A 144179-nucleotide genomic window follows, 5' to 3' on the forward strand; every position below is an offset into this window, starting at 1 on the left:
GGTCCCATTCTTTCCATGCAACGCGGCCATAGGGCTAATGATAGCCCGCGCCCTGCTGGGGGGGGGTTTGAACACCCCCTTGTGGTTTTTCGCGAATATCTCAAAAACGGCGGCGCGGAGCGCCGCCGTTTTTGGTACACCGTATCATACATCAATTCTACACAAGTTGTGAAAATTTCAGACCAAGGTCATTCAAGGTCAGGTCACCAGGTCACTTGAAGTGACCTCACCTCATAAAAAGTTTCAATGTCTGTCAAAACTACACCGAGTGACCGATCGCTTTGAAACTTTCAGCGATTGCTAAGAGTAATAGCATGTACAAAATATATATCTCAGAATTTTGATATCGATGACCTAAGGTCAGGTCAATTTTGCGACCTCCCCAATTATAAGTCAATGGGAGAAAATTGAAATGCGCCTCTTTTTGACGAAGGACAATTTAAACACTCCCAAACACTGAATTACAAGTGGTTTAGACACACTGAACATGAAAATGGTGTCCGTGACCCCTGTTTATGCCCTGAGGTCATCTTAGGTCACGAATGGTATCTAACAGTTTTTCGCAAATAACTTTTGATAGAGGCATGCTAGAGCGATGGAAACGCCTTAGATGTGTTCAGCTCGACGATACGGATCGACTGATATGCAACATGACCCTTCCCGGTCAGGTCATGACCTTGACCTGAGGTCAAATTTTCAAGTTGACCTTTCAAGGTCAAGTTATAGTACATTCGACGCGTCTTGACGAGAGGAACACGATGCCGGGAAATGTAAGCTCGTACAAGGCTTGGGTCAAAAGTTTTTGCAGAAAAACTGTTTCCGAAAAAATTGGCTATTTTTGCAGTTTTTGCCCCCTGCAGGCAAAACCGTTGACGTTAGGTCAAATCTGAGGGAATTACTCAGAAAGGGCGTTAATAGGGCTATCGAATGCGCTTTTCCGCGGCGCTGTAGCTCTATTGGTTCCCGAGTTATGCGTTGGCTTCTTGGAAATTTTCGACATTCGACCTGGAAATCGGCGAAATTTTGCCTTCAATGACCTCTGGTGGCCTGACCTTTGACCTGACCAAAAAACTGACCGAAGTGATTTCGTCATTATTTTTGACGCTCCTTCGAACGCCGCCTTCGGCGTATCGCTACGTGGCCCAGGAGCCGAGTTAGAAGGGGGTGTTTGAACACCCCCCCCCCCCCCCAGCAGGGCGTGGAAATCCAGGACCCCCAGCCGGGCGCGGGTTAAAATGCCAAAATCAAAGGGGGCACGGTGCCCCGGTGCCCTCCCCGTTCCGCCGCCTATAGAACTGTCCGGAGTCGGAGTCGGAGTTGGAGTCGGAATTGGAATCGATTTTTGAAGCCGGAGTCGGAGTCGCAGTCACCCTAAAATCAATTGACTCCACAGCCCTGCATATATGGTTAGGTTAGAAGAGGTCAGTGGCGGAAACCCTCGCCGGACCTATTGGTTTTCTACATACGCGCCGGCCGAGGGGGGAGGGGCGGGTACGACCCCCCTCGCCGTTTCGCACCTGGTGGAGCTAGCGCGTCGCGGAAAAAACGAGCGTGTGCGCCGTTACGAGACGCAGAGATTGGTACCCGATTTTAAGGTCCTAGGTCAACCGGTGACCTCTGAGGTCAGGTCAAGTGCCCCAAGGTGCGGTTCAGTTTTTGGTGAATAACTTCGCAAAAAACGGCCACAGAGCGCCGATTTTGGCAACATCGTGTTCACCTCGCTCAGGCGCGTCGAATGATATACTTTTTGTCCGGGTCAGGTCAACTTGGGGTGTTGACCTCAGGTCAAGGTCAGGTCAGCACCCCCAGGTCACGAAGTTGGTCGAAAGAGGTCATGTTGCATATCATTCGATTCGGCAGGCCTTCCTGAGTCCATTGGTGGCTTTCCCGACTAGCTAACTCAATTTGATCCAGAGTTATTGACGAAAAACTAATATGACCTTGATGACGTCATAAATGACGTCACGTAAGGTCAACATTGCAAAAGTGACGCATCTAACCTTACAAGGAGTGCATCAAATCACGATTCTGTGCGCTTGAGATAGTTGGAGATCGTTCCCGGCGCCAGAATAGCAGTTTGAATTTTTCCCCATTGACTTATAGGTAATGGTGAGGTCACGAAAATGACCTGACCTCATATGACCTTTAGGAAAAATCCGAGATATACAAGCTGTGAGACTCATAATGGATACTAGATCCTGCAAGTTTCATTTCCCTGTGACATCTCCTCTGGCAGTGAGGGCGTTGCGAAGTTGCGACATCTGAAGACCGTGCAGAGGTTCACTTATGACGTCATAGGTTAGTGACCTGACCTGACCCGGAAATGCGGTTGGTGTCAAAAGATCCGGCTTGAATCAAAGGTCAGGTATGACAAGTTTCAGCTCTCTATCGCCAGCGTGCTCGGAGCTATCGCGAAAAAACCCTATGGGGGGGCGGCACCCACCCCCCCCCCCCTCGGCCGGCGAGGGGGGGGGGGCGATAAATTGTTATGGTTTGCCCCCCCCCCCCAAACTCTGAGCTGGATCCGCCTCTGGAAGAGGTAAGTGGTTATGAAGTGGGGCGTGCCCCCGCACGTTACCATAGCGACTATGGGTAAGATCCCGACAGGATGGGACGAGGAATTAGGTATAGGACGGCCGACGGGACAAGCTAGCGAGCAACTGAGCTAGCGGCCAGTGGGCCACGAAAGCCACCAATTTAGGTACTCGGGGAGACCTGTCGAATCGAATGGTATGCGATATATGATCACTTTCGACCAGCTTGATGAGCCGACTGCTGAGTGGCTCTGCCTCTGACCTGACCAATGACCTTGAGCTGAAGGCCTCACCTAAACAAATAGGTACCTTATACCTATACCCACAGTGTATATAAATACCTATACCTACCGTCAAGTTATAAGTACCTATAGGTATATATTCATAAGCATACATACATAACAAGTGGTATACCTACCTACCTATGAATATATTGAAACTAAAGGCCGAACCTTTACCTGCATACCTGCATAAGCGGACCGGTTTCGTCTATAAATGACTTCTTCAGCGCTTTTTAAAAACGTGTATAACCTACGTTTAAACGTCTACGTATATAACTAAACGTATACCTTACTAAGCGTATAGTCGTATAACTACGTCATACGTTTTAAAGAGCGCCGAAGAAGTCGTTTATAGACGAAACCGGTCCGCTTATATGTAGATTGTAGGTCCTAATGGCTAATTACCTTTTTTAATATATTCACATACCTACTCTACTTGTTCTGTAATATATACTCGTCCAATTGCAACTGCCTAATGCAACTGTGGGCATTTTTTGGGCGAAGTCATTTACCAAAAACCGAGCCTGTATCCTGAGACACTTGACCTGAGGTCTCCAGTGGAAATGAGACTTTAAAATCGGGGTACCAATTGCTGCGTCTCGTAACGGTGCACATGCTCACTTTCTTCGAGGCTCTATTTCAGTTTGTATATAAGAAATATTTTTAAATGTAGCCTGATGCTCATCATATTGTAGTAAAGACCTCTTCTTCTAAGAACTGTATTTACTTAGCAGCCCAGCACGCTCAAGCTATCCTGGAAACAGGGACCCCAAATCAGTAGCTGCAGACATGCACAAGCGCTCGTCACATGCAGCGCCATGCAGGGGCACAATCCCACCAGAGCATGCCCAGGCACACAGCACAAACCATCCACATTCCATGCAGCCAGGAATCCATTATCACAATATATTAGTTAAGTTTTAAGCGAAATAGACAAAGAGAATAATATTTCGACCACGGGTCATCATCAGATTCGAATAGGAAAATCGAGCAGCCAGCCAAAGACAACGAACCAAGATCCAGATAGCAAAAATATATTTCTTATATACATACTAATAAATATGCTCAGCAATAGCATCTCCATTCTAAAAAATGACGAACCATCTTCTAGCCGACGAGGAGTGCTAATAAAACTTTTGAAGAACTCAGAAAAGCAAGCCAAAAATGATGAGAAGATCAAGTTCCTGACAAAGTGCCGACAAGCCAAGGTGACCCCAAAGTTCATCGATAACTGTCTTCAGGCTTCTAGATATGCTGTACCCATTGCGGAAGGCAGTTACGTATTTGGCATGTCTATTTGTACCGTTGCTGTTATTTATATTGTGTATCTCCTTTTAGGGTGTCATCTGATTAGGCACGTTACACCACATATTTTTGCTATCTGGATCTTGGTTCGTTGTCTTTGGCTGGCTGCTCGATTTTCCTATTCGAATCTGATGATGACCCGTGGTCGAAATATTATTCTCTTTGTCTATTTCGCTTAAAACTTAACTAATATATGATGAGCATCAGGCTACGTTTAAAAATATTTCTTTGTTTGTTGATTGGGGCTTTAGGGCGCGCCGACTGCTAAGGTCATTTTGCGCCCATAACGTCGTACTAATAAAACAAGTGTGCCACAAGAAAGAACCTTCTAGATACTAAGACTAGAAAGTAAGACTCGATATAAAATAGCAAGGTAAGATAAGACAGCGCAAAGGTGTCGTCCTAGACAACTGACTAGATGAAAGGACTAGAGAGGGCTAGTTGGATTGGGGTCAGGTCGAGTAAATCACTTGGAAGTTGATCGAACGGATAAAAGAAAAGATGTTGCCGGATAAAACCCAGGGTGACTCGTCACCCAGTAAGCGGCGGATAGTGGTACCCGGAGCGATGCGCCCGAGGTAGCGTGTCCGGTTCGGTTCAGCGAGAGGACAAGATAAAAGCACGTGAGAGACAGTGAGAGGCACGGTACACCTGCGACAGGTGGGCTGCTCTTCTCCGCGGAGGAGATGACCATGCGTGGCATACGTATGGCCGATGCGCAGCCTACATAAGACGACTTCGTTATGTCTGTTACTTTGCATGGATGACGACCAAGGCTCAAGAGTTGGCTTGATATCTCTCAGCTTACTGCTCGCGCGCGAGTCCCACTCTGCCTGCCACTGCGAGAGCATGGAAGATCGTACGACGGGATAGTAATCCCGGGCAGGCAGAGGAAATCGCCGAGTGTAGGGCGCTGCGGCAGCGCGTCTCGCGGCGGCGTCAGCAAGCTCGTTGCCTTGGATTCCAACATGACTGGGAATCCAGCAAAACCGGATAGTTTTTCCGGACTGTTCCACCGAAGTTAGCCGAGTTAAAATGTCCAGAATGATCGGGTCGTCAGAATTAAACCGTCGTAAAGCCAACAGACTGCTTAGTGAGTCTGATAAAATCAAATAGAAAAAACCGTCGGACACCTCAATAAAACACAGAGCCTTTTCGATGGCGACTAGCTCTGAGGAAAACACCGAGGCGCTGGGTGGAAGGGAAAACGAGCGGGTGTCCCGACCAGCGACAAAAGAGCAGCCCGCTCCCTCGGATGTTTTTGAGCCGTCTGTGTAGACTGAAATAAAACCAGCATACGAGGCTATATGCTCCAAGGCTCTGGTTTGTGCTTCATAGGACAGCAGGCTATCCTTTTTTACTTCGGAAAGCGAGAGGTCTACCTGCGGCGGGGCGTTTCTCCAGGGTGGTGAAGGCGTTCCCCAGATACGCCGAACGCCGCGCAAGGCTATATTCGATGTAGAGAATAACCCTCTCATGCGTGCTCCGAATGGATGACTCGTCCCATTACCAGATGAAGCAATGTGACGCGAAAAGACGTACGGGTACGTCGGATGCGTCGGGAATTGACGTAGTTTAAGAGCATAACGCATCCCCAGCATCTGACGGCGGAGAGAAAGTGGCGGCTCGTGCGCCTCAGCAAGAATGCTGCTCCTGGGCGAGGTGCGGAATGCTCCGGTGGCTATTCGGAGTGCTGCATGATGGACTGTATCCAGGACCTTCTTGCTGGATTCACTCGCTGAATCATAGACAAAGGAAGCGTAATCCAGCTTCGATCGTATAATCGATCGATAGAGAAGAAGAAGGGTCCTGCGGTCCGCACCATAAGATGTGCGGGCGACACATTTTAAAACGTTCAGGGATTTAAAACATCGTTCCCGAAGCGTTCTAAAATGTTCTCTATACGTCAAACGACTGTCAAAAAAGATTCCAAGAAACTTCGCCACCGGCCGAGTAGGAATCACCTGTCCATGGAGCTTGATTCCCAAGGCTAAGTCGTCACAGCGGCGGCGGCAAAAGTGCATAGCGACGGTCTTCGTTGTTGAAAAACGAAGGCCGTTGTCGTCGCTCCACCTCTCCAGACGGGTTACAGCGAGCTGCAACTGTCTGGCAGCATGACGGGCGGTCGTAGCTGAAAACCAGATCGCGAAATCATCGACAAATAGTGATTTGCCGATAGATGGTGCGAGATTGTCGCCAATGTCATTGATCGCCACAGCGAACAGCGCCACACTGAGCACTCCGCCCTGAGGAACTCCGTTCTCCTGAATAAAACTGCTCGAAAGACGGCTGCCAACACGGACTTTGAACCGACGACCCGATAAAAAGTTCTTGATAAAGAGACCCATTCGGCCACGTATGCCGTAATTATGTACTTTGGAAAGTATTCGGTGTCGTAACACTGTATCGTAGGCCGCCTCAATATCAAAGAACAGTGCTCCAAGGTGCTTCTTTTCAGTAAAACAGGTGCGTATCTCGGTGTCAAGGGCTAAGATGTGGTCCACAGGGCTGCGGTGTTTTCTAAAACCGCACTGGGCGTTTGTAAAAACACCGTGATGTTCCAGAAACCAGCTAAGACGCACATTGACCATCTTCTCCATCAGCTTTGATAGCGATGATGTGAGAGAGATGGGCCGATAATGGAGAGGGTCATGTCCCGACTTGCCAGCCTTCAAGATAGGAATGATAATGGCTTCCCGCCAGGTCTCAGGGAAGGTGCCAGTCTCCCAAAGCGAATTGAAGGTTGCTAGCAGCGCCTCGAGGGCAACTGCGGGGAGATGACGGAGCATGTCGTTGTGGACAGCATCCGGACCTTCTGAGACGCTGCGCAACGAGCTGATGGCAGACGTAAGCTCAACCATGGTGAAAGGCTCATTGTACACGAAATTTTCAGCTGTGCTGAAGTCCACGGCGGCTGGTGCAGGTCGTGAGGACTCTCCTCGGCAGCGCTGATAGAGTGCACGGCCTATCGTCTCTGCGACGTCTGAAGGGTGAGATATGTCCGTGTTGTTCACTCTTAAAACCGGAAGCGGAACAGAGCTGAACCGGCCTTCAATGCGCTTCATGCGTGCCCATATCTGGGTCGTAGGAGTAAAACGGTTTAAGGAACTTACGTAAGTGCGCCATGAAACAGCCTTTGCCTCTTTTAACCCTATTAGTGGCAGGCTCCTGGCTACCCCCTATTAGTGGCAGGGGGGGGGGCTGTTTACGACCCCCCCTTGATATCTCGAGATCTAACGGGCCGATTTTCAAAATTCAAACGGCATTCGATTTCGCTCAACGTGATCTACATTTCTAAAAAATAAAAATTAAAAAATGTCAATAGGGGGGGTAGAGGGGGGTAAAAACGGGCAAATTGCAGATACATTTTAGACTGTTTATCACGGCCAGGTTTCTGAACCAATCTTAACGCAACTTTTGCCGATCGATAGAGAATGAACCAGGAATTCACATGGATCCTAAAAATATGCATTTTCAAAAATCATAGGCGGATACAGATCATTGAGATTGGGGGTACACAAAAAGTATAGTAAATAAGGTTTTTGTTGGTACTGTTTCTAAAAAGGGTGGTAATGGTCTTGTTATGTTATAATTTTCTTATGAGAGAACGACTAAAATTGTATTGGTAATGCATAGGCGGTGTCAGGGCACCTATGTTGGGAGGTAAAACATAACCCCCCTTTTTGGACGCCTGGATCCGCCTATTATAGCAAAAACGTGTCAAAAGAGGATGCACAATAACTGTATATGTTATCACATGACACCTTTTATTCACTGTTCGTAAAACTGGTGCAGCATCGTGATCTTCGCCCAAATGACTCGCTTCACGAATAGGACCCCCTAATTCCCAGTGCTCTGGAGCCGCCCCTGGTAAAGTTATGAACTTGAAATTTTCAGGGAATGTGCCCAATTTAGTTTTAGGAAAAGTCAGAAAATTTCAGCATCGTAGCTTCAGCGGTTTCGGAGATATTCCCGAAAAACCTGAGGGGTGGATAAAAACAACCCCCCCTGCCACTAATAGGGTTAAAACGCGTCGGGCAAAAGCCCGCGCTTTCTTAAAAGCGATGAGGTTCTCAGTGGTGCCACTCCGGTCAAACTTTCTAAAAGCGCGTTTCCTGGCACGAATCGCGTCTCCGCATTCCTTGGTCCACCACGGAACAGGAGGACGACGAGGCTGGCTCGACGTCTTGGGTATGCACCCGTTTGCGGAATCAATGAGTAGGGACGTAAACTCCTCTGTGGATATCACAGAGGTGTCGGCTCTGGATAGAACAGAGGCCTCTACGGCGGTCTGGAAATCGCCCCAGTCGGCCTTCCGAAGATTCCACCTAGGTGGACGGCTGCCTACTACTGGGGACTCCTGGTGCTCCAGCCACACCGGGAAATGGTCGCTCCCGAGTGGGTCGTCATGGACGAACCAGTTAAAAAGCTGAGCTAGCTGCGGGCTGGCTAAGCTCAGGTCCAGAGCCGATGTTTGACCGGAGGGTGTTGTAAAATGGGTGCGCTGTCCTGTATTTAAAATACAGAGCGCCTCATCGCGGATAAAAGATTCTAAAAGTCGACCACGAGTGCCAGTCGTGTCGCAACCCCACGCCAGGCTATGGGCGTTAAAATCGCCGACTAGCAGGACCGGAGGTGGAAGTTCATCGACAAGTCGATGTAGCTCAACCACCGGGAGCGCTCTACCTGGTGGTAGGTATAAAGAGCACACGGTCAGTTCCCGGTGGTTGAAATCAACTCTGGCGGCCACCGCCTGCAGGGGAGTCTGCAGCGGCACCTGGCACGCAGGTACGCTATGGTGAACCGCCAGAAGCACACCTCCATGGGCAATGGTCGGGGTATCTAGGTCTCTTCTAAAAACAGAGTAGCCCTTGATGACAAAGGTGACATTTGGCGCTAACTTGGTCTCCTGGAGACCTAAAACAAGGGGTGTGCGCCAACGGATAAGAGACTGTAGGTCCTGATAGTTGGCCCGGAGGCCTCTACAGTTCCACTGTAGAATAAAAGGCGTGGTTAAAAAGGCGCAAAAAGGGCGCGTATAACATGAGGCAAAGGCGCACGCAGATACCTGACTGGCCACAAAAAAGGTAAAAAACACCGAGAGAAACGCACCTGGTAAAAAAGCGCAATAGCGCGAAAAAGATAAAAGGATAAAAGAGGAAATGACTAGAGTAAATGACTAGACTAAGTCCTCTTTTTCCGAAGAGGCGCTCCCCCCGTAGCGGATACGGGGGTGCCCCGAGCCCTCTCGGTGGAGTCTGCCTTCTGCGGAGGCAGATCGGGCGTGACTCAAGCCCTGCTGGGGCTTTTTCGCCCGAGGAGCGTCACCCTCCGAGGGCGACCAGCTCGGGGGCGTCTGCCGTTTGGCAAGGCGCCCCGGAGCCGCAGGGGGCTGAGGCTGCCCCGACGGGGATGTCGGGGCGGCGGCCTGTGTCCTTGACACAGGCATGTGTCTGGCAGCGACGGCGGAGGCCGCCGCTGCTGCGAGAGCGAGGGAGGGGGCGGGGGACCCATGATGGGCCGAGTCCCCGCCTGAGGGGTCTCCGGGGTGTCAGCGGCGACAGCCGCATTGGCACTCCCGGAGGCGGAGGCGGCAACAGAGGCCTCCTTAGCCTCGATGGCCTTTTGAACGAGGCGAGCCCTCCTCGCCTCTCGTGCCCTCCTCTCCTCCTCTCCCCGCCGCAGAGCCTCCTGCACCGCCGTGGGCGGTCGGGGGCGGGGCGGGGTGGATGGCGCCTTACCCTGCGCCGGGGGGCGCCGACCACCCTGTCGGCGCTGGACGACGGTCCAATCGTCTCCTTCACCGCTCGCAGCTGGAGCGGGACTGGGTGGACCCCACACTGACTCTTGAGCAGTCTGCTCTGTGTCACTCGGCGGCGCACCAGGCGCCGAAGAGTCCGCGGAGTCACCAGTGGCTACGACAGTGAGGCCAAATCTTTTGAGAAGCTGCACGAGCTGTGCCACGCTCATCTGGGAGGCATCGGTAGCGTTTGTCACTTTCACCTTCTGGGCATACGAGGTCTTCGGGTGATTTTGGTTATATACCTCCCGGGCCTCTTTGAATGACAGATTCCTGGTAGCCTTGATGGTGTTAATCTCCTTCTCCTTGACGTATGTAGGGCAGGACCTGTCATACGCGGAGTGCGGTTTCTGCCCCTCTCCGCAGTTGACGCATCGAGGGGTCTCCGAGTCGCACGTATCGTCAGTGTGGTCCTGAGAAGCGCACTTGGAGCATGTGGGTCTACCCCGGCAGTTGTCCTTCGTGTGGCCGAACCTCTGGCACCGATAGCAGCGCATGGGTGCCGGGACGTATGGGCGCACGCGGACCTTGATGTACCCCACACGGACCTCGTTCGGCATGTCGGTGGTGTTAAATGTCAGAATGATGTTATTTGTCGGGACCGTGCCTCTTCGCGTGAGGATGCGGCGGGCGGCTGTCACGCCGTACTCCGAGAGCCCGTCCGCTATGTCCTCGTCACTCACGTTCCTCAAGTCGAAGCAGTTTATAACTCCTCGAGAGGAGTTCTTGGAGCGGTGTGGCTCCACCGTCAGCGGCAAAGAAACGAGCTTCCGACCGGAGGCACGTCCTTCCGAGTACACGAATCGAGTGGCAGTTAAGGCATTCGTCGCCTCTTCGCTCTTCCGGAACTCCACCTCAAGTGCTCCGTCCCGCATGCGGTCGCAGCGGACGATGCTGCCAAACCGGTCACAACCGTCCTTTCGCTGGAAGGGCGACAAGGAGCTCAGCTCCCTGTCTGCGCTCCGGAAGATGAGGATTCTGGGATTTTTCGGTCTTGGAACGTGCGACGTTCGCCCGTCGGCCGAGGCCGGCGGGCGAGAATCGGCCGAAGCCGAGGGATTGGTGAGAGAGGGGGAGGAGGGGTTGGTCAAGGTATCCATGCGAGTCTGTTGGTCTCCGCCAGCTCGGCCGCCGACGCTCCGCAACGGCGCCGCTACAAGGCCTGGGACGGCCGAGCTGACTGTACGGGACTTGGCGGCACCTTCCGAGGGGGAGAGAGAGACTCACCACCCCCCACGGTCGGATACCGCCTCCTCCCTTGACGCCTCGCCGAGTCACCGCCAGGGTAAAAATATTTCTTATATACATACTAATAAATATGCTCAGCAATAGCATCTCTATTTCAGTTAACCCTATTAGTGGCAGGGGGGGGGGGTTGTTTTTATCCACCCCTCAGGTTTTTCGGGAATATCTCCGAAACCGCTGAAGCTACGATGCTGAAATTTTCTGACTTTTCCTAAAACTAAATTGAGCACATTCCCTGAAAATTTCAAGTTCATACCTTTACCAGAGGCGGCTCCAGAGCACTGGGAATTGGGGGGTCATATTCGTGAAGCGAGTCATTTGGGGCGAAGATCACGATGCTGATGTATTATAACTGTATACACCAGTGTTACGAACATTGAATGAAAGGTATCATGTGATAACATATACAAAGTTATTGTGCATCCTCTTTTGACACGTTTTTGCTATAATAGGCGGATCCAGGCGTCCAAAAAGGGGGGTTATGTTTTACCTCCCAACATAGGTGCCCTGACACCGCCTATGCATGACCAATACAATTGTAGTCGTTTTCTCATAAGAAAATTGTAACATAACAAGGCCATTGCCACCCTTTTTAGAAACAGTACCAACAAAAACCTTAATTACTATACTTTTTGTGTACCCCAATCTCAATGATCTGTATCCGCCTATGATTTTTGAAAATGCATATTTTTAGGATCCATGTGAATTCCTGGTTCATTCTCTATCGATCGGCAAAAGTTGCGTTAAGATTGGTTCAGAAACCTGGCCGTGATAAACAGCCTAAAATGTATCTGCAATTTGCCCGTTTTTACCCCCCTCTACCCCCCCCCATTGACATTTTTTAATTTTTATCTTTTAGAAATGTAGATCACGTTGAGCGAAATCGAATGCCGTTTGAATTTTGAAAATCGGCCCGTTAGATCTCGAGATATCAAGGGGGGGTCGTAAACAGCCCCCCCCCGCCACTAATAGGGGATGCCAGGAGCCTGCCACTAATAGGGTTAAAGGTGAAAAAGCAAAGAAAGTCGTACCGTATCCCGGCCCTCCACTCCCTAGAAAGCGATAGGTCCGGCGAGGGTTAGGCATACGGCCATGCAAAGAGGGTAGAGACTTTTATCCTCACGGTAGAGCTAAACCGAACAGGGATTTAAAGGTCTTCCTGAATGATTTTGTAGCGATGTTGTAATTCGACCTCACGAGTTAGGAGTCCATTGTCTAATCTATAAATTAGCCATAAACTATTTGGCATTCGGTAACCCATGATGACGTTGTCCCTAGCAAGTGGGAACTATATCGATGCCTAGAGTAGAGCTAAATGTTAATTATTGGCACTAAATAAACTATTTTACGGCTTTTTGAGCACCGTTTACCATTTGTCGGTTCGAAAATGTCGTCCGTGCTTTTATTTACGACACAGCAATAAGAAGGCATGAGATGACGTACCGATATTGTGTAGGTAATGATACATACTTGTGTTTGTACAACATTTTAGTACCCCGTTTAGCAAATTATTATATTGCCACGTCGCCAATAAAAAAGTTTACCTATCTCTATGCCGTGGCGGACGTATGTGGGGGAGCATTCATTCTGGCCAGGGTTCATAATGTCCAGGGTACGATATGCCCAGTGTCGAAATGGCCAGTGCCTTGAATGGGCCAGAGTTCATAATGTCCAGGGATTGCATGGTCCAAATGCGGCCAACTGGCTGCAGATAGGGTATATTCAAAGAGGCCAGGGCTCATAATGTCCAGGGCACGATGTGTCCAGTGTTCGAAATGACCAGGGTTCATAATGTCCAGGACACGATGTGTCCAGTGTTCGAAATGGCCAGGGTTCATAATGTCCAGGGCACGATATGTCCAGTGTTCAAAATGGCCAGTGCCTTGAATGGGCCAGAGTGCATAATGTCCAGGGATTACATAGTCACTGATAGTGACGTCATTATGTAAAAAACACGGAACCAGCTCAATGCGAAGCAGTGCAGTGCCGAAGGCAATGCCTTAGGAGAGATTACAGGCGATAGTAAATCAAATATTTTTAGGTTAAGTGGTTATGTATCTGGCTTCAGGCCGAAGGCCTGAAGCCTGATGCATAACCACTTAACCTAAAAATATTTGATTTACTATTGCTTGCAATCTATTCATGCGAGAAACTATTTCCTTATCCCCGGTAGGCAAACATCATTACCTTAGGTTAGGTTAGGTTAGGTTAGGTTAGGTTAGGTTAGGTTAGGTTAGGTTAGGTTGGGTTGGGTTGACTATGTAATCCCTGGACACTATGAACTCTGGCCCATTCAAGGCACTGGCCATTTTGAACACTGGACACATCGTGCCCTGGACATTATGAACCCTGGCCTCTTTGAATTTACCCTATCTGCAGCCAGTTGGCCACATTTGGACCATGTAATCCCTGGACAATGTGAACACGGGCCAATTCAAGGCACTGGCCATTTCGAGCACTGGACACATTGTGCCCTGGACATTATGAACCCTGGCCTAAATAATACGCACCCACGTATGTGAGCGAACAGATTGCCACTGGTAATCGACGCATTTATCTTGAACCGTAGGTATGTCGGTAGACATGTTGAGAGACGGTTTAAGTTGGTAATGTCCCAGGTCTCATGGTGGCTGCAATTACATGCCAATCACAGACCGCCCAGAACATGCAAATATGAGCCATCATCGTTCACCTTTCGAAGAAAACCTAATGCCTGTAAATGAATGTAATAGGAAAGGATAATCGATGTAGCGGCGGACGGTCCAGTGATCCTCGACTCTGACTCCTTATTATGTCTGTTTTTGCGCTCAATTACCTGGGCGCAGCGGTGGGCTCTGTGTTATTGGGTGTTGCATTGATCACGCCGGTGGCTCGCGCTGTGTATCAGTGCGCGCCGCGCAGTCTCAGGGTGATGCTCGTCGGCCTGCCCGCGCCGAACGCCGGCTCAGAGGTACACAGAACCTCCTGACGGACGGATGGCTACCACTGCTGAGACGTTCAACAGCACCTCCAGCTGTCTGCACGAGCTGCCGGAGCTGCGGTGCCACTGGACCGGGCCGGGCACCGAGCCGGTCTGCTCGGCTGGAGAGGCGGACAGGCGGGCCGGGCAGCTGCACGCGGTCACTGTCCTGCTGACCGGGCTCATCCTGCCCGTCTCTGTGCTGCTGAACCTGGCCGTGGTTGTCACGGTGATTCTGAACCGCAAACTGCATACAATTATCAACGCACTGGTCGTCGTTCTCGGCGTTAGTAATCTGGTGTGGACGGGACTGCCGATTGTTGTCCTCCAACAGATGAAACATCTGGAGCCAGTGATGTGCGCCGTCAGGGCTTCCATCTTCATCATCACCAGGGGCGTCAACTTCACGGTCATCGTCACCATCACACTGCTACGCTACCTGATGGTGGTGCGGAACCACAGCTACCCTGCCAACACCTTCAACGTCATGCTCTTCGTCACCATCGCCGTGACGCCGGCCGTGGTCAAGTGGTTGATCCGACGCAGTCACGAAGTCACTTCCTGTAGTCCGGTTGTGGCCAGGAACCCTGACGGATTCCTCATCATCGCCAAGTTCGAGAGCTCGATTGACCTGGTGACCGGTCTGATTGCATTGGTCGAGTACGGAGGAGGGCTCTTCATTCTGGGATTCTGCTACACGATGATTCTGGTGACAACAGCACGTTCCAGAAGACGAGTCAAAGCGGCTGAGAATGCCCGTAGGAGAGCCCTGGCGGCTGTGACTCCGGGGAACATCCAGCAGCCCGCAGAGGGCCATCGAAGGAGGAGGAAGGCATGGGGCTCGTCTGGACACGATGGATGTCTAAGCTTCTGTAGAGATCATCAACATAACGGAGAGCCGTCCTCATCCAACGCAAGGCCTTCTCTATCACTAGGTCCTATGATCGACATCTTACGCTCCTCTATCCATATGGGAAAACGTTCAGGTGGATTGGATGGCTCAGATCGCTCCCAAAATAGAAACTTGCCATCGATTATAGTTTCGTCACCTCAACCCTCGGGATCCGCAATCGCTCACCAGCCTTCATCGTCAACCACGCCGCTCGAGGCGTCGACTTCTCGCGACGAGCCGCAGACCTCTGCTGGGAGGCCGACTGTCGTCGAGCCTCAGCCTGTGGAGGTTAGTGCGAGTGGCAGGTTGGATCTTGAACCAGCGCCACATGCTTTAAACACCCGAGCTGCTGTGCCGACCGGGGTAGCCCTCCAGCCGAGTAGCCTGGTCCACGGGAGCGGCGGGTCGACCACCTCAGCTCTGACCAGGCCAGCGCCTCTGCCGTCGCTTCAGCCGCGTCCGGCCACGAGAGTGGACCTCGTGGCCACTCTCTCCATGACTGCGTTCATAGTGATTCTCTTCCTGGTGATATTCCCGTACACACTGGGCGTGGGTCTGGTCAACAGTCGCTCCGTATGTGTCATCACGGCGGAGATGCGGATTGTGATGTTGCTGATCGTACTGATCAGCAGCAGTCTGGGTGCTGTGCTCAGTCCAGTGGTACTCGTGCTGTTCAGTGCAGACTTCAGGAGGGCGTTCAGAAGTATGTGTGGTAGGGCACGCCGTCGTATTCGACGGTGGATCAGAAGGGAATAGCACTGACGCTTTCGTTGGAAGTTGACGATAAAGACGCTTACAGAACAGCTTATATCCAGTGTAAGCCAGACGATGAGGTGACTTGATGTTCCTGTGATGTGTTTCACCAAAGATGGGTTGAGGCATAGACCACTATATATCTGGACTGTGCACGGAAATTAGGGCCCTGCCATTAGGGCCCTAACTTTCGAAGGTCGTCACAGCCAACTTATTCGCCATATGATGATGTGCTTTGGGAAACATCACCACTAGTCAATTTGTAATCTGAGTTATATCTTACATTGAGCAAAAAATATATCATATTAGCGCAATCATCGAAAAAAGAAGGGCATTTTCTGCCCATTTCTGACAACGGTGTTCAAAAGTCCCCTTCTCTCGAGAGGGACAGATGACAGAACCCGTCTGTCCCTATGCTGAGCATGAAATCGACCTCAGTGGAAGCAGGGAACAGTTGTGGCCCAGCAGGTCACCTCGGACGGTCTCGCTAAAAACGCAGCACCGGCAGCTTTGTTATTTACCCATAGGAATCTTCGTAATTCCGTGGCGCAGATCGTGTGGGCTTTCAAAGCATTGAGCCGGGTGCGTGTCTGATTTAGACAGGCAAATTAATCTGCAGTGTGTCCAATATGTCATCAGACTGTCTCTTGTCAAAAACGACCGATCACGGATTGTTCCTGTCTATTGATGCTTTGAACTTAATACAGTGTGATATACCTGTCTATAAGTGCTTTTATTTATTTATCGTGTTAAAAATCATGTTATAAATTATACATTTATTAAAATATACATCACATTTAAGAAGTTACTTTCATTTAAATGGGCTTACTAGAGCGTCAATACACAATTCCGATTTCCGCGTGCTACGTCGAATTTCCCAGCAGGGCCCTAATAGCAGTCGGCAAAATCCGTGCACAGTCCAGATATATAGTGGTCTATGGTTGAGGTAACGAGATACCTGTCTCTGAGCAGCTGCACTGCACTCTGCACCCGTCAATGTACCTATCTTCCATATTCTGCTGCATTTTGGCATATACACGCGCCGAGAAAAGTCAATTAGATATCCGTGGTGCATGCTTTAACTTTCAAAGGAGAGCCTTTGGTTAAGCGAAAAACGACATTGAGCATATATAGGCCTATGGAACTAAAGCCTAGCATTCATTTCCAAAAGTGCCAAAAACCCTTCAGAAATCATGACATCAAAACAAAAATCATAAAAGCATTGGTATAACTTCATAAAAACGCTGAATACCTTTTGAGAAAAATAGCATATATTTTGAAAGTATGGAAGCGTTCCCAACATGGCCATGGGTGTTGTTTTATATAGGATTGTTTTCGCATTTTAACGTTAGCCTTATATAACATTGTTGGGTACGAAGGGCTTTGCTTCTTCTGAAATTAACCGTATAGAGCCCTCCCAAAATTTCCAGAAAGTAACGCCTGTGGAAGCATGCTAAGTAAAGTTCCTATACAGTTATTTCGTGCAATGAGGGACATTTGGCGTCAATAATTGTGTCGATAGGCCTTGGATACGATTCTATTGGACAACTTCGATGTGGCATTATGCTTGTCTCGTGTCAGAAACGATTGCTCAAGTTGCTAAAAGGTGATCTATATTACCTTTCCTACACAGTCGGAGGTAGCACGGAAAACATCAAATAAGTTATGTAATCTATTGCATCGAGAGAATGGTTGCTCACGGGAAGTTTTAACAAACTAATAAGTGAGGGCGCAGTGAACTCACGTCTATACAACACGCAATGTGGATCAATGCGTAAGTAGCCTTTCTTTGAATTATGCTGGTCTGGATAACGAGACACAAAAGGATTACATGTCACAGTTTATATAGACAAGCAATGAAATGCAGCTTGAAAATACAGCAGAAAGGAGTAGTGTCGAATGTGGCAGCATTGAGGCGGTCTTTCCGAGTCTAAATGGATACATGAGTTTCATTGCATGAAATGCAAACATACCTACCCTAGAGGCATAATTATAAGCAGGTTATATTATAGCTGGTTAATTATAGCTGGTTACCAGTAGCAGCAGAACACCTTCAATTAAGGGGGGGGGGGGGGGGGCACTGCCGACTTATGGTCCCATTCTTTCCATGCAACGCCCATAGGGCTAATGTTACAAATTACAATGCCAAAATCAAGGGGGGGGCACGGTGCCCCGGTGCCCTCCCCGTTCCGCCGCCTATGAGTGGTTACCACGCTCAATTACAGTAACTCGCTCTCGAAGCTTGACCCGTTGCAGCCATACCGATCGAGTGCTCAAAATAGAACCAAGAAATGGTCAATGCTCATTTCCGATCACCCGACAACGCATTGCATTTTTGACGTGATTGTATTGAGTGAACCCATACGAGCTAACAGTGCGGTCAAAGCTGAACTGTCGGGGTGAACGTTTGGGTCATTTCACCGAGTCGATGTCACAGCCGAACGACAAAGCATAATTCATGGTAAATGGGGTCGACGGCGAGGCGAAAATCATGACCTGACCTTAGGTCATCGATATCAAAATTCCGAGATATACAACTTGTAGCTACTAATGACTTATAACATCATGCGACTTTCAAAGGCCTCCGATATCCACTGTAGCTCTGGCACGGTGACAAAGTCGCAAAAACGTGACTTGAGGTTGGGTCATTCAAAGTGACCTGGTGACCTGACCTTAAAAGTTAAGAGGTTCAAACCTGCACACCATGTGTACAATTGATCAGAGAATAGTCGGTTTTCCCGCTATCCACGAAAAACCTCAGGGGGGGGGGGCGGATAACCGCCGGTGCGCGGGTTAATTCAAATCCGATCGATATCTATAAAATGACTTTTTATGTAGCCTAATTACCAGCTCGCCTGGGTTCATACAATTAAACGATATCTATGGCCATTAGTTTGTCAGCCAATGAAGACAATGAAGCGGCAGGTCGTTATTCGCATTGGTATAAAGTTCCATTGATGAGAGTCGCATTGTCGTCATGGCTGCTATGACAACGAGATTATCAGCGCGACGAATGTAGCCGTAGTTTGTCTACGCCATTGATATCATCTAACGTTCCGGAATCTTATGTTCGTGCGATGAGTTGGCCCAGAGCGGTAGTGAAGGCTCGGTGTCGCCAACTATACCTCCTGTACAGTGACATGCGACAAGTCAACAATAGACCCTGCCCACACCCCAAAGCCACTAGTCGAATAGACATTTGCCCTGTCACCTGTGACTGTGATCCTGCCAGTCTTGTTAGCTGCTCACATCGATACCTATCATGTCACGGCCGTCCGCCGCATTTGTTCCACCTTCCATCCCGTCCACAAATAACAGCCTTCTGTGGGAGCTGTCATGATTGCTGAGCGCTGGCTATACGGCCTTACAGGACATTGAACCACGTTATCTCTATGGAAAGTCGCAGTTCATATCCGTCTTTTATTGGAGCGTGGTGCACATACATGCCTCAAAGAATCAAGCTAAGAAGCCCGTGAATCCTTGACCGGCGCTTCGGATCGCACAATGCAAGGCCCTGCACAATGCATCTCGACGGTAAATCCCCCGCTCGCCTTGGCGACTGCACCAGAAGTGACGAGTCACCGGAGGCTGATGACGCCAGTGGGGCTGATGATGGGTGGTCGATGTCGACGGACTCTATTAAAAAATATGAGCTATATCACGCATTAGGTAGGCTTTGTGTAATAAAAAGCATCACAAACGAATGTAAATTTGATAACGAAGTAGGTAACGCAAACCATGCATCAGCATGCGCATAGGTAAATGCCTGTAGGTATAGGTATTAATTACAATAAGTATGACAAAAAATACTGTAATTGATGCTCTATATACATATTTAGAAGAGTCGGGCATGACCAGGGGGGAGATATAGGTTGAAGGTGAAACCAGAAAAGTCAAGAAATGCAAATCACGTGATGAAAGTATGCTATAAAAAACGGAATAATGATTGGTACCTACACTAGCGGAAAACAGCCAATTAAGAAAACACTTTTTAAACGTATTATCAATTTTTTTAAACCAAAAATTTCACAATTTTCCAAAACAGCAAATAAAGCTGTCGAAGAACGGGCGCAAGCACGGAGCCGGTGCTAATGCTATGCGGGACAGCATATATTCAGGCGTTAGACAGCTAACGCCATCTATGATCTGGATTGAAAGCACAACTGCATGGCTTTACCGCATGCTGTCGCAGTAGCTCTGCTGGCCGACGAGGCGGCCAGTTTTCAAAACAGCTGTCACATAACATTTGCAGAAGAATCATTTGTCAGCCAACAAGTTTGCCTTTGTGGATCAGCAACCACAATGATGCTTCGTCAAATTACAAAACCATGGTAATTGCAAAGCTACGTACAGACAGGAATATTTTCGCCGTTCATACCAATCCGCTAAAATTCATGGGTCTCCTTTCTACGTAAGAACTTCTATTCACTATTAGTTGTGGATGAGCCGCCTCTATCACTTCACCCAAAGGCATATGCCCTGAAAGATCACGCATGTATTTGACGACCGAACTCCGGAGCCGATAATTCTCAGTAGGGTAACAGTATCCACAAGGCCCACAGCAAGCCGCGAGCGAGCATGGCTACCTGTCAACACGTTGGACCGAGTGCAACATGTGATGACATAACGACGGCCCTCGGATGAAAGACCACGCCTGTGCCACGGACCACTTACTGAAGACCAGGAATAACTGTGGACCAGTGACCAGACCACGTCTTTGCGGAGGACCAGGAATCACTTGTCTTACGGACCGAATTGCAAAGACCACGCTGTAACGACGAATCCAAAACATAACGTTTTCATATGCGCCGGGATGTCCAATATTACCGCATCACTTCTGTCCCATATAAACGGCACCAAACACTACACACGACTACATTTGCCGCACAAAGCGGCCAAGGCGCTATTGACGACCCCACGACAAACTCCAGTATCGAACCCAGCACCTGAACGACCCCACTCCACTCCACGAGATGCGGACACTCACACTCAGCGACTAGACGGCCGGCCGGCGGCGCGATGGGTTAGACGGATAACGTCAGTTATCTCGGTACTGTGGCCTGGACGGACTGGGAGACACCAGTGAGTACAGGGTCCCGGCCCGAGCAGCTCACGACCGTACGTACCTCTCGGGTATAGTCACAGGGCGACATCAGGCCATTTTTATCATCCTCCCGAGATGACAGTCTCACCCACCCCGCTATTCAGGTCACAGGTAAGCCCACTACCAGATCGACCTTACACACGGAGGGACTGAATCAGTCTCGACGGCCGTTTCCACGCAGATTGTTCTATCTCGGCGCACAAGACAAAATGCTGTTGGTCCAATGGCATGCTATGAAATGCGTCCGGCATCGGGGCGCGGCTAGCACTCCCACCAGCATCTCAATACCGAGGAAACATGGCGGATTGATCACGAATAGACCTTGTTGTCACCATCTGACAATGTGGGCCAGTTTGGTGGCAGTTCTGTTACGCTAGAGCGGAAACCGTCGTATGTAGGCAATCGGCATCCCTAGTAGTCAACGTTAGGAGTCATCACGGACGGGGATGATCGATCAGGCTGGTACACTGTCCACCAGACATTACCAAATGACCTCCGAGTCCGGAAGACATCTTCATTCCCACTGTCTTTCAGTAATCTACTACAACCTAGCTCATTCCCGATGTAACGTCTGATCCAGTTACACTACCGGCCGGTGCACCACTAGTGCTGCCACCTGCCGGTCCGTCAGTGCTGCCACCTATCGCCGGCTTCTGTTTCTGCGCGGTGACGTTGCCGTAGATTGCCATGGCCTGGGACACCATGCTGGCCATGTTACCGGTGTCGGCCGGCAGAAGCATAGTGTTATTCTCCTTGGCCAGGCTCTGGAAGGCCCGCACGTACTGCTCGGCGATGGCCAGGGAGGCGGCATTCTGTCCGTTGGGCAGGGAGAGTGCCTCTGAGATGACGGCCAGCGACTGAGCGCGGGCGCGAGCCACAGAGAGCAGAGCCTCAGCCTCTCCCTCTGCCTTGTTGACCAGCTCCATACGAGCGGCCTCTGTGGACGTGAAACGGTGGAGTCAATGTGATTGAACTAGCAAAAGAATCTGGAATCTTTAAGCTTGGAAAGCTTTCATCTAACCGACAATTAGCAATCTCCCGAGACGCAAATAAACCCCGTGAATCCTGAACGAAAGACTGGCCTAGTAACACGCGCCACGCTCACTTCGATCAATGCATACACTCAGCACCACTGAGATTGAGGCTATAGACAGCACATGACCCAAACCATATACAGTTCGTTTGACATTTACATTTCAGCTACTGCAGACAAGCAGCTGAGGGCAGCTCCGTCACCAGAAGCGCTCATTGCAATCTGGTAACACTCAAGGGTTCTCAGATTTCGGCCTCTGGATCCATGGATCCCCCGACTCTGGCGGCCTCTGGAGGAGAGGATGGGGCGGGACAGAGCGACAGACTCACCCGATGCCAGGATGACGCTCTGTTTCTGTCCCTCTGCCACGTTGATCTCTGCAGTGCGCACTCCCTCCGACTCGAGGATGGCGGCTCGCTTCTTACGCTCAGCCTGCGCCTGCATCTGCATAGCCTCCTGCACATTCTGGGGCAGCTTGATGTCACCTGACGGAGGAAAAGGCGAGATTTAGGTCGGTGACGACATAACGCACTCTCAGTGATGCATACACTTGAATATTCGGAATTCTCCAAACTGTACAGGAAATCCGTGAGCATGCACTATGACGATCGTATGTGATGACAGCGCGAACAATTTTTCATTCCCTAAAACGAAAAGGCCGGCCATTAATCAATTCTTATACATTTTCGCGAATAATATAGTTATCGCTACCAGAAAATAACCGATAGGTAGATTAATGTAAAGGATAAAAACGCCTACCATCAGCTACACTGTAAAAGATACCATATTATTAAGAACCATATATTAAAAGAACCCTGGCAACTACTCACGAATTTCGTATCGGAGGCAGGTGATGCCCCAGCACTCGCTAGCCTTGTTGATGGACTCCACGATGGCGATGTTGAGACTCTCACGCTCCCTGAACACGTTGTCCAGCTGGATCTTACCCAGTTCGGACCTGGCGAAACAGACAGTCGGTGTCAGGCGAGAATACGGTTCAAATATGGCGCATAGACCAATGGAAACCAGGCTCAGCATAGCTAATGGTCAGTGAGCCAGCTCTGGGTAACTCTCAACTCGCAGGATTCTTCCATTGAGGGGCATTGACTCTGCGATCATGCGTGTTAGAATCTGTTAGATTGTATGCACGAAATACAAGCAACAGCAAAACGACGAAATACGTGGCAGTTTGCAAAAGAGATTGCACTCGCAGCCATAAAGAGTTCATGTTAACACTTAATCGTGCCAAGCACAGCGATCTATATCAATATGCTCCGATATGCTAAACCCAGCAACCCATACAACTAGCTACCAGCGGCACCACCCCCTTCACCCGTCCCCTATCGCGCAATAAAGACTCCGCGATCATTATGGCTGTTCTCCTGTGGATAGGCCGCCGGTGGACCCATCAGCGCGCGGCTGAGCCGGACTCTCACCTCATGGTGGTCTGGGCCAGCTGAGTGATGGCAAACTCAGGGTCCTCCACACCGTACGAGGCCTTGTACGGGTCCACCACGCGCAGAAAGAGCACGCCGTCGATGGCCAGAGTGACGTTGTCTGATAACACGGGAGGCAGGTTAGAGGAGAGAACCGCTCAGTTTTTAGATTGACACAAATAACGAAAGAAGGGCGTCCAAAGACCACGGTCCGACAATCTTTCATCATCACGTGAAATATGAGCGGGCGCAAAATGGAGTAGAAATCGCGGTTCAAAATGTAGAAATCAATGAACTCATCCTCATGCCACCTTAAATAACGTCTAGGATGACAACGGCTGATAATTTGGCCCAGTGGTGATCAGTAGTGATTAACCGGCCAGGGCTATATTGTAAGAGAAAGATGTTTCGTCTCTCGCCGCATTCAAATACTCTTGAAAAACGGCTAGTTCAACCTGTTTCGCATTCATTACCCATTATAACCAGCTATTGGGTCTAGGACAGTCCTGTCTCACCTGCTGTGATAGGTCATCCAGGAGTCCTGCCGTAGCTCACCTCACTTCAGCCGCGACGGGCCATCTCACCTGAGGTGATCGCCGACTGTTGCGGGATGTCGATGGCCTGCTCCTTCATGTTCTGCACGTACTTGACGCGGTCCACCACGGGCAGCAGCAGGTTCAGGCCGGGCTCCATGACGTGCGAGTACTTGCCCATCCGCTCCACCACCCATGCCTGTCGCGGCGGCCAGCGGCCCGGCCGTTAGATAGTGCAAACACGCATAGATGGGACCGGAGCCGCCGTTTACCAGTCTGGACCCCGCGTGCAGCTCAGAAACGTACCGGATAAACATAACAGCAACGGCAAACATAATAAAACGATAAAAAACTCAGTCCGACCATGTTTGAAAACAGCGGTGTGAAAATGAATCGTAATGAAGTAAAACAGAATGGCGAATGGAGACGAGATGAAACAGCGAAACAAAACTGACTGACCCCCAAGACCATCCGACTGGCCACTGACACTATCTCATTTGCCCCGTTTCGATGATCGTGTTATTACGGTGTAATGCGTCCGTCAAATAGGATAAATAGAATGCAACATTTCGATCGAATGATAATATTTTATGTGTGACTGTGATGCCATATTCATTATTCAGTGTTGCCATCTCATGGAGAGGGAACGTAATGATGAAATGATTGATGTGGATAAACAAACGTAATAAAGATAATCACAGAAATAAGATGAATACAGTAAAAACGCAACGAAGTTAAAACCAGCAGATATCTGCCGCAGCCCAAAAGCGCCGTAGGTAACCAAATTTCAGATCCTGGGACTTCAGAGCTCAGAGCCCGCCACCTGGACGATGTCAAAAAGCCAACGTGGCAGAACGATGCCGAATAACTGCACATGACAAAACACAGATACGTGTGACCATAAATTAAAACCGCAGTAGCCCATTGACTAATTGACGCGAAACAGAGGGTACCTCCGTCACGCAAGCAACAACCTTCCTTATTTAGGTGAAGGTACCTGCAGCAATTGATTTACAATGACGCTATTTGCCAATAGAAAAAAAAAACTTGAACGCCACTCGCTGCGTCCAGTCGTCACGTCACACAGCCGAGTGCCAACAAACTCCCATTAAACGGCGGGCAAACTCGTCTACACTAGCCAAGCTAGCTCAACACCTCATTATGAGCTCTCATCGCACTGCAGTCGACACAAACACTCAACACCGAGCCTCACTGCAGCCGCCACTCGCCAGCCCAACACTCCAACACCGAGCTTTTGCCGTGCACCTGCCCCAGCCAGCTACCTTGGGTTACTGCCCCGGTCGGCTACCTTGGGTTACTGCCGGTATGTTAGCCAGCTCAATGGGCATCTCTCGCAGGTTATGAACGTATCGAACGCGGTCGACCAGCGGGGCGAGAACGGCCATCCCCGGCTCCAGAACCCGGCTGAACTTGCCCATTCGTTCCACAATCCATGCCTGCCGCCCAGGGCAGGTCATGAGATAACTGACCATACAAGCCGGCAGCCAGGCTGTCACATAATGGAAGTTAACTAGAAAAAACTGGTGCTTCTATCAAGCAAGTTTCACAGCTACCTGATAATAGCAAGTAGTAGCTCAACACCCACATTCAAGGTGAAGAGGCTCTTGTTAATTCATGCTTTTGTTTTAAATTTCCTTTTAATTAATAGTCACTTAAAATTTTTGATCTTAACAAAGGTATTTGTCAAAGCAGATGGTTATTTGCATTCTGTCTCCCAATCACACACACTCACCTCCTGCTGGGGAACAAACATGATGACTGTGTTCATTGGCGTGGAGTGGCGCAGTCGGACCTGGCTTACACGAGCCCTGCCAGCGGGTGAGTCCAGGGCTACAGACATCTCACCAGGCTTCAGCAGCGAGCTGCCACGCTGCAGAATGATTGGGTGAGTTAAGTGAATGCTGAATACACTGGAAGGTGATAACTTTGAAATCTGTAAATACCTACGGAATAGAGCTTTGAAGCCAAGAGGGGTTGGCCACAGACCAGTGTTGTTATTCTAGGCCCTTGCGTCAAAGGTGGAGAGCTGAAATGTCTCACTTCTTGGGTCACCATAAGTTCAAGGAATTCCAGAGGTCTGAGCACCTATGGGTGAAATGTTTAACAATTGTATCCCTTCGAATTCAGATAATATTTCCTTATCTTTGATGTACGTATTGGTATTATATAACAAAAAAAATCATACCTGAACAGCACGCACTCCAACACGTCGTAATGCCAGCATTATGATCTTTGTGTCTGGAACGGCGACTTGTCTATCGATAAGAAGGCTTTAAATTTTACTAACTATTTTACTTAATATACAAAAACAATTCAAGTTCTAACACTTTCCCTTCCCAAAAGCAGGGGGGCGACACGGCTATTCGCGCAATGTATTAATTTATGGGCCGCGCGGGGCCTCGCGATGACGCGGCTGGAGGCAACTGCTCAGCGCGCTAGGATACTTCTGGCGGGGCGGGGCGCTGAACGGTGTGCAATGAATGGGTTATGGTCGGGCCGACAGAGATGAGGTATTGAATTTGAATTGACATCAGCAATCGGGTGGGGAAGGAGAACGTTCCTAATCGAGCTTGGGTTGGGGAAAGCCGAAAATATCGCGATCGGCTCATAGCTCAGACAGGGCCGGGTGCCGTACCATGTGTTGTATACATATTTAGGCGGGCAGACAGAGATGAGTTATTGGATTTAAATTCACCTTACCATCGGTTTCTGGTGGGGTTTGAAAATGGTTTTAGTCAAGCTCGGAGTGGGGCAACCCACTGGCGGATCCAGGGGAAGGCATTTGGGGCAAATGTCTTCCCCCACATTGGCAGCGCCCGAAATCGCTTTTCGAGAATCAAAGAAAACTTCACAACTTTTCTGAGGAAATGTTGGTTAATCACACTGCACAGCAGTGCGCAAGGAATCGAAATCAGAGTTTTTTTTTAAATTAATTCCGAGAAACCTTTTTTGGGGTAAGCCCCCGCAGTGTCCAAGACCGCTTCCTGGATCCGCCAGTTGTGAATAAGTCACGGTCGATACCGAGCTTCGGCGGGACCAGGCGCTGTATACGTTGTTCTTTCAATGAAGAGGTGGACAGACACCTAGCCCCACATCCTACTGCTATGCCCGTGCTTCTGTGGGTGAAGCACTAAAGCATCACGGAATCCCACAGGACCTGCGAGTCGACGAGGTGGGCCGCTTTGGCCGCCGGGTACTGCAGCTCCCTGGAGTTGCCTGGGACCGATGGCAAAACAACAGCTCCGGCGGTGCCCCTATGGGTCGTAGTAATTAGCGAATTCCTGTAATGTAGAGATCATATCCTCAATAATCTCCATTACCATTTTATATTCCTAAACAGTACCTATGACAGAACAATTATGCTTGCCTGCGTTCAGGCATTACCTCTGATGGTCATACGTCCAGTAAAACATGTGTTGTCTGTCAAACAACAATCGACGACGGGATCTCTTCTCATTATCTCTTAAGCCATCGGTTGTCAATTCACCCACCCCGTTTCCCTAAAAATAGACGGTCAGATTCGGCCTGGGTCCTTACGACCCCTCTAGATTAGCCAGAGACGGGATCGGATCGCCGTTATTGCACCCGTCTTAGTGTCTTTAATACTATGACAGCTTCGACCACGGACTTCGGACGGGGTGATCGTTCCACGAATGTACGAACCATCCAGGCCTAGAGTGCATCGAGGTTTAAAAGAATGCAGTCTGTAGATCAATAAACATAACAATGGTGGTATACAACCACATTAAAATATCTCCCCGGCTCCCGCAACGTTCCAACGCCCCTCCGTTATGCATTCGCCTTGTGTGTCCGCCGAGCCGGCTTGCCTCCAATGACGTCATCGGCCGGCCGGCGGCGTTCAAGGTCAAACGGCTGGTGTCCTTACCTGGAGTTCTATAGCCTTGCCCAAAAGCTCCAAGATCACGCCGCCGGCTCACACAACACGCGCTGTCGCCCCGCCGCCGAATGCAACACTTGCGCCGAGCGTCACAGGTGCGCAATATCTGGCAGCATAGGTTCTGGCGAAACAGCTGATGAAATTCCCAAGGTCAGGGACGACACCGCTAAATTATGTTTTCGTTATGATGATAAAAGAATCTAAACTAACTTGTAAAATCAGAAACAAAATACCCTATGTACACTTCAAAAATGAAATCTTATTTTGATAAACATTTTTATTTAGATTTCAGGTATTGAAACGTTGAGTTGAGCATTGTTGATAAGATTATCAGGAGTATGAAAAATAACCTCTTGCTCATATCTGAAGGAATTAAAAAATTAAAGACCAATATATATTCGGGCGTGGCCCTTCCTCAGTGGTACAGTGTTACAATGGAACAAGAGAGACGTATGTGACACACCAAATACGTCACATACGTCTCTCTTGTTCCATTGTAACACTAACCCGGTTTACATAGCATTTTTGACGAGGCTCTAGCTCGTTAATTTGGCAATAATTTCGATGCAGTGGTCTTCAAATATTTAGAGGGGATCATTTTGTAAATTGTTAAGCACCATTGGCATCTTTTGCAACATCACGGACGGAGATATAAGCTTGCAACAAACCCTATGTAAACCGGTCTACTGTACCACTGAGGAAGGGCCACGCCCGAATATATATTGGTCTTTAATTTTTTAATTCCTTCAGATATGAGCAAGAGGTTATTTTTCATACTCCTGATAATATTTTTATTTAGATATTTAAATTATGTAAATCACAGGCTAATCCCGAGAACACCACTGGCCCGACACGGCGCATCAGCTGCCTGTACTGGTAGACTGTACCGCCGGGCAGGACTGCGCTGCGGAACAGCATTATCCAGTGCCTTGCCAGGCCGGCCTGCCTGAGGCCGACGGCCGGTGCCTTCTTATGGGGAGGAGAGGACTCGAGACTCGGAAGTGCGCAACATTTTGATTTGGCGCTTATAACAAAATAAAGCATTTGAGAACACCGGAGCATTCCCATGGCCATGACCCGTAGGTACCTAAGTAGGTAGGTGCTCTGTCCCCCTACCAAATCGTTTGTTATCTTCCCTTAGGAAGGTATAGATAATAGCAAAATAGTTATACTACCCATCAGCGGCCTTGCCTCTACAAAATGAATCACACCATTCGCTTTCTACCGCCACTCCCCCGACTTACTAGAAGTGTGATCTTCCCCGAGCGGATCTCGTGCAGTAGTCGTCGGAGCTGGACAAGCTCCACCTCGCTGGCCGGCACTACTGCCCCGCTGCTGTGCCGTGTCTCCGTATCTCCAAACGTTACACTCCTGGGCCTTCGGGAGTTTGCCGAGCCGTCATACAGGCTGTACGAGTAAGAGTTGGAGAGATCGTAGGGGTTAGCAGTCGCTCCAGGTTGGAGATGCCGACAGTTTGAGGCAGGCCAGGGGAGGTCCGGGTCGGGCCCGCCGCTGATGCTAGCCTCAGACGCGCTGAGGCTGTCATCCAGAGGTCGGGTCCGTATCACCCGACCCCTATCCGTGGCAAGCCTGGCCGTAGGTCGTGGGTGATCACTAGTTTCATCAGCTACTGAAGAATCACCGCCACCAGCCTTGCGGTTATCGGAGTAACCGTCACGAACCAAGTAACTAACCCTTCCAGTTCCTTCCGATTTGTGTGGCCGGTCAAACCTCAAACCTGACTCCTGGAAACTCTGCTGTAACGCCACACTTTCCAGCCGTCGATTCAGCGACTCCAGCCGATCATCGGAGACGTCAGCTGTTTGTGACGTCACTCGTGCGTCGGTGACGTTAGATGAGTGTGACGTCATCGGCCGAACTCCGGTCATGTCCAGGTAGGGGCTCTCATCCAATTGGTGGGGGAGGGTTGAGGCAGGGAAGCTGTGAGGTCGTGCTGCTTTGTAAGCCCACAGTGGATCAGAATATGGCGAGCGCGAGGCTGGTGAGGGCTGTTTGTTCTCGTTCGTATGACACGACGTTGATCGATGATGAACGTCTCGATCCACTGACTTTGGTGGGGATCGTTCAGCATCTGCCGGGCGGTGAGCAGGTAGTGTGGCATGTTCATACACTGCTCCCTCTAATCGCTGCTCTAATGAGGACACCAACTGCTCCAGCAACGTCCATATGTCTTCAGACGACTCGGTATCCAGATTATCCACCCCGACCTCCGCTGAGGAATACACATGGTCTCCATAGGCAGTAAGAACCCCAGGCGACTTAGACCGACGCCGTTGCTCATTTCTTTCCGTCTCCGTCAGCCTCTGGTCTAGTGGAGGTAGCGGTGGCGGTGCATTCACTGGTGGTGGCGGAAGTGAGGGTGTCTCGGGTGGCACCACAGCCGTGTAAAAAGACTCGATGCTCGCCAGAGAGGCCAGCTGTTTCTCGGAGACAGAGCGGGCCAGTCGACTGACGGGTCGGGAGCGTGGTCGAACTCGCAGGGAGCGGCGTAGACGGGCCAGCAGTGCCCGGGAGGCGGTCAGTCGCTGCCGGGGAGGCGGGGAGGACGGGAGGAGGGACGGGGAGGCCTGTCGGGGAGGCGGGGGTTCAAACATAGGAACGGACGGCTCAGCATTGACGCCTCGGCTCGTGTCTTGAAGGTTGGGCTCTCGCGACGAAGAGTCGGTGTTACAAGGCCCACCCGACGAATCCAAAACGTATTCCCTTTTGGATCTGTCATGTTCGGCTCCTGCTGTCTTCTTTGATGTTGACCTGAAAGCCCCGAGCTTGCTGCGTCGTATCGAGCTGGGTTGTGAGCGTGACCGTTTGTCTGGTTCCGGGGAGCTCTCCCGCACCGACTTTCGGATCGAGAATTTCTTCAGCCACTTTTTGCTGCGTTTGGTTTTTGCTCGAGAGTTTGGTTGATCTTCGGAGTCTGAATCACAGTCTTTCTTCTTGTCCATGTTTTGACTGGTCTTGTCAGACACCTTACGTCATGTCACATCAGTGACATCACTACCACATCACTATTATCCCAGTCACATCACTGCCGCTGCACGATCGTCACCACCGCGTTCCTATCGCCACCCAACACCCACTCACACGTGTCAGAATCGCCGCGCCTGTAGCGGAGCGCGTCACATTTGTCGTTGTCGGGTTGGTCCGGGTCCGGGGTCTGAGTTACAGGTGCGGACGCCGCCATTATGCGGCATTATACCAAGGGCACAGAACAGCTGTGGAAGGAGGCCATACACAGTTGGTAAGGGGCAGCGGCGGGCCTATACAGCAGGCAGCTGTACAAAGGTCTGTAGTTGTACAGCGGCGAGGTCTGTGTACAGGGAGGTCGGGAAAGACGTCAGTACGGCGGCCGCCGGCCAGTACTGTACGGGTGAATAAGAGCCGCCCGAGCTACACGGATGAACCCCGTCCTTCGTTTCCATTCTTAGGACAACTCCTTCTCCTCCACACCGCAAACCTCGGGCCGGGCTGGACAGGCACCTTTATCTCATACGGGCTGCTCTTCTGGAGCGGCCCCGCTGCTCCCAAGCGAACATACCCCGTAGCCGGGTGCGGTGAGTACTTATGGGGCTGATCGGCCTGTCCTTCGGGACGGGCTCAGCCTCGGTGATTCACTAGCTAGGGTGACTCCCCAGTACCAAGACCAATGTCTCCCCCAGCCCCCTAACCCTCGCCGGACCTATCACCTATCCCTCGCCGGCCGAGGGGGGGGGGCGGGTGCCGCCCCCCCATAGGGTTTTTTCGCGATAGCTCCGAACACGCTGGCGATTGAGAGCTGAAACTTGGCATACCTGACCTTTGATCCAAGCCGGATCTTTTGACACCAACCGCATTTTTGGGTCAGGTCAGGTCACTGACCTATGACGTCATAAGTGAACCTTTGCACGGTCTTCAGATGTCGCAACTTCGCAACGCCCTCACTGCCAGAGGAGATGTCACAGGGAAATGAAACTTGCAGGATCTAGTATCCATTATGAGTCCCACACCTTGTACATCTCGGATTTTTCCTAAAGGTCATATGAGGTCAGGTCATTTTCGTGACCTCACCATTATAAGTCAATGGGGAAAAATGAAAACTGCTATTTTGGCGCCGGGAACGATCTCCAACTATCTCAAGCACACAGAATCGTGATTTGATGCACTCCTTGCAAGGTTAGATGCGTCACTTTTGCAATGTTGACCTTACGTGACGTCATTTATGACGTCATCAAGGTCATATTAGTTTTTCGTCAATAACTCTTGATCAAATTGAGCTAGCGAGTCGGGAAAGCCACCAATGGACTCAGGAAGACCTGCCGAATCGAATGATATGCGACATGACCTCTTTCGACCAACTTCGTGACCTGGGGGTGCTGACCTGACCTTGACCTGGGGTCAACACCCCAAGTTGACTTGACCCGGACAAAAAGTATATCATTCGACGCGCCTGAGCGAGACGAACACGATGCTGCCAAAATCGGCGCTCTGCGGCCGTTTTTGCGAAGTTATTCACCAAAAACTGAACCGTACCTTGGGGCACTTGACCTGACCTCAGAGGTCACCGGTTGACCTAGGACCTTAAAATCGGGTACCAATCTCTGCGTCTCGTAACGGCGCACACGCTCGTTTTTTCCGCGACGCGCTAGCTCCACCAAGGGCGAAACGGCGAGGGGGGGTCGTACCCGCCCCCCCCCCCTCGGCCGGCGCGTATGTAGAAAACCAATAGGTCCGGCGAGGGCTATTGGTTTTCTACATACGCGCCGGCCGAGGGGAGTGGGGGCGGCGGGTACGACCCTCGTCGCCGTTTCGCCCCTGGTGGAGCTAGCGCGTCGCAGAAAAAAAAAACGAGCGTGTACGCCGTTACGAAACGCAGAAATTGATACCCGAGTTCAAGGTCCTAGGTCAACCGGTGACCTCTGAGGTCAGGTCAAGTGTGCCAAGGTGCGGTTCCATTTTTGGTGAATAACTTCGCAAAAAAAAAACGGCCAAAGAGCCGCGATTTTGGCAGTATGGTGTTCGCCTCGCTCAGGCGAACACCATACGGCATACCATATATGCTTTTTGTTTGGATGAGGGCAACTTAGGGTGTTGACCTCGGGTCACGGTCAGGTCAGCGCCCCCAGGTCACGAAATTGGTCGAAGGAGAGCATGTTGCATATCATTCGATTCGGCAGGTCTTCCTGAGTCCATGGGTGGCTTTCCCAACTCGCTAGCTCAATTTAATCGGGAGTTATTGACGAAAAACTAATATGACCCTAATGACGTCATAAATGACGTCACGCAAGGTCAACATTGCAAAACTGACGCATCAAACCTTGCAAGGAGTGCATGAAAGCACGATTCTGTGTGCTTGAGATAGTTGGAGATCGTTCCCGGCGCCAGAATAGCAGTTTTCATTTTTCCCCATTGACTTACATATACCTAATGGAGAGGTCACGAAAACGACCTGACCTCATATGACCTTTAGGAAAAGTCCGAGATATACAAGTTGTGAGAATCCTAATGGATGCTAGGTCCTGCAAGTTTCATTTCCCTGTAAAAGCTCCTCTGGCAGTGAGGGCGTTGCGAAGTTGCGACATCTGAAGACCGTACAGAGGTTCACTTAACCCTCGCCCGTAAACGGCGATCTGCCACCTTCGCCCATGCAGGGGGGGGGGGGGTTGGTGCGACCCCCCCTTGGCGTTTGAAAACGGAGCGTCGTAGAGCTTAGCGGAAAAGACCAACGGATTGCTCTCGCCGAGATCTCGCGATTGGTGGTATATTTTTTGGTCCTAGGTCAACATTTGACCTACTTTTGACCGGTCAAAGGTCAAATTTTCGGAAAAAATAGACTTTTTCAACTTTCCGCGGCGATTGCGGCAAAACGGTGGGAGATATCGACTTGAAACCTTCACTATCGTATTCCTTGATCAATTCTCTATCGTTTGGTATGTATTTCGTTTCCCTAGCTCTAAAAATGGCGCGTTGGGAGCGCCGGAAGTCGGCAAGGTCACAGTCGGCGGCAGAAATTCGAAAAATCAAAATTTAAATTTTTGAAATCTGATTGTATTTTTGGATTTGGGAGGTCCATTTGCTCCCTATAGAAGCTAATATTGCTGCATATTCCCATTGAGGTGACAAGAATTAGCAAAATAGTGGTTCGGGCGCTTTTCAAAAATAGTACCGGACGCTGTTCCTCTTGTGACGTCATAGCTCCGTGACCTGACCTGACTCGGTCAAGTTTCTTATACCATATGATAGCCAATACTTGCCCCAACATGCATGGGAAGTTTCATCACGATCCATCAACCGATGTCCGTACCACCGGCAGGAAACCTCGGGCGTTGGCACTCAGTTTGTGAAAATCCGGCCGGAGGCTGTTCCCTTTGTGACGTCATAACTCCGTGACCTGAGATGACCCGGTCAAATTTTTTTTATCAAAAGATGCGCAAGGTTTGCCCCATAAGGTACCCAAAATTGGCGGCGCTGCGCGCCGCCGTTTTTGCACTATTTCCGAAAAGCCTTAGGGGGGGGGGGGGTTGCACCAACCCCCCCCTACATGGGCGAGGGTTAAGACGTCATAGGTCAGTGACCTGACCTGACCCGAAAATGCGGTTGTTGGCAAAAGATCCGGCTTGAATCAAAGGTCAGGTATGCCAAGTTTCAGCTCTCTATCGCCAGCGTGTTCGGAGCTATCGCGAAAAAAAACCTATGGGGGGAAGGGGCACCCGACCCCCCCCCCCCCCTCGGCCAGCGAGGGCTAATTTCTATCACCCTTCCGGCTCTAAAATGGTCTGGTCAGACCGAAAGGGCCTAACTCAAAAAGTCAAAATAATAAATAAATAAATAAATAAATGAGTGAATAAATGAAACAAATACACGGATGAGACAATGGCTCTGAGACTGACAGCAATTGATAAAGGTGACATGATGCAGTTATTTAAAGTTTATTTCGACTTTGTTCTTAGAATGGGGGACTCAGGTCAGCGTTCAACTTTCGAGCTATCCGACCATTTTTCCCTACTGAGATTGATGAAATTAAAAGACCACCTCTTTCGAAAGAAAATGATTCTACTTGCTTCAAATTATCTAATAAGATTATATAAATAAACCCTACCCTCCATTCCTTCTGTTCACCCTCTGGAGAGTAACATCACCGAAGTGGCTTACTTGACCCTCAGCCCTTTTCCAGTGGCTTGATCGAATCTTTTAGTTTTCTCTTCAGCATTATTTCTACTGGTTTTCTTACTGTCGACTATTTTTACAAGTCATGATATTAGACACGAAGTTATGGACGCCAAATGGCCTTTGTCGCCAAGGCGTCCTAAAACTCATACCATCACCATCATACCCTCCATGCATTCCCGCAGATCGGCTCTTCTGGTCAAACATCGGCTCCTGGGGCCTCTTCTTCAGCTTTTGAGGGCTCTTCGGGAACGATGGGGAACAATGAGCTCTGAGAGCCACCAAAAGACTTTCGGGCCCACGCCGATGTATGAGACCCCTCACCAACTTCAAAAGGACCTTCCAAAAAGGTGACTAAAAGATTGCACAGTTCGAATGCTAAGACTGACGTGATTGTCGATTTTCACATTTGCAGTCGATTTGCAGAGATTCACCTACCTATGGACGTCTTAGGTCAGTGACCCGACCTGACCTGAAAATGCGGTTGGTGTCACAAGATGAATACAGGGTCAGGTGTGCTAGATTTCAGCTATCTCCAGAATGCTCCGAGCAATTGCGAAAAAACAGCGTATGGGGGCGGCATAATGTGAATTGTGACGGATATCAAATAACATAAAAAGTAAATTAGTGTACCTAAACTGGAACAGCTAGACCCGATAAAGCCACCCTCTGGAAGCGAGTCCCCCGCGATATCTCACCTGGTCAGCTGGCCTGTTCGGCCCGTCAAACTCGTGCAGCTCCTCAATGAACACTCCGCTCTCCGCCGACACCATCAGCTGGCTGTCCTGTCCTGCCCCGTCGGCGGACGGCTCCCACTCCCTCAACTTCTCCCTCAACTGGTGCGTCCTCTTCAGCTGGTTGTACCGCGCGTCGGAGAGGCTCGTCTGACCCGGCTCCTCCGCCAGCGTCGAGAGTGACGCGTCGGAGATGACAGAATCCGCGTCGTCGCCTCGCGCTGCGTGCTTGTGACCCTGCGCCACCTCGGACGGACTCATGTAGATTGGTTCCGGATCGGCCATGGCTGCTCTGGAGGGGAGGGTGTCCAGCGGAGGTGGCTCCGGATACCACGGACGGGCCGGAGCCGGAGTCGTGTATTGCGCCAGCTCGCCGTACCAGGGGCGGTCCGAGTCAGAGCGAGACCCGACCGGGAGCAGACTCGGGTACAGGTCCGTCTCCGGGACACTCTTGATCCCACCGCGTCCGAAGCTCATGAGCGAGCCGCTGTGAGCGGGGACTCACACCTGTGTGCGGCTGCCGTCTATCCGAGGGTGAACAGGTCACCGCCTCGGGCAAGAAGGGAGCGCGGGGCGCCGCTGAGGTGCTCACTGCTCTCTGCGGCGCTGGTAGGCGGTCGGGCGGGCGGGACACAGGTGCGAACACACCTGCCCAAGTGTGACGGCGCGGACACTGAGGGGGGGGGGGGGGCACTGAGTCAGGTAGGGGGGGGGGAGAGGGGATACACAGGCGAGGTCGACCAAGGTCACCCAGGCATTGCCCATGCGCTGTCCACTCATAGGAGACACAAAGAGTGAGGAAAAGAAAAAACGACACTAACAAAGTCGTGAGACATTTCTCACGTTCCCTTCTACGAACTCTGTATAAATTATCAATGCCGAAAGTGAATCACGCTTTTGACCAAACACATTTGTACAAAAGAAAAACTTTATTTTTCCGAAAATACACACGTCATACAATATACATTGAGCCGTCATAATTTTGATTTTCCAGAACACGAATGACGCTAAGTTGCGTTGAAAATACGAAATAAATACATCTTCTGATGGGTGTCCTAACTACCCCAACCAATACATCGATAAATACAGCACACCACATCTATAAGATATTATGGAACAGCCAGAATTGAGCCAATCACACTGCAGACAGCTAGCACATGAGATGTCATGGTCCGACGCTTAGGACAACGATCAGTGGAGGACGCCATAGAATCGGATGGCCATCGAGGAGAGGAAATGCCACGGTCGCCAGCGGGCGAGTTCGGACGGAATGGAGACTGACGCTGTTTGTAGAAGATGGATGTTCATAGACGGACAGGCCTCCGACAAGATACTGATTGTAGCGATCTTCTATTCGAGCCTGGCTGCTCGGAGGAGACGGTTCACACACACGACAGAGTGGAGACTTAAGACGCGGTGCTCAGAGTGATTCGCTACCACCTGTTAGTGCTAAAGTACACTGAGATTAGATACTGAGGCTACTAACACAACACTGCCACGTAGAAAACACTACACAAAACATTGATGTATGTAGGAATACGGATATACTGACGGGTAGGATGGGGGTTGCGCATGCAAAGTAATATAACACAGATCAACGTGGGAGCCACTACGGAACTGAAAATATATTCAGTGTGTACTTCCCTAAATATATCTGACGGCGCCTAAATATATCTGACAATGCCCATTGAACAAAATCTAACCACAACATTGTACCTGTCATGAAGCTCGTGAAATGTCTTTTACACTGCTATTAAGCTATGGCCTGTAGACAGCACACTGAACATCAAAACACTGATACACGTATTGTAGTATGCTTGGAAGGAGCAGTACTGCCAGATGATTGCCAATTAACTATGTCTGCAAAGGACCTCTGTTCCATTACTTCCGCTTGCTACGAAAATAATGCGGCATTTCGTGATACCCGTTCCATACACCGTTCCCAAACACTTCAGAACTGATTCCTAGGACAGGAACAACCAGTAGTCACCAGGTCAGCCTGTCAGCTTCTACACACACTAAATTACGACATATTGAAAACATTCAGGAGCCTAACCTTACATCTTAAGCTACACCGATGACATCTAGAACTGAACTGGCACTTCAATAAACAGAAAAATACTATAGCACATGAAACAGTCATCTAGACCGAACTTTTACAGGCTTCAGAGGACAACCAGAGGAAGATATGGGTAGGTTTCTGGCTAAATCACTCGACTTGATCGCTGGTAGCCACGCTGTTAGGAAAAGACGGAAGCTTCGTACGATTCTTATAGCCAGTGTTAAGTGTTAGACTTCAACGCTGCACAAACGTGCAGTATTCTGTAGATTAGCATAGGTGATTGTCTGGCAGTGAAGTTGACCGTCCTTATGTACTGAATCATTTCGTCTACAAAAGTGACTGCGCCCAGTTATTGTGAAAAATGTCTCACAACCAATGCCAAATCAATTTGCACTATGTTCTGTGGTGTGGTGAAAGCATCCTATGACGAAACAGCCTACCCAATAACCATGTTATGCGGCGTGATGGTTTAAGTATTGTCTTGTAAGTGATATGTTCTAACCGAGTACTATCCTGGCCAAATACGTAGGTACGGAGATACCACAGCCCGCAGTTCTGCCCAACGTGGCTCGGTTTTCATCAGTATAAGAGCATCCCACCATTCACCATTCCCGCAGAGCCTCTGGTACAGCTTTCGACAGTTTGATAGTCGGTCAAACCTCGATAGCCCGGGTCACGTCAGCCCGAAGACGGCCACTATACCGGTGAGTAGTGTCCGCTCTAGTGTCCGCCCAGCATATCCTCCAGGGAGGCGCCCGGCAGGCCGAAGAAGTGCTTGACCTCTGCGTCTCCGGCGGGCATGCAGTGGGGCGGACAGGTGCCCAGCTGCTCGGCAATCTTGGACATCAGCTGGAGGAGGGAGAAGGCAGGTGTTAGAGGTTCGTCAGGTAGAGTGAGACCTACACACTGCACCAACTGAGACTCAGCAGGTAGAGTGGGAGATAAGGAGGCACACTCTGTAGAGGGGAGGGATATGGCGTGAGGTGATGCCAGGTCACTAAGTAACTAAACAAACTAATGCACAAAATCGTTATACATAATGGTAATGCCAGGTCATACATAAATTATTCGGTGTTAACAAAATTAGACCACCAAACATTGTTTACGAAACACAAACTCGAAAAAAATGAACTCTAAGCGAACATAGGTAGATGGCACAAATTTAACCAAGAATCAAGAATCAAGAAGAATCAAGGTTGTTTGGGCTCTGGAAGAAGACGTCGAGGTCTATGTTGTAGCCCATTTCTTTTTTGAATCACGCGTTTTTCTACATCAGTTTGATTTCTCTTGGGTCAGTCTTGTCTGTCTGCCCGATGTTTGTCGTATCTTGACTTAAATTGGTTAGATGTTTTAGCCATCTTGGTGTGAGAGCTTAACAAATTCCATTTATTTATAACTCTTTGTGAGAAAAATCTTCCTCTCTTCAACGTCCGGTGGTGGGGCTTGTACAGTTTGAGGTAATCTCGCTCTGTTCGGTTTCTAACGTTAAATAATTGGGTGAGGTCACACTCGTGGAGCTGATGGAGGATTTTGTGGGTCTCAAGTAAGTCTCCCCGTTCTCTTCTCTCTTCTAGGGTGGTAAGCTTAAGCTGTCTCAGCCGCTCTGGATAATTTAACCCTTGCAGTCCCACAACTCTTCTTGTAGCTGCTCTTTGAACTGTTTCAATCTTCTTGATATTATATTTCTTATATGGAGACCACACTTGGGGACAGAATTCAATGTGAGGGCGAACAAATGTTTTGTATGTGAGATTAAACATTGCCGGCCTCAGCTTTTCAAAGGTTCTCCTTACCATGCCCCAACTGGCATATGCTCGTTGGGTGCATTTGTTGATATGTTTGTTGAACTCGAGCGAGGAGTCAACAATAACACCCAGGTCTCTTTGTTCGTTGGTGTTCTCCAGCTTAGTACCACCGAGCATGTAGACTGGTCTGTCGGACATCATTTGTTTGGTGCCGATTCGAAGGGTCTGGCACTTAGAAGCATTGCAGCATAGTTTCCATTGACGAGACCAGTGCTCAATCTCTTGGAGATCCCCTTGTAAGCGCTCCACATCTTCATGTGACTTGATGTGTCGGTAGATTTTACTGTCATCAGCAAAAATTTGCACCTGGCTAACTATTTGATCCGGCATGTCATTTATAAACAGAAGGAACAGGGTGGGACCGATCACTGAGCCCTGTGGGACGCCACTTGCCACCTTTGCCCAGCTTGAGTGGGCTCCGTTGACTACAACTCTCTGTTTCCTATCGTAGAGGAAGTCTTCAAGCCAGTTAAGCAGCTGACCGCCAATCCCTGATCGGTATAATTTATGACAAAGTCTTGCATGTGGTACGGTGTCAAAAGCTTTTGCAAAGTCTAGATAGACAATGTCTGTAGGTACCTTTTCATCAAGGCTGCGGCTGCAGTCTTCCAAAGTGGAGAGGAGGTTTGTTAAACACGACCTTCCGGAAACAAATCCGTGTTGGCGTGGGTTCAAAATGTTGTTCTGCAAAATATGACTCATTATTTGTTCATTGACGATTCTTTCCATCACTTTACTGCATATGCAGGTTAAACTAATTGGGCGGTAGTTTTGGGCTTCAGTTCTTGATCCCTTCTTATGGACTGCTGTGACGTATGCCATTTTCCATAGACGAGGGACATGTCCAGTGTCCATCGAGTTTTTGAATATGATCCTCAAAGGTACTGCTACATTTTCTGCGAGTTCAGCTAGGAGACGTGGGTGAAGATCATCTGGCCCTGGTGACTTGTAGGACTTAAGCTCTTTCAGTAGCTTGAGGATATGTTGAAGAGGCATTTCAACTGAATGTAATTCGGGTACATCTGGATGCCGACAGTGGGTGAAAGGACACATTTGCTCGTCTGACAGTGAGGAGAAGAATTCGTTGGCGTAAATCAAGTCAGAGTCATCTTCTAACGTGAACACATTCTTGAAGTGTTGGTTGAGGGCAGCGGCAGTTTCTTCGTATGTTGATGATGGGGTTCCGTCTGCCTTGGTAACTTGCCCTACTGGCTCTCGAACTTTGTTTTTGGAGTTACAGTACGCATAAAACAGCTTGGGATTAGTTTTGATCTGATGAAAAAGTTTTTCTTCGTGCTTTGCTTTGATGTTACGTAGACCATAATGAGCCTTTTTTCTTGCCTTGATGTATTTCTTTCTATACCTTTCCAACTCTGGTAGCTTTAACCTCTCTGCCCTCATGTAGGCATTCCAAGCACGGTGTTTCTTTGCAATCTTCCTTTTTGCTTCATTGTTAAACCACATTTTATTATTATCTCTGCCCCTACACATCGTTTTCACAGGAACACATTCTTTCCGGATTTGCATTAGGTGTTCAACCAGTAAATCATACTGCTCATATAAAACTTAGTCGCTGACCGGCCGCGAACCATCCGCCTACGGATTAGGAGACTGACATCTTATCCACTCGGCCGCGCCGTCAGCAACCAGCCACTAAACTTCAACGACCTATCACCATTTCCAACAAAGCTAGTCCCATAGCCTCTCAGAAAGCCGTTGCGACCATCCGGGACCTGACCGGTCATACCTTTCGGTTGTGACGTGAGACCACCTCGTGGTTGACCATGCGGCACGGATAGTCCTTGCCGATGATGCAGCCCGCCTCGCGCTGAACTGACAGCGGCGCCTCCCACGGCGAGAAAATGTACTCAGTCGGCATCTGGCGCAGCTCCGGCACGTAGCGTCTGGCAGCGTGAGATGGGAGATGAGTTAGAACTCGTGGCCACTGTCGGGGACACGGTGGTGTCAAGACTGGTGTCAAAACGACACTAAGCTTTCGTAACACTGCAGGTTGATCTACAAATTGAATAAAATCCAACATGAAGTAGTTGAATTTCGTAAAGGCTTGAGAGCAGCATAACTAAATATGAAGATTGCCTTTTCCTGGACAACCAAAACAAAACTACATACGCGTACGTCTACGTGTAACTGTCGATGTAAATGTACGGTTGCAGATCCAATACACGTCTCTGTAGCGTAAACTGTGTCTAGCAGCGGATCACCGGGCACCATGTGTTCACTGTTTGACGTTCGTGACAGCGGTCCGGCCATTACGCACCTGATGTACTCGCCGGTGGGCTCAAACATCCGCCCGTAGTTGACCGGTGAGATGGTGTCAGAGGTGTCCAGGAAGTTCTCAAAGGCGGACGATGAGACCCACATCCAGTTGCCGGCGTTGACCGACCAGTCAGCGTCCAGCAGGTACTCCTGGAACACCTGGATAAAGCGGGAGCAAGACGTTAGAGCTCTGTCGTGAGGATGCTGGAGCTAATAGGAGCTTGAAATGCATCCTTATTAGCTTGATTTGTCGAAGGAAGAAACATCCAATACCCGATTTAGTTAACGGCAGCTATCGGGAGAACAGTTACCAGAACTCACTACTCAAAGGTTAATATGCCACTTAATAGGCAAGGTTCGCTCCTGCCAAACCCGCAAAGATGTCGACATAAATCTATCAATCAATGCAATCATCGTTCAATGAAATGTCCAGTTCCACTAACACTTAGAGAACCTCCCAGTGCAGTTATTGATTCTTATTTCTTAGACCGTCCCAGTGCAATAACTGACTCTCAAACCATTCATCCCGTTGAGCTACTGACCCCCGGACTATCTACCCACCCAGCGCAGTCAAAAACCCTTACACCATTCCAGCGATACTGTCCCTCGGACATCAGTATCCTATCCCCTACTGACCCTCAGTCCGTCGACCCAGTTGAGCCAGAGGTCTCCGCGGGTCAGGAAGCAGCCAATATGATGCTAACCCTCAGACCGTGCCAGAGCTAACTACTCACCCTCAGTCCGTCGACCCAGTTGAGCCAGAGGTCACCCCGGGTTAGGAAGCAGCTGGTGGCGTTCCGGGCCACGTGGTGGATCCAGCCCTCCTGGATCAGCTGTCGCATGGCGGCGTCGATGAACGGGTAGCCCGTCTGTCCTTCCTTCCATTGCTGCAGCTGCTGGTCGTCGGTGCGCCAGTTGATGTTCAGGCAGATCGGGTTCGGCTCCATCTGAGACACACAGCAAACGGGCGTGTTTTTATGCGATGGGTGCGGGCTTCGGCCGAGACTGATGGAGCCTCGGCTGAATATCTTGGGTATCTTTGACAAACAGCGAGTAAAAGTACGTAGTGCGAATCCCTTGTCAATTGTTCTAGCGAGGGTTTTCTAAAATATATTGTGGAAAATCACTCGGTCGGTATTTCGCCTTATCAAAGGTACCGCATTTTAACCGTTAGTACCGCAGTACCGTTATATTCCGCATGCGGCGCATACCGAAGAACATTGCGTGGAAGTAGACGAAGGGTCTTACCTGATCATAGTAGGGGTTCTTGACGGACATGGTGTAGAAGTACTCTCGCCAGACGAGCTGGACACAGATGCTGAGCGAGTGGCCCTGGGCGTCAGTGCACGCCTGGAACGCCTTCTGGATCTGGTGGTACATCCTGAATGGAAGAAAGGGGAACCCTCACAAACCAGACTCGCATTACGGGACATAAAGTCACGAACAAGCAACAGCAAATCATTGATATCATATAAATCTGGGCACCATAACTATAAATACCTAAAAATAGTTGATAGTTAAACAACGAGAAAAGAACGAAGCCTGGCTAATCGCCAATCAGGAGTTAAGCCATAGTGACTTCAGCGCCTCAAACATATTATCCTTTGTACCCCATCAATCACAAACACCCTAAAGTATGCCCATTAATCCCGTTGTTTCCCCTCTCTTGACCCACCGTCTGACTGAGATACAGCCGTGTCGCAGGTAGGCAGACATGCTGCGGGGCGGTCCCAGCAGGTCCGGGCAGTACTGGTTGGGCATCACGATACCACGGCTCAGAGCCAGCTCCTCCCAGGCAACCCGCTCGGCCAGTAGCTGGAGGCCCCGCGTCTCGCCGCCCTGGTAGCGCTTCTTGTGCTCGCCCGGTGACGGCTTCAGGTCGCTCAGTTCAGACACGGGCGGCACTTCGTCAAACAGCTGAAACGGTAGCGGTGTGAGGTTGCTGAACTCAGTCAGACGGTAAACAGAACAGTCAGGTGCTGACGCCTGACGGCCGGAACAGGGGGTATCAGCATCAGGTAGTTGATGAAAGAAATGAAACTGCCTCAAGTCCCTTCTCTTGCCAGTACCGTGTGCCCCTCATTAACTGCACTAAGGTTTCGACTCCCACTCACACTAGCTGGCCGGATGCTCCCACACGCCCACATCCAGTGACATCCCGCAATCAACCTCCAGAAAATGGATGAGCCACTACTTGCTCTGAGTGAACAGTGCTCCCACTCCTCACTTTCGCTGCCAATCTCCCCCTCACCTGGACCGGGTGTCCGTGGGGCCGGGTCGGGTCGGCCACGGCCAGCTGGCCGGCTCTGAACACCGGGTCACCCTCCGGGGTCGGCGGCAGGCCGATCGACATGGCCACTTGCTGTGAAAGAAACACCGTATCAAATCAGTGGGGAGGTCTCGTATGTTTGCTGGGGCAGTTGGGGGGGGGGGGGGGGCATCGAAGGCGAAGTCATAATGTGACACTAAATAGAGAGCTCAGTAGACATAAACATGAAATAAAAATAGATGCGAGAAAAAGCTGCGAGTTTATTACCTTTTATCACGAAGCGTAAAATGACAATGCAGGCTGCTTCTGACAGCAAAACTACAATAAAATTAACCATTGTATGATACCAATTTCTTGATGCTAATAAACTCAATGTTTGAGTGATTTCAGACATACATCCATTCGCTTTCACACAGCCCATAATTGAGCACACCAGTGTTGCCTCAGCTTCATTGCAACAGCACGGGACACCAGCAGGTCTCTCGGCTTAATTATAGTCCACCAGCAACTTTCCGTCTTTGTTCTCATGTTACGGAGATCATATTTCGCTTTCATTACTGAGAGAACATTCTAGGTAAAACAGCCCTCCTGTACGCCGCCGATGTAAATGAGAGCGCTATGGCCCCGAAACTTCTCGCTAAAACAGCATAGCAAGGAATCGAGCCTCGGAAAGTCTCATATATCCCAGTCTCGAGTCAATAGCCGCTGACGGCCCATCTGCGCAGTGTAGCAGACAGCGAAGCGTCGCGACTTTATGAATCGAGAGTGGGAGGGGAGGGGGAGCGGTAAGTTGCGTGTGGGTTGTCATACGACGCATCTCAGATAAGCTCAGCGCCGGGTAACTCACGTGAAACATTGAGAAGGTGAGCGGCGGCTCGCCCCCGTTGGCCTCGATCACCTCTGCCGGGTCCCAGAGGGTGTGCGAGATACGCTCGATAATCTCCACAGCGTGCTCGTCACACCAGGCGCGCACCAGCTCGTCGCGTGGCGCCCAGACCGGCTCACAGTCCTGTGGAGAACAGACGTCGATTAGTCAAAACCATGGCAGAGAGTCACAAATGTCAGCTTTAGTCCTTTTACGAAATTCCAACTCTAAGCTCGGTATCTCATCTATCCTTTTTTATGTTGGCTCCCGTGTCACCCAAGTATAAGCCAAGTTCGTGACATTGCAACATCTCTGTAACATCCGCCTCTCCCCAGCCATTGAGATTCTACCAGATCCTTCGCATTAAGCTCATAAAGGTCACTGCCATTTCCACAGCCGTCCATCAAAAGGTCATGATCTTCACAACAGCACACTGGGTCCCTGCTGTCCACACACGCCAACCCCAGCTGCCCAGTACCATAATAATCGGATCAGTCGAGCCGCCTGAATGGACAGCGGGGATTAGTGGGCCCCGTCTCACCGAACGGCGCCAACGGCCGTTATAAGATACGCTTCGATTTCCATTGAAACAAAGGTAACAAACAAGTTTGCTCATGTTTCCATGGAAACCAAACTGTTAATCCCTAGACAATGCGGGTAGCGCGTGCTGTGTAGCCGGACCCCCCCCCCCCCTCCCCACTCGCCTGTTCAAAGCTGAGGTGTGTCATGCCATACTCTGTCCTCATCAGCTGGAGAGCGTCCGTCGGTTTTCCGCGGATGGTGAGCAGCCGTCCGCCGCGGAGCCGCAGCTGGCGGTCCAGGTCCGTCAGAGACTCCAGCAGGAACGCCAGGCGGTTGTACCCGCTCAGACGCATTCCTGAGGCGATAGATAGATAAAGAAATTATACAATGACATTGACAAAGATACTTACATTCATTGGCGTTATCCGCTGTTCCTTGTGGCTTTCACCACGCCTCAGAAAACACAAATGTATATTCTAATGTATGAAATGAAAATGTATATTATAAGAACACGGATTGAAAGTATGCTGAATAATTAACACTCACACAAACGGTTATGTACAACACGAATATGTAGAAGAAATCACGGCACCAGTTCGGAAACGTGACATGACTCGATAAAAGGTCAGTCACGCGATGCAGGCGGCGGTATGTACCTATAGTTGATGGGTACCGTTTTAGGTGACGAGGGTAAGCGGTAATGGGTACCTACTATGGACGTCAAACCCCTTGAGACCCCACTTTTTTGCGATAATTTTTTAATGCGTCAACTCTCGTTGACAATATTCTGGCAATGTGTGTTTCAGAACCTGCCGAAACTTTTATTACTAAGGTATTTTGACGCCAAACGATTATGAAAGGTACTTCTCATTCACTCGTAATGTTAAATTTCACGGAACAAATCTGCTGTTTGGGTAGAGGCTACGCGCTCATGGGGCGGAGCCACGTAATGACGTCAGCGCTAAGCTCCGCCCTACCCCTCCGGCGCTCCTTGCCCGGCGACCGGTCACTCGCGTCTCTCGCTCCATTCAGGCTTGATGGTGGGCGGTAGCTGGTAGCGGTAGCGGGCGCTGGTAGATGGCATTTAGAGCAGATGGCGCTGGTGGCGGGGCTCGAGTGTGGCCGAGCGCAAGCCTCTGCCCGGGCCTGAATTGACCTTAGCATTACGAGTGAATGAGAAGTACCTTCCATAATCGTTTGGCGTCAAAATACCTTGGTAATAAAAGTTTCGGCAGGTTCTGAAACATACATTGCCAGAATATTGTCAGCGAAAGTTGACGCATTTAAAAATTATCGCAAAAAAGTGGGGTCTCAAGGGGTTTGACGTTCATAGTAGTTCAGCCAGAGGTGGAGGCAGCGAGCTGCATAGACGAGGCCCATAACAAATGCGATGCGACAAAGGCGTGGATTTATTTATCACAAATTGTAGTAATAGGGACATTGATGGCCGAGGGTTCCACAAAACAAACAGCGATGGACCATACCATATCGTATTTCAGGAAAGATACGGTAATGGCGATGCATAAATTAACTGCGAAAAGCGTGAATGATAGGAACGTGAGTATGACTTCATTTTGGCCCGGAAAAACTGCATCCTCCAGGCAATTTTATCAAGTAGACATATCACAGTTCGGATGGTTCAAGGTTTGGGGGGGGGGAGGGGTCATCGCATACCCGATGCCGGTTGTCAATCCCGATTTCTCCCTGTCATTAGCATCAACAAATGTTTACATGCACCTCGGTCGGGGCCGTACTGGAGTCTGGACAGAGTCAGCACATCGTGTTTTGGTGAGATGGAAAATTTAGTTCAGAGCTGATGCCAGTATGCACAAAATGGCAGAAGAGGCAAACTAATAGCCATGCCCAGACCTCAGTTATCAGCATGGTAAATTCATATCGGATGCTTGAATTTTCTAAATCAGTTTCTGATTTTTTTTTAGGGGTTGAGTCAAGCAAAACAGTACTTCACATGAGTGGCTCACAGGATTGAAGATTGTGAGTGTTATAATTCTCAGAGTTGCCCTCTTGGTCCTGATTCGGCTCCATGTGGCATGCAGAGTGTAAGGATACACAGATCAGATTTTGATTCAGGATGGCATGCATCCTCCTGCATCCAGAAACCAGCTGCATTACCCCCATATGGCCACATTCATTGCAGCTTGCAGGTACCCAACCAAGGTGTCCACTGTCCACAATATTGGAAGCCTCCGAGGCCTGAGCCCTTTGCCTCATGGATTGTCCCTGGGTCCTGGGATGCCAGTAAACCATAATTTTGCCAGAGCCAGAGATGCCAGGTCTTTCACTCTGAGCCAGTGCCAGAATGATCAATCAAAGCCAGAGCCACCCCTAACATCCGTAACTTGTCAGCTTGCAACTAATTCAGAAACTGCTTGAACACAATCACATCACTCACCTCCACTTTCTCCATCAAAGATGAAAATGAGGTAGACCTTGTTACAGGTCTCCAGCAGCTGGCACAGCGCAGGATTGTCGTGCAGCCTCAGCCCGTGACGGAACCAGTGAACCCCCACCGCCTCCTTCATGGTTTCTGGAATTCTGACAGACTGATTGCTTGCAGGAGACAGGTGAAAGTCTTAGATTAGAAGTCTTGAATTGAATCTGAAAAAAAAATGTGATTGATTCAATTATCAGGGAGATCATGTTAAGCAGGCATCTCACTTTTAGAATTAGGTAACAAACTGATTGGTACCTACCTACCAGCTATGACATTGACATTAGCAGTGCAGGCAGCAAGACTTGTAAGTTTAGGTCAGGTTAGGTTAGGTTTGATCTGACCTCTGTTCGGCGTTCGCACCCCGTTTATTTATCAGCAGGCTGCGAGCATGCTGCTACTTCTTCGCTCCTCATTGGTCAAATTCAAGTGGTCTATTCGTTAGACCAATGAGAGGCCAAGAAGCACCCAGACTCAGACTCAGACTCAGACGTGTATTAAGGAAATCCACTAAAAGCGGCTATTACATCCTCTCGTCAAAAATTAAAACGGTGGTTTCAAAGTCAAGATAAAGAGAGACAAGCATCACAATCACACTCGCATACATCATAGTCAAGATAATACAAGAAACATAGATACAGACAATACCAGCACACATACACACCAGATGGTCAGCTCAACTCAGTCACGTTGGATCCGTCAGCAGCCGCCTGAGGCGGTGCTTAAAAACAGGCACCGGGAGCCCGAGCAAATCGGGTGACAGGCGGTTGTAAAGAACCGGACCACGGCTGATGAAGCGCCTCTTGCCTGCTTCGGTTCTAGATCGGAGCACATATAGTGAGTGGTCCTGTCGGGTCACCCTAGCTTGCGCTCCTAGTGAGCTCCTAGCGGCAGCCACGGTTGACAAACCGGCGGCTAACACCTCGGGCTCACCGAAGCGCAGCAGTTTGTGCACCATGCACAGTGTGCCATGCACCACAAGGTTCTCCGCGCTGAGCCAACGCAGCTTCTCAAGCAGGTCCGACACGTGATCATACTTTTTGCGTCCGAAAATGATTTTTGCCCCATAATTTAGAGTCTTCTGAATGAGTGCAAGGTTCTTCTTCGAACCGTTGCCATAGACAGTGATACAGTATCGAAGCTGCGAGAGAACCAAGGCGTTGACCAGCACGGAGACGACGGACGGAGGCAGGCGCCCCCTGAGATGTGATAGGCCACTGAGAATGCCGAAACAGCGCCGGGTGACGGCAGAGACGTGAGTGTTCCAGGTGAGGTTGCGATCGAACGTCAGGCCAAGATTTTGTGCTTCCGAAACGGGAATGATAACGTGATCGCGAAATTTTACCGTAACATTTGGGGCATTGCGCAAATTTTGAGCGCTACCCAGCAGCATCAGCTGAGTTTTCCCAGCATTGACTTTTAAGCCGTTGGCACGGAACCAGAGGTCAAGAGAAGCTAGCGTCTGTTCCATCCGGTATACTACGTTATGAATTTCTGACTTTTTTCCACTGACCAAAATTTGGGTGTCGTCTGCATATTGAACTACGACTGCATCCTCGGCGAACAAGCTAAGGTCGTTGGCAAAAATGCAATAGAGAAGAGGGCCGAGGGCGGAGCCTTGGAAAACACCGATGCTGTTGGGGAGCGGAGATGAAGTAGTTCTTCCACCCAGAGCGTCAGTGAGGCTGACACTTTGGGTGTGGCCGTGAAGATATGCCGAAAACCAAGCTGTATCAATACCATGAAGCTGCAATTTAGTCAATAATTTATCGTGGTCTATCACATCAAAACATTTGCTCAAATCCAGCAGGCAGAGAAGGGATAGCTCTCCACGGTCGGTAGCGGATAGGATGTGATCGGATATGGATATCAGCGCGGTTTCAGTCGAGTGACGAGGCCGAAAACCGTGCTGAGTGGGGGAGAGGAGATGGTTGTTGGATAGGTAACTGTAGAGCTGTTGATGTACGGCTTTCTCTACAATTTTGGATATAATAGGAACGATAGAGATTGGCCGGAAATTTGATGGATCTGAAGGATCACCGGTTTTGTGGATGGGGTGTACGAGGGAATGTTTCCAGGATTGAGGGACATCCGATAGAGAGATGCTGGAATTGACCAAATGCAGGAGCACCGGGCCAATCGCGTCAAAGGACATGCGGACCATGCGCGCGCAAATACCATCCTCTCCGCGGGCGGCGGAGCCGCTCATGCCGAGTACGACCAGCAATAACATCCTTATATGGGGAAAACCGCCAGCACGCTGATATAAAAACAGCGACTGAATAGGGCCCTGGTTGATTAGAAAGCATCTCTGGGTATAGCACCTCTCTTTAGTTGCAAAGAAAAAACAAGGGTTACAGTTTCTTTACAACTACCTATTTCTTTTGGGGAAAAACTTTGTAATTAAGTAAGTAAGTAAAAACAAGTGAAGTTAGGCTTCAGTTCTATCATCATATTTTTAAACCATCACTTATGCAGCAAGCAAAATATCAATAACACGTGAGTGGCAAGTCTGTGGCAATTGGAAAGATGCCTTGCAATGGTCAGTTGCCCTTGCGAGTTAAGGACAAATTTGCATTGGAAACCGTCCACAAGGCCATCTAGCATACAAGTTGCTCATGCCGCCTCATAGTCATTTCCACAGTTATGAATTTTTTAAAGGTGTTCATATTTACAAAAAAATACCAACACGAAGAAGAAGCAGATACTAGATAGTGACAGTGCCCTTTTACAAAGCTATACCAATATTTTGACAAATAATTCATATCAGCCTAGGTAGGTACCTTGACCTAGGTACTAAATCTCCCGCAGGAAAATCTGTCATTCCAAAATTATGTGATGTTGAGTTCCATATTCACAACATTAAAAGCCAAATTTTTAATATTTCAGCCATCCATGAAGTAAATATCAGTTCAGGAGCCCAAGATTCAGATTTGGGTTGCTAAGCCTGAAGCTGAAGCCATGCAAAATTTGAACGGTTTATATAGCCTTGATTTGAACTGAAGTCTGAAAACGGAAGCTTACCGTCAACTGAAACACCCAAGTGAGTTCTCCAGAAAGTTCGTGCTTTCTTTGAAACACTTCAGCTATCAACAGCTTCTGTTTAGCCTAAACAAATTGAAATAACTTGAAATAATCCCCAGCGGCACCCTCCCGTCCTGACCGGCGTCCTCCGTCCTCGGCCGCTCAAGGACAAATAAATTCCAGGCTGGAAGTCAGCTGTTATTGCGCGGAGAAAAACTTGCTCGATCGGAAAACAACAGACACATTCATTGCTGAACTAATTTTGGATTTCGCATATTAATTTCAGACAATTTTAATGATAAAATTTTAAAGGAAAATTTGAATGACTTCCACCAGCACTTAGCGGGCAAAAAGGAAATACTAATGTTCTTGATATAGCCCCCCCCCCCCCACCGACCACCCCAAATCACATGTGCTTGCCATCGTTTGTCATCGGAGGCTCCAGGGTCTTTACACAGCATTGCTCGGAGCGTACTCTATACATCTCAAAACCCAAACCCCTATCCCGAGCTGGATGTCACCCTGACCAACAATCAACATCCCACGCGAGGAGCCCTACGGAGCAGGCTCTTGTGGGGTAGCATGAATGCAGCAGCGCGCATAGGTGGACGGGTGGACTGTCGCTCAAGGGACGGGCTCAGCACCATAGTCTGTACGTGCAGCTCAGATGCCGAACTATGCACACCCTAGGACACAGGGCTGGGAAACATCCTCGGTGTGTCACCATTGGGAGTTGGAGCCAACAATTTGTCACCATGGGTTTGTCACCAATTCCACGCCTTCAAGCGCTAAAATACGAACAATTCAAGATTTTATGACGATTCTAGAACTTCAGCTGACATTGATTGCACATTAGGTCACCAATGCGCAGCATCTCATATGTATGAAAAATTTCAAACACAATGACTCTTTAATGTCTCACGGATGCAGATGTGATGTTCGCTAGAATGTTCATGTAACTCACACAAAAAAGCGCATCGCAGCATCTGCAACGTATACAACTGACCAATATTTACGGTGCACGCCTCCATGGGCGTTTCCAATCGAAACACCGAAACCGAAAGCATCCGGGCGATGAAAGGGTGTCGACTACTCACTGTTTGAAGCCGACGTAGTGAAATAGGTGAAATAAACGAGAGAAAAGCAGCTTTAAGGGCGCTCATAATTATATTTCAAGTTTCACAACTCTTGAGGAGAGTGAATCTCGTCAACAAATCTTGAAGTACAGCATTGCATAATGGCAATTTCCGCAATTATTATAGGTACACCATGATGTAATGAATGCGAAATCCCTGCTTCATATGAGCCAAAGGAAGCTTCATAAAGGAGCTTCATATAACCAAAGGAACACTACAACCCATCACCAAAGGACCAAACCAAAGGAACACTTCAAAGGAGCTTCATATAACCAAAGGAACACTACAACCCATCAATTTAGGAAACAATATGCCTCAAGAGAACATCATACGAAAGTGCAGAAAAGGACAATAATATCACTTTTTGTCAAGCTGGATTGCCCCTATTGATTCTGTTCATCTTTCCGGCCTGTCCCCACCAGACTGGAAAACACCCTTGCAATACGCCGGACGCCCGTGAGGCCCTCATGCGCTGAAATTCGGCGCAAGGGATTTTGCGCATAAGTTTCTGCACGATTTGCGCCGAAAGTTGGGTGCCTATTTGCAGGGGCGGATCCAGGAAAACTCCAAGGGGAGGGTCATGAATCGAAGTGGTGCCCCTACGGCCTACCTATACCCAAAATTAAAAACTCAACGGATTTCGTCCACTTCATTTTGGTGGTGCCCCCATTTTCAGTTTTTTATTTTTATTTTTTATTTTTAGTCAGTATCTTAACTCTTACCCACAACCACATTTACCAATTGTAAACAAGTATATATGAATGTGCTATGTGTATATATGTTGTGGACGCTGAGTAGTGAGTACTTACCAGGAACGCTATCAGGTAAGCGAATCGTTGTCAGTCCGACGAACTTGACCCTGGCGTCTAAAGGGTCTGTCCTTGACACTTCAGGCTTGTCAGGGGCACCAAAGTCCTTCCAGGGACACCACAAACCTGTCAGGGGCACCTACGGCCTTGTAGGGGCGCCACAGGCCCGCCAGGAAGCAGGGGCACCACAGGCCTGCCAGGAAGCAGGGGCACCACAGGTCTAGCAAGTATACACGACAGGCCTGTCAGGGGCACAACGGGCCTGTTGGGCCCATGAGCACCCCTAGAGGCAGGGGCACCACAGTCCTTCCAGGGGCACCGCAGGCCTGTGAGGGGCACCAGTGGCCTAGCAGGGGCACCAGTCAACACAGGCCTGCCAGGGGCACCACAGACCTGCCAGGGGCACCAGAGGCCTGTCAGGAGCACCACCGACCTCGCAGGGGTAACTTGGGCCTGTCAGGGGCACCACGGGCCTGTCGAGAGGCACTTCAGGCTTTTCAGGGGCACCATAGTCCTCTCCGGGCGCAGGGGTAGCAGGGGCACCAGAGGCCTGCCAGGGGTACTACAGGCCTAGCAAGGGCACCACTGGTCTATCAGGGGCACCACGAGCCTGTCATAGCCAGGCATCTCAGGCTTGTCAATGCCCAGGGGCACCACAGGTCTGTGAGGGGCACCAGCGACCTAGCAGGGGCACCAGTCAACACAGGTCTGCCAGGGGCGCCACAGACCTGCCAGGGGCACCACAGACCTGCCAGGGGCACCAGAGGCCTGCCAGGGGCACCACAGGCCTAACAAGGGCACCACGGGCCTGTCAGGGGCACCTCAGGCTTGTCAGGGCCCAGGGACACCACAGTCCTTCTAAGGGCACCGCAAGCCTGTCAGGGGCACCAGAGGCCTGCCAGGGGCACCACAGTCCTTCCAGGGGAATTACAAGCCTGTCAGGGGCACCAGAGGCCTAGCAAGGGCACCACAGGCCTGCCATGGACACCACAGGCCTGCCAGGGGCACCACCGGCCTTGCAGGGGCGCCTCAGGCCTGTCAGGGGCACCACGTGCCTGCCGGGGACACTTCAGGCTTGTCAGGGGCGTTACAGTCCTGTCAGGGCCCAGGGGCACCAGGCCTGTGGTGCCCCTGGCGGTCCTGTGGTGCCCCTGTCAGGACTGTGATACCCCTGATAGGCCGGTGGTGCCCCTGGCAGGTCTTTGGGCCCCCGGGCCTCAAGGGGGGGCCATGACCCATGTGACCCCCCCCCCCTTGGATCCGCCCCTGCCTATTTGTGCCAAAAATAAGCCACTTATATTTAAAGCACGTGTGCACATCTACCGACTAAGGCTTTATCAACCAGACAGAGCGTCCCGGAGCCTTGAGCGCTCTCCCATGTTTGAACGTCTGAATCAACTAGTTGATCCAATACCACAATACGTGTGCGCACTGTATCGTGCCGTGGAACAAGGTTCAGGCCAGAAGTTCCAGGGCCACAAAAATCGGTGGAGCGGTGTGTTCGAGGCTGGCATGGGCGCCAGCGAGGGCTGGGCAGCGGAGCAGCACGTGCTTCAGCACATCAGCCTCTTCTCTTCACTCGGCGCAAAACGCGACGGGCACCGCTTGTCCGGGCACTGCTGGCACGCCGCGGAGGGGAGACAGCCGATTCGGCGCACTTACTGAAGCGAGCGGGCCCAGTAAGTGCCCAGGGCCCGCCCTCATCAGGTGCACCGAAACGGCATCCTCCCGGTCGGTGTCCTCCCGATCCTCTCCGGGGATGGGGAGTGGCAGCGTGCTAGCTAGAAGTGACTTGAATGGTAACTCGGACAAGTTGTCGCGCCATTTGACGCGAGGCCGCACAATGAACCACCCGGGTCAGCGAGCGGGCGTCCGAGGGCAGGGCGGCCCCTTGTTTCGCCAGGTCGTCAGCGCTCTCATTTCCCTCGATCCCGCAGTAGGCAGAAACTTGGGCAGGAACCCGCTGCAGGATTACTTCACGACCCTCGGCGATGTTCAACAAGGTCTCCCATACCTATCTCAGCGCCGAGGGTGGAGGCCTCACCTGGGCGGCCGCTCCTCCACTGAGTACTCAGGGCGGCTCGTGAGTCGGAGCACGCGACGACGTGAGTCGGAGCATTGGGGACGTCTCGTCCCGAACAGACGTCCCGAGCCTCTCCAGAGCCGCCCACGGGGCGAATGTGCTGCTAGATCGACCAGCATGCCGAAAATTTCGGTGAACGCCATTCGCCGAAAAATTCAGCGGCCGCCATGCGCTGAATTCAGCGTATACGAAGTTACGCCGGACGTGCGCTAAAATTTCCGGGACAATCTCGCCACTACGCCGGACATATTCGGCTTAATTTGTACTTTTTCCAGTCTGGTATCCACAATTATTGGCCATTATATTTGTTGGCAAATGAATCAATGAATACCTACCTACCATGTTTATTAAATATTAGCTATTGGAAAATTTGTCACTTTCTGCCTAACTAATCAATAAAGGGTGCATATATTATACAATGCATCACTGATGCAGTGTCTAGGTGGTGAATTGAAAATATAAAAAGATGCAGGCTGGGAGACTAAGGTCCTTTATGGCACACCAAGCCCACTGCCTACCCAGCCATACATAGGGCTATACCTATCTAATTTTACTTTTTGCACCCTCTAAAAACTGGAGAAATTGAGAAAATAAAGATATTAAAGGAAAGGAACCATCCTCCTTAGCTTGAAAAAAGAAACTACACAATACTAAGAATACTTTTTTACACAAAACATTTCTACATTACACCTGACCACATGTTGATTCAGGTAAGTTTAGGTTACATTAGGTAAGCTTAGGTCAGCTTAGATTAGGTTTTGTTGTTTTTGCTTGAGGTGTAGCTGTTTTTTATGGAGTGAATGATTATGTCAACAAGTTTCTAGGTTGATTTATGGCTTGTAATAATATGGTGTGGTTTTTATTGAATTTTGAGCAGCCAGCAGTGAGGATAACCTAATGGTGCATCCGATGGGTGGAACTAAAAGCTAAGAAGAAGAAGATGAGCCTAGGCTAGGGTGCAAAAAGGCAATTTCACCATGCAAAGGAAAAATGCATAGTCCATGAAATGCATTCAATGGATTGATACTCCCTCAACATGTAACTTCAAAAGAAATTCCGCAAGTAAATTTATCCATTCCACAATTTGCCACATTTCCAGAAAACCAACAAATTTGAAATTTTGGAAAGAAAATTTTAAAAGGAAAAACATTTTGGGTATTTTTATGATGTGCGAATGAACTAGCAGAAGCTTGATCTAGCATCATTATAAAATCAATTGGCCTTTGGGTAGGTAGGTACTTTAACCACCAAGGTAAGTACGTATCTCAGACTGATGGGAGAAAATGTAATATCAAGACAACAGACAACTAGATTTCAAAGTTCATTTTGTTTTTGGAGGATATTGATATTAAATGACCTACCTATCAATATCATGAGGCTAATGACATCATAGCAGTTGGGCAAACTAGGCGGCGGGAATCAAAATATGGAGGCATCAAAATATTGATTCTAGTGGGCGGAGCTTTGACCATATATGGGCATAGAATCAATATTTTGATTCAATTTGGGACATTCCCACCTTCAGACGACCCGTTACGGCGGAAAAAACCCCCATGACGGCGAGATTTTTTGACAAGTCAACACAAAAAACTTCCCCGCTTCAATTTTTCGCTGCATGGCTATCAGCCGTTTGTCGCGCGTACCTTTACGAATGGCATAAAGATTTCGCCGCCATAATTCAACAAAAACGTGCTGTTAAAACTTGCTCTGTTTATCATTAACGACGAGCCTTTGTATTTTTTTCATAATTTTGTCTAAAAGAAAATGAAAAATGCGTTATTTAGTTGTATAATTCATTTATAAGAAATATTCTTTTTCTTTGTATCTACGACCTTCTCATTGAAGTTACAAGAGCTAACCCATCTCACCTCGTCATTATGGGGGACTTCAACTTCAATTCTATTGACTGGAGCTGTTGTATGTCTCTTGGTCCACCGTCTGACCCGGCCCATGCGTTTCTGGAGGCGGTTCGAGACAGCTTCCTCATCCAGCATGTCAAGTGACCAACACGTTACAGACATGGTAACACCCCCAACGTCCTGGATCTGATATTTTCTAATGAGGAGGGCATGATATCCGAAATCACTCACCTCCCTCCTCTCGGGAACAGCGACCATGAGGTGTTATGGTTCGAGCTGCACTGCTACTCACCTGGAGCAGGCAACCACACAGCCAAGTTGAACCTAAGCAAGGGCAATTATGCAAAGATGGTGAATGACCTCCAAAGTGTGTCGTGGGCCTCGTTAGAGTCGGTCCCGCTGGAGGAACACTGCAAGCTCCTCTCCGAGACCATCAAGGTGATGATGACAGAGAACATCCCGCTTCATCGATCCCATCAGAGGAAGAACATCTATGTAACAAGAGAAGCCCGGACTCTAAGAAATAAGAAAAATAAGCTCTGGAAGAAATACGTGAGAACTCGAGACGTGGAGTGCTACAATCGTTTTGTCCGCGCGCGTAACGACCTGAGAAGCCTCACCAGGCGGTTGAGGCGGAGGTTTGAACAGACTCTGGTTGATGTGCTCAAAGACAACGTGAAGCCTTTTTGGAGATATGTCAACTCACGTTTGAAAACTAAGCCTGGCATTGGAAACCTCAGAAAGGCTGATGGCTCGTTAGCACTTTCAGATCAGGAGAGGGCGGACGTGCTTGCTGAGTTCTTTGCCAGTGTCTTCACCGTGGAGGACTGTTCGAACATGCCTGACCTGGCGTCTCCATGGGAAGGACGAACACTAGAGCGTGTTGAATTGAGTCCTGCACTGGTTCAGCGCAGACTGGAGAGCCTCAAAACCTCCACCTCCCCTGGTCCTGATGGTATTCCTTCGAGGGTCCTGCGAGAGCTCGCGACCGCAATCAGTTCTCCCGTCTGCTCTCTGTTCCAGAAGTCCCTTGATAGCGGCTCTCTTCCAGACGAGTGGAAACTGGGAACTATTGTTCCAATCTTCAAAGGTGGTTGCAGACTGGAACCAGCAAACTACAGACCTGTAAGCCTGACATCCGTGCTTTCGAAGGTGCTGGAGGGCATAATCAGAGACAGAATCATGGAGTTCCTCACGGAGACCGGGCAGCTCAACGATGCCCAGCATGGCTTCCTTCCCAAGAGGTCGTGCGCAACCCAACTTCTCTCTACTCTGGAGGACTGGACTCGGCAGCTGGAGAATGGAGAGCATATTGATATTGCCTACCTGGACTTTCGAAAAGCCTTCGACTCTGTTCCGCACAAGCGTCTGCTTGCGAAGTTGAAGGGCTACGGAATCCGAGGCCCGGTGCTCAAGTGGATTGAGGCATTTCTTACTGGCCGAGGTCAAAGAGTGGCGATCAATGGAGCAACCTCGATTCAACACCCTGTCATGAGCGGCATCCCACAGGGTTCGGTCTTGGGACCGACGCTCTTTGTCATCTACGTAAACGACCTCCCAGAATGTGTCAAGAGCCACATCGCCATGTTCGCGGACGACGCAAAACTGTACGGCCCGAACCAGTCGCAACCGCCCAAGGCTCCTACTGACGCGAACGGCGCCCAGTTGCAACTCGACCTAGTAGCCGCAGCGAACTGGTCAGCGACCTGGCTTCTCCCTTTCAACCTGAAGAAGTGTAAGGTTCTTCACCTCGGAAGAGGTAACCCACGGCTCCAGTACACGCTTCTGGGGGAGCCACTCTCAGCGGTGACAGAAGAAAAAGACTTGGGCATTTTCATTGACGAGGAATTGAAGTTCAAGAAGCATGCTGCTGTTGCCATCAGCAAAGCCAACCAGATTCTGGCAGTCATCCGACGCTCCTTTGAGCTACTCAACTCTGAGACTCTCCCAGTCCTCTACAAGACCCTGGTCCGACCTCACCTAGAGTATGGCAACATCATCTGGGGCCCCTTCAACAAAGAAGATCAACGACTGGTGGAGAGAGTCCAGCGCAGAGCCACGCGACTTGTCACTGAAATCCGGCATCTCCCGTATCAGGAGCGGCTGCGCAGGCTACGGCTGCCGTCTTTGCTTTACAGAAGACGCAGAGGAGACGTCATCATGCTCTACATGCTCATGACTGGTCTTCTGAACCTGAAGAAAGAAGACTTCTTCCAGGCTGCTCCATCGGCAAGCACAAGAGGTCATACGATGAAGGTGGCCAAACCAAGAGCTCTGACTAGAGTACGAAGAAACCACTGGAGCGTACGTGCGGTCAACGACTGGAACTCGCTGCCGGCTGAAGTGGTTCTCGCTCCGACCCTGAACGGGTTCAAGAACCTCCTTGACAGACACTGGTCGAGTCGTATGTACGATATCCCTACCATAAACTGAGTTTGAGCAAAGAGTACCGCATGAGCTCGACGAGATCGGGTCCAATAGGCCTCTGGCCTCCAATAGTCCCGCCAACATTAAGGTAAGGTAAGGTATCTAGCCACGATTTCCGGTTCCCGCCATTTCGCGCCGGCGTCGTGGGTGTTTGGATGCAACGTAGTGCTCCCGGTTTTATTTTGTTTAAGCGACCTTTTCTGAAGTGTAAGTAACAATGGATCATATTTTAAGATACTTTGAAGTGTGTTTTTCAATTTCAGGCATGTGATCTTAACGTTTCTTACCAAAAACTCGTTTTAAGAGATGGTTTTAGGAACATGGCGCGGTAGCGACATCAGCGGCGCGGGACGCCTTCTCACTCTTCTATTGTCTTTTTAAGCTATATTTTTTCGAAAATGATGTCTTAGGTGTAGTATTTCAGTGAAATATGATGTCCTTTAAAAGTTACGGTATAAATTAGTTACAAGAAGCCTGATGTTTTGTCTCACATGATAGAATTGTTGGGTGGACTCATGAAATGGGGGCAGTGCATGTCCAGTATTTTACATAATTTGGATGTTTTAGCCTCTGCTTGTGTCTCACTCACCCAATTGTTGCTACAACTTTAATTTGTAGCATTTAAATTTTTTAAGGGCAACTAGGTTATTGACTTGTTCCGATTTAAGATTGAAAGGTCTTAGTGCATGTTGGTGTTTGCCTTATTTAAATAGTAGGTATGTATGCTTGGCTTGTAATTGCTTCGCCCATTTTTGCTACATATTTAATGATGCTTATTTTAAGTGTAACAAAAGCAAGTTGCTGAATGGTGTAAGCCATATTTACATTATGCGTAGTCTTCAAGAAAATTATGCGTCTAATGTATGTCAGTCCAGGGAATGCTGGATAGTTAATTTTCAGGATTGTCCATGCCAAAGTTAATTATAGAGGCCAGTTTTATCGACACAAATAGCTGCCTGCTGGAATTTTTTTGCCCAAAGACTGCTTCACATATGGAGCGTTAACATGATGGGCACGTAAACGGATAAGGCTGTACCGTTCATGCTCTGTATGTGAAGTAACTTTTAGACAAAAAAAAAAATCCAGCAGCCACCTATTTTTCTGTTGGTACAACTGGCCTCAGATATACTTTTTTGGCAGAATTTATATAACTGCATGAGATGACAGTTGTTGGCGCACCTGGTGGCGTTCAGTGGAAATTTAAGTGACATTATTTAATTTTTTAATTAATTTTTTATTGAATATATTCTAAAATTAATAGTTGCTGAACAAGTAGAATAATAACACATATAGTTTCCTAATTTATTGTCCACAAATGTCCTAATTATTGTGTTCTGTTGTTTGCTGCAGGTCAACCAATGATCAAACACTGGTCGTTGCGGGGATTGGCTTCAGAGGGTCAAGGATGGCGTCTTGAATCGCTGTTCAGTCGACAGGCAACTGTATGACAACGCCATCCCTGTCAACCAGAGCGTCGACCGAAGTAGGGCGGCGTTGCGCGGACCTGGCCGCACCCGACCAACCGGTGGAGTACCTGACTCGGGCTGGGTGGAGACTACCTACATCACGACTTTTTGAACTTTGATCTCGTGGCGAGAAACAATATGACGTGAGGAAGTGTGTATGTGGCTGGCGGGGCCGAGGGTGAAATGCGCCACGTGTTTATCCTGCCGGATGACGACAGCGTCACCAACCTGTCAAAGAACGAGCTGGTGCAGCGCGTGATGACTGCTATCTCGTCCCTAGAACCGGAGTAGAAAAACGTGTGCATAGCCCAAATGAAGCGAACCAAAACACAGGCAGGACTGATAGTTTTTCGGTCGAGAATGTTCTGAAGATGCTGATCCGTAGACCAATTGGTGACCGTTTTCGGTGGTAATATGGAATCTTGTGATGTTCCAAAGCGACCTGCTTTGGGTGTGGACATAAGTGGCTCAACCTGACAGGATTGATGTGTTAGGTAGCCGTGCTAATCATAAACCCTATATTGAGCGTATCTGTACAAATTTTGTTTATATTTATTTCATGTATTTGATTCGAAACCGGAAATTGCTCTTTGTAATTAGGCAACATCGAGACGTTGAAGTCATTCTCCAGAAGTTTATTTGTTTTTTCTTACCTGTCCACGGTATGTCTTATTGGTTAGGTCTCAGTTTTAAATATTATTAACTGCATGTTTTGCAAATACGTAGCCATATTGAATAAGAGACGTGTCCTAAAAGTGAGTATTGCTTTGCATGGGATGTGAGCATCAACGACAGGGCTTTGTGATGGCAAATGTGTGGCAATTGCAGGGATCGTTGTGAAATGTGTTATGAATATCATCGTATTATTTGCGACTGCAAATACATCCGTGTATCATATTTTCATTCAAATTGTGCAATTTGTGCAACGGGCTTGAGGAGTATATTGTTCGGCGAAATATCTCTTACTGTACTCCACAGAAATGGGACGGGATACAGATGCGTAGAAACACATTCATGAACACGTGAAAGACGATAAGTGAACTTTTTTTTACTCAAAATCAATGCTACAAAGCAGGGATGTGGAGTCGTGAAAATGTTAGACGGCTTCGGCTCCGGAGGAAAAATCGGCTCCAGCTCCGGCTCCGGCTCCGAGTAAAATGGTCGGGCTTCGGTTCCGGCTCCGACTCAGTACAACCCCTATACAAAGGTCAGCACGGCTCCCTTGACGCATTCCCTCGAAGGCTTGCAGCTTTGAGCAGGGAGCTAGGGTGAGTGCTGAAAATCCCTGGTCTACCGTGGGAATAAGGTCTAGAAAAAATTACACGATCCTGTGCTGATAATATCTTCATGAATTTATTGAATTTGCATTATTTGCACACAAGAAACATTCCATAAGTCAATTTGAAGAGTGAAGTACGTCTGCAGAAAGTCAGTTCGCAGAATCAATATATTGATAAACCAGCTGATTTCAGAATCAAAATAATGATTAGCCAGCTGTTTGCGGAATCAAAATATTGATTCTCGCCGGGATTAGCCGCCGTGATGAATCAATATCTTGATTATTTTCAAGACGCTTTCCTAAACTAACCGAAGAGGTTAGGGCTATTGTTTCGTGCCTGGCGGGTAGCTTCAACGTTGTTCTACATTTTGTGAAGAAACTATCTTGAAATTATAGCCGGTTGCTGAAGAATTGACGTTTCTGTGATGGTCTGCACGTATGCCCATATATGGTCAAAGCTCCGCCCACTAGAATCAATATTTTGATGCCTCCATATTTTGATTCCCGCCGCCTAGTTTGCCCAACTGATAGTGCCTAGTGGAGTGAGTACCTAATGTGTCATCAGTGCAGGGATTACACTGCCATCAAATTCTTTATATTTGACTGGTTTTCCTCCTGGTGGCCATCCCAACACATATTTGGTTTTGGCTCCTTGAAAAAAAGCTGGGCTACAGCTCACCCAACTTGAACTCACCCCACCAAAAAACGTAGATTGTGATGGGCCGCCGACTTGATGAAATAAGGCACTTGTTCTCCAGTCACAGATCAATCACAAAGGACAAATCACAAGTAATCTGGCAAGGCTGTATCAAAATCTTAACAAAACGCATCAACTCGCACGCTTGCCTCAAACGGGCCTTGGTAACAACTGGATTTCCATTACGTCATGGGTGGTGATGTCACACCACGGGTGACGTTTCACTGCTGCTGCTGCTGTCCACGGAGGGCAGCGTTTGTGAGTGGAAAACAGTAGCAACATTGTAAATGAAGGCAGTATTGGCGCTTATGCTACATATGAAATTTATAACAACATATTGATATTAGTGAATGTTTATTTTTGTTACTTTTCATAAACCCTCCATTTCAGGGTCTGCATGAAAAATTTCTGTTATTTTAGAGTCAAGCTATTGTACTAAGGGATTTATTTTGGCAATTTAGTCATTTGTTAGGTTATAAGGCTGCAGAAACTTTCAGTTGAGGTTGGTATCCACTATCCAGTTGCAGCTATAATTAATTGTGTCATATTTTGTATCATTTTCTGAACATGTAAACACCTACCTATATGAATTCAAATTTTGTGATTGTAGAAAAGCAGTTACCCTCACATTGCAGTGGGGATTAGAACAATTAACCACACTTGTTATACAAAAAGCCTGTTTGCCATCAATTTTGGGAATCCAAATTGGGTATTGGTCAGGTAGATGTAGCACAAGCTGCCCGATGCACGAGAATGGGTCTTTCTAACCAAACCTTACCTAACCTGACCTACAACCTACAGCCTTAAACCTAAAATTTACAACCTACGACCTAGTCCTACGGTATGGCATATCACAACAGCTTGTGCTACGTCTGCTACCATGACCCAACTTTGTGCCAATTCATACCAACTTGGGATGACAGTCACTGCAGATGTGTGCTGACCATGCAGGTCTTTGTTACAATTGCAATTCTATTGTGTTACAGGTTCGGCGTTCTACAGCTGCGACCCGCCATGGCTGGGCCACCGCGGCGGCATCACCTTCAGGGTGGACCTGCCCGTGGCCACCCGCCGGTCGGACCCGCCTGCAGTCCGCAGGGAAGCTGCCCTGCGAGCCATTGCAGAGCTCCCGCACCCGGACGTCACTATCTGGTCGGACGGCTCGGCTCGCGGCGGACGGAACAGGGCGGCGCAGGCGCTGATCCAGTTCCACCACCTCAACAGAGAAGAGACCGTGCGCGCTCCTGCAGGGGCGGTCTGCTCCAGCCTAAGAGCAGAACTGACCGCCATGCGCGAGGCGTTCGCGGCTGTGGCCGGCCTGGAGGACGGGGAGTTGGCATCGACCAAGTCGGTCCGCCTCCTCACCGACTCAAGGTCTGGGCTCCAACTACTCGGCCGCGGCCCAGCTAACCAGACCATGGCCCTGGCCGCCGAGGTGTGGAGGCTGCTGAGTGCTGAGCACCCTCGCCGAGAACGGCACCGAGACGGTGCTCCAGTGGGTGCCAGGCCATGCCGGGCTGGACGGCAACGAAACCGCCGACCGCCTGGCTGGCGAGGCCACGGCGGGCGACCAAGACAGCGCACCGATCGACCTGTCGAGTGCGCGAGCCGCCGTCACGCGCCATGTCCGGGAGCTGTCGCGACAGAGGGCAACCGCTGCCCACCCGCACCCGGACCCCACGCCTGGCCACGACTCCCTGGCGCGCTGGGGTCGGTGACGCTGTCCCAGCTGAGGACCGGCACATCACCGCTGACCCGTGACACGCTCCACAAGATTGGCCCGGAAGCCGACTACGAATGCCCCGCGTGCGGGGAGCCCGACAGCGCGGCGCACCTACTGACCGATTGTCCGGCCTATGAGGCGGCCCGCCGCCGCCGCTCGGGTGCCGACCCTCGCCTGGTCGACGTCCTCGGCGGCCCGGCGACGAAGGTCGTCACCTTCATCGAGGATGTTGGGCGGACCGAGCCGCCGCTCGACCCGCCTGCGCCGCCGCCCCCCTGAGCGGGTTGGCGATGGGATGCAGAAGAAGAAGAAGAAGCAACTGCCAGCGCGCCACGGCGGCGAAGCCGAGTTCCGCCGCTGGACCGCCCGCGCAATGGCCAGCACAGACAAGAAACAACCGAATCACAACGCCTACAATTACGTTATTGCTATGGTATTGACATTGTTACAATTAACCCTGCTCTTTCGAGCGTGGATGCACGCTAAAATTGTCGCATAATTCCATGCAGCTTCCACCCTTCTGCAATACAAAGTTTGAATACAAAGTAGTCTTACAATAGGTTTAGAACTTATGTGCAGATTGTCGATGCTGGTTGACTTGATGATTGGAATTGTGTTTATCTGTTTTATCTGTTTTGACTTAAATATATGGCCATGGACTATGGCCTACCTTGGGAAGTGTCTATGATTTCAACAAAACATTTTTCATCAGGATACGCTGCAGGGTACATAGTACATACGTAGTGAAAATTTTGGGCATGTATGGGTGCGCATGTGGAGATGTAGACTGCGAATGAGACGGACTACGACGGTTTTTGAACCAATTAAATCTGATTGACAACATAATGTAGGACTAAAAACTGACTGTCAGAAGAATATTCACAGAATATTCACTTCACCCGGTACAACGAAAAGGGAAAGTCAGGGAACAGGGGCAGGGTACATCTCGAAGATCAATCAAATTGCAGGTGCCGATTGGTTATGGATCATCGTAGCTCAATGTACTGCCTTGTGCTGCTTTATTGATTGAAATTGCATCCAGCTTGTATTGAAAGAAGTCATTATGGAAGATTTTAAAAAGGTTCTTGAATAATTTAAATACTTTGAATTTATATTTCTGCAGAATTATATACCCGTATCATTCTTTTAATGTCAATATTTGTATATTTTCTAGCATATAAGAAAATAGTGGCCTCAAGTTTTTAGAAAATATCTGATTTTGCTCTCTGGGCCACTGCAGATCCCTAAAAAGTTAGGAGCCGTCTTCATTATTTAATGTATAAAACCAAATAAATTATCACTGCTCAAAAGTGGAAGAAATGACAAATGAAAAAAAGTTTTCCTACAGCGTTGCAATCCAGATTTCAAGATAGTGATGGGCGCACTAGAAAGCAAGTAAAAGTACTCCACAAGGTAAAAGTAAGGAACAAGAATATCCTTATACTGTTTCAGAATTCGGTAACAAACATTTTTTTGTGTGTTTTAAATACCCGGACGAATCGATTCCAGAATCAGTCTTGATGATATTATATGATTTTTGTATGGTGTTGGTGGTACTTGAATGACCAAAGTCAGTACATGTCCATCACCTTTCGATATTTCCGTGGTGCTCGCTCCCATTTCATAGCTGCTCACGGTGTTTTGTGCTGACGTCATATGGTGCTGCTCCACTAGCGCCACCATACGGCGTCAGCTGGCGAATTATCCAGTTAATACCAGAGCCCCCTCAAACGCTTCTCATTGTTATACTTCTACTGCTTCTACTGATATTCAAAAAATTGCCAAGGCCATCTATAGAGCAAAGCAAAACGCTGTTCTGTTTGTCCGTACGCAGTAATTTCCGCCTGGCGGACCAATGAGCGTTGGTGACAGAATGGCGACAAATGGTGACTGTGTCACCATTGCATTGCGTTAGCATGGGACCGCACTGGCTCGTTTCTCAGCCGGACCACTTTGCTTACGTGAGAGTTTTGCTGATTCTGCTCATAGAACACATATGGAGCTCAAACGTTGAGGGACGGTAGAGATGCAACTTTTGACAAAGAAATGTAGAGATGCAAGTAGAAGGTATAACAAATGCATGCTCCTACTTGCTCGCGTGTTACAGGCCCTATGCAAGATGCAGTCAATATGAGTATGCGACAAGAATGCAGCCTCTCAGTCACAATATTTGTCACCGGGCACATCATATTTTGTCACCATTTACAATGGCACAATGGCAGCTTTTTTCAGCCCTGCTAGGACAATTTACCTACGTTTGGCCCAGAATGTAGGCCACAGCCTGAACCAAAGGCCTAGCCTGTGTCCGTCGCCTCGCATGCTACATTACCCTACAGGCTGTGAATGCACAAACGTCCACGTTGAGGTCAATGATTATATTTCATAGTCAACGACGCCACGAGTTTTCTAGTCGGGTGTGGCCGACCACAGATGAAACAGCGCACGGTGATACTTCACGCGATTAGGGATCACCGTCGCTCTGTCTTGCATTACCGTCCTGTCGTCCAGTCACACGCACACATCAATAAAAAGACTCAGACGTTGGATCATCAGCTAGCAATTGTAGACAATCCTTCCTAGCCCCTGTGATATATTACAAGCCACTGCTTTCCACATGACCAAATCCACAATCCCACCAGATTTTTTACACCACATCCTTCATGACCTAATCCGCAGCCCCACCAGATTTTCATGCATCACAATCACCAACCAGACAACGACGGGATACCCGTTCGTTCGCCATTCGGCAAAATCCACATGCCATATGTCTAGAAGGCCATCATTGCATCGGGAAACCAACGGGGACGCGATAACAGTCCCCGTGGCATCCCCGTCGATACTGGAGGCAGTCTGCGGTTGCCGGTTCATCCAGCGGCAATGTCTCTGCGCGCGGCACTGTGACACCTAGCTCTGTTGGCTCGGAGGCTGGAAGAAACCGCTCTGTTTGCTGGCAGCTCTCGACGGCGCGAAGCCGAGCAGCTTCTGGATGTTCTGCGACAACAGAGACATTTGTGAAAATTGGGCCAAACTCTGATCAGGATCATCTGCACAATGATAGAGTTAACTATTTGAACACAATCTGAATATAGAACACTCATAACAAGGGAGGCGAAGCCGTGGAAATTTCAGACGGCTTCGGCTCCGGCTCCGGAGAAAAAATCGGCTCCGGCCCCGGCTCCGGGTGAAATATGGCGGCTCCGGCTCCGGCTCCGAGTAAAATGATCCGGCTCCGGCGGCTCCGGCTCCGGCTTCTACTCAGTACATCTCCTATGCGATCAATTAAATACGGGTGGAAGAAAAAAGGCGATGGGATTGGTACACGTTGTTCTGTATTTGTATAACAAGGCTATTTTGAATACCACATTGTTTTACGCCTTGTACTGTCAAACCGAACTAGGTAAATAATTGTTTCCTCTTAAGAAAAGGAGCCGGAGTCGCCCCATTTTTGACGGCTCCGGCTCCGGCTGCGGGCTATATTGTTTACGGCTCCGGCTCCGGCTCCGGGCAAAATATGCCGGCTCCGGCGGCTCCGTCTCCGGCTCCGGCTCCGCATCCCTGCTTATAACAAGAACGAAAGTGGACAGCTGTGCAACTAGTAAGTGGTTACCTTTCCCGCACGTCCCGCCAACAAACATTATGATCTTACGACTGTAGAAAGCGAACAATCCCGTTCAGTCTCCAGTCCCGTTTGGAACTCACCTGTCTGATGGACATGGTGCAGAGGATGTAGAGGAAGATGAAGGAACACTCGCGGTAGTCCTCGCCCGCCAGATTGCGGTGTGAAAGGCCGCGCACAAACGAGATGGGCTCAAACGGCAGCCGTGCCACCACGCGCCCGTCGAAACTGCAAACAGCGGTGCAAGATCGGTGAGACATGTCAACAACGTCATAAAAGCCTAGTTCCTATTCTGAAGATACAGAGCATACGCCCTGGTGAGGGCTGCAGGAGCCGGAGGGACGGTAGTGGAATCGTTGCAACGCGATTGTCATAATTCATAACCGATTTACAGCCTAATTACGGAGCGAGCGAAGCGAGCGTAGTCTTTCCTTAGATTAACGGAAATTTCTTAGTATGAGCGGCCGGGTGCGGACGCTTTTGCGAGGCTTATATCTCAGCAACCACTTGACCGATTTACATGCGGTACTTTTTGTAGGGTAGCTTCATTCCTTCTACCAAGTATTGGACTATTCCCGATGCATATGGACGACCCCTTATGCACGTGCCACGTGCAAAACGAAGAGGTGTCAGTTTTGTAATTGTTGCAATATCTCGGTAACTACTGGACCGATTGCGCTCAAAGTTGGCATGTAGGTAGGCACCCACTAGGCAATGCATATCCATGTGCCAAAGTTGGGGTGCTGCTGCACGTGCGCACGTGTAGGGGTCGTTTCCAGATCTCGAGAACGGCTCGACCGATTGCGCTCAAATTTGGTACACAGCTAGGGACCGGTTAGTAGGGTGCCGTGCAAAAGTCAGTCGGGACCTATTTTGCACGTGCGCACGTGCAGGGTGTCGCTTCCAGATCTCGAGAACGGCTGGGCCAATTGCGCTCAAATTTGGCACATCGCTAGAGACCGGTTAGTAGGGTGCCGTGCACAAGTCAGTTCGAGGTATCCCCTCGCAATTTCGCACGTGCAAGGCTGCACAAGTCAGTTCGAGGTACCCCCTCACAATTTCGCACGTGCAAGGCCCACCCTCTCGCTCGCTCCGTTAGTCGCCCCAAAAGGCGTTATACTGGTATTCTATTCCTAGTTAAAAAGGCGGTACAAGGAGGTTCAACACAAAATGTACGCCTCACACCGCGGAAAACTCCCACTCACATTGAGTTAAACATGCTGAGGAGTGCAGTAAATGTGAAGCCAATGGCAAACATGGACTTCATCTTGACCATGGACAGTTCTCGGCTGTTGGTCTTCAGCCGCTCCTCCTCACGCTCGATTTTCTTCTTTTGTTGTCGGTCACTCGCCTCACCACGGGTTTCCTTTTTCCGCTCCACTGTCAACCGAATCACCTCATCAACCATTCCATACACAGAGCTACGAACAATGACTGCGATGAAATACGACACGTACCTATTTCATAATGAAATAACTTTTGAGCATCGATATGTGTCGCAAAAATAACGATAATAAAAACCGACGAGGTCTATTGGTAAGACAACACCGAATAAATATCGAGCTGGTTATTACTCACCAAAGCTTCCTACCCTTCACCAATTTAGAATATCAATTCATGAGCATCAACCAAAGAATATGTTTATACGAGCCAGAACCTTTTTTAAAATAATTCTTGCATACCAAGAAGCTCTTTTTGTTTCTGCTCAGCTGCTGATACGATAACTTGTAAATCGTGAAAAGGTACCCTTCTCACTTTGCCAATCAGATTCAATGATGTTGAAAACAGCCTACCAAAATAATCTCCACATACTACTGACTACAGTTCAACTTATATTATTACTTTGATTTTTACAATATGTATCAAAAAAATGCATAGGTTCACTTTCTGAAACAACACTTACATTTCTTGCTTTGCCTTTCAACTTCAGCCTTGAGTTTTTGATATTTTTCACTTCTGTAGACCAGAAGCCATGTGAGCCCTGAAAAGACATCACAAGAAAAGGAATCAATAATGATCTGACTAACTTCAGAGAAGGTATCTAAACAAACTGATCATGGTAGGGTGGTCACACCAATATGAAAATGTGGGTACCTAATTAGTTACAAACTTATTGTTCTAATCCCATCATTTACAGAATGTTTTGACCCCATTATTACACAGAAAAAAGGTCAGAGGAGATAAAATGAGTTCTGTGTTCACTGTTCAGTCAGACCAATTCCTGGAATAATTTTCAAAGTAGGGAAGAAAATGATGTGATCAAAGGTAGGCTTCAAATGAGCTTGAGCTTTGAAGGAGGTTAGGTGAGATTGCAGAGACAATTTTTTTAAAGGAGGATAGGAGAGGCAATGAAAAGTGTTTAAAAAATGTGATCATCAGTACATAAAATATGGCTCAAGCAGATTTGAGAGAGATATGGCCTGGTCAGTGCATGGTCACTATTTCATATCAGCAGGCTGCCAGCTTGCTTCCATCACTCAGTTTCTCATTGGTCACATTCATGTCACATGTGTTTGAGCAATGAGAGGCCAGGCAACTGAAACTGGATTTTGCATCTATTAAAATAAAACTGCAATGAACTTCCATATATGAGACAAACAGCAGCACAATGATAAACTATTTGCATATAGAGTGGGTAGTGTTGTTTCTGTACTACGTTGTGTCTGTTATTTCTCATTCTGAAATCAGCCAATCACACATTGATGTAGGGATACAATAGACACAGGTATATTCACTCTGCTCAATTCACTGGAACACACACTTTGACACTTCCCAGGCGATATCATAGGCTAGGTACACTGCCATACCCACTTCCTGGTCTGGAGAGTCTCTTCTTGCTTATTGGGGTTTAAGGGCACGCCGACTATAAGGTCATTTTGCGCACACAATGGGGTTCCTACATCCTTTCCTGCATCCGCCTATTCTCACCCATAGCTGACTCTACAGTAGTGACAAGGAACCCAACCAGGTGAGTCAACCAGGTGAGTCAACACAGATAAGAATAACACCAAGCAGCACTCTGCGTAACCAATCGGATAGTTCAGGTATAAGAAGCCATAAACTACCTATGCCTAAATAAAATGTCTTGTATACCTCAATTATTCAAGACAGTGTGATGGCAGTAAGCGCACAAACAAATGCAATACCAGATAAAGAATAGGTGGTAATGAAGCTAGAAAGCAAAATTAATAGTAAGCTGATATTTTCTGTTGGGCAGTGTTCAAGACGTTAAGACTTTTAATACTCGTCAACAAAGCTTGATTAAAAAGATGGCTTTAATTAATATGACTATTCTTAGTAGCAAAAATGTTTGGTATGATACATTGCACTTAGACTCCCATAATATTAAAACTAAATGCAATATTAGGCATTTTATACATTTGATGCATTTATTTTCAATATTTCATGTGATTTTGAGACAATCAGACCCACGACTAAAGTTTGGTAAAAAAAGTAAGCATGAGTAATCCCTCACCTTCTCCAAACAAAGCCGTGCAAATAGATATAAGAACAATAAGTATGGTGTCGGAAAACATATTTAAAAAAGAGCTTATTATAGAATAACGAATCCCGACATGAAACCAATGAAACACACACATTAAACCGCAAACACACCGCAAATAAAACAATTGAAACCGGCACGCCAGATTGAGTAGCTACGGCGTTTTGGTCACGTGTCATATTGCAATTGCCATTTGATTTAAGATAAAATCCCATTAAAAAAAAATAATTTGTCGTTGCAAAATTTTTGAAATTATTGGTACATAATAATAAAATATTCAAAACATTTAATCTATCAAAAAGTAGAAAACAAGACCAAATAATTGTCATTCCGTGACGTGACAAATCAGGCTTAGCCAGGGTGTGCAAAGATATCAAGGTTTTGTAAATTTTGTCTGTGTAATTCGAAATGCTTATTGCTACGGGTCTAATTCAAGGCAATGTAAACCGTCTAAATCATAGAAATGTCGTCAATCCTGTGGCGTATTGTAATGTGTAGTGTCCTGAGACGTGCTGTCATCTAACGGCAGAAAAGCGAACTCGTGGTTGATGGCAAGTGAGGGCGCGGCAGCCAGACGGTTGTAGAGTTAGACACCCGAGCTAGGGTTGGTCAGTACTGTATATCTGACTATCTGACATTACTGAATACATATCATCGTCTTACGTTATCTGATATCTTAAGAACGTTACATGGTGTCAGAAGTTAACGTAACACAAAGGTGCCGACGATGCTGTCGAATCTTCGCCCACCGGCAGAGCTCGAGATTTCATCACCGCAATTAGCAACAAGATGGCGGACCTGGCGGCGTGAATGGGAGAATTACGCTGTGGCTGTCGAACTCGCTGGCAAGCCCCAGGCCGTCCAAGTGGCCGTTTTTCTCAACTGTGCAGGTGGTGAAGCACAAGAAGTCGCCTCTCATTTCTCTGGGTGGTCTGCAGAACAAGGGTTGGATGAGCTAGTGTCACGCTTCGAGGCGTTCTGTGTGCCCCGCCAGAATGTTGTCCGTGAACGGTACAATTTCTACACTCGCGGTCAGAAGCCAGACGAGTCGGTCAGCCAATATCTATCGGCCCTTCGATCTCTGGCAGCAACGTGTGATTTCCCAGACGGGGACAACATGCTAAGAGACAGAATATGCATCGGCCTCCGTGACCAGAAAATACAAGCAGCGCTGCTGAAGCGAGCTGATTTGACCCTTCAGATGGCAATCGACATAGCGCTATCCGAAGAAGCCGCCAATCGTGATCTCAAGGTGTTTGGAACTGAGTCCCACAGTGAGCAAACAGACAACTTGGCCGCCGTCTCTGGACACAACCGGTCCCAACCGACCCGCAAGTGCAAGTTCTGCGGCCGTGATCACCCAATGGTTCGATCTCGCTGCCCTGCATGGGGCAAAGCCTGCCTCGTCTGCGGGCAGGCCAACCATTTCGCATGCAGTACTATCTGCGGCTCCCGGCGTCCCCCGCCCGGCTCTGGCGGGCGCGGACCAGTTCGCCAGCCAGCGGCCCGGCCGCTGTCTCTCGCCGCCACCGTGGGCGCCGCCGCCGCCGGCCGCGATCAGCTGACTGCGACTCCGCCAGCCGGCCAGCGCCGCGACCCGCCTCCCGGCGCGTCAGGTGCACATCAACATGAGCACTGGGACGTTTTGTCGACAGCTGGCCATTCCGGTGAGACACCCACAAAAGCACACAAAACTTTGACCGCCTCGGGAAAATCGGTAACGTTTCTGATAGATTCCGGCTCCGAGTGTGACGTGTTGACATGGACAGACTACGTGCGTATCACGGACGATCCACAGGGCGCATGTTTGAGACCGTGCCATACCGTTCTGCGCATGTATGACGGCGCTCTCGTGTCATGTGAGGGGAAACGGTCCCTGTGCTTTACTAATCCCGTGTCTCGGAGTAGGCACATCCTTCAGTGTAAAGTTGTGAACAGTGCTATCTCTTCCATACTAAGAAAAAACTGGACGATCTCGAGACGCTAGGCGTCATTTCTCACATCACTGAGCCAACTGACTGGGTCTCAAATCCTGTGATAGTGGATAAACCGAACGGGGATATTCGCCTATGCATAGACCCCCGTTTCCTAAATCGAGCTGTGAGGAGAGAACACTATCCCACACCCACTGTGGACGAGGTAACCGCCCGGCTCACGGGAGCCAAAGTATTCAGTCTCGTGGATGCATCCTGTGCATTTTGGCAGATTGGGCTATCAGCTAGGTCGGCGCGCCTGTGCTGCTTCCACACGCCATTTGGACGCTATATCTGGAACAGGCTGCCATATGGCGTGAAGTGCAGCTCCGAAATTTGGCAGAGAATGATGCATGAGCTCATCAGGGGTCTTGAGGGTGTGGAGGTCATAGCTGATGATTTTGTAGTTTTTGGTCGCGGCAACACGCGTGCGCAGGCCGAACAGGATCATGACCGCAATCTAGCGGCATTTCTAGCCAGGGCACGTGAGAGGAACCTTCGTCTGAACCCGGATAAATTCAGGTACAAAGTGACAGAACTGAAATGGATGGGTCACGTCCTGTCGGCTGACGGCTTGAAACCAGACCCAGCTAAAGTGTCTGCGGTGCGTGACTATCCGCCCCCCACGGATGTGCCCAGTCTCAAACGCTTCCTGGGGATGGTCAGTTTTTTGGCCCGCTACATCCCCAACCTGTCACAGACTGTATCACCTCTCCGTCAGCTCACACAGGCCAGCTTCGACTGGTACTGGAGCCCCCAGTGTGAGACAGCATTCAAAACCATTCAGCAGCTGCTTACAACAGCGCCAGTGCTCAAATACTATGACCCACATGACGAGGCTACAGTGCAGTGCGATGCATCGAGCCATGGCCTCGGCGCTGTCCTTCTGCAGCGGGGAAACCCAGTCATGTACTGCTCGCGCTCCCTTACGGTAGCGGAGCGAGCCTACTCGCAAATTGAGAAGGAGCTATTGGCCATTACTTTTGCGCTCACTCGCCTGGACCAATATCTGTACGGTAGGCCAGTGACAGTCGAGACTGACCATAAGCCATTGGTCGCGATACACAACAAACCACTCAGTGACGCACCACTTCGCTTGCAGAGAATGCTTCTCACACTGCAGAGGTACAACTTTCACATTGTGTACCGACCAGGATCAGAGATTCCTGTTGCTGATGCGCTTAGTCGTGCTCCAACTCAGCAACCATCCTCACTGTTCGCAATGGAGACCGAATCCCTAGAGTTGTCCAGTGGGATCGCGGTGTCTCCAGAGCGTCTAGAAGCCATACGGGCCGCGTATCAGTCGGATCTGGTCCTCCCACGGGTCGTCAAACAGGTACTGGCAGGGTGGCCGAAGCATCGGCGCCAGTTGCCAGACGCACTCCGGCCGTATCATGGCTTTCATGACGAACTTTTCACACAGGACGGACTGCTGTACAAAGGCAGGTGTGTGGTCATTCCCAGCGCTCTTCAGCAGGACCTTATCTCGCGCCTGCACCGTACTCATATTGGTTTGTCATCGATACTGCGACTTGCTCGGCAGAACGTGTTTTGGATCGGAATGACCAGCCAGCTAAAAGAAGCGATTCTGAAGTGCCCAACCTGCCTAGCCCATCGCCCGGCTCAGACGGCCGAGCCGCTATTGTCGCATGAGGTCCCCTCCCGTCCATGGGCGAAACTGGGAACGGACATTTTTGAACTTAATGGGTCAATGTACCTCGTGCTGGTAGATTATTACTCCAACTTCATGGAGATTGACCGCCTGACTCGGACTACTGTGACACATGTGACCTCAGCTCTAGCGACCCAGTTCGCTCGCTATGGCATTCCAGAAACGCTGGTTAGTGACAACGGCCCACCGTTCAGCAGCTGTGAGTTCAAAGCATTTCTGCGTTCGCTGGATATTGATCATGTTACCTCCAGCCCAGGCTATCCGCAGTCGAATGGCAAGGCTGAGAACGCCGTGAAAACGGCGAAGAGTTTAATGCGTAAGGCTATCGCCTCCGGTGAAAACTTCCTTTGGGCGCTGATGACGTGGCGTAATTCGCCCAGTGAAGGGTCAGACATGTCGCCGGCACAGAAAATGTTTGGACGTGCCTGTCGGACGTTTTTGCCTACTCCCAGGTCAAACTTGCTTCCCGCGTACCCGACTCCTCTCCCGAGTGTTCTCGCTGACAATAAACTGCGCCAGGCGAAATATTACAATCGTCGGACGCAGCCCCTGACCCCTCTGGTCGTGGGTCAGCCCATTCGGATGCGCCTCCCTGGACAGCGCACATGGACCCCTGGCGTCTGTACAGGAATAGCTGGGCCGCGATCTTACTGGGTGCGCGTGAATGAAGTGACCTATCGTCGCAACCGCCGCCAGTTGTTAGCCACCAATGACCCTCTGCCTGTACAGAGTGATCACTCGGACCCAGACCTGCTCGGTCCGCCACGGGAACCCACCGCGTTACCAGAGCCGCCTCAGACTCCTCCCGTCGCCACCGGCACGGGCGTGCGCCCGCTCGTCGTCCCGCCCGTGCCTCCTGGCGAACCGTGGATGGATGTGCCGTCATCTCCTCCGCTCCCGCCGTCCCCCGTCCATGCGCCTTACGCACCACTGACCGGGGCAGGCTCACCGCCGGTCATAAGTCGCCGTCCCCAGCGCGAAAGGCGCCCGCCCGCCTATCTGTCCGATTACGTTAGATGAATCACTGTTCGCGTCAGTTCAGTTCGTGTTCACTGTTCTTGTCAGTTCGTGTCAATGCATGCTGGATGTGGCTGCATACTTATCAGCAAACGGTAGAATGACCAAGCGTCATGAGAGGTATGCAATGTAAATATTTTGTTGTGCTTTATACTGTTTTGCGATTACCAGTTGTGTTACAGTGCTCAGTCCTTCAGTGCCGCGGTATAGCTTCGTCGCACAGTAGCTTTGCGTAGCATTTGATGTGGTGCATTGCACATGTGTGTTCGTGTACGGACACCAGCATGTCCGTGATCTCGATATCTCATTGTCGCAGGAGAAGGGATGTGGCGTATTGTAATGTGTAGTGTCCTGAGACGTGCTGTCATCTAACGGCAGAAAAGCGAACTCGTGGTTGATGGCAAGTGAGGGCGCGGCAGCCAGACGGTTGTAGAGTTAGACACCCGAGCTAGGGTTGGTCAGTACTGTATATCTGACTATCTGACATTACTGAATACATATCATCGTCTTACGTTATCTGATATCTTAAGAACGTTACAAATCCTTCCTATCAAAAGGTTCAGACTAAATTTGTAAAAAAAAAATACGAAAGTGGTAAATGCGAATAAATAACTTATTCGGACGTACCCGGCGGCTCATCAACATGTTCCAGTGCCAGTGCGGTGGTTTGGTTCCAAAAGTCTAACAAATCAAAACGGGGCACTTTATGATGTCCGTGAAGTTGTAATGTCAGCGCTGCCTGGGTAGGACCCAGGAGCAGCCGTCATGGGACGGGACTGGCCGCCGCCCGCTATCCAGGGCCGGGGGCCGGCCACGTCACATGCTTTCGCCTCGGACCCGCTAGTCGTCTATCGTGGCATGGGCGTAGGAACCTCATGAAAAGTGTTTAGAGGCGGGGGGAGGGGGGCAGAGAAACTTCAATGTCACTTTGGAGGAGCCCCAATACCCTATGAAGAAATTCTTTGCAATTTTGTGCTCATCTGACCTTGCTGAACCATTTACCTACTGCTCTTCGTTTTGTACCTATGTACCTACCTACATCAAAGATAAATATTCTACTTTAAAAAATGGCTGAAAAGTGGGGACTATAGCCCCCCCCCGCTCACCCTATGTTTTAGCCCGGCAGTTGCTGGGGTATTTCGCCACCCACCGTTTGCTGGGGGGGGGGGGGCGTTAAACGCCCCCAGCCGATAACTCGAGAACCAATAGGCGCAGCGAAACGCACGAGGCGGCAAACGAAAGAGCGCGACGAGACGCTTCAGATGAGTACTTTAAAGTTGAATTTTGAGGTCACAGGTCGGGTCAAGGTCAGGTCAAACACCTGAAATCGGGCTTTCAGTAGCATGGACTTCAGGACTTCGCAATGGGCGCCTCTCGCCATAAACTGTGTGAAAACGGTGCACAATCCATCTTATAAGGCCTGCAAGAGTGTCAGCTCCATGTCAGTAGGCGGAACTATGGTCATGAGTACCCAAATATAGGAACGTTCCCATTTTTGGGAACGGAGTTCCCAAATATGGGAACGGGCGTTCCCATTTATGAGAACGGAAGGCAATTTTTCGGCCGTTCGCCCACTAAAACTCAAAAGTGCATCACGTCTCAAAAAAGTGCACGCTGATTTAAGTATCTACTAAATCTCCATAAAGTTATCTTTAATCTGACCGTGGAACAAGGAAATTGACCGTGGAATGATATTTTTAATGATTTTTTAAAGATGACAGAATGGTGGAAATATGGGTTATACGACATTTAACATGCAATTTTAAGGAAAATGAAGCATTTTTTAGTTTGAGGTAAAGTATAATAATTTTCGCCTGGTTATGAACTTTCATACTATCGACACCAGATGCTGACATATGCAAGCGAACACGCGGACAGTCCCGAGGTAATATTGTTGACATTTGGTGTCGAGGCGGACGACCGCGTAGAACGTGCGTGATTTTACCGAACTACTGTTGTAAACTCAGTTTAAGTGGTCGAAAATTATTCAGCTGTATTTTATCAGCCCGGAAAGACATATTTTATTTGGATGCTAGCTGTTTAGCATTATTTTATAAGGAGCGTCATGAGCGTGGTTTTTGTCTTCCGTGTTTCTAAGCATGATCGTTTTGGGGGAATTTCTCTTATATAGGTCGCTCTGGGTGGCTTATTTATAATTTCTATGCTGATTTCGATCATTCCTCGTGCCCATCCTACCAGGCCTTTTGTCACTTACACTCATTAAGAAAGGAAAAACTAGACTTTCATTGGGACTAGGTGTTTTGAGGGTGTAACATATTCAGCGTTCCCATTTTTGGATACTTTCTTGTACTCGTCAACTATCGGTGATAAACAGACAGGTGCTTGACATGTCTCCACCCTCGGCACGGACGGTGGATATAGGTATGGAAGACCTTGTTGAACATCGCTGAGCGTTGTGAATTACGTAAACCTGCAGAGGGGGGCGTGCCCGCTGCGAGATCGACGGGAATAAAAGCGCAGAAGACCGGGCGAAACATGCGACGGTCTTGCCGGAAAGGTCATCTGATGATTGTTGCGTTAACAATAATTTGCGGCGTTGGACGTGATGCTTGTTAATGAAAAGAGCCCCTGAAAGGCGTCGGTGAAATCGTTCCCAATTATGGGTACGCCGTTCCCATAATAAGGAACGCTTGCAGCGCCAGTGTACGAGAGCGTTCCCAAATTTGGGCTGGCGGCCCGGATGATGGACTGCTTTAGAAATAGGGGAACGATTTGAAACTACGATGGGCCTTACAATATCAAACTCTTTCCCAACAATATTGCGACAAATATCAGGCGGTTCACGATCGTTTTCTATTTTTTGGACGTCATTTAACGGTTCTTTTTCTTGTTTTAAATAATGCCTACATGGCGTTCCCATATTTGGGTTTATCGTTCCCAAACATGGGAACGAAAATGCGTTCCCGAAAATGGGTACGCTTGACCATAGTTCCGCCTACTGATGTAGGGGTCAGTCAAGCATAGGTCAGGGTCAAGGTCAGGTCAACCGGGTAGGCACATATCCCCGAAAATCAAAACTGATATTCGCGGCCTGTGACACATGTTTTTTAGGTAATTTGGGGCGTAGAACACGATGGTGACATTCATTTTATCATATGTGTACGTGTTTGGCTCAAAAAGTTCAATTTAAGAAATTCATGTATCATGGTCGTGAAGTAGTCACGAAAAATTGTCAAGATTCAGTTCAAGATTATGGAAAATTCGGAACGATAATCAAAAATCGAAGATAGCCAATTGATTGATCATGGTATTGGCAGTCTAATGGCGTTTACGGCATGTCTGTATGTCTATTCTGTGATTTTATATGATTTTTTGAACATATGCCGTTTTTGGTCGAAAACTCAGAAATCATGACGTCACTAAAACCTCGATATCTCAAAAATTTTCCGACCGATTTTTTTGAAACTTTGTCACAATAAACTTCAATCAATTCCCTACAGATACCCAAAATTTGGCGCGCCTGCGGCGCGCCGTTTTTATGCTATGGCCCGGCGAAAAAAGTGGGGGCGTTTAACGCCCCCCCCCCAGCAACTCGCGGGTTAGGGCCTTGGCTCACCCTGTTCCTACGACTAATCATCGTGGCGCTTCGTGGCTGGCAGCGTCCGCGGTAGGTGACTGCTCCTGTTATTCAGTTTGGGGTTTGCATTCCCTCAGCGTAATTCTTGTCGAAATGAGCTGCTGCAGTCCGTTTGAATTGTTTTAGCCCTGTGTTATTTTGAATAACAACGTCTTCTAAACCTTGTACATCTTTTACTACGGACGGAGAGTGTCATGTGGTGATATTTCACGGAACCACTTGCCCCGCGTTCGATGTCTCTCGGACGGCGAAGATTCTACGCCGTCCGGCCAATCACGTTCCATAACCGCAGCCGAGCCCCCGCTGACCTTGGACGGGATTGGCCGGACGGCATAGAATCTTCGTCGTCCGAGAGACATCGAACGCGGGGTAAGTCTCGCACGGCTCACCGCTTATTATTTGGCGTAACCGGGATGAACTGATAAAGAGGCAGAGCCTAAGAACGTCCTTGGATCACAACCTGAACTCTGGCAGCGTTTTCCTCGGCCGGCCACTGCCCACTACTCAGCAGATGGCTATAGCCCGGGAGTGTTCGCGTTCGCTCGGTCGTGGGAATTACCGCGGGTGAGACTAAATGCTTACTTCGAAATCTAAGCTGCGTTGCGGCATTGGCGGTTATGTGCGGCGTGTATGCCGCATGATTAGTAAGCGGCGACCACTAAATTAAAAATTCAATAGCTTTGACCTGTTTTCAATGGATAACACTGCATACCAAAAATGTCCATCGCTCTCGTCATAGGATATTTAGATTTAAATAACTAACTTATCTACATCATTGTTTTGAACCAAATTAATACTCAGCGGCGCGAACGTATAAGGTATAACCCCTTGCCGTTTCGCTCCTGATCAAGCTAGAGCTTCGCGGAAAAAACGAGCGTGTTGCCCGTGACGAGAGAAAGCCGATGATACCCAATTTTAAGGTCCTAGGTCATCGATTGACCTTCCAGGTCAGGTCAATGACCCAAAAGGCGGGAAAATTGGGACCTGTTAGAACGTCGTAGTGTGGCTGCTATGGGGTTTTTCGGGGTGCTGATCACGAATATCATGCTAGTTTTGATCACAGATGATGTCTTCATTCATTTAGGCCAGGTCGGGTTAGGTCAGGTCAGGTCAACCAGTAGAGGTCCTGCCAGGTATTTGTAGTAGGTGTCAACCGCCTCTGACAGCCTCGTAACATGTTACGAAGGCACCAAAACTACTTTGTAAACGTTCATGTGGTTGCTTAATTCGAATTCAGCTCGAAAAAACTGACCTAGAAACATGTCAAACTCGAAAAAGTGAACCGAGGTCACCAAAGGTCAATAACCTGACCTGACCTTCAGGTGACCTTGACACCCACCCTAATGCATGGGGGCAACATCATATCACATGTTTGAACGCTTGAAACCACGAAAAGACTGCAAACGCGCTGCTAATGCGAGCCGACATACGCTGAATCGCGGTTCCGGCCAAACATGGTCTCGAAAAGTAGGTCACAGGTCAAAGGTCATTTGGGTCAGGGTCATGAAATTTTCAGGATGGGTGTTAACCCATATATGCATAGACGTACATAAATGTACGTCAATTTGAGTTGACCAATGTGTGCCATCTTTATAGAAATAGAGCTAATGAGCCATCAAACGCGGTCGTTCTAAATCATTTACATTGTTAGCCGTCAGGTGAATACCAAAAAACACGGTTCCAATGCATTCAGTGTTGAGTTTGAGACATTCGGTTTGTTGATGCCGCAACGGGAAGATTTTCACCCGTTCAGACGCTCGACCCAGGGTGAGCCAAGTGTTCTTAATTATAGTTAAGTGCTTTTCCCGGATTAGCTTTCGTTGCCAGCAATCTGCTCAAGCATGACCCTAACTTCATGAGTGGTGTCATTATAATGCTAATTTTGCTTACCAAGCGAATCCAAAAATAGTACGTTTCACAAAAACGCACGTACAATAATGTACGTCTATGCATATCCGTTACATTTTGTTTCCCAAACATCAAACACGTTTATGCTTTATATCGTGTAGTGCTTTTGCAAGGAGCATTGATAATACTATAAATTAACTTTGAAGTGACCTTCTCCTTGATATTATGTCAAAAATGAAAGAATTATTTACATGTGCATTCGGGCACAGCCCATCATCAGATGTATATTTGAAAAGACAGCATATACTGGCATATACATCGTCACAAAAACAAGAATCGACATTTCAAATTCAGCTCGTGAAAATGACACATCAGTATCCTTCGCGCCGTATGGTACCTATCTATATAAAACACACCTATAAACACACACACAAGCACAATTTTGGGGCACATACATACGATAAACTTGTTCTCACATGATACGCCACGAGGACAGATTTTCGTTCAGCCCAGGTTTTCTTTCCCTTATGTACAGTGATTCAGTAATTTTCCTATCCGGATGGTCCCTAGTTTTCTTCAAAATCCTAACCTCCAGTGGCGGGTCAGCCAGCTTTTCTGCCTTCGACATCCCCGCGTGACACTCTGAAAAATGGTCACCGATCGGGGTAAGCTGTGTCTCGTTGGCAGCACACCTCAAATGCTCATTGTATCTAAGGCGCAGAGGCCGTTTCGACTCGCCGATATACTTAGCTCCACATAGCGTACAGGAGAGCTCATAAACCACGTTTTTGTCCGTGCACCTACCATTCTGCAACCTCCTGCAAGTGTTGCAGATCCTGTTGCCCGAAGGGCACGGTGGATCGCCAAACGATGAATGCACTAGCTTTTGTTTCAATGTCTCTGGCGTGTATGAGGCCACCGTAACATCCAGCCCAGAAGCACGAGTCGCCTTCTTCACCTTGCATAGCACAGTTTCATTGACATAAGGCAAAAGAAGGATCCCGCCAGACTTGTGACCTCTTCCTGCTCTTGCGCCCTGCCCCTCCCTACCATCAGCGCCAGGGGCAGCGTCGGGGACATCCCTAGTCGTATGTCTCCCTCGTCCTCCACGAGCTCCTCTACCGTCTCTACTGACCCTACGCAGCCGCTCTTTTCTTTCCACTTGTCGCCGAGTGCTCCTTAGCACGTGCGCAGGGTAACCATTTCTCGAGAACAGGTCACAGATTTTATCTAGGCTCCTTTGCTTAGACTCCTCATCAGAGGACAGTGCGATCGCGCGCGTCAATTGGGACCGCAGAGTGCAGAGCTTTGTCTGCTTGGGACAGAGGCGGATCCAGCTCAGAGGTTTGGGGGGGGGGGGGCAAACCATAAAAATTTATCGATTCTTTCCATGCATCGTCCATAGGCGTAATGTTAAAATCATGCCGTTTGGGGGGGGGGGGGCAAATGCCCATTTTGCCCCCCCCCCCTGGATCCGCCACTGGCTTGGGATGCGCTGAGCGGTAGTGGAGAAGAATGATCCCCGCATTGTTAGGCTTGACATATAGCTCCGACTGGAATCGACACCTATCACCCTCCCGGTGCAATGTGATCAAGGTGTCCAGCATCGGGACGGCGCCCTCCCCTTCCCCAGACATCTCGTAGGTGAACTGTATCCTGGGGTTATCCTAACGTTTATGCTTTGGTTTGATGGCAAATGTGAGCCTCAACGATGTTCTGGATCAGGGCTGCGGGAGTCGATGGATTTTCAGTGACTCCGACTCCGACTCCGACTCCGACTCCGGGTAGAACTATCGACTCCGACCGACTCCAACTCCGACTCCCGACTCAGCAGCCCTGCCAGGTCAGCGGAGTCGATGGGTTTGTCGGTGATTCTGACTCCGACTCCGGCTCCGGTTTCCAAAATCGACTCCGACTCCGACTCCGGTCAGAATTGTCGACTCAGACCGACTTCGACTCCGACTCCGACTCCGCAGCCCTGTTCTGGATGGCATCGAGGAGCGAAGTCGAGTCGCCGATGTCACGGTCGTCGTCCTAGAGCCGCCGGAAGTTCGCGTCGACACAAACGAAGACTCTAGCGACGAAGAGAATGCTGACCCAGCCCGCCTGACGTAACTGGTCTGAGCCGTAACTGACGTAACTGAGCCGTAAAGACGTAACTGAGCCCGTAACTGGTCGCACCCACCGGCTCAACCGGTTCGGGATGATTATGGATGTATGTCACTTCCAAAGCAGCACCAAGCTTGACCCTGATGATCGGTTTTGCAGCAGAGATCCAGAAGCGCCAGTTCCATGTCACGGGTACCATGTGAGGGAATCGCCTTCTGAAGGCGAACAAGTTCACCGACATCAACGCCTTCAAGAAGAAGTCCAATCAGACCATCGAAGCATTTACGACTGCCAACAACGGCTGCAGTGCGGCTGTTATCCGCTGGATGGACGTGGTCGAGGATCACGAGTTCCAAGAGGCCATCATGCCGTCACTGGGGAAGGAAGAGCCGGCCGACGCCCCTGGACAGACGCACCTCTCCGAGTTCTAAGTCGAGGGCGACCAGTCGCTCTGCTCCGTTGACCATGCCGGCGACTTTACGTCCGGCTGATGGCCGTCTTTAGTCATTACAGCGGGGCCACGCGCTCGGGACAGTGTCTGACGTGTACAGTGTGGGACGGGACAGGTGGTGCCATTACGACGACCGACGCGTCAGCTGCGTGGACGAGGCAGACGTCCTGGGCGAAGGCCCCCAGCGGAACGGCTAACTACGTCTTCTGTCTCCTCAAGAAGCTCTGCAGTCAGGTAGTCGGCATGGAGCGCGCCGGGCGCCGGACTGTGACTGCCACAGGGGAGCACAGGGTCACCGCGTCGGTGGCCAGCAGCAGAACGCCTCCTGATCGCCATTGACAACGTGCTCTTTTTATAGATCTACTATGTTGACTATTATGTACATAAGACAAGTTTTCAATAGACGGCAAAAGTTGACATAATTGAGTTGTGTTTTGCAAATTTCCTTATTTTCATCATACATGATCTACATCTATTTCCTAATTCAACGTATGAATTGTAACTACCATTTCCAAGGGTCTCTAATGCAACACAACATAATTACATCATATTTGACCATACAACACAAGTTATTCCCCTCGCCCAGGTTAACGATGACATGACGTCACCCTACCCCCTCCACAACCCCATCCCCACCCCAACCCATCCCTCATACATCGCTTCTGAAGTACGAAAGACGTTAGCATTGTATTAGCATTGTATTCTGGGTCCAACGCTTTTCAATCTATTCGTAAATGATTTACCTGCAGTTGCTCATGGCTTATGTACAATTATCCAGTATGCAGATGACACCCAAGTGTTGGTCTCTGGTTCGCCTCGTGATATAAGCAATGTCATAACTCGACTTCATGTTGCTCTTCAGAAACTTTCTGAGTGGTTCTCACGAAATCTACTTGCACTTAATGTTCTCAAAACGCAAGTTGTTGTGTTTGGTTCCAAAGTCACCATGAAAAATGCCAATGTTAGGAGTCTAAATATTTTTAACACTGCAGTACCCGTACAGCCATCACTAACTAGTCTAGGTGTAACGCTGGATAGTTGTCTTACGTGGAGCAGTCACATTGACGGTGTCATTCGAAAGTGTACTGGTATGCTAATTCGATTGGGCCAACTTCGTCGCGTGATGCCCTTAAAAGTAATTGTCCTCCTAGTCAATGCCCTTGTTCTTCCTCATATTCGCTTTTGCATGGCTCTCTGGGGAAATTGTAATGTGACACAAGGGAAGAGGATAGGAAAAATAGTTAAATTTGCACAGCGTATCGCAGGTCGCGAAGCTCACAGACTGGCTTGGCGTGGAGATCTTGCCTTACAGCATAAAATCGCGGTATTAAAAACAGTTCGTCATTGTCTACTTATCCCTGAATGTATGCCGCCACTAATTGTGTCTCTCTTTAAAGAGAGACAGTCAGACCGACAAACAAGGCAATCAGGCAACCTTGACCTAGTTATACCTAGGACTGAAATGAAGAAAGCGTCCTTCTCTTACAGTGGTGCAAAACTATGGAATAGCTTGCCCATTCATGTCCGAAACTATTCGAAAGCTGATTTTGTGAAATATATTTGGGAAAATCACGCGGTAAAATGATGCATATGTATGTGGTGTTGTTCCGGTGATGTCACATTGTTCGTTGTAATTATTGCCAGTTACTCATGAGGCTTCGCTGTCTCATCAAACTTCTTGTTATAGAAAATCGCTTTTGTTCTGCATTTTGATTTCGTTATACGTGCTTATGAATGACAGGGCACTGCGCTGCCTGTATTGTATGTATATTGTTTATGTGTGTCAATGTGTTTCCCTCTGTAATGCCCACCGAATGGTGGTTAGTGGGAATATGAAATAATAATAATAAAAAATTAGGGATATCGGATGTATTATTTTAGGACGGCGGCGGCAGAAGTCACAATTGTCTTGTTGACACCTGGCATAGACGTACATTTTTGTACGTCACTTTGAACGAGCATATCAGGCAAGCACTAAATGTAAAAACAAAACAGTTGATGTCAGCAGCTTAGTAACATGTTGTTTAACAATGCTAGAAAGTTTCATACAAATACTCGACAAAAAATTAATTCATGCATATATGGGTATTGATCAATGCGAGGGTACTGAAAGTTTCGTCGCGATCAGCCGCTTTTTAAGCGAGTTATTCGCGAAAAACCTTAGGGGGGTTGCATCAACCCCCCCCCCCCTGTGCGGGCGAGGTCATGTTTTGATAGCAAGACTGAAACAGACTTTTTTGGGTAGCCAGGAAATCGCATGCCAGAGCCTATTCAAATTCTTTTATCGGCCTTTATATGCACCAGTCGCATACAGGTACGGGATTTATCATACGATTTCCAGACAATCGAAAGACTGTTTGGAGACAACAAAGGAAGGAATGAGTGAGTTAAGTTGAAAGTATTAATTTGGTTCAAAATGATGATGTAGATAACCTAGTTATTTAAAGCTGAATATCTTATGACGAGAGCGGTTGGCATTTTTGGTATGCAGTGTTATTCATTGAGAACCGGTCGGAGCGTTTGAGTCTTTAATTTAGTGGTCGCCGCTTACTAATCATGCGGCATACACGCCGCACATAACCGCCAATGCCGCAACGTAGCTTAGATTTCGAAGTAAGCATTTAGTCCCACCCATTACCGCGGACGCCATTTAAAGGAAATAGTTCACTTTTTAACATGGGTTTTGAACTGGAATAGCAGTTCCGTAGCTTGGGCTGAGACGAGCATAAATCAGGAGCTTTTACAGCCCAACGATCACCCTAGGCAAAGATATTCTATTTCTCGTCCCGAAAAAGGTGTCTTGCGTTGAGGATGTGTGCCTTGCATATATTTCCATCCAGTATGAAAAGAGCATGGGTCCCGAAAATTCTTCAGAAACTAGAGAAATTATCTACGAGAACTCTGAGAAATTCTCGTACTGATCAATTAGGACATTCAGGGGAACCAGGGGAACATTATCAGATCGAGCAGATCGCCCAAATGCCGGTGGCTGCGATAATTTCTCTGTTTCTGAAGAATTTTCGGGACCCATGCTCTTTTCATACTGGATCGCGTGTGCCTTACAGAAACTGAAAAGTTCTTCCTATATCAAAATATAGAAAAAAAATCTTTTGTTATAAAAAGGTTTTATTTTCTTTGCTGATTATTTTGAACATAAAAAATAATAAATTGTTGCAAAAAAAAAAAATAATTTCGTGAAAGTGAACTATTTCCTTTAATTGCGTCCCAGAAAAGCTATTTATGGCACCTAAAAGCTGACTCGCCCCAAAATTGGTCCTCAGCACCTATTTGGTGGATACCAGCACCAATCATGGAAAATGACCTTAATTAGCTGTTTCTGGCACCTATTCATCGGTACGCCTTACTCTTTTTTCTGAATCTGGCACCTAAATGCTGAGCGTAGCACCAATCTAGTAGAAAAATGAACTACTGGCTGGTAGAATCATGTTGTTCTGGTATAATGACCCCTGGAGTCTAGCCTAAAGGTTGCCAGTGCAGCTACACTCTAAGACAGCCCCGTAGTGATCTCAGCATTGTACCGGGTGTCCCAAAAGTAAGGTCATCATTTGTTTTGGCCACACTGCCAAAAATACGCGATGGATAGATATAAATAGGACATCATATGAAAGAGCATTTTATAAAATTTTATTCTGACATACATATGAGTCAATACATGGGCTCGTAGCCCCACATTTGCTGCTTTTCTACATGGCTACCATTTCGGGCCGCGTGCATGAATAGACTACGTTTGACTTCCTCCACTATTCTGGAGCGATTCTCTGGTGAGATGCCGCCTATGTTTGCTCGAAGGGATCATCCTTTAGTTCTTCCCGGCTCGTTGGGTTGTCCTAAAAGACAATCTTTCTGTTGTGTATCCAGAGAATAAAAATATGAAGGTGTAACGTCAGGTGACCGCGGAGGCCATTCAATGGCGTTGCCCTGACTGAAAATTACGGGATCTCACATCCACTCTTGGAGACAATGCATGATCTTCAGGATGGTGCAAGCATAGTCTCCATCCTGCTGAAACCACTGCTGGCTGATGGTGTCGGCACAGCTGCGTTGCGACGAGCGGAAGAACCACTGGGAGGACTCTCGGCCACCTCTCTTGATTTATTGTCACCCGATTCCCACTGTCGTCCTCAGGACCTCGAAGCACAGGTGGCTAAGTATACATGCCCTGTTCGTACGTTATACCTTTTTTTCTGACGTTTTACCGGTTGAGGCGAAACTATGCATGAGTTCAGAGATAGGGCGAGCTGATAGGGTCTGCTTAGGGCCGAAAACTGGGCGGTATTTACCCTTTGTTTTAATGACGGACCCTCTCTAAGAGTTGAATTTCGACCTTCTCAGTTTTATGCCTACTGCTCGGTGTAGTTATGATCAAAAATGGTTTAAGCATGCAAGAAAATAATTTTATGGATGTACCTTGCACGTGTTAAAATTGGAAGTGATTCGGACTCTTACTTCTCGAGATATTTAAGTTTTAAATCATGACCTTACTTTTGGGACACCCGGTATATGACGTTTAAGTAAGCAAATAATATTGATTTGTTTGAAAAAACTATCATTTAAATATTTTAAAGTATTTATTTGTAACGCTTAAAGGGAAACATTTTTGTGAGTAATTGTCTCGATTTTGACCATTAAAACGGGTATTGTATTTTTTGACGTCATCAAATAGCTCCAAAAAAGAAATGTAATGTTATCATTCCGTTCAAGGCCGCTGAAGAAACGCGGGATCTTGCGTGGGACAATATCCGTTGTTTGCCGCGCATAGTTGTGCCGTGGTTGTGCCTTTTTCATCCGTTTCTTACTTATGTGTGCATGAAGCTTTGATTTTGTTTTTGGTTATTGTGTGGCCGGTCAGTCAAACGCCCCTGTAGAAACCGGACGCTGTGTTTGATCGAGATGGAGTCAGACGATGATTGCAGAAAGCCAGAAAGCTAATAATATTGAAAAGAGGGCCGGTTGCGTGGCATGTCTGTTCAGAGTTGACATTTTGCTTTACTCCAGTTTATGACCTGAGAGCCTGGCTGGAAGTGACGGATCCAAACTTTTCACGTTAAAATGGCTGAGGGTGCAACAATCTCTACATAGCGGGCTGGTATAGGAGCGTCTTGCTATGCTGCACCATAGCTGGCTAGTGATTCTCTTTTGGCTAGAAATGGCATTAATCATTATCTCCACTGGCGAAAATGGCACTTGACATCACCGAATGCAACGTTCATGTTTGTTAGGATACATAAAATCAGGAAGATTACGCGAATTAGGTAGGCAAACGTGGAATAAAATAGGTGCTGGATGTTTTGGTTTTGGTGCTGAATCAGCAAACAGCAAATACGGAGTTCAACTAGACGATCTGGCAACTGAGTATATATAGATTGACAATTGTTGATAAGCGTTTAGGAAGGCCTTTAAATTAAATATTCATTTGCTTTAAATTAAGAATAAAGTTAAAATTGAAAAAATGATATGAAACGTCGGGCTATATCTCATTTTTTCAATTTTAACTTTATTCTTAATTTAAAGCAAATGAATATTTAATTTAAAGGCCTTCCTAAACGCTTATCAACGATCTGGCAACTTTAGGCTGTGTGGAAGCAATTAGGTGCCAGATTCAGATATTAGGGTCGAATAAGCATTTTGGGGCTGATCAGCAATTAGGTGCCATAAACAGCTTTTTAGGGACCAGAAACAAATATTCCCCAATTACCGCTGTGCCAGCCAGCACCCCCGGCCGCAGGCACACGGGCCTGATCCGCCTTCAACCCTCGCCGGCCGATGGGAGGGGGGGGGGGGTGTCGCCCCCTCATATGATATTTTTTCGCGATAGCTCCGAACACGCTGGCGATAGAGAGCTGAAACTTGGCATGCCTTCCCTTTGATTCAAGCCGGATCTTTTGACACCAACCGCATTTTCGGATCAGGTCAAGTCACTGACCTATGGCGTCATAAGTGAACCTCTGCACGGTCTTCACATGTCGCAACTTCGTAACGCCGTCACTGCCAGAGGAGCTTTCACAGGGGAATTAAACTTGCAGGACCTAATATCCATTACGAGTCTCACAACTTGAAATTCTCGCATTTTTCTTACAGGTCATTATAAGGTCAGGCCATTTTCGTGACCTCACCATTAGGTAGGTCACCTATAAGTAAAGGGAGGAAAATGAAAACTGCTATTCTGGCACCGGGAACGATCTCCAACTATCTCAAACACAAATCGTGATTTGATGCACTCCTTGCAAGTTTTGATGCGTCACTTTTGCAATGTTGATCTTGCGTGACGTCATTTATGACGTCATTAAGGTGACATTAGTTTTTCGTCAATAACTCTCGATCAAATTGAGCTAGCGAGTTGAGAAAGCCACCAATGGACTCAGGAAGACCTGCCGAATCGAGTGATATGCAACATGACCCCCTTCGACCGATTTCGTGATCTGGGGGCGCTGACCTGACCTTGACCTGAGGTCAACACCCTGAGTTGACCTCACCGAACCAAAAAGTATATAATTCGACGCGTCTGCGCGAGGTGAACACGATGCTGCCAAAATCGCGACTCTGCGGCCGTGTTTTGCGAAGTTATTCACGAAAAATGGAACCGTTCCTTGGGCCACTTGACCTGACCTCGGAGGTCCCCGGTTGACCTAGGACCTTAAAATCGGGTGTCAATCTGTGCGTCTCGTAACGTCGCACACGCTCGTTTTTTCTGCGACGCGCTAGCTTCACCAGGGGCGAAACGGCGAGGGGAATGGGGGTCGTACCCCCCCCCCCCCCTTTGGCCGGCGTGTATGTAGAAAACCAATAGGCCCGGCGAGGGTTAAACAGATCCTTCGGTCCTGTAACATGTCCCGAGGGCAAGGCATCGCCTCATGCCCCGGAGCAGCCCTCTGACCTGCCGGGCCCGATAAATCGGGATAGCCCCAGCGTGCGCACTAGTACGGTGCTGCACTTGGGGTAGTGGCCGAGAGGGAAGGGGAGGGGCCCTCTCCGACGTCACTGGGCCATTGGGCATGACAAACACGATGGTGCCAAAATGTGGCTCTGTGACCATTTTCGGCGAAGGTTTCACCGAAGGCTTAGTTTAGAGTATTTGATCTAACCACCTCATTGGTAACTGGATGATCTGAGGCCAAATTGGATTCCGGTCGCTGCAGCTATTGTAACAGCGCAAACGCTCGTTTTCCCGTGATCAATTAGGAGATTAGGAGATATTAGGAGATAAGCTCAATTAGGAACGAAATGGTGAGAGAGATTCCTCCCCTCGGCCGGGGAATGTGCAGGGCTGTAGAAAATTAATCGATAGGTCGGGCGAGAGAGTGATTGGCAAAGTCGTAAAATCAGCCTGACCTTAGGTTAGGTATAGGTTGATCTTGTGGTGCAGTAGTCTTAGATCTGATGCTTACCTTAAAATAGCCGTTTTCACGACGGCTATCTGGTACACGTTTGGTGCACATCTGGTGGAGATCAGGTGCAGATTTGGTCAAATCAGGTTCAGTGCGTCTCTTAGTAGCTGTCAGCTAGGTTACACTAATTGCTTATATGCCTGCTTTGTCGTATTATCAGAGAGCATCATCGATTAAAATACTGAAATAGATTCATAATGGCCGTTTTCACGACGGAATAGCAGGCATCTATTTGATACCAATATAATCCTTTGGTTCCTCAGGAATTTTAGTAGTTCTTTTTAGTAGGTTTACCAGCTTTCGAATGAATGGCGCGTTAGTTTGCTATTTTTCTATTAAATATCACATCGATTTACTTTATCTAAGGATTTATCACTAACATCAACATAAAGCGTAAGCACAATTATAAAATTATGAAATTATTAAATACTAGTACAATAGTTAAAAAAAGATACTGAGTTGCCACACTACAAAAGATATATTCATTTATGGCGCACGACAGACATTTAGAAAGCAGCGCCCTGTTTTATTGCACGCTGCTAGCCGCTTCCATTGGGTTTTGCAGGCCGACGTCATTGGTTGTTACACGTATGATGTCACGCGACTTGTGGCCTATCACGGCTCTTTAATGATCTCCACTAAATGAATGCAACAATGGCCTTTTAAGTTGATATCTGTGGCCATCTGTCTATGGAGCGACCAATATGAAAGTTAGATGAATTTACCGGGGTTACATGACTATGAGCAAGCAAATGTGTATCAGGAATGGATTCAGGTGGAGAATTGCGCTGGACCATGAGTGCTCGAGCGCTCCCAATTCCACGCCGATTTGGCTTTGGAGCCGAGACAGACGATGCGGGTCAAGGTCACCGCTGGGGTAACGCTGGATTGGCTGCGCCCGAGCACCCGTAACGCGGCACAATTCTCCATCTATAGATTTTCCTATTCGCTCAGCATTGTGATACCTAGGTGTTCGTAATAGCAATTACTCTGCTTATGTACTTATCCCCGGTTATTTAAAATAAGTTTTTGTGAGGGGATATCACGGCTATAGGTAGGTTCTCAGTTGCCCTATTCACGACTTTCAAAGAATGCTCCGATATCTAAATACCGCACAGACCTACTGCATTGGTGAATCTGACAAAAGGTCTGTGGAATTACATTCCCCCTCACCACACCCCTAAAAACTCATCCAGTGTCCAAAACCACTTTTATCGACTCGCCAAAAAAACACACACACACACTCACACAAAGCATGGGGCATGTCAGCTCTCAGTTCATTTATCATTGTCTTTACCATGGTTCAATTGCATTGCGCGATTCAAAGCACGTGAGTGCCTATATAGTATATATGTAGAAAATAATACCTACAGCAAAACATCAAAAATTACAAAGGCTACAATGCTTAAAAAGTAGGTTCATCAAGGAAGCCCATTTTAGCTTGCGTGGTGTTGCCAACCATGCGATTCCAACGCGGGCTATTCACAACGTCTGCAAAGGCACGTTAACAACTGACAAGCCGCCACCGCTGCCACTTATTCATAGATGGTTGATATCGCAGCTTGAGCTGTAGCGAGGGGATTTAGAAAAGAAGAAGAAAGAGAGGATAATAACTGCTTCCTTGCGGGTAATCAAACGCCTTCTTTGCGGTTGATCCAGCACCGCGGTCCACTGTCGTTCAGCTGGTTGTAGAGGAACAGAGCTATTTGCTGCTGGAATGAACTCGATAGTTGAACTGGTAGAACAGGGGAGCTTGAGAGTCTTGGAAAAGATCCCGAGATAGATCTAGAGAGAGATCCAGATAGTGATGAGATCCTGAGATAGATGTAGATATAGATCCACCTGATAGAGATCTTGAGATGGTGTTGAGATCCACCTGAGGGAGATGTCTAGAGATCCACCTTGCATACAAATACATCTGATGGAAGATGCTTTTTAATTTAGAGGCTTGATGATTCTGTTCATTGTATAGACCATGATGCACGAGATGCTTCTTCACTGCTCGGATTAGGGATAGAGGTATCCGATCAGCTGGGTTTGCGGCACAGTTGGGCAGGTGAAGGACAGGGCATTCGAAGTCCCGATGACCACTGCCAAACATATGGGTGGTAATTACATTGATAAATTGAATGTGATCATTCGTCCAGTCACCCATTCCTATATCACTGGCCTTCCCATTAAGAAAATTGCCCACTTAATTCGTATTAGCGTTGCTAGTTTTAAGTTGCCCTCGAGATTAATTAGTTTGACTGTCCTAACTGAGCTTCGCTAAACTCCCATCGGCCTTATCCTAAGATTCATCCTTTACCATTCTCACTCTCATCCTCTCTCTACGTTCGTTCGTCATATATTCACCCCAAATTTATTTAGCGCCCCTCGAATTCCCTCCGATGGCGTTAGGTGCCTGACTAATAGCGATCTCCCCGGCGAGATAAATGTCTCTTTCCGAAATCCATATGCATGCTCCGCTAACCGGCGACAAAGATACTTACCGCAGGGCCGTCCAGAATAATTGCATAAATATCCACCCTACTAATTTATGGGATTCACTACACGACCGATAGACTTATGGTACACACATACACGATTTATATCCGACTTATCTCTCTACCGGGAGAGATTACCTATGCCCTCTTCCGGTCCGCGTGTAACATTCCCGTTCACGACCCAGGGACCCTAGTTCATATCCTGGAACTATCCTTAACCATGGGATTTACTATTCAAGGCCTTACGTGTCCTGGAGTACATTCTTCCCTCCCCTGAGGCTGTCCAGTACCGATTAGAGTACCTTTACGAAATAAGTATGAGGACTTATCCGGGACACTACGGCTCGCCTTATCCGCCCTTTGGGTGACTCACCCCTGACCTTCGGCTTCTTGCCTTTGGCATAACTTACTCTCCACTGCATACTGTGCCAATCTTCCCCTTCCCCCCTGCCGTAGAAACCTCTCACTGCCTTCTCACCCAGTGTTACCTAAGCGGGAAAATTAACAGTGGCCGGTACCACTGGCGGAAAACGTGCATATGCCCTGCGTACGTGACGGTGTGTCCCTCTTATTATTCCGGTCTGGACGTGGGTTTCGAGAAGTGCATCTGTGTCTCATACAGTCATGCTGGTAAACGTTACGCCATAGGAGGCGGGCAAACAAGCCGTCTGTGCCTCACAATGCCCTGTGCCAATATTGTTGGAGTAATTATTGGCGCTAACTCGCAAGAACGCGAATAGCAGAAACGCATAATTTAACCAAATCTAATCGTAATCTCAAGTCCTAATTGCTGCTACACGCGTGAACCTTATCATCAGTTCTCGTATACAATCCTAGCAGACCTTGAACCGCTCTTGATTTAATCAGACATATGATCTAGAACCAATTAACACGCATCGATCTGCCGTCTGGTTGTGATCCACCGTACCATAGTGAATTACTGAATGCTCAAACGGAAATGCCTCCTTGAAACTCGTTCGATAGCTTCTGATGGGCTACTAGTTACCTAAACAAATTATCTTTATAGAGTGCCAGAATATTGTCATAGGGTCCCTAGCCTTTCATAGGGAATCTAATTTAAATCATCCTATTAGCAGTAAACAATGCGCATCAAACGAAGTGCAGTCCTAGATATCATATAGCATATCATATTTAACTGTCTACGTTCTTATCCCGTTGCAACTTTCCGCAACTAACCAGACTCCTATACGTGACCTTCACCTACCGCCCGCGCCCCAATTACGGCTAACCCACTGCCCCTGTTGTGGCTGCTTCTCGCGCCCTCTGGCGGCTCAACGCCCGTGTCGGGAACGACGATTACGACGGCCGCCGGCCGGCGCCGCGTCGACAGTCGACAGTTGTCAAGGCCGCGCCGCGATGGGCGCGTCATCACTCGCGGTGCAGTACTGGTGTGTGCGGTCTCTTCGGGCCGGGAGATTCAACGGCTGTGTCAGTGAGTGTGAATCTGGTAAAATATCGCTTCGATATCTCCCTGTTCGACATCTCATCAGCTCCATTCCACGTAAGTTTTTTTTTTTTTACTCCTGTCCCATTTGATCGTTTCCCAACAAAGCTGGTCCTTTCTAGTATTTATTCTACAAAGCACAACGATCGGTACCTATATTAGTCGCATATTAGTTCTAACCACAAACATTTCTACATCTACCTGTTACTCGACATTTCGCAATTTCAATGACGCAAAGTGACCATCTAAAGTCGCAAAGTGTCAAACCGTCAACCTCAAACCACTGCTCGCAACTATGCACCTAAGTAACAGGAAAAATTCCGCCGTACGCTCAAGCATTCGTATCTGTCGCAAATCATAATTCATAGCCATATTCATAGATCGATCGCATGAATCAGTCGCCACCTTAAAACATTACATTCCTTTCAAACGTATTTACCTGTTCTATAATTGATTTCGACTTCCATTTTAGCTTCCATTTTAGATTACAGCAATATTACCAATGATTTCGCAATGCAACTTTTAGTGAGTACAGCACGAATCTAAACCCTTTATTTCACAAACGTTCCAACCTCAAAACGCACCTGGCCATCGCCCATAATAAATCGAACGAACCATCTTGACCGAAGACAAAGACATTTCAACGTTGTCACGCATCCTGTCATCAATTTCAGCGTTCGTGACACTGAGCTACTTATGTAAATTTTCGGATCTCGCTCTTGGCCTAATCGTGAACTCCCACTGACAATAACGGTTTGCTGGCGACTCTGACATGACCTCGAAATTCAGATCCTAACATGCTACTAGGGTGTCTGGACCAATAAGTTCAAAGTAATTTAAGTTTTCCAATTCCAATTGAGAGTGCATTTTATGGTAACCGAAAATGTTTGGCAGTCGTCACGGGCACGGCACGCTGGGCAGAGGGGGGGGGGCAAGGATTGGGATTGAGCAGACTTTTCAACAACACTCACATTCTGGAGTTCTCTGCGCTTCCGCTTCTCAGTGTGGTCTCAAGCGTCGGCGGTTGTCCTCCGGCTCTGGTCACTCGAACTGAAGAGGCTTCTCGCGGGTGACCCGGACTGACGGCGGCTCCCAGATGGCGTCTCCGGCTCCAGCTGTGGACTGTGACTCTCGGCTGCTCGACTGTGATTCTGCCTCTGGTTGGGTGGCGCACCCTTTTATAGTTGGGGGGGGGGAGGGGTGACTGCCACGCCCTTGCGACGTCATCTTCCTCTGCCTTCTTCTGGTGGGTGGGGCCGTAAGATGGCGCCCTCTGTCCTGTTTAGTCACCTTGCTCCTCTGTGCCTGCAATTTTTGGCCGTCGAATCGTCTTCGTGTTGAGTGCTTTATCATTTTAGTAATCGCTGGCATAAAACAATCCCCGAAAGGTTTGTGATTTTCGAGTTTTAATTTTGATTCTTCAATTTCATTTTATTCAAACTTTTGTTTCCTTCCGTTTCGTCTGCCGGCAACGCCCCTTGTGACGTCACTCTTGCTCCGCCCACTGGCCCGGGTGTGGCCGTAAGTCAGCGCCTTCTTCCTCTGCGGAGATCTCTGGAACTACCTCATGAGGCCATTGTGAGGTCGGTCACCCGGTTGTTTTGCCAGGGTCACTCACCCTGGGCTGATGTACCCGACAAAGGAGGCTGTGTGCTCCAGCCGGCATCCATCCTTGACACTGCTCCATGATCTGTTGACATATCTTACTGATCCAGCGCTCCCAGCCGTTATCTGTCCTCGGCGTGGGTCCATGAGCTGTTGACAATGTTACTGATCCAGCTGTTACTTGTTGGGGTTCGAATCGTTCATCCTGCGGTAGCTGTCTCCAAAAGCGCGCGTCTTAATGGGAGTTTAACGGCTGCCCATTCTGTGCGGACAGTGATAGATTAGGGGAACTGGGGGGGGGGGAATTGGGTGTGGGAAAGCGAGCTAGGCGTGTGGCCGGACTGCGAGGGAGAGGGACTGCCGGACCGAGCCGTGCCGAAAAGATACTACGTTAAATGTTCAAGATGTAGCGTGCTACATCTTCAGTCCAAACAACCCTAGTTGCGTCCTCGCAACTCATACGAAGAAAAGTCATACCCCTTACTCATCTAAATCTACACAATCATCTGATCTTCAGCAACGCCTACAACATGACATCGTATACCTAGTACAGTACACACACGCACCTGTTGTTCCTCGTCCCCACCTCAGTTTGTCGTTCACCAGATCCGGGTCACGGGCACCAACCACTTTGGTTAGCCCGATGTCGTCGGTGGCCGTTCGGTAAGTGGCTTCTCAGGAGGGTGAAGGCTGCCATGGCAGCCCAGGTGGGCGGCCTCAACAGCAGTTCGGGTGGCGGCCTCCATGGCAGCCCGGGTGGGCAGCCTTCACGGCAGCCCGGGTGGCAGCCTGGGTGGGGCGGCCTCCACGGCAGCCAGGGTGGGAAGATTCCACAGCAGCCCGGACGGCGGGTTCCGTGGCAGCCCGGGTGGGCAGCTTGCACGGCGGCCCGTGTGGGCAGCCTACGTGGCAGCCCAGGTGGATGACACCTCTGTGGCAGTCCGGGTAGGCGACCTCCATGGCCGGCCCTGCCGCGACCTCTGTGGCCGCCCGGGTGGCAGGCTCCGTGGCAGCTCAGGTGAGCGACCTCCATGGCAGCTCAGGTGGGTGACCCCCGAGGCAGCACGCGAGGGCAACGCATCCCCGTGGCAGCCCGGTTGGGTGACCATCGTGGGAGACCCGTGACAGCCTCCGTTGTAGCTCAGGTAGGCGACTTCCGTGGCAGCCCAGGTAGGTGACCCTCGTGGCAGACCCGGTGACAGCCTCCGTGGTAGCTCAGGTAGGCGACTTCCGCGGCAGCTCATGTGAGTGACCCCCGAGGCAGCACGCGATGGCAATGCATCCCCCGTGGCAGCTCAGGTAGGCGACTTCCGCGGCAGCTCAGTTGAGTGACCCCCGGGGCAGCACGCGAGGGCAATGCATCCTCCGTGGCAGCACAGATGACATCCGTGGCAGCTCAGGTATGCGACTTCCGCGGCAGCTCAAGTGGGTGACCTCCATGGCAGCCCGGGTAGGTGACCTTCGTGGCAGACCCGGTGACAACCTCCGTGGCAGCTCAGGTAGGCGACTTCCGCGGCCGCTCAGGTGAGTGACCTCCGAGGCAGCACGCGAGGGCAATGCATCCCCGTGGCAGCACTGGTGACCTCCGTGGCAGCTCAGGTAGCGACCTTTCGGCGGACCAGGTGACCGCCGTCGCAGCAGCCCAGGTGGGTGATCTCTGCAGCAGCCCATCTGAATGGATCGTTTGGCAGTTGGTCTTGCAGCATCCTGGCACCCTCTCCTCGTTCACCAACATGATAATCGCCTTGGCTGTGTTGTGAAGACGACCGTGTTTGATTTTGATTCAGTACAACACGAGGATTTCGCCTGTTCTTCTTCCTCTTCTGCTTTTGATATTGCTGTCCTTTTATCCTCAATACTCTAGAAAGTTCGAGCTCTCCTTTGCAATACAGCAGCTGACCGAGACTTGGACTTGTTGTACAGCAGAACGTAGAAGAATTGATATGCTGATGCAAACAATTGTCAAGTTTCATTTTCGGCCTGTCTTCTGTATTAGTCTGATCCTTTGTTCATGAGACAGCTTCATTTCCTTATCTTATCTTCAACAACTTCTTCTATGTCCTTTTCAGTATTCGTAAGACCGCTTCCTCTCATCAGCCACCATCATAAGCTTCATCATCTTCACACATCTTTCTTTAGCTCATCCTCTTCCTTCACGTCGACCCCTGCAGCACGTTTATTTCCACTGCTGTCAGTATTTCGAACACCTGCTCAATTCTTCAACTTCCCTGTCATCAGCCACCATCATAAGCTTCATCATCTTCACACAGCTTTCTTTAGCTCATCCTCTTTCTTCATATCGACCCCTGCAGCACGCTCATTTCCACTGCTGCCGGTATTTCGAACACCTGCTCTATTCTTCAACTTCTTCCTCTTCTCCATACGGTTGACTTTCAATTCATCAACTTCGGGTTCGGCGGCTTGTGCCAGTCTACCAGCTTCACAATTTGAGAATTATCAAAGCCCCACGTTGGGCGCCATTTGTAGCGAGGGGATTTAGAAAAGAAGAAGAAAGAGAGGATAATAACTGCTTCCTTGCGGGTAATCAAACGCCTTCTTTGCGGTTGATCCAGCACCGCGGTCCACTGTCGTTCAGCTGGTTGTAGAGGAACAGAGCTATTTGCTGCTGGAATGAACTCGATAGTTGAACTGGTAGAACAGGGGAGCTTGAGAGTCTTGGAAAAGATCCCGAGATAGATCTAGAGAGAGATCCAGATAGTGATGAGATCCTGAGATAGATGTAGATATAGATCCACCTGATAGAGATCTTGAGATGGTGTTGAGATCCACCTGAGGGAGATGTCTAGAGATCCACCTTGCATACAAATACATCTGATGGAAGATGCTTTTTAATTTAGAGGCTTGATGATTCTGTTCATTGTATAGACCATGATGCACGAGATGCTTCTTCACTGCTCGGATTAGGGATAGAGGTATCCGATCAGCTGGGTTTGCGGCACAGTTGGGCAGGTGAAGGACAGGGCATTCGAAGTCCCGATGACCACTGCCAAACATATGGGTGGTAATTACATTGATAAATTGAATGTGATCATTCGTCCAGTCACCCATTCCTATATCACTGGCCTTCCCATTAAGAAAATTGCCCACTTAATTCGTATTAGCGTTGCTAGTTTTAAGTTGCCCTCGAGATTAATTAGTTTGACTGTCCTAACTGAGCTTCGCTAAACTCCCATCGGCCTTATCCTAAGATTCATCCTTTACCATTCTCACTCTCATCCTCTCTCTACGTTCGTTCGTCATATATTCACCCCAAATTTATTTAGCGCCCCTCGAATTCCCTCCGATGGCGTTAGGTGCCTGACTAATAGCGATCTCCCCGGCGAGATAAATGTCTCTTTCCGAAATCCATATGCATGCTCCGCTAACCGGCGACAAAGATACTTACCGCAGGGCCGTCCAGAATAATTGCATAAATATCCACCCTACTAATTTATGGGATTCACTACACGACCGATAGACTTATGGTACACACATACACGATTTATATCCGACTTATCTCTCTACCGGGAGAGATTACCTATGCCCTCTTCCGGTCCGCGTGTAACATTCCCGTTCACGACCCAGGGACCCTAGTTCATATCCTGGAACTATCCTTAACCATGGGATTTACTATTCAAGGCCTTACGTGTCCTGGAGTACATTCTTCCCTCCCCTGAGGCTGTCCAGTACCGATTAGAGTACCTTTACGAAATAAGTATGAGGACTTATCCGGGACACTACGGCTCGCCTTATCCGCCCTTTGGGTGACTCACCCCTGACCTTCGGCTTCTTGCCTTTGGCATAACTTACTCTCCACTGCATACTGTGCCAATCTTCCCCTTCCCCCCTGCCGTAGAAACCTCTCACTGCCTTCTCACCCAGTGTTACCTAAGCGGGAAAATTAACAGTGGCCGGTACCACTGGCGGAAAACGTGCATATGCCCTGCGTACGTGACGGTGTGTCCCTCTTATTATTCCGGTCTGGACGTGGGTTTCGAGAAGTGCATCTGTGTCTCATACAGTCATGCTGGTAAACGTTACGCCATAGGAGGCGGGCAAACAAGCCGTCTGTGCCTCACAATGCCCTGTGCCAATATTGTTGGAGTAATTATTGGCGCTAACTCGCAAGAACGCGAATAGCAGAAACGCATAATTTAACCAAATCTAATCGTAATCTCAAGTCCTAATTGCTGCTACACGCGTGAACCTTATCATCAGTTCTCGTATACAATCCTAGCAGACCTTGAACCGCTCTTGATTTAATCAGACATATGATCTAGAACCAATTAACACGCATCGATCTGCCGTCTGGTTGTGATCCACCGTACCATAGTGAATTACTGAATGCTCAAACGGAAATGCCTCCTTGAAACTCGTTCGATAGCTTCTGATGGGCTACTAGTTACCTAAACAAATTATCTTTATAGAGTGCCAGAATATTGTCATAGGGTCCCTAGCCTTTCATAGGGAATCTAATTTAAATCATCCTATTAGCAGTAAACAATGCGCATCAAACGAAGTGCAGTCCTAGATATCATATAGCATATCATATTTAACTGTCTACGTTCTTATCCCGTTGCAACTTTCCGCAACTAACCAGACTCCTATACGTGACCTTCACCTACCGCCCGCGCCCCAATTACGGCTAACCCACTGCCCCTGTTGTGGCTGCTTCTCGCGCCCTCTGGCGGCTCAACGCCCGTGTCGGGAACGACGATTACGACGGCCGCCGGCCGGCGCCGCGTCGACAGTCGACAGTTGTCAAGGCCGCGCCGCGATGGGCGCGTCATCACTCGCGGTGCAGTACTGGTGTGTGCGGTCTCTTCGGGCCGGGAGATTCAACGGCTGTGTCAGTGAGTGTGAATCTGGTAAAATATCGCTTCGATATCTCCCTGTTCGACATCTCATCAGCTCCATTCCACGTAAGTTTTTTTTTTTACTCCTGTCCCATTTGATCGTTTCCCAACAAAGCTGGTCCTTTCTAGTATTTATTCTACAAAGCACAACGATCGGTACCTATATTAGTCGCATATTAGTTCTAACCACAAACATTTCTACATCTACCTGTTACTCGACATTTCGCAATTTCAATGACGCAAAGTGACCATCTAAAGTCGCAAAGTGTCAAACCGTCAACCTCAAACCACTGCTCGCAACTATGCACCTAAGTAACAGGAAAAATTCCGCCGTACGCTCAAGCATTCGTATCTGTCGCAAATCATAATTCATAGCCATATTCATAGATCGATCGCATGAATCAGTCGCCACCTTAAAACATTACATTCCTTTCAAACGTATTTACCTGTTCTATAATTGATTTCGACTTCCATTTTAGCTTCCATTTTAGATTACAGCAATATTACCAATGATTTCGCAATGCAACTTTTAGTGAGTACAGCACGAATCTAAACCCTTTATTTCACAAACGTTCCAACCTCAAAACGCACCTGGCCATCGCCCATAATAAATCGAACGAACCATCTTGACCGAAGACAAAGACATTTCAACGTTGTCACGCATCCTGTCATCAATTTCAGCGTTCGTGACACTGAGCTACTTATGTAAATTTTCGGATCTCGCTCTTGGCCTAATCGTGAACTCCCACTGACAATAACGGTTTGCTGGCGACTCTGACATGACCTCGAAATTCAGATCCTAACATGCTACTAGGGTGTCTGGACCAATAAGTTCAAAGTAATTTAAGTTTTCCAATTCCAATTGAGAGTGCATTTTATGGTAACCGAAAATGTTTGGCAGTCGTCACGGGCACGGCACGCTGGGCAGAGGGGGGGGGGGCAAGGATTGGGATTGAGCAGACTTTTCAACAACACTCACATTCTGGAGTTCTCTGCGCTTCCGCTTCTCAGTGTGGTCTCAAGCGTCGGCGGTTGTCCTCCGGCTCTGGTCACTCGAACTGAAGAGGCTTCTCGCGGGTGACCCGGACTGACGGCGGCTCCCAGATGGCGTCTCCGGCTCCAGCTGTGGACTGTGACTCTCGGCTGCTCGACTGTGATTCTGCCTCTGGTTGGGTGGCGCACCCTTTTATAGTTGGGGGGGGAGGGGTGACTGCCACGCCCTTGCGACGTCATCTTCCTCTGCCTTCTTCTGGTGGGTGGGGCCGTAAGATGGCGCCCTCTGTCCTGTTTAGTCACCTTGCTCCTCTGTGCCTGCAATTTTTGGCCGTCGAATCGTCTTCGTGTTGAGTGCTTTATCATTTTAGTAATCGCTGGCATAAAACAATCCCCGAAAGGTTTGTGATTTTCGAGTTTTAATTTTGATTCTTCAATTTCATTTTATTCAAACTTTTGTTTCCTTCCGTTTCGTCTGCCGGCAACGCCCCTTGTGACGTCACTCTTGCTCCGCCCACTGGCCCGGGTGTGGCCGTAAGTCAGCGCCTTCTTCCTCTGCGGAGATCTCTGGAACTACCTCATGAGGCCATTGTGAGGTCGGTCACCCGGTTGTTTTGCCAGGGTCACTCACCCTGGGCTGATGTACCCGACAAAGGAGGCTGTGTGCTCCAGCCGGCATCCATCCTTGACACTGCTCCATGATCTGTTGACATATCTTACTGATCCAGCGCTCCCAGCCGTTATCTGTCCTCGGCGTGGGTCCATGAGCTGTTGACAATGTTACTGATCCAGCTGTTACTTGTTGGGGTTCGAATCGTTCATCCTGCGGTAGCTGTCTCCAAAAGCGCGCGTCTTAATGGGAGTTTAACGGCTGCCCATTCTGTGCGGACAGTGATAGATTAGGGGAACTGGGGGGGGGGGGGGGGGAATTGGGTGTGGGAAAGCGAGCTAGGCGTGTGGCCGGACTGCGAGGGAGAGGGACTGCCGGACCGAGCCGTGCCGAAAAGATACTACGTTAAATGTTCAAGATGTAGCGTGCTACAGAGCGTCAGCAGCGCGGCCCACAACGCGTCGGCGCCAGCGCACGCAGCTGTTGGCACTCGGCAGCCGGTGTTGCGACTTAACGGCCGGCCGGCCCCATGAAGGAGAAGCTCTTGCTGAAGCTTTGTGATCGCCTCATAGCCGCCTTGGATGTCATCTTTCTTGGCAGATCCATCCGTTCAGATGGTACGGTGCAGTCTGGATAAAGGACGAAGTCCAACGCCGCTAACCCCGCGACGGCCACCCCAGAACGTGGCCGCAGACCGAACGGGCGTGAGGGCCGTAAGGGCCACCCCGCCATCCGGTAGGTGGCTGAGCAGCTGGGCGGCGGCCGCGCTGAGATGAAGTCCCAAACCGCCATGTCGCCATCACCGCCATCACCATTGCTGCAGCTGTTCCCAACCGCCTCCATTGCCGCCGTTGTCAGGTATTGCCAGCAGCCGCGCCGCGGGATGTCAGAAGCCGCGCCTCCAGCGCCCCTCTCCGCACGTGTGCAGGTGCTCTGCGGCCGCCGGGTCCGACGTCCAGGCAGAACATGATATTTCCATGCTGCTCCGACGGTGGGCTGGTCTTGTTTGGGTGTTCCTCCACTGTGACGTCGGTCACGCCTACCCCGGCCAGGGCGCAGAGGCCGACGTCTCACCATCCGGTTGCGGTCCTCAGTCGGGTCGCAACGTGTGCCTCTACCGCAGCGTGGAGCGCGCTCCCGCTGGGCAGCGATACAGCCAAACGTAACATGCGGGCGGCCAGCGCTGCGCCGGACAGCGGACCCATGCAGGGGGTATGCCGGTCTCGGCCATTAGCGGGGTCGTCGGGGCCGAGGCTGTACATACAGCTGGTGACCGCGTGAGCCGCCAATCGAAGCTCACGGCTTATAAGCTCGACGCGGGCATCACACGTTGTCCCGATGGGAGCTCCACGACGCCGCCGCGAACTCCAGCAGCGCGGCTCGCAGCGCGAAGACCGGTACGGACGGCCGGGGCGCAAACGGCGTGCGGGAGTCGCAGGCGACGGAAGACGTTCTGCGGACAGAAAGGGTTGGGCATAAGCTGGTCGGCAGGACACTCTTGAGCCGAGCCTTTGATGTAATTACAGATGATCCAGAAGCATGCACAAAAATTCATGACACACTATTCCCATTTATGTATTTGCTACATATGATATGATATACCAGCTCATGATCAGTGACGCATTCTGGGCAATATGTTCTAAAGTGAAGTAACTGAAGTTACAATTGACAGCTTAAAAAAAACACACACACGCACACACATTCGATAGCTTATGAGAATAACATGCCTTGTCTGTTTAATGCAGGAAAATATTTTTCACTTTTTTAGAAACAGCAAAACCGTTGTCAACATGCCATGTCAACTATCTAAACAATTTTTATGGAAACTGCTCTAGCTAGCTTAAAGTTCCACAACGTTTCCGGAGCACTGCACCCAAACTCAGTTCATGTTGCAAGAAAAAACAGTAATAATGCCTCCTAATTTTGAATGAAATATAGGTATGAGTAATTTGATTTGGAAATTGGAAAGCAACAAATTTCCGCACATCATTTTAGCAAAATTACTATTTTCTTCAGCCACCAGGTTTTGCACAAAACTATAGTAAACTTTATGATCTAGTTTACACCAAACCAAAGCCCCTTTTAACAAATGTTGAATAAATTTTAACAATTTTAAAAAATGTATCGTGGAAAAAATGAAAAGTGTAGATTTGTAAAGCCGGGATATTTCACGGATTAGGCACTTAAAGAAATATCTTCACCTTTCTTTGAGCCACCAGCCTTCACCAAGTTTTACACGAATGTAGTGAACCAGACAATGTGGCAACTCAAAATTGTGATGGTTTGAGATAATTATAACGGTAAAAGAAAAAGCAACACAAGGTTCCTTACCCTCGCTTTTTTCACTAGTCCAGATGAGGCTTCAACTGTTGCCGACCTGAGGAGCTATAGGGACTTGAGCTTTCCAAAACTCAATTTCTAAGGGCACTGAGCAGTGTTTGGGTTTCACACGTATGCGATCGTAAGTTATATTAAGTTAAAGCAAGCAAAGCAAAGCATGATGCCCCGCGCGTCCACCCGCGACCACGTCCCGCGTCCGACTCCCGACCGCCGCGTGACCCGAGGCTCCCGGCGGTCACGTGACCTACCGGCCGGGACTGCAAACGGCCTTCAACACCATTCTTGTATGACGTCATATCCTACTGAGGTGCTGATTGGTTATTTCCACCGTAGTTATTTTTGTTTCATTGTTTTGCGTGTTTTTCTTATGTGAAATGTAATTAAAAAATTTGCCATATTTTAATCGCCATTAAAACATAACTCAATACGCATAAAAGAAAGCTCGATATATACTTTCCTTGTTTTTAAGAATTCCGGAATTAGATACCCGAGGGAGTAAAGTTGCCACGCTGATTTGATACCTCATAGTCGAAAGGTGGGCTACTAGAACCAAAAATTGCTGTGTTTGTAAATAAATAAGTGATTTGAGGGCAAAAAATGCCCGGATTTAAACTTCTAAAATTATTTTGAACATAAAATATTTCAGTTTGAGGGATGTTAAGGCCTCAAAGGGTAGGTACTTTTTAGGTATTAAATAAGTTCCTCTGCGAAAGTTCCGTCGTGAAAACGGCCAATATGAAGATATTTGCTTTAAAAGAGATTAGGTGCAGATTTGGTCAAATCAGGTGCACTCGCCGGATAGACCGTCGTGAAAACGGCTAATAGAAATCAAATAGTGTGTGCGGTTTCACTATAATTTATTGTGCTTTTGAGCAAAACACAAGGCCTTTTACTGTCCGTTCTGTGTTGCAATATTTTGCGACAGAGGCTACGAGGGATGGATCAAATCAATGCACAAAAATATTCCTATGAATGCCGTCAATCATTCAAATTATGCGTTCGTCTGTAACACGAGGCTAACTAACTAGTAAATGACTACATGCATGATGTACTATGTAGGCCTCTAAGTGAGCAATAACTCATCATGTTCAACCAATGATGAATAGCCCTTCATTTTCAGCCCACAAAGGCCTTTAGGACGGCCCTGACAATCAGTGAAATGAATGTCGTGCGGGCTCCGATGGAACCTTTTATCGTGTTCGAATTCCCCGCGCTGGATTGTAAAGACAACAGGGTGGACGAAAGAAAATCGACGAAGGATTGCGGGTGCAATTGATGTCTCTCTGATATTTTAATGCCATGTACTTAGCCGTTCGACCATGACTCAAAGCCTAGGCACTAATGCACTATGAAACGATTAGGCGGGGGTTGTCACCCGGCCAACAACTCTACGGCAATGCTGCCCGACTCGCAGTAGTTTCCACTGACTGGTTGCAAGTCGCGGCGGTGAGACTGCCGACACCCAGTCTCGCCCGACGGCCTAGACGCAAGATAGCCTTAGAGTTGATTTGACAATATTCTTTTACATTCCCAAGCTCATTAAGTCTGGTGCTGAGGTGGAAAGTTGCAGCTGTTCCTACCGTCACGTGCGCAAGCCTACCACCTATCGAAGCCGCAGCCGCGCTGCCCAGCCATGCGCCCCCGTCTGGCCGCCGTGCTCGCCGTGCTAGTGGCCGCGGCGCTGGCCTCCGAGCGGTTCCAGCTCGGCGTCGGTCCCCGTCCGTCCGTCTGGCTGCAGCAGCCGGCCGCTCCGTCGCTGGTGAGCTGCGCGGCCCGCTGCCGACAGCTGGGCAGCTGCCGGCTGCTGGTCTGGGAGAGCGGCAGCTGCCGGCTGGCGGACGGCGACAGCACCTCCGCGGCGACCGAGGGGCCCGAGATCGCTCTCTACCGACGTTCTGACACTCTTGTATCGGTCTCGGGTACTCTGAGTCCTACAGCAGGCGCTGGTATTTCGACAGCGTCTAGCTCGATCACGACTGAAGGTCAGACTGCATCTACTATATCGACTACAGAGATCCCTGCGTCTACCACGACCTCGACAAGCGAAGTGTCCACAACGTCCCCGTCCACCTCAACCATCGCTCCAGCTTCCACTACCGCAACGTCAACAGATGTCCCCACGACCACTACGTCTTCTACAGCCCAGCCTACGACGGTTACCACTACGACTACAACCAGTCCGTGTCCCTCCGGTTTCACACTGGTGGACGGCCACTGCTATTGTCACAAGACCACTGATTCCGCTCTGAACTTTGACGGCGCCCGGGCGATGTGTTCTTCACTGGCTAGTGGCGGGGAGCTGGGGGGTCTCTACACGACAGCACACCTCGAGTTCTTCGAACAGCACCCGGACCGCCCAAACACGCAGCAGTGGATCGGACTCCAGGTACCTCGTTTTACCACTCAATTCAAGAACCTTATGGACGGCTCTCGCCCGGACATTCCTAACTTCAGTGACCTTCTCGAAGGTTCCTATATCAATATGCAGCTTAGCCTTCCGGCTGGCCTGACAAGAGGAACACTGCTGAGAACTGCTGCTTCAACTGAGCTGTCGGCTGCTGTCTGTGAGGCTCCCATCAACTAGACGGAACTACAGAGCAGCATTCTGCGATCCATTTTGGACTGGTGAGAAGTAAGACACAACGTCACATCAATCCGCCGGAGAGTGCTACTTCAATTTAAAAGAAGATTTAGTTCGAACCTTTTGAATGGAAGGATTCACAAGGACAGAGCCCCCGTTAAGCGAAGGTTGTTGCGTTGACCCTGCCCTCTACCCTCCGATCGCGCAATGCCGGTTCTATGGCAAAATTTGGAGTCCAAAGTTAAACGTGCACACAAAGGGGCGCAGCCGGTCCCCTCACTAACTTCGACTGGCCTCGGCCTGCCACTAACCGCAACTATACCTATCAGGAGGCTCATAAACGTCGAGCGCCCGTCACGCTTCGAGCCCGGACTGTTATAACCGAGAACGCGCGCCCTCAACACGCGGAGTGCAATGCTCTACCGACTGGGCTACATAGGTGATGCATCGTAACTATTTACAAAACTAGTTATTTATGTTTAGGTATGACACACACAGAAATGTCCTTAATTATTACGTCTTTGCTTGGACGTCATGTCTATGTAACCGGATCAGGTTAAAACCGGATCAGGTTATAACCGGATCAGGGGCCGTATTCACGTCGACTTCGTAAGTCGATTTTCTTTCGTAAGTATAATTTGGTATTCACGTCGACACTTCTTAAGTTTTTATCAACGGAGTTCACGTGAATAAAAAAATTTACTTAACCCTATTAGTGGCAGGGGGGGGGGGTTGTTTTTATCCACCCCTCAGGTTTTTCGGGAATATCTCCGAAACCGCTGAAGCTACGATGCTGAAATTTTCTGACTTTTCCTAAAACTAAATTGGGCACATTCCCTGAAAATTTCAAGTTCATAACTTTACCAGGGGCGGCTCCAGAGCACTGGGAATTGGGGGGTCCTATTCGTGAAGCGAGTCATTTGGGCGAAGATCACGATGCTGCACCAGTTTTACGAACAGTGAATGAAAGGTATCATGTGATAACATATACAAAGTTATTGTGCATCCTCTTTTGACACGTTTTTGCTATAATAGGCGGATCCAGGCGTCCAAAAAGGGGGGTTATTTTTTACCTCCCAACATAGGTGCCCTGACACCGCCTATGCATGACCAATACAATTTTAGTCGTTCTCTCATAAGAAAATTGTAACATAACAAGACCATTGCCACCCTTTTTAGAAACAGTACCAACAAAAACCTTATTTACTATACTTTTTGTGTACCCCCAATCTCAATGATCTGTATCCGCCTATGATTTTTGAAAATGCATATTTTTAGGATCCATGTGAATTCCTGGTTCATTCTCTATCGATCGGCAAAAGTTGCGTTAAGATTGGTTCAGAAACCTGGCCGTGATAAACAGTCTAAAATGTATCTGCAATTTGCCCGTTTTTACCCCCCTCTACCCCCCTATTGACATTTTTTAATTTTATTTTTTTAGAAATGTAGATCTCGTTGAGCCAAATCGAATGCCGTTTGAATTTTGAAAATCGGCCGGTTAGATCTCGAGATATCAAGGGGGGGTCGTAAACAGCCCCCCCCCCTGCCACTAATATGGGGTAGCCAGGAGCCTGCCACTAATAGGGTTAAGAAGTAGGTCAAACTTAAGAAAATTCTTACGAAAATGATCGACGTGAATACGGCCCCAGGAAATTTATTTGGTAGAATATGACTTTAGCTAGTCCGCGATGTTCAGAGGTTTGTTTCTCCGCACATGCAAAGTATTTTGCCGTTCGCCAGGCCATCGCCTCCCATCGACGGCTGCAACTCACGTAAACAATACAAAGGTTTTGCGAATGATAAATTGGTCTCGTTTTTTTTTTAACATCATAACATACGATTAAAGAGAATGAGATGCCAGGGGTCTGCCTCTGAAATAGCAAGACAGAAGCGAAATTCAAATGACCAGTTACGCCGCAGCTCTTTACACAAACATGTCATTACCAATGTCCATAATCTTTTCGCGGTGGGTATATCGACGGAGATAATATATATTTCAACAATATAAGGGTATTTGGGTATCTGCAATTCAGCACACTTAAAATTGGGAATATTGAACAAACGCTCAAACAAAACGGCTATGACGGTTCGAGGGCCTTGGATATACCCCACTGCAGCCATCGTAACCTGTTAGTGACCGTCAGGTGTTTGGCATCGAAGTCGCAGCTAGTAAGTTTAGTTATCCCGCGCGGGGCTGGGGTCTCCAGCCGAACGCGCGGGGCTGGGGGGGGGGGGGTAAATTTTCCTCCCCCCTGTTGTTATCTCCCGAACTAATGGTCCGATTTGGAAAATTCCAACGCCAATCGAAAGATCTCATCACGGACAACTAAAAACATGTACTTAATTTTAAGTTTGAGGTCAAGGTCAAGGTCAGGTCAAGGGTACAAATTGCAAGTTTCAGTATCAGTATCGCCCTTGCACCGTAGTTGCCGAAGAATGGACTGAGACTGATTGCCCAAAACGTGTTCTTAGGCTACCAAGACAATATTCGTTGCATACAATATCATTCAGAGGTCAAGGTCAAGGTCAGGTCAGGTCAGGTCAGGTCACCAAAACAAAATATAGAAAAGGGCATGTGCGACACATGTTTTATGGGTCATTTTATTCATATAATTCAATAGGCACACTCAATAGGTGATATGGACCACATCTGGATGAATTTCAGGTCGAGGTCAGGTCAAGGTCAGGTCAAGTGTGGTCAAATTTTGAAGTTGGTTGTTAAGGCCTAAAAAGGTGCCTATCTGATGCAATTTTTCACGGCGAATCGAATGGTGCTATTTTTGTTTCCGTACTAGGTCTAGAACTTCTAAAAAAATTCATTTTTCAAAAAATTTGTTTGTCGTGACGTCATAAAATTTTGAATAGCTCCCACATTTTTGAACCAATTCTTCTAAAAATTGGTATGTAGGTGCATATGGACCACTTCTCTGACATATATTCCTGTTTTTTCGATACACGCAAAATTTTGGATTTTATAATTACTTTCCCAAAAAAGTCAGTTTTTTTAGAAAAAAAATTGGGCTTAAATCAAATTTTTTCAAAAAACCGAGATAGCAATTTGATAGACAAAGTAGAATCACGTACACCCTTTTTTGTTACGTCTTGATTCCCTTAAAAATGAAAATGTTAGCGGCGTTTGAAATTTTCCCGTTTTTGAGGCGAAAATGGCGAACATGACGTCACTAAATCGTCATTTTCTCAAAAATTTTCCGAAGGATTTCGCTCAAATTTTCAGGAAACGTGTCAAATTGATGTAAGAAAAGGTATTAAAAGTTTGGCGGCGCTGCGCGGCGCCGTTTTTCAGATATTGCAAAAATTCGCGAGGGGGGGGGGGTAAAATTTACCCCCAGCCCCGCGCGGGTTATTCTATAAAATATGTAGTAGCCGTTTTCACGACAGCCATCTGGTACACATTTGGTGCACCTCTGGTACAGATTAGGTACAGATTTGGTCAATTTAGGTTCAGTGTGTCTCTTAGAAGCTATCAGCTAGGGTTGCACTAATTGCTTATATGCCTGCTTTGTCATATTATCAGAGAGCATCATCGATTAACCCGCGCGGGGCTGGGGGGGGGGTAAATTTTACCCCCCCTCGCGAATTTTTGCGATATCTCAAAAACGGCAACGCGCAGCGCCGCCAAACTTTAAGTACCTTTTCTTACATCAATTTGACACGTTCCCTGAAAATTTTAGCGAAATCCGTCGGAAATTTTTTGAGAAATTGACGTTTTAGTGACGTCATGTTCGCCATTTTCGCCTCAAAAACGGCAAAAGTTCAAACGCCGCTAACATCTTCATTTTTAAAGGAATCAAGACGTAACAAAAAAGGTTATACGTTATTTTACTTTGTCTATCAAATGGCTATCTCGGTTTTTTGAAAAGTTTGGATTTTGGCCTAATTTTTTTTTTTCAAAAAACTGACTTTTTTGGGAAAATCATTATAAAATCCAAAATTTTGAGTCTATCGAAAAAACCGGAATATATCTCAGAGAATTGGTCTATGTGCACCTACATACCAAATTTTAGAAGAATCGGGTCAAAAATGTGGGAGTTATTCAAAATTTTATGACGTCACGACACACAATTTTTTTTTGAAAAATGACTTTTTTTGGAAGTTCTATACCTCGTACGGAAACAAAAATAGCACCATTCGATTCGCCGTGAAAAACTGCATCAGATAGACACCTTTTTAGGCCTTAACAACCAACTTCAAAATTTGACCTCACTTGACCTGACCTTGACCTGACCTCGACCTGAAATTCATCCAGAGGTGGTCCATATCACTTATTGAGTGTGCCTATTGAATTCTATGAGTAAAATGACCCATAAAACATGTGTCGCACATGCCCTTTTCTATATTTTGTTTTTTGGTGACCTGACCTGACCTGACCTGACCTTGACCTTGACCTCTGAATGATATTGTATGCAACGAATATTGTCTTGGTAGCCTAAGAACACGTTTTGGGCGATCAGTCTCAGTCCATGACTCCATTCTTCGGCAACTACGGTGCAAGGCAACTTTTCGACTGGTTAAAATCATATCTTTGTGACAGGACACACCGAGTACGGATCAACAGCACATTCTCGGCCACTAAAACAATAAATGCGGGCTGCCCGCAGGGATCCGTACTCGGGCCTTTGCTGGCACTTATGTATCTCGACGGACTTTCAAGACGAATAAAGAATGACATTCTCTTTTTCGCTGACGACACATCTATCCCGGCAGTTGCTGGGGTATTTCGCCACCCACCGTTTGCTGGGGGGGGGGGGCGTTAAACGCCCCCAGCCGATAACTCGAGAACCAATAGGCGCAGCGAAACGCACGAGGCGGCAAACGAAAGAGCGCGACGAGACGCTTCAGATGAGTACTTTAAAGTTGAATTTTGAGGTCACAGGTCGGGTCAAGGTCAGGTCAAACACCCAAAATCGGGCTTTCAGTAGCATGGACTTCAGGACTTCGCAATGGGCGCCTCTCGCCATAAACTCTGTCAGAACGGTGCACAATCCATCTTATAAGGCCTACAAGAGTGTCAGCTCCATGTAGGGGTCAGTCAAGCATAGGTCAGGGTCAAGGTCAGGTCAACCGGGTAGGCACATATCCCCGAAAATCAAAACTGATATTCGCAGCCTGTGACACATGTTTTATAGGTAATTTGGGGCGTAGAACACGATGGTGACATTCATTTTATCATATGTGTACGTGTTTGGCTCAAAAAGTTCAATTTAATAAATTCATGTATCATGGTCGTGAAGTAGTCACGAAAAATTGCCAAGGTTCAGTTCAAGATTATGGAAAATGCGGAACGATAATCAATAATCGAAGATAGCCATTTGATTGATCATGGTATTGGCAGTCTAATGGCGTTTACGGAATGTCTGTATGTTTATTCTGTGATTTTATATGATTTTTTGAACATATGCCGTTTTTTCAGAAATCATGACGTCACTAAAACCTCGATATCTCAAAAATTTTCTGACCGATTTTTTTGAAACTTTGTCACAATAAGCTTCAATCAATTCCCTACAGGTACCCAAAATTTGGCGCGCCTGCGGCGCGCCGTTTTTATGCTATGGCCCGGCGAAAAAAGTGGGGGCGTTTAACGCCCCCCCCAGCAACTCGCGGGCTATCTACGCCTCGCACACGACAGCAGACATTGACGCCGTACAGCTATCACTACAACAAGACCTCAACGAAATCCACAAATATGGTCGAGAATGGGCAATTACATTCAACGCTACGAAGACCATCCAACAAACATTTTCACACAGACATCAATACACACCACCAAAGCTCACTTTCGAGGGCGCAAACGTACCCATTCATGAAACTCATACTCACCTAGGCTTGACACTTTCTAAGGACCTACGCTTCCACCAACACGTCAATGCAATATGCAACAAGGTACACAAATCACTCAGTCCACTCTACTCCATTGCACGTTACATACCAAGGCCCATTCTCGACCAAATTTACAAGACGTATATAAGACCTTACTTTGACTACTGTGACACAATATATGACGGACACATAACAATACAAGACGCTGCCCGACTTGACACGCTACAAAACAGAGCAGGGAGACTTGTGGCGGGGGCTATGTTCAGGACGTCAACCGAAAAACTTCTACAAGACTTGGGCTGGGACAAACTGACTGTAAGACGACAAATACACAAACTCACTTTATATCATACATTCACTAATCCAAGACACCAAACGCCAAATTATATCACAATGATCATGCCAGAAACACGTGCAGAAAACACCGGCAGAACACTACGCAACTCCAACACACACACCATGCCTCCCAACCGAACCACATCCTTCCAGAAGTCCTTTTTCCCCTCAACAGGCAAATCCTGGAACCAGCTTCCCGAATCCATCCGATCCCTTCCTCCTCGTTCCTTTCAACGAGAGATCTCGAGGCGACTGGGGGTGCCTGGGCCTTCTCCCTTTCACAAAATTGGCACTAAAATGGGCAATATTTTCCATTCTAGGCTACGAATGCAAATGTCACAACTAAATTCACATTTATTTCAAATACAAAGGCACGATACACCTGAATGTGCTTGTGGCTTTGAAACAGAAAATATTCATCATTTCATTCTCGCGTGTCCCAACTATAATTTGCAGAGGGAGGAACTTTACCGGGACATGTTGCAAATTTTTGGCGAAAATTTTGGTCAAATGTCAACTACACGGTTATTACGTCTTCTTTTGCATGGCGACGATCTTGGCGGCGGGGACTGTCGTGCGGTGGCTCAGCATTTCCAAAATTTCTTGCTTCGTTCGCACAGATTTACCTATTAATTTACCTACCTCATTCAGTTTTGTGGGCGGCGTCCCCGGTGGGCTGAGTGACGTCAGCGCGGGTTGGGTCGGTGGCCTGTCGTGGCGGCGGCAGTGGTAGTTTTGTTTCATTACGCTACGTTACCTTCATTACGTTGTATGTTTATGTTATATTCGACGTTGATCTGAAGGCTATGTTCATGTTGTTTTATGTTTATGATGTCTATCTGATTATGTTACAAGAGGTGGTGCCTAGAGTCAAGCACAATGTGCTTTTGCACCACTCTTATATTATTTTGCTTTATCTCTGTTATTCATGTTCATTTTCCGATCGTTTTACTTATAGGTTGTCGATGCGCAATAAACATTCTGGAATGGAATGGAAAAAAGGCCGATACTGTAGAAACTTGCAATTTGTACCCTTGACCTGACCTTGACCTTGACCTCAAACTTTAAATTTAGTACATGTTTAAGTAGTTCGTGATGAGAGCTTTCGATTGGCGTTTGAATTTTCCAAATCGGACCATTAGTTCGGGAGATAACAGGGGGGGGGGGAAATTTACCCCCCCCCCCCCCAGCCCCGCGCGTTCGGCTGGAGACCCCAGCCCCGCGCGGGTTAAAACACTGAAATAAATTCATAAAATGAAGATATTTGCTGTAAAAGAGATTAGCTGCAGATTTGGTCAAATTAGGTGCATTCGACGGATAGCCCGTCGTGAAAACGGCTATCATGTATGTACCTACCTGGCTACATTTATACACGTTGCCCGATTTCTGAACACGGCGACTGAATGTCTTTTGTGATCTCTTTTGCCGGTCGCAATAGCTCGGGATGGTTTGTTTACCGAGGAATAGGCCAACTGCCCTCATCTCTTTTTTTGGCAAGTTTGAAAGTGAAGGATTTGATGTCGTGCTAGATTCATACGCAGTCTGTCAACAATGACTTGCCATACAATGAATGATCTAACAGCTCCTTGGAGCACTTAGACGAGTCATGTTATAGGGCTGGGGCTTATAAGATCCGCTGTTATCGCTGCTTCTTCATATCGATTTCTTAGATAACTTGCTCTTGCGAGGCACATTTTATTGAGAAAAAATAGCCTTCCTCTTCCATCGGCTTGATATATTTAACTTCCTCTCAATGAGTGTATGCTCCTGCGTGAATCCCAGATCATTGGTTCACTTTTGACGCTATTGATATAATGCCCACACATAAGATTGTCATTCAAGGTCACTGACCGATGTATGATATTGCTAGGAGTATCATGAAGAAATACAAGTACAGCAAAAGAAGATCTATTATTCATGCAAAACGGAAGCGTAATGCAAGGCAGGAACAACCATTATGATGTGACCAATAACTATAGGCCTCATGGAGAACTATGAAAAGCTTAAAAGCGGAGCCATAATGGTCGACAAGTCTTGCTTAGCAAATAAATGCGCAGGAACAGCCTACGTCTACTACTTATCGTCAAAGCGGTCAGCGAACCATATGATAAGTTTGCTTTGGCAAAGTGCATTCTTATAGCTAGCTTCTGTATTTTTGCATTGTTCGAAGTGAAGTGTCAGTGAGTTATTGATAAAGTCTGAGTGGAGCTGTACCTAATGGCTAGCGTTAACACGCTAATCAACTTGTCATACCACACATAGCCTTTTAGACTTGCTCGCTAATAATTCGAGCAAAGCTTAGTGCAACTTAATCTATGAAAGATTGCCCCCCCCCCCCTCCCCAAGAAGCACATGCATTGGGCTCCAGGACAGACAATGGAACAGTGCTGCAATCGCAAATAATCGGTACCTATGTACCTAAATATCACCATTTCACCGGTCCTTTTACGAATGCTTCCGTGACTTTTTCAACTTTTCATGATCGCTGTGCTGTAGGTACTGTTAATTTCCGCACTGCTGCGCTGTGACACACCTGTCGGACGGGCTATATCATAACGTGCTGCTGTGGTGTGCCACAAGACAGGCTTCTGCGGTGCGTTGAGCGCACATGCCATTTTCCCATCCTAGAACGCACATGGGGGGGGGGGGGGTTGCCACCCCCCCCGCGCCATTTCGTTCCTGTTGGAGATAGAGCTTAGCGGTAAAGACCAAAAAGATTCTTTGGGAAGAGACGAATCCAATGATACCCAGTTTTACCTTCTCAGGTCAGTCATTGACCTTCCAGGTCAGGTCAAACTAAAAAATGCTGCTGTTTTGGGTCACCGTTGGATATCAAGTGTGCTGCTTATCAAATACCGATGACGATGCTGTTTTCTGGTGTCAAGCCAGCTAGAACCTCTTTGTCACACTACCCGACTAGAATTTTGCTGCTGAGGTCATTTCAGGTCAAGTTAGGTCAAGGTCAATTATATGTGTTTGTATGTCTGTGTGTGTCTGTGTGTATACTGATGTGTGCACCGATTGTTTTTGGGTCCATATTACATGAAATCATGATCTGAGAAGCTGTTACCAAAAATGCAGTCAAAAAACTTCAAAAAAGTACCTAAATTCAGCTTGCCTAAAACGCAATTATCTTAGATGACCTAGGTTGACCTTGACCCTGACCTTGACCCCTGTACATCGTCGAACAACATGTTCCATGATAGGTGGGAGGTAAGACTGGCAAAAAAGGCCGAAATCAGGGTGTCAAAAGCTCATAAGGCCCATGGCAAACGCAATGTTGAGAATTGGCCATTTGGGTCATGACATGACCTGACAAACAAGGTCATATCTCCGAAACCAAAAATCACAGAAACTTGAAATTTTCAGTGGACATCAAGAAAGGATAGAGGAGCAGCTATGCGAAAAATCAGCCTTCTAGCTCTAAAAATGTTGAGTGCAGAGCAGAAAGACTACCTGGGGGGGGGGGGGGTGGCAACCACCCCCCATGTGCGGGCGAGGGTTAAGCGCCGTTCCACTTCTTTTACTTGATAGGAGCCTCACAGACGGCACCAAACAGCTCCGTCGCCGCGGTAGCTCGTAATAGCGACCCTGTAGTCAGGCCTGCAGGCAGGCTGAGGTGCAGGGCAAGGGGACCATCCAAAAGGTCACCAAAGTTCGGTATCGCCGGTCGGGAGTTATCCAGGTTCTTGAATTCAAGACTTCCTAGAGGTATCCTGAGTCCGATCCACTGCTGCGTGTTTGGGCGGTCTGGGTGCTGCTCGAAGAACTCGAGGTGCGCTGGTGTGTAGAGGCCCCCCAAGTCGCCGCCTCTAGCCAAAGACGCACACATCGCCCGGGCGCCGTCAAAGGTCAGGGCAGGATCAGTGATCTTGTGACAATAGCAGTGGCCGCCCACCAGTGTGAAGCCGGAGGGACACGAACTGGTTGTAGTCGTAGTGGTAACCGTTGTGGGCTGGGCTGTAGAAGACGTGGTGGTGGTGGGGAGACCTGTTGATGTTACGGTAGTGGAAGCTGGAGCTATGGTTGAGGTGGACGGGGACGTTGTGGACACTTCGCTTGTCGAGGTCGTGGTGGACACGGGTATCTCTGTAGTCGTTGCAGTGGAAGCCGCTGAGGGAGCCGTTGAAGCTGCGGTGGTCGCAGGATTATCTGCTGATGTTACGGTAGTGGAAATCGAAGTCATGGTTGAGCTGGACGGAAAGGTTGGGGACACTCCGTTTTCTGAGGATGATGTGGTGGACGAATGGACCCCTGTCGTCGATGCAGTAGATGTAGCTTGAACTTCAGTCACAGTTGTTGACACAGAGGATGTAGTCTGACCTTCAGTCGTGACCGAGCTGGACGCTGTCGAAATACCAGCGCCTGCTGTAGTACTCACAATACCCGAGACCGATACAAGAGTGTCAGCTCGTCGGTAGAGAGCGATCTCGGGTCCCTCGGTCGCCGCGGAGGTGCTGTCGCCGTCCGCCAGCCGGCAGCTGCCGCTCTCCCAGACCAGCAGCCGGCAGCTGCCCAGCTGTCGGCAGCGGGCCGCGCAGCTCACCAGCGACGGAGCGGCCGGCTGCTGCAGCCAGACGGACGGACGGGGACCGACGCCGAGCTGGAACCGCTCGGAGGCCAGCGCCGCGGCCACTAGCACGGCGAGCACGGCAGTCAGACGGGGGCGCATGGCTGGGCAGCGCGGCTGCGGCTTCGGAGAATTGTCCGCTTCCGGTCAGAACAGAGTAAACAAAGCTAGGAAGCTCAGAAGCTGACCGTAAGGCAGATATTTGAATTCATAATATAAATCACTTAAAAGTTATGGAGCGAGCGACCGCCAGCCGTGACGCAGCTGAGGGGCCAGCGGGAGCCGACCGGAGCTCAGCCGACCGTTGAACACCGACTAAGCAGTGACCAGGGACACCGGAGGATGGTTTACCAGCCTCGGCTCCCACCCCCACCGCGCCCACGGCAGTCACCCGGGGCTACCAGACATGCCGGACATCCATGTCAGAACCGAACTCAGAGCTGGACGATTTGGATTTTCTTGTTAGTGCCAAAAAGGCTATCTTGTAATTAACTTCACATACATAGTTCAGAACGTAAAAAAATAGTTGTTTTATTTTAAGCGTTATTTTGAAATTACGTTAATTTGAACGCTTGAATTAATTTCCCGACTTTTGGGGCATTGACCTGACCTGGAAGGTCAACCAATGACCTAGGACCTTACAGTTGGGCATCATCGGCTTCCTCTCGTCACGGGCAACACGCTCATTTTTTCCGCGAAGCTCTCTAGCTCGATCAAGGGCCGAACGGCAGGAAGGGGGTCCAACTCACCCCTCCTACATATTAGACGCCGGAAAACGCCCCACACAGGTGAGGGTTGAGGCAAATGTCGCCGAACACCAAAATACTCTAAATTTTGGATGCATTGCATACACGTATGTAGAACTGCTGTTTCTCTACAGCGATTAAGCTTATTTGTGACCTTTACTGGTGTTGTGCTGACGTTCTGTGACAGTCTGACTGTTTCTCGGATGCAACTGCGTCGTTGCCAGTCACGTGTCAATGGAGCATCGGTCGTAGTTCATTTTCCGATCTAGTACTCGACCGTGAGGAATGGCAGGATCGTACAGGGGTCTCGACTGTGTAGCGTCACGTCCATAACAAGGTAGGAGGCATCCCGAGGTGAGCTTGATATGTCGATCGGAAGCCAGAATTTAGCATAGGTGCCCATAGAAACCGATGCCATTTTTTTCACACCAGTTCTGAGGCAATAATATGTTTGTTATATCGTTAGTATAATGTGTATTTTCTGCTGTCAGTATTCATATTTCATTAACATTTTGGACTTATTTTCGTCTCCCAGTCGCTTACATACCTGAGTATTTTGTTCAATACAATCTGCATGGACTTCTTTCTGTCTCCAGTTTCCACAATACCCGATGGTAAGTCCACGTTATCACTTGCAAGAAAAAAAACTTGTCGGTGTGACACCAGGAACGACAACAACTCAATAACGCAATCTGACAAAAACTAAATAGAAACAAAGCTGATGCTATTCAAGCTCCGTTTAATTATACCAATTGTTTACTCTTTTCAGAATCATGGACTACTGGAGGCTTCATTTGCTCCTGTTTGTCTTTTGCAAGCACATTTCGATGGGTGCATCAGTCCTGAAAATCAGATCAGAATCAACGTCCAGTTCGAATCCCAAAGAAATGTCATCTAGCCTAACCCCTGGCCAACATCCGTGTGCCGAACAGGAACATGAACTGCGTAAACTTTTGCCAGACCAATCGGGATCCAAGTCAAAAAGCAGTCGTGTAAGAGAAAGACATTTCAATTCCTCTATTCGCTGTACGGAACAAACCAAATATCGCTCCAGATTATCCAAGAGTCAATCCAAGGCAGTTCGGAGCGATATTAAATCAGGCCGACATTGTGTGGGAATTCACAGACGACGTGAAGACCCCAGTCGCTTCCAGACAAATAGTTCCGGGAGAAACGCTAATCGTTCAATGCTAGCTGAACAATGTCCGACTCTTACAAACAGCTCTGAGACGATAGAGCATGAATCGACCGAGTCAAGCCGTCGAATGAATAAAACCAGTCGCATTTCAAAAGCTTCCCACCGTCACTCAGAAACTATTCTAGAGCAAGAAGTACCAACCTCCACAGGAATTGACTCCAGAGGTGCTTCACGTTCCGGAAGATTTACAGCTTCTAAAGAACCTGCACGGATGATCGAATCGGACAGGCGTCACTCAAGAACGTCTAGACTGCGCTCCCGATCAAGGAAGCGTCGCTCGCGAAGGAGCAGACACCGATCAAGAAGGTCCAGATATCGTTCAAAAAGAACCAGGCGCCACTCTAGAAGCAGAAGATCAAGGAGAACGAGACGCATCTCAAGGGAGCAGGATCAGTCCATAAAGAAATAAATAAGATTGAACGATACGGCTGTTTGACACGAACCAATAGAGTGAAGGAAGACGGAAAAACATATTTAGCCATCAGAACTTAGAGGCCTGGGAAGTCACTGAATTGCCGGTTTCGCTGTGGTGCTTAATAGTAGGTTTTGCTGATTGAAATAACTAGACAACTCTGTTTTAAAGCGTATAAGCCATAATAATCTGTTAAACATTTTCTCGACTTCAAGCTAGACTCATGTCCATAATTTTGAAGCGCATTTGTGCTTTATAGGTATGCTTTTACAGTAATAACACAAATAATTGATTCCAGGGACAAGTCTTCATCCGAAACTTTTCGTACGGCTATCTTCAACCCGATTACATGAAAGAAATAACCTGACGCTACCTAGCTAACCCTTATCGAACACGTTCTAGCCCTAACTTGACCCGTTGCGTTTTTTTAGCATTCCTTATTGACGAAGATTTGCCGCGACGAAAACTTGTCAGGTTGCAGAATGCAGAATAACGTCATCTTGCAACGCAAGAAAGGTCCATCCACTTTCGCTATTAGCCGTCTACGTTATAAATACACAAAACAGTGTATTAGTTTGTCATCAGTTTATTTGTTTATCACATCGGACAACTGTCTGCCGATGTCAGATATTTTGTTTGCCGATTCTTATATAATAAAAAGACGCCAAAGATCGGAATAAATAAAATAAAGATGATACCTGACAGCATCAACGCTTTGGAGGACAAGCACACAACACACAAAGACAAGCAACTAAGTGGAACCGCAGCTAATTAGCTGGCTTTATGACCCAATGGCTCATACATAGGGAATGTCATGCATTAAGACGCTAATTCATCAGTGATATCTGCCGTTTGCCAGCTGTCGCCTGCGCTCGACGCTCTGAGAGGCAGTCAAAGGACCGTAGCGAACATCGCCGTCTTTGAACACCTCACGATTCATCGAGCTATCGCCATAGCGTGGTGTCTATTCGCGTGTCACAACACTCATTCAGAATGACACTGGCTCGTTTTGCAGCCATCCCTTTCCACGCGTTGCTAAAGAGACGGATCGCCTTAGTATTTCTCGATCGGCTTGCTCGAGACCTTAGGAGGGATTAAACAGACGACCGTTTGAGGTCAAATGTTTCAGTGGGGTGAAGAGGTCAGCTGAACAAATGGAACCCCGCACGCAGATGACAGCGGCAGATGACGCTCTCTGGAATCGTCAGCATGACCACCACGGCAGTTTGTCCTGATGGCGTTTGCGTTCAATACGAAAATATTTGGTCTTCAGTTATACACGTAACATTTTACACACCGAATCGCAACTGCACAGCAGCGCCGACAAACATACCGTGAGCAACAGCAGCGCTCCTGGCGGCAGTGTCGTCAACTAATGGTCCTCACTTTCCCACAGCGACCGCATATCGACAATCGCGCGCACACACAAACACACACACACGCACCTATCCATCCTATCGCTACATCAATCCTCATGCGAGGATATCATCCCTCACACACCGCTCGACCCTTCCCACTCTCTTACGAAGGACCGCTCGCCGTCACCGGCTATCCTCCGTCGCCACCACTGCCGATGAAGGCGGTCAGTTGAGGGCTCCGATAACACAGCAGGCCAGCCGGGCTCCGGCGTGGCCGGTGGTCTTACTGTCCGCCTCCCCGCCCAGGCCCAGGTCGTCCTCGCCGGCATGGATGACGATAGCGCGGCCCAGGATGTTGGCGTCACCAGCAAACTGTCAACAGAGGTCAGAGAGGTCAGTGGGGTCAGTGAGGGACAATCAACGACGGAGGGTCAGAAGCAACATTCAACTTTCTCAAACTCAAACTCTTTCCCAAACTCATGTCAAAGGTTCCATCCCCGAATGTAACGCCAGTGAAGAGAGATGGTTCGTGCTGGTTTGGAGCCTTAAGTCCTATAAATCCTCTTAACACGAGTGATTGTTGTCTGATTAAATGCCGTGCTACATGGTCTCTCTCGAGCGAGTATTTGCCTATGCGTCATTTCGTGCATTATCAAGCTTCATACAACCATGTGTTCTAGATATTAAATAAAATATGTAATAATGCGGGCAGAAAATAATACACGCATGAAAAGACTGCAGTAACAGGAGCACATTGAATTCAATGTACTTTCCTTTTAAGAAGCGTTCATTTATAACGATGGCGCGTGCCAGCCCCGCAATACCTTCTGCACGATAGCACTTAGCGCTGAAACACCAATTCACTCCTGGCGTGCAATATATCAGATTGTTGGGACATCGAGCGGCCTGCTACGCCGCTAGTACTGATATTACTACGTCAGACTGCACCAGTCGCAGTCTGTCCTGTCGATCAATGGTCTGGTAATTTGACGTTTAACCAGCACTGAGCAGTCTGACCGGACGGTTACCATCTGACCAGCCGTCGGTAGATAATCTAACCGGGCACCAGTCTGATACTATGACTGGTCGGCAGATTGACTGACTGGCCAACAGGCAACAGCTTGAAAATCTGGCAGGGTGGCAATCCGACGGGTCATTTGCATGGTCTGACCAATGTTCGTCAAGCGTTTTGAATGTCCCGTGGGACATCTATCAGGTCTCCTACCGTTTGTCCATCTGAACGCAGTTTGACCGACAGTCTGTACAACAGTCTGAAAAAGTCTGACTCCCTCACCTTGATCATGCTGTCCTTGATGTTGACGTTGGCCGTCAGTGTGGCGTCGGCATCGATGTTGCCCAGGTCTCCGACGTGACGGTTCTCGGCCGTCGGAGCGCCGTGGTCACTGCCTGGAATAGTGACCAACCAGTGACTGTTAGATATGGCACTCAGATACCCTGGATTTGGTATTTGATATTTTCGATCCAAGGTTTTTGGCATTTTGTTGTTTTTCATGACGCCTATCTACATAGCGTAGATAGGCGTGACGCCATGACGCCATCTGTATAGCGTTCTGGACTTGGCAAGAAGTTGGTACTTCTCTCAATAAGCCAGGTTGGTTTGGTTTTTGATATTTCATGGTTCTGATAGGCTTTTAGTTTGGTATCGGCTTCCAACTTTCTGTATGTAATTGACATCACTAGTGATGAGAGAGGAGACATTTCGCGACGGTAAGATGAAGTGACGCAGGCGCGGTTACACGACAGGACAGGGTTTATGTGTCGTGGTAGCGTTGTCCTGACTCGGACTTTGAGTTCAGACCCTGCACGTCTATGCACTCAGCTATGATGTAATCTAGCCATAGTCTTAGCTCTCGCTGGTAAAGGGGATGGGGAGGCAATGCAGCCTTTCCTAAGGATTTCGTTATGTATTTGGCATAGGAGTGCGAACATTGGTGTGTCAGGTTTGAAACCACCAATTGCTCCGAATTATTTTTTTTTTCTTTACACCATGACTGTCTAAAATATCTATCAAGAGTCAAAATATTCGATCATTTTAGACATTTCTCTACAGGTTTCGTCCCCAATTTAGCGAATTATTACCACACTTCGGTTAGAAGCGGGAAGCGTTTTCCCCTGCCCCAATTCACGCCCCTGCAGGGGAATTCGAGAAAATAAAGAATACGGGCAAGGGTTTAGCAAACGAATGGAAGTCGAATCATCCCTGAATGGCAATACCTGTAGGACCACACCTATCAGGGATCATTTATCACTCATTCGAATGGAATAAGAGAATCGCCCGAAGGCGTTTTGGAGGAATTTCAGGTCAGCGGGACAGACCCACTTTGATAAAAATCATACGACTCTGAGGGAGCAAATAAGATTTACAAGAATTTATGTCTCCAAGATTGAGTACCTACCCGCTAATGATGTGCCTATGTAAGGTCAAAGGCTCGTTGATATACAGCGTAAGAAAAAGATACATTAAGCACATATTTCGAGGAACACACCAAGTTTTGATCTCGTTGGCTAAAATTGATGCCTAAGATTCAAATTGATTGACATTCGCGGGAGTTGGAGTCAAGACCGTTTGACCTGACTCCAACTCCGACTTCCTGCTCGTCGCTATGACTCCACGCGACTCCGTCACCGACTCCGACTCCGACTCCGACTCCGAACCCCTGCGACAGAGCCAGGCCGGGTGGTTGTGCACCAGCCAAGGACAAAAAATATGCACTTCGACGCAATTTTGAATTCACTTAACCAGAACATGTAAGCAATGAGACATATTTATTTAGATGGAATAAAAATAGCAAGAGAACAGTCAATCAGTCAATCGCGAGCCGTCAAATTATTGTTATTAGTTGTTTAATAACCACGCACAGAAAGAAGAAGAAAAACTTTTAATTCACACCTGCCACATGGTCTGTTCTAAAAAGTCGTTTGATAAAAAATGTTTACAACCTGTATACGTAAGACACACATACCGATAAGCATGTATAAGCACGATGAAAAATACAATAGGATTGTAATTGAGTGGCACATCCGCCGATGCCATTGACAAGCTTTATTGCTATAACTATTCGCTATCGTTTAGATTTACGGTCATCACGCACGATATTAGTTCCATAAGAATCGACCAATGAAAGAACTTGACAATCATAAAGAGACAAACACACAGAAAGACGGAGTCTCAAGTGTGATAGAGAGCCACCCAGGTAATCACACACCCACCATATCCCGCCTTTGCCCGTCAGCTCACCGAAGGGGTTGAAGTGGCCCTTGGCAGCCTTGCAGCCGTCAGCGGTGCTGCCAACTTGGTGCACGTGGAAACCGTGCTTTCCCGCGCTCAGTCCTGAGGGAAAACGGCGCGGTGTGGGGTTAGACAGTCAGCGTAGTACAGCTACGGCACCGATGCTATGCTGTAGATTATAAAACAGATGCAGGCAGACACAAGGAAGGACAGGACGACGGACAGAGAGACAGTGAGCAAAGCTTTACCATTACTTGAGGCCATGAAAACGCTACCAAGTGCAAAATTGATCTAAAGACCCATCGAGTTACACATATCGAGTATATCGAGTTTCAGCTAATGGGTAGGTATACACTATACAAGCCCTATATGATTGATTAAAAGAAGAAAAAAAGGTGAAAAAATGCGCTTGGATAGTAGCTTATACCAGCTTGGTGATCAATTTTCAATGAACGTCTTACCGGAGACGGTACCGGTGACCATGATGGAGTCGTCGGAGTCGTCCATCCTCTCGAACATGATGGTACCTCGCACGTTGCCGCCCGTCGAGGCCTCCTGCAGCACGCACTGCGCCTTCTTCGGGATAGTGGTCGGCACGTTCTGACGGTCAAAGCGAGAACGAGACGTCAGACATGTGGTAGATTTACGCCTTGCACTGTGTTATAAAGGCAATGGACGCACGACATGGGCATGAGAAGTCGGGTATGACGGAGCTCTCTCCCCTCACACCGGCTGAGTGCGACGAACAGCGCGGCGATTTTTGGTTCTGTGCCGGGACCTGCTGTAAGAAGACCTTACAAAACCAGCTTCTTATTCAAAATGTTATTTCATGCTATTGAGGGATTTCAAGATCAAACTAAGGTATATATGCAGGAGCTGGAGTTGAGAACAGCGCGATTTTAATCTCGCGAAGGAATGTCGATTGAAGTTGATATGAAATTTGATCAAATGCGATCAACAATTAGAATATTTCGTTTAGTTAGGAAAAGAATGGCGCAACTAAGCAATTCGGAGAACTGCCTCGGTATATCAAATTCCCTATTAGTGTGCCCGTTAGTGTGCGTATCGTATCTAATCAAGGAAAAGGTTTTTAATGTGCTAACTTAGAAAACCTTTGACTTGGCCATTGAAACGGCATTGGTCGTTTATTAAATGAAGGATGAAATTAGACTCATTATAACAGCAAGCTAGCCGCAGCAACTGTCTTGCAATAAGCTATAACAGCCCTTACAGCTGCACCGGAAACTTTGTCCGCTGACCTATTTAACCCGCGCACCGACGGGGGTCTGCGCCAACTTCGTACCGACGGGGGGGGGGGGGGGGGGCAGAGGTGAAACAAAGGCCGAATCTTCCACCGACAGCGTTTCTTCCACCACTAGATTTCCACCAAGTTTCCACCTTAATAGGTAAATAGTAAGTGAGCTGTTGCCTGTTTCTCACTACCGCAAATGTAAAAAAAAACTTTTTGTCCCTTTGATAATATGGCTATACTTTAACGATATACCACTTATTATGTTTTATCAACATTATCACCAATCTGACAACCATTTAAAGGGACCCTCCCACCTTAACATTAGATTTGAGTTGAGATAGCCAAAATGGGGTCCCTGGCTCACAATTACCGGTTTCGGCACTCACAACATCGAGAAATGCCTTAAATCGGAAATATTGAATTTCAAAATTGCAGCATTTTGATTCAGAGGGGCTAATGCTTAGGAATACCCCTCTGAATGTGTGACGTCAGCGCAAATATCTAACGATTTTTAAATGTTTGACTAAAACGTTTTGTAGCACGCGGTGGTATATGCTATTTGCGCGCAACATCTGCCGCAAACGCCGCACTTCTAAAATAAAGTCGCTAGAAACAGCGGAGATCCCAAAAAAGTAAACAAAAGTAAAAGTCTAATATCTTGAAAACCGGTGAATATTTTTCGGTGAAATTTGGTAGATATTCGTTTTCGCTCTTTCTGAACCGAGCGACATCACTTTCATGCCAATTCATAAACTTTTTTGAAGGTGGGAGGGTCCCTTTAATGACAAGAACGCTTCACGGCGATATTGACTTATAGTGAAACTGAGCGGTCACTTACCTACTTGTCAGTTAGGTGCTCGGCACGTCATTTTGTCTCATTCGAAGAAACCGCTAACACGTCAGGAGGTGACCGACAACGTGTATTCAATGTTCAAGAGAAACAAACACGGACACAGTGGTGCGCATTACCTATAAGCCCAATACAGTCATGTTCCGGAAATGCGCTTAGATGAAAGGGAAGAACATGTTAGTTCATGGGCCAATGCCCGAATCTACACCAATTTATATAAACTTTGGGCCCTTATTCTTTTAAAATGTCTATACATTTTGACATTTTGATGAACAAAAACAATATAATCATCTTTTAGTTGAAACTCCGTCTAGTTTGGAACAAAAACAACAGAATCAGACAACAGACAATCAGACAGACATCATCAGACAATCAGACAAAACAACAGAACGTTTCTCTCCCCCAGCCTAATCCATTGTTATGGTCAGCACGCCAAGGCGATACAAATATGATACAAATGATACCGTATGTAGGTAGGTACACCTACCGTTCGCTAACGGTCAGCCCAGATATCCCAGCACGACCGCAGCTGTAACAGCACTGGCCGCCACTGGCAAATGTCGACTGCATGTAAAGCGAGAAAAGGTTGGTGCAATTCAGTAGCTCCATGCTTGAAAGCAAAAACCATTTCCAATTCCAGGGCATTCTATCAGACTTCACCTCCTACCATTTCTAATTGTGTACATAGTCTTCGGAAAACTTGGGTTGGCGACGCATCGAAGTAGGCTCTATAGCTTGCTCACCTGAAGACAGTTGTCCTGCGGCATGTTGTACTCTTATGCCGCCTGACAACCGTCCCCTCTATAGCCGTCCTTGCGTCTACAGACCCTCTTACAAAGGAGTTGTTATATCGGCACTGCACGGCCTCAACAAGGTCCCCACTGTGGTGCACATCAGGCCCATTCCAGCGAATCATCAGTTCACGCTCGGCATTGCGGTGGTCGAGTTGCCTGTGCACGCCGTATATGTCCCCGACCACACTCGCCATGCTCTCCACTACGGACTCTGGGGGACTCAGTAGCCACAGCCTGATGACTAAGTGGGCGTACCGCTCGAACGTGCGGCTGTCGGTGGCCTCCTTCAGCAGGGCCTGCAGCAACTGCTGGTTGCTCGCCCCCGCTGGCTGGCCGGTGAGGAACCGATACACGGTCATAATGTCCTCCTCGTCCACGGCCGCACTGACTGGCACCATGCGCTGGCTGACGAGGTTTTCGACGCTGCGTCGCACGCTCTTCAGGCAGTCGACATTCCTCACCTGTTGGAGAGACTTCAGATCGGCGATGATCTTGGCATCGCTTACGGCCCACTGCAGTTTGCCGTTCATCGCTCCTTTCGCGTTCCCTCTTACATCAAGCCCGCGACTGCGGGCACGCGCTCTGTCGCAGAGGGCCGCTACGAACTTCAGAATCGATGCAAGCTGAGAAAAAAAGACATCCTGGGTTTAGGTAATCATACACGTCGGCAGACTATGACACCTACGTACGTAAAAAACGTATAGGTGGACGTGGGCCTTCAGTTATAGGGTAAATACGCTGACTTAACTTCGAACATTAAGGATGTCAGGTAGGTAGGTAGACTATATCAAAAAGTCAATTCAGCTAAATGAAACCATTATAGTCAAAATTGATGTGAAAATGATCAATAACGCGTCGGACCAGACCAGTTAAATGAAAACAGACACAGATGAAAAAATCAACCAAAATAATTTATTCGTGAAGAGTTGGCAATTCCTTTCAATCGTTTTCCCGAAAACTGGACACCGCTCATGAACGTTTCTCTCCTAAGTCGTGACTAGCCAACAATCAAGGTCATGTTTAGTTCGAGCGCAACAAACAAAACTTATTATTGTTATAACTTATTATTGAAAGGGATTTGATGATAACACACCCTGGAGGGGGGGGCAGAATCTGCCCCATTTCTATCTCGGCTCCCACAAGAGCTAGAAGGTCGAAATTTGGATAGCTTTTATGTGCAAGTTCTATCACTCCAAGTCAATATCAGTAAGGTCACACGAGGTCAAATTTGGCACATCACGACGCGGCTTTGCTGAAATTGTATTGATCTAACGAGTCTTCTCGAAAAAGGAAGCATTTAGGTACATATATATTGAGGAGGTAACGAAAGTGGACTCTCACTTCACCGATATGAAAAACAATCAGATATATACGAATTATAAACGTTGATGGAGTCATATTATCACATTGAAAGTTTCAAATCGATAGCTTGAAAATGTGGCCACGGCACAACCGGAAAGGTGCAAAGTTGACCTTTTGCATGTCCGAAATTCGACCTGATCTGGTGACCTAGGCTTAGGTGACACGGGGTCGTTAATTGTACCCAAAGTGTGATCCAATTCTGGTAAGGTCCTGAGAATTTGGCGCCGCAAGGCCGTTTTTTCGCATCATCAAAAAAAAAAAAAACATTGTGGGATAGACACACCGCGCACTGAAAGCAGAGCGCGGGTTAAAAAAATCCATCGGGTTAAAAAAAGCATAACGGCGCCAATCGATGTAGAAACTAACGTAAAACGACGCATGGCGACGCAAAAAAAAAAAACACATTTATCGTACCTGATCATCGGCGACAGTTGCTAGTGACGACAAGACCGGCCACCTCTTCTTCAGCTCGCCTTCGTCGTCCAACTCCACGGCGTCCTGCATCTCCGTGAAATTATCCAGCATCGTGGAGAACATCCTCTGTCGCTCCCAGGGGAGAACCTGCAGGTTCTGCAGCGACTTGCTGCCCTCCGCGAGCACGCCGTAAATGTCGCACAAGGCTGCCAGTTTGGTCACGAACGTCGGGTCTGTGGAAAAAGAAGCATTTCACTTTGACGCGGGTTCTTATCTAGCAAATCCGCCCACGTTGAATATAAGGGATAAATTTGTCATTACTGAAGTACCATACCACATACGATACCAGCCAACCACTGGCGGTCAGCAGCAGCAGGCAGCGACAAATGCATCTTGGTACAGAAGTGTATACCTGACTAGAAATTGCAGGGCGAATACTAATTGCATTATGTTTCGACAGTTGAAAACAATCATTGCTTCTCATCAACGCCAACGGTGCATAAAATAGGTTATGGAACATAAGCACAAAAACAGTACATTAAAAAGGCTGCATAATTGCATCAACAGCCAGAGTTATCTTCATATTTAAAACTAGATTGATGAATTAATTACACGATGGCTGTTAGCCAAAGTACAAAACGATGAAGAGAATTGCGCGAGCCTTACTACTCCGACAACAGGTATACACATTTCCAATTTGTATACCCATGAAAAGCTTACCTCGAAGCAGCCGGAGATCTCGCTGTTCGCTGCCATCGGTGTCCCCTGATTTGATTTGCTGCTCCAGGGCGTCTTCCATCACTTGCAGGTTGCGGAGGAAGACTTCCAGCGTCTTTGCTGCGTAAGGGGCGAATCTTGTCCCCGACCACAGCTTCGGTCGTACCACCTTCTCGCCCCGATCCTCCCCAGCATTGAGAAGCCTTTCGAGCCCTTTGCCCACTGTGTAGCGCTTGGTGATGCCTGTCACCTGAGCGATGACCTTCTCTACCCACTCACAGCCATTTGAACGTCGCGCGTCATCTTCGGCCAGGTTGAGCAGGTGAGCCCCGTCCCACAGCACAACTACTGACGGGGCCGTATTGAACCGTGGGTCCGTGGCCCTGAGCCGACTGAGCAGTTTCTCTGGCACTCGGTTATGGTGATACTGCCCATCCATGCAGATTGCAGCCAGTTTGTCTGGGTGAGTCACTCCGACCTTAACCAGAGACTGACAGAGCTCATCAGCCAGTCCATCTCCACTGTGGTCCTTTACTACGGGCGCAGCGACTACAAACGATTGGATCATGTGACCCGCAGGCGCCCCACTAACCACAGCTATCACGGCGGTTATGTCGATGGTTCGCTTTGCGACGGTCACCTTGTCTGCGCACATGGAGACGCATGGTTGCTGCTCAATGAACCTCTGCAGCATACTCGTCATGACAGTCGAGAACTGCAGCCGCATTGTAGGGACAAACATGCTGGAGTGGTTGGTGTTACCCACCCTCGTGCCATTCTCCGCCTGGAGAACGACCAGGTCCTCAAACGAAGCCCTTGGCAGGGACCGTTTCAGGACGAAGTACCCCGTGCGAAGGACGTGACTGGCGGCGCTGGCGTTCCGCGCAAAACGTCCTTTCGCCAACTCGTCCGTTTGTTTTTTGGCGAGTACGGTTTTTCCGTGGTGTAGGCCACAAAAGTGACTCCTGATGGCCGCCCTCAGGTGCCTGAACGATGATGGGAGAGACTGACCATCTGCAAAACTGGTTCCCAGATTAAAGTCGTAGGTGAACACACCTTTTGCGCCCCTTCGACGCACAGCGCCAGACGGCACACATGCAGAACAGGCGATGAGGCCTTCATCTGGGGACTGAGTGAGAAGGTTGTCTGTAGCAACCTGGAGGGCGGCGATGCTTCTCCCCGAGCGTATCAACAGTTTAGCTGCCTCCGATGTTTCATCCGTTCTTTTCTGACCTATCTTAGCAGTAGTCACGCTGCCCTTTCTGAGAATGTCGATGATCTCGTTCAACTTGGATTCATTACGTTTTACTTGCAGGGCAACGCTCTTCATGGCAGAAAACAGATCTGCTAACTCCCTACTGGGTCCAGCAGGGGCAGCGCCATCACCTCCACGGGCTTCGGAAGTGTTGTTTGCAGGAGGGTTGTCACTGTCTTCTGCTTCCAGCTGGACAGATTCGTGGACTGGGGACATAGGTGGACCACAGTCCATGCTTTCAGCTGCCGCGGCTGTCGTCTCTCCACTCTCCAGAGCTCCATCAGAAGCCTTAAAAAACAGACGCATTAATTGTCACTGGAATGTCAAGCAGCCAGTCCAAAACAGCAAGAAATCGCTAGCGGTACAGCCTGAGCCTTGAGAGCTTTGTGTAACATATAGTTTTACGCGAGAAGGTAGATGCGCGTTGTGAATTAGGAATAAATGATTTGGTGTGGGAAAGAGATAATTCCATATTTTTGGGAATGGAACATAAGATCATTGGATCCTAAAAAAAGATTATAACAAGCAAAAGTACCTAACCAAAACTAATCTAACCTGACCTAACCCCACCTAACCATACCTGACCGAGCGTTTGGTCATGATCATGTGAAACTTACAAAGTTTTGCGTTAAAAGTATTGTCAGTATGGATGTGAGGTGTCACCTTTTAACACGTGCCGGGCCGAGGTGGGGGGGGGGGGGTGAAAGGGGAGGGGGGTTGAGCACTAGCTGCGGTTTTTTGGCAGAGCTATTCATGCATCTTTTCCGCATAGGTTGTGAGAATTTCAGACCTGGGTCATTCAATGTCAGGTCAACAGGCGACTTTGAGGGTGTGCGTGTCAAACAGCGACTTTAAAGCAGTGACGTCACGCTACTCGATCTGACGGGAGGGTACGACCGTCGCTTGGAGTACGCATGGGAGGTCTTTTTTCAGTTGCTAACATATCCTTGCGTGGCATTCGGCGTACCTGGGACACGCCCCCTCCACCCTGGAAAAACGCCATTCCGCAAGTGGACCTCTCACTATCGACTGTTAAGAAGGACAACTTGTTGCCTGCTGAGGCGCGAGCCAGAGCCTTAGAGCACATTGCCGTTTATGATGGTTTTATCACGGTTTATACAGACGGCTCGAAGACAACCGAGGGAGCGGGCTGCTCTTTTGTCGCTGGTCGTGACACCCGCTCGTTTTCTCTGCCACCGTCCGCCCCGGTATTTTCTTCAGAGTTAGTCGCTATAGAGAAGGCTTTGTGTTTCATCAAGGTTCCTGGCAATCCCTTTTACTTGATTTTATCTGATTCTCTAAGCAGCTTATTGGCCTTACGTAGTTTTAACTCAGCTGACCCCATCGTACGGGACATTTTAACTCGGCTTACGTCGGTGGAGCAATCTGGAAAATCAGTCCGTTTTTGCTGGATTATCCGTTCGGTCAACTTCCAAGTGATTTACTCAACCTGACCCAATTCCTCTCAAAGTCTACTTGCCTAGTCAGTTGACTGTTACGACGGTCTTGCGTTGTTCTATCTTACCTTGTCGTTTTTATCAAGTCTTTTACTGTCAAGCCTTGGTATATAGAAGGTTTCTTTTGAAACACTTGTTTTATTAGTGTGACGTTATGGGCGCAAAATGACCTTCGCAGTCGGCGCGCCCTAAAAGCCCCAATAAACAAACAAAAAAGCGACTCACTCAAAACGGTAATTGCATTTTGAGCGACGTCTAGAGCAACGACTCATACGCTTGAGCGATTATCTAAAACGGCGATCCGTAAAAGAGCGACTTCAGAGGAACAGATCGACTATTCTAAGCTAATGGGGATTGGAAAAGCAAAAATTGGCGATTCCTCGCGAAGTATACCTACTTAAGCTTGCTAGCTTGCTTCGTTCTCGAGATGGCACAGGGGCCGGGGGGGGGGAGCAGGTATTCGCCCCCGTCTACTAAGTTGACGCCAAACCCCGTCGGTGCGCGGGGCTCCGGAGAGTCCGGTTTTTGTCGTGAAAAATCAACAGTTTCAACGACAAATCACTTATGCACATCGAAACGAAAAACAAAGACTTTAAAATTAACTTCTAAGTATGCTACGAAATGCCTACTTCGATATGGACTCCTTACTGTTATTTTCTATTAAATAATACTGCGAAACGAGTGCAATGTGCATTTTACATAAAATGTAGACTGCCAGAAATCGTCAAATTTTGATTTTCCAATCACCATTAGCCTAGAATAATCTGTTTTGTTTTGTTTTGTTGGGTTAGGTCCTTTTGGTCTGACGAGATTATTTCAGGACAGGAAGGTTCTACACGGTGAGACCCGTCCGGGGCCCCAGTGCCGGAAGCAGTCAGCTGTTCGCTGCTTCCATGTCCCCTCGCACGCCGAGCGCGCCGAGCGGGCCGCCGGGGGAGGGGTGAAGGGTCAGCAGGGTCGGCCGGCGTTGTTGGTTTAGCTGGCTACCGGCGTCTCAGGGCGCCGGCCGGTCCCGGTAGGGGTTGGTCGTCATGACAACCGATGGCGGTTGGCAGGGGGAGAAGTAGACGTTAAAAGCATCCGCGTCGGAAAGAAAATAGTCCTGCAGATATTGACGATTTTCTTGCAAGCGAGAGCAGATAGACGCATGCAAATAACACCGTTAGATGCGTCTTTCAAAAATGCATAATTCCTCACGTGAAAATAAATACTTCTCCACAATTAATACACCACAGCGGCTCCAGCGACGGGTACCTACCGAAATTTAAACGGAATAACATGCAGACAGTTCACTCAATGGTCTGGTGACTTCAATGCAGATGCGGTGCAGGTAGTAGAACACTGAGGAGTGAGTGCACAAGGTTTCCCAATCACCCGTAGCTTTTCCCACCCAAAATGATTCATATCATCAGGTACTTACCAGTGGAAGAGGAGCATAGCAGGCAAACTTTGCCCCAGGCTCAAAACCTGAGTTCTTCACTCTAGCATTCTTATGCCCTCCGTGCTTCCTATTGTTATGGATCTTGAAGGTATCCGGCCTACCATAAAACTTGCATCCTGGATGACCGCACCGCACCTTTATTTCAGATGGAGCCAGTCTCTGTCCGTGCAGCTTCCTTTTTGGCATCACGAGGTGTACCTAATCCACGACGAGGGCTCTAACTTATCCACCTCTTCACTTCAACTTATCCGCCAGCCTTTTCCACCACCCCGCAATTCACTAATAACGCCGCGGACCTTCAACACTTCCTTCACTGCCTTGAACAACGCGGAAACTAGCGGAGCTCCTAGTGCTGTTAAACTGTTGAGTGCTAGTGTATGAAATAAATATTTCTTTATGAAATTACATACAAATGCATGAAACTTTAATACTTCAGAATGGTGTTGTAAAATCAAATATTTTGAGGAATTTATCGCATGTCAGAATTTTCTAGTCTTTACAATATTGCTCTTCCACCCTCGTCGCCGCGCCGTCGCCGGTCGTCGGCATTGTTTCATCACTAGCTTTTTTCAATAAGGCCTTAAACTAAAGAAATAATAAGTTATGAGCGAGGAAAAAGGGATTATTGAAATCAGAAAAATCCTTTTTATATTTGACGAGAGTATTGCCGCATTTAACGCAGCAGTTTACTTTATTTTCGCCTTCCACCATATTCCACCAACCAGAACTTCCGGTGAAAAGTCAGTGGATCTGGGGAATTTCTAAGAAGTCTGCGAAACACCTGAATATTTCTCTAGGGTTTCGAGAACTTTTCATAATTATAGGGAAATTCAGGGAAAAAAGATAAAAAGGCTTAGGTTTGATAAAAAAAAAATCATTTTTTTTTAATTTAGATGCTTTCCTTAGACAAGAGAAAGCCGGATCGGGTTTAACAGGCAGAGCATCGGCGGCGGCATTTTTTCCACCATCCAGGATCGCTGAGTTGCTCGATTTTCCACCGCCGTGCGTCGCCGTGACGGCACTTTATTTCACCTCTGGGGGGGGGGGCGGATGACCGCCCCCCCCTGAGATCTCGAGAACGAAGCAAGATAGCGACAAGCGGTAAACGGCATCGGATACGCACGGCCAAGATCTACAATTTTTACTAAGGTCATTTTCAGGTCAGGTCAAAGTTGACGTCACAGGGGTCGAAAAAGTCAAAATGGCGGCGCTAGATATGGAGAGAGTTTTTCTCGAATAACTTTCGAATTAGTCAAGATAGGAACAAACTAAGGGCATCATCGTGATCCTCTCGTCAATCCGCATCGAATGATATACATGTTGACCTCGAAAGGTCAAGGTCAAAGGTTGACCTCAGGTCACGTGACCTCGAGGTCATCATGTATATCATTCGATGCGTCTTGACGAGCTGAACACAATGAGACCATCCACGCGTCTGTATCTTGTTCCTGTACGGAGTTATTGGCCAAAAACCTTTGGTGACCTTTGATGACGTCACATGACCTCACAGCTGCCCAACAGCAAAACAGACCTCAAGGTAGTGAAGGTTGATCGCATATGAAGTCATGTATGGTATATGGGGCCATTCCGACCCGTTTTAGTGGTAAAAACAGGGAGTTGATTTTTCCCCCCATTGACTTATAATGGGGAGGTCGCGAAATTGACCTGACCTTAGGTCACCGATATCAAAATTCCGAGATATACAAATTGTAGCTACTAATGACCTAATAATATCCTGCGAGTTTCAAAGGCCTCCGACATCTACTGTAGCTCTGGCACGGTGACAAAGTTGCAAAAAAGTGACTTGAGGTTGGGTCATTCAAAGTGACCTGGTGACCTGACCTTAAAAGGTAAGAGGTTCAAACTTGCACACCATGTGTAAAATTGATGAGGTTATAGTCATACCAAATTTCGCGGCGCTACGCGCCGCGGTTTTCCCGCTATTCGCGAAAAACCTCAGGGGGGGATATCCGCCCCCCCGTCGGTGCGCGGGTTAAATAGGATCTTGACTACCGTGATTCTGCACACCGCTCGGTAACCGCAGCTTCCGGTCATTCGGAGGCCGCTGGTCATTCTGCACCGACTGCTCCGAGTGCACTTCTCACACGAGCGGGCCCTCGCGAGGGCACCGGACATGGACATTGGACAGGGATCAGCTCCTCTAAGTGCAGTAGCTTGTTGTACGTACGCATCACGCACAACTGCGTACACCGTCAATGCAACACCAATGTCCAACAAACATACCAGCAGTCTATTTTTGGAAACCACAATTTCTGGCAAAGCTAGTACGGAATAGGAGAACCAAGCTCCCTAGTCCCCATACAGCTGTGGCCGGTGGCACGGTCGCCAGCCTTTCGGTTGCCTTTGTGACGGAGCTTCTGGAGGCAGCGCTCATCAGCGCTATCGCTTTCACTTGAACCAGGATGTACGGGTGCCAGGTGGACCATTAATCCGCCGTGGCTGGTCCGTTAATGCGTGTAATCCGCGGTGTCACCCGCGGCCCGGCGGCGCGACAGGTGCCGCCGCTATCGGAGACGGCTGGGACACCGCGCCGAGGGTCACGGGCGGGGACAGCGGCTGACCCGAGCCGGGGCTCCCTTCACACGCGCGTGACGGACGCCCTGACACGGCGTAATCCCGTGTCACACAGGTGACGTGACGGTGACGGCGACAATCCGCGTGTTTGATAACGGTAGCCGGAGTATCCCACCGGGATAAATTATCAGCTAACGTCGCATTGCCGCACCCGCCACGACGACTACAGAGCGCCACTTTCAAGGCAATGTAATGGTTGGCCTCTCTCCATCTAAGCCAAAGTACGATTTTTCGCTCATTTTGCATTGTGCCTCTTGTAGATTGCTCACTGTGCAGCCCTCAACATTTTTGCGGGCACACAGATTTATTTTATGTCCAGTGCAGTGATATGAACACTGGCGGATCCAGGCTTGCGTTTTGGGGGGGGCCAACTCATGCAGGAGCCAAACCTAGGGTACCCCCAAATCCTGTTTTCTCATCGGATTTAGGCCACTTATTTTTCGTCACAGCCCTGACACTATGAATTTTTTTTAACTAAAAAGAAAAATATATAAATGGTAGTCCACCCGACCCATGCCTTTATATTACTTTGTAAACACTTACCATTGTTTTTATCGACTAGTTAAAGGGACCCTCCCACCTTAACATTAGATTTGAGCTGAGATAGCCAAAATGGGGTCCCTGGCTCACAATTACCGGTTTCGGCACGCACTCACAGCATCGAGAAATGCCTTAAATCGGAAATATTGAATTTCAAAATTGCAGCATTTTGATTCAGAGGGGCTAATGCTTTTGGATACCCCTCTGAATGTGTGACGTCAGCGGAGATCTAATGATTTTTAATATTTTACTAAAACGTTTGGTAGCATGCGGTGGTATAGGCTGCTTTGCGCGCAACAAATGCCGCACTTTCAAATAAAGTCGCTAGGAACAGCAGCAGATATCCCAAAAAGTAAACAAAAATAAAAGTCTAATCTCTTGAAAACCGGTGAATATTTTTCGATAAAATTTGGTAGATATTCGTTTTCGCCCTTTCTGAACCTAGCGACATCACTTTCATGCCAATTCATTAACTTTTTTGAAGGTGGGAGGGTCTCTTTAACCCGCTTCGAGTCAGTGCTTGGGTCCCTTTGCGGGCCGGAGGTGGTAAAACAGCCCTGTCTAACTCGGCTCCTGGGCCACGCCCTGATTGAACTATGTTTCATTATCGTTTGGGGGAGGGGGAAAACGGGCCACTTTAGGCCTCTGGGAAGGGGGCATGGCCCTAAATGCCCCCTCCCTGGATCCGCCAGTGTAAGAAGAGACCATTGGAGCTGCAGTTGGGTACCTCAGACATCAGGGTACGCCCTCAGATGTATGTATAGGACTCGCATGGAGACCTCTTATGCTATAGTGTACTGAAAGGACCCAAAGGAGCCTGTCTATATGGGCTCCCGGAGATAGACGTGGGCCCTCAGGAGCCCGCCAGAGCCCCAATGAGGGATAAGTGAGCCGTGAGGGATACCAAGTGCCTGCAATTGCATATTGCATAAGCCATAACGCCTTTACAAATCAATATATTATGCATCCGTGGCAGATCCAAGGGGGGCCACATGGGTCATGACCCCCTTGGTGCCCGGGGGCACCACAGGCCTGTCAGGGGCACCACCGGCCTAGTATGGGCACCACCAGCCCGCCAGGGGCACCACAGGCCTAGCAAGGGCACCACGGGCCTGTGAGGGGCCCCACAGGCTTGTCAGGGGCACCCCAGGTCTGTCAGGGACACCAGAGACCTGCCAGGGGCGCCGCCGGCCTCGCAGGGGCACCATGGGCCTGTCAGGGACACCAGAGGCCTAGCAGGGGTACCACAGGCCTTACAGGGGCACCACCGGCCTTGCAGGGGCACCTTGGGCCTGTCAGGGGCACCACAGTCCTGTCAGGGCCCAGGGGCACCAGCGGCCTAGCAGGGGCACCACAGGCCTGCCAGGGGCACCACCGGTCTAGCAGGGGCACCATGGGCCTGTCAGGGGCCCCACCGGCCTCGCAGGGGGCACCACCGGCCTCGCAGGCATCACGGCATCACGCAGGGGCACCTTGGGCCTGTCGGGGGCATCACGGGCCTGTTGGGGGCACTTTAGGCTTGTCAGGGGCACCACAGTCCTGTCAGGTCCCAGGGGCATCAGCAGCCTAGCAGGGGCACCCTAGGCCCGCCAGAGGTACAGCCCACCGCTAAAGTAATGTAGGGTTTTACCAAACTCAACGGTTGGCTTTGACTGGCGATTGTTTAATGCGAAGTGATTGAAAAGAAGATGTCAATAGCTAAAGTTGCAGCTGCAAGGGTGACGATACATATAAGCTACATTCAAAGTTTCATTGTAGTCTGGCTAATCGTTCCTAGGCTGCTTAACCCTCGCACGACCAGGCCATTTCTCATAACACGAACGACCAGGGGGGGGGGGGTTGTTACGACCCCCCCTGGCGTTTCGAAACGGAAGGTCGTAGAGCTTAGCGGAAAAAACCAACGGATTGCTCTCAACGAGATCTCGCGATTGGTGGTATATTTTTTGGTCCTAGGTCAACATTTGACCTACTTATGACCGGTCAAAGGTCAAATTTTCCGAAAAAATCACACTTTTTCAACTTTCCGCGGCGATTGCGGCAAAACGGTGGGAGATATCGACTTGAAACCTTCACTATCGTGTTCCTTGATCAATTCTGTATCGTTTGGTATGTATTTCGTTTCCCTAGCTCTAAAAATGGCGCGTTGGGAGCGCCGGAAGTCGGCAAGGTCACAGTCGGCGGCAGAAATTCGAAAAATCAAAATTTAAATTTTTGAAATCTGATTGTATTTTTGGATTTGGGAGGTCCATTTGCTCCCTATAGAAGCTAATATTGCTGCATATTCCCATTGAGGTGACAAGAATTAGCAAAATAGTGGTTCGGGCGCTTTTCAAAAATAGTACCGGACGCTGTTCCTCTTGTGACGTCATAGCTCCGTGACCTGACCTGACCCGGTCAATTTTCTTGCACCACACGATAGCCAATGCTTGCCCCAACATGCATGGGAAGTTTCATCATGATCCATCAAACAATGTGGGTAGCACCGGCAGAAAACCTAGGGATTCGGCGCACACGTTTGGTAACTGTCGGCCGGAGGCTGTACCTCTTATGACGTCATAACTCCGTGACCTGACATGACCCGATCAATTTTTTCGGCAAAAGATGCGCAAAGGTTGCCCCAGAGGGTATTGAAAATTTCAGCCCGCTACGACAAGCCGTTTAGCGTGCACTTCGAAAAAACCTCAGGGGGGGGGGGGTTGATACAACCCCCCCCAGGCGTTCTAGGGTTAAACCCCACATTACTTCTGCTGTGGACTGTACCACAGGCCTGCCAGCGTCCAGGGGCACCACAGGCCTAGCAAGGGCACCACGGGCCTGTCAGGGGCACCTCAGGCTCCCGTGCCCCCCCCCCCTCCCCCCCAGATCCGCCAGTGATGCCACACCACGCGAAACACCGCCAACTACCAGCTGCCGCGCCATAAACACGTGCCAACAACAGCCTTTTTTTAAGGTCGACTCCGCTCGCGCAACTTTTGACTGACCCTCACTGCTACTATGTATATTGCTTCCATATTATGCTGTGGAAAGCTTTACTTCACCAAGTGGCTAAAAACCTCCATCAAGGTATATTTTCTTAGCAATTTTTCTGGCGTTTTGGGGGGGGCCAAACAGGCCACTTTAGGCCTTTGGGGGGGGCCATGGCCCCCGTGGCCCCCCCCTGGATCCGCCAGTGGATATGAAACATGAAGTAGGTATGGATGTAGCCAAGCGCATCAAAGTCTCCGTTCAACATCAAATATTATGTAAGTTATACGACGTTGCCATTACAAAGGAAGGTCTTTATTATTAAAAGCAAAGTGCAGAGCACTGTACTGTGTAAATAAAATTAATAAAATAGGCTGTCCCCGTTCTTTCTGCATCGGTAGCTCAACGAATTGCTGTGTTAGGTAACAGGCATATTCAGCAAACAATAAAGCGGCCTTTTCTGAAAGGTAGCGCTTCAGCTTGCAAATATTTCATATTTGTCTAATAACAGTATACAGAAAGTACAGCGTACCTTCATTGTGTAGCACAGTCAATTACAAATCGCTTGAGGTAGGCAGTGCCTCGAGTTATTGTACAGAGTACAGTTATCATTCAGCACAATGAATAGTAATTATAGGCGTATGAATGTGACCCTATGCTTAGAAGGCTATGAATGAGAATCAGAGATTGAAGTGAGCTTATTTACTCACTCATGCTACTGTGACATCTAAGACAGTTTTATGATGATCATCAATCTACAGTTCTCAATAGAACGCTTGTTTTTTATGTTAAAATAATTTCCTTAACGGAAATTCATATTGCACACCTATTCATATTTCACGACATCTTTGCGATTGAATCTAAGTAGGAATATGATCTTGTACTTCTTTTTATGAGACCATATAAGAAGTTTGTAATATTTCCGCCCCCACAAAACAAAAAATAAAAAACAATAATACTGAAGGCATGAAAAAGTCATTCATTTGTCACTGCTGTTGGTAGAACGTAGTAAGCTGAAGAGTTCAAGATCTCCCAGCGCCAAGCTCCTTGAAATTTCCATATTCATGGATAATGGATTCACGTATACCCTGCTCTGGCCTGTGAAGCTCGCACGCCGGCCGTTTGCGGTGGCACTAAATCTATAGCTGTATAGCTGGCGGCGTGGTCAGCCGGTTTCTCCGTTTTGCCGGCGGTCAGCGGCCGTTGATTGGCACAGCGCCGCGACGGTCAGCGCAGATTTGGGTCATGAACAGGCCGGCCGTGTCTCGTGTTCACGGAGCGAAAGTGCAGCCGCAAGTAGGTAGGGGGTTTGCAGTGTCCGCAACCGTCCGGAGCGGTGGGTTCAGGAGGGGAGAGGGGGCGGTTTGGAGTGGAGGGGAGAGGACGGAGGGTAGAGGAGGCAGCTTGGAGTGGAGGGGAGAGGATGGAGGCCGCCACCGACCGCTGTAATACCTGCGGCGCCTGTCCATGGTCACTGTGCAGTGCACACGGTGAAATGACAGACTGTGCACGACTGAGAGGCACCGAGTGTTCGGTGATACATCAGCCAGTGCACCAGAGAAATGGTAGACTACTAAGCAAGCCTAGAAAGCATAGCTTAGAAAGCAGGCCTAGATGCGTCCACCCCTAAGTTCTATGTATTTAAGTGCAACTTGAATAGAGGCGCAAGCATATTTCCGATAAACGGTTAAACTGCACGGGCAAATGTGAGGCAATAATGTAAATTGCAAAAAGGACTTGAAGTTAAGTTTCGAGATAACTGCGAAGAGGTTGCTACATCATGTTTTCTTGCAGTAGCCTGACAAACGTTTCTTCCAGAACCTGGAAATTCTCCCATATTAACTAATGTCTAATCTAACCAAAGTTTGAATGAAAACTTCTGCAGCAAGGCGGATATAAACTTACGCTTAGAGTAAAGCAAATGTGATGCAAAATGGGTGGGCTTTGAATGTGGAAAACCAATGAAAATTAAACTTACATCAAAGTTTAAACTAAAATAGCACATGAAAACATAGAAGAATAAGTACCAAATTTGCTTCTGGTGAATCACATTTTTTGTTGTAAAAAAACAACGAAATGACCTGAAAGACCACATTTTGACATAAAGCGCAGTTGCCAGTGTATTACGTCGTGCAAGAAATAGACACAGGAAACCCATCCACCGGTTGGCATCACCTTTGACGACCTCCCTCCCCCTGTTTCAGCCTCGGCAAGCATCGCAAGTGGATCACTCAATATTAAAGTGCATAAGTGGCGAC

The 144179-nt window shown here is 48.5% G+C and overlaps 5 protein-coding genes and 1 long non-coding RNA gene across 16 annotated transcripts; 2 read left to right on the forward strand and 4 right to left on the reverse strand.

Annotated features, from left to right (window-relative positions):
• Positions 1–20246: 20246 nt before the first annotated feature.
• LOC122380037 (stomatin-like protein 2, mitochondrial) lies at positions 20247–36364 on the reverse strand. Of its 4 annotated transcripts, none has more exons than XM_043362780.1 (7): positions 35654–36364; positions 25629–25766; positions 23927–24074; positions 23343–23463; positions 22737–22864; positions 22236–22391; positions 20247–21810 (listed from the first exon to the last, which is right to left on the reverse strand). In XM_043362780.1, exons 1-7 carry the CDS (start codon positions 36164–36166, stop codon positions 21422–21424), a joined length of 1593 nt encoding a protein of 530 aa, XP_043218715.1. In that variant the 5' UTR covers positions 36167–36364; the 3' UTR covers positions 20247–21421. The 4 variants fall into 4 exon arrangements, with proteins under 4 accessions (XP_043218715.1, XP_043218714.1, XP_043218717.1 ...); XM_043362779.1 differs by lacking the exon at positions 23927–24074 and adding an exon at positions 25185–25332 and having other exon boundaries at positions 35654–36286; XM_043362782.1 differs by lacking the exon at positions 35654–36364 and adding an exon at positions 27783–27863.
• Positions 36365–36599: 235 nt separating this feature from the next.
• On the reverse strand, positions 36600–66283 carry LOC122380038 (cryptochrome-1-like). Of its 8 annotated transcripts, XM_043362784.1 has the most exons (12): positions 66170–66283; positions 62719–62870; positions 47903–48108; positions 45672–45844; positions 44950–45111; positions 44085–44195; positions 43509–43750; positions 43082–43214; positions 42568–42780; positions 41835–41992; positions 41304–41460; positions 36600–38600 (listed from the first exon to the last, which is right to left on the reverse strand). In XM_043362784.1, exons 3-12 carry the CDS (start codon positions 48030–48032, stop codon positions 38472–38474), a joined length of 1608 nt encoding a protein of 535 aa, XP_043218719.1. In that variant the 5' UTR covers positions 48033–48108; positions 62719–62870; positions 66170–66283; the 3' UTR covers positions 36600–38471. The 8 variants fall into 8 exon arrangements, with proteins under 8 accessions (XP_043218719.1, XP_043218723.1, XP_043218724.1 ...); XM_043362788.1 differs by lacking the exon at positions 62719–62870 and having other exon boundaries at positions 66170–66188; XM_043362789.1 differs by lacking the exon at positions 66170–66283 and having other exon boundaries at positions 62719–62907.
• On the forward strand, positions 56612–61648 carry LOC122380041. The gene is made up of 3 exons (XR_006256271.1): positions 56612–56814; positions 59378–59486; positions 60630–61648. It is a non-coding gene; the product is annotated as an uncharacterized LOC122380041 (long non-coding RNA).
• A 521-nt stretch (positions 66284–66804) lies between the features above and the next one.
• On the reverse strand, positions 66805–71727 carry LOC122380040 (calcium load-activated calcium channel-like). The gene is made up of 5 exons (XM_043362792.1): positions 71536–71727; positions 69964–70041; positions 69266–69440; positions 68144–68288; positions 66805–67435 (listed from the first exon to the last, which is right to left on the reverse strand). Exons 1-5 carry the CDS (start codon positions 71657–71659, stop codon positions 67349–67351), a joined length of 609 nt encoding a protein of 202 aa, XP_043218727.1. The 5' UTR covers positions 71660–71727; the 3' UTR covers positions 66805–67348.
• Positions 71728–72047: 320 nt separating this feature from the next.
• On the forward strand, positions 72048–76740 carry LOC122380042. Its single transcript, XM_043362793.1, has 2 exons — positions 72048–73229; positions 75937–76740. The coding sequence occupies exons 1-2, from the start codon at positions 72290–72292 to the stop codon at positions 75939–75941; spliced, it is 945 nt and encodes a 314-aa protein (XP_043218728.1). The 5' UTR covers positions 72048–72289; the 3' UTR covers positions 75942–76740.
• A 45502-nt stretch (positions 76741–122242) lies between these two features.
• Positions 122243–136147, reverse strand: LOC122380044. The gene is made up of 8 exons (XM_043362794.1): positions 135802–136147; positions 131673–133212; positions 130953–131185; positions 129638–129799; positions 126742–126880; positions 126290–126382; positions 124325–124437; positions 122243–123402 (listed from the first exon to the last, which is right to left on the reverse strand). The coding sequence occupies exons 1-8, from the start codon at positions 136006–136008 to the stop codon at positions 123256–123258; spliced, it is 2634 nt and encodes an 877-aa protein (XP_043218729.1). The 5' UTR covers positions 136009–136147; the 3' UTR covers positions 122243–123255.
• Between the last annotated feature and the right edge of the window lie 8032 nt (positions 136148–144179).

Source organism: Amphibalanus amphitrite, unplaced genomic scaffold (assembly GCF_019059575.1).
Source record: "Amphibalanus amphitrite isolate SeventyFive unplaced genomic scaffold, NRLGWU_Aamphi_draft 000090F_arrow, whole genome shotgun sequence".
In the NCBI taxonomy this organism is placed as follows: domain Eukaryota; kingdom Metazoa; phylum Arthropoda; class Thecostraca; order Balanomorpha; family Balanidae; genus Amphibalanus; species Amphibalanus amphitrite.

Excerpts from the sequence above, each read along its gene's own strand:
- LOC122380042 (XM_043362793.1), top strand. The coding sequence starts at position 72,290 with ATGCTGTCGAATCTTCGCCCACCGGCAGAGCTCGAGATTTCATCACCG.
- LOC122380044 (XM_043362794.1), bottom strand. The coding sequence starts at position 136,008 with ATGCCAAAAAGGAAGCTGCACGGACAGAGACTGGCTCCATCTGAAATA. Across the intron at positions 131,186-131,672 it reads AGATCTCCGGCTGCTTCGAG|ACCCGACGTTCGTGACCAAA; the intron begins GTAAGCTTTTCA and ends CTTTTTCCACAG. Across the intron at positions 123,403-124,324 it reads TCAAGGACAGCATGATCAAG|TTTGCTGGTGACGCCAACAT; the intron begins GTGAGGGAGTCA and ends CTCTGTTGACAG.
- LOC122380038 (XM_043362784.1), bottom strand. The coding sequence starts at position 48,032 with ATGAAGGAGGCGGTGGGGGTTCACTGGTTCCGTCACGGGCTGAGGCTG. Across the intron at positions 43,215-43,508 it reads GGCTGTATCTCAGTCAGACG|GATGTACCACCAGATCCAGA; the intron begins GTGGGTCAAGAG and ends TCTTCCATTCAG. Across the intron at positions 38,601-41,303 it reads TCTCACGTCACAACCGAAAG|CTGATGTCCAAGATTGCCGA; the intron begins GTATGACCGGTC and ends TCCCTCCTCCAG.
- LOC122380040 (XM_043362792.1), bottom strand. The coding sequence starts at position 71,659 with ATGTGTGTGTTTCATTGGTTTCATGTCGGGATTCGTTATTCTATAATA. Across the intron at positions 69,441-69,963 it reads TGAAAGGCAAAGCAAGAAAT|TGGAGCGGAAAAAGGAAACC; the intron begins GTAAGTGTTGTT and ends TTCGGTTGACAG. Across the intron at positions 68,289-69,265 it reads CTCAGCATGTTTAACTCAAT|TTTCGACGGGCGCGTGGTGG; the intron begins GTGAGTGGGAGT and ends CGCTGTTTGCAG.
- LOC122380037 (XM_043362780.1), bottom strand. The coding sequence starts at position 36,166 with ATGAGCTTCGGACGCGGTGGGATCAAGAGTGTCCCGGAGACGGACCTG. Across the intron at positions 24,075-25,628 it reads TGTTTGTTCCCCAGCAGGAG|GCATGGGTGGTGGAGCGGAT; the intron begins GTGAGTGTGTGT and ends CCGCCGCGACAG. Across the intron at positions 23,464-23,926 it reads ACAGTCGGCGATCACCTCAG|ACAACGTCACTCTGGCCATC; the intron begins GTGAGATGGCCC and ends CCGTGTTATCAG.